This window comes from Coregonus clupeaformis, chromosome 17, assembly GCF_020615455.1.
Source record: "Coregonus clupeaformis isolate EN_2021a chromosome 17, ASM2061545v1, whole genome shotgun sequence".
Lineage (NCBI taxonomy): Eukaryota > Metazoa > Chordata > Actinopteri > Salmoniformes > Salmonidae > Coregonus > Coregonus clupeaformis.
This window is the reverse complement of record NC_059208.1, coordinates 40,293,915-40,402,719: the sequence shown is the minus strand read 5'-3', so window position 1 is coordinate 40,402,719 and position 108,805 is coordinate 40,293,915. Positions and strand designations below refer to the sequence as shown.

General features: G+C 43.5%; 6 protein-coding genes and 1 non-coding gene across 19 annotated transcripts; 4 read left to right on the top strand and 3 right to left on the bottom strand.

Annotated features, from left to right (window-relative positions):
- Window positions 1-7,159: 7,159 nt before the first annotated feature.
- On the bottom strand, window positions 7,160-11,161 carry LOC121586384 (UPF0500 protein C1orf216 homolog). Of its 3 annotated transcripts, none has more exons than XM_045226653.1 (2): window positions 11,031-11,161; window positions 7,160-8,896 (listed from the first exon to the last, which is right to left on the bottom strand). In XM_045226653.1, exon 2 carries the CDS (start codon window positions 8,770-8,772, stop codon window positions 7,681-7,683), a length of 1,092 nt encoding a protein of 363 aa, XP_045082588.1. In that variant the 5' UTR covers window positions 8,773-8,896; window positions 11,031-11,161; the 3' UTR covers window positions 7,160-7,680. The 3 variants fall into 3 exon arrangements, with proteins under 3 accessions (XP_045082588.1, XP_045082587.1, XP_041758952.2); XM_045226652.1 differs by lacking the exon at window positions 11,031-11,161 and adding an exon at window positions 10,018-10,159; XM_041903018.2 differs by lacking the exon at window positions 11,031-11,161 and adding an exon at window positions 9,866-10,011.
- A 3,020-nt stretch (window positions 11,162-14,181) lies between these two features.
- Window positions 14,182-36,250, bottom strand: LOC121586383 (claspin-like). 5 transcript variants are annotated; one of them, XM_041903016.2, is made up of 23 exons: window positions 36,117-36,250; window positions 35,183-35,303; window positions 34,533-34,882; window positions 34,288-34,434; window positions 33,917-34,052; window positions 33,649-33,751; window positions 29,519-30,072; window positions 29,081-29,257; window positions 28,696-28,856; window positions 28,234-28,424; window positions 23,381-23,433; window positions 23,079-23,269; window positions 20,271-20,886; window positions 20,120-20,180; window positions 19,200-19,275; window positions 19,035-19,117; window positions 18,318-18,476; window positions 17,927-18,048; window positions 17,673-17,800; window positions 16,156-16,282; window positions 15,950-16,026; window positions 15,630-15,791; window positions 14,182-14,591 (listed from the first exon to the last, which is right to left on the bottom strand). In XM_041903016.2, exons 1-23 carry the CDS (start codon window positions 36,195-36,197, stop codon window positions 14,472-14,474), a joined length of 3,996 nt encoding a protein of 1,331 aa, XP_041758950.2. In that variant the 5' UTR covers window positions 36,198-36,250; the 3' UTR covers window positions 14,182-14,471. The 5 variants fall into 5 exon arrangements, with proteins under 5 accessions (XP_041758950.2, XP_045082257.1, XP_045082258.1 ...); XM_045226322.1 differs by having other exon boundaries at window positions 19,200-19,272; XM_045226323.1 differs by having other exon boundaries at window positions 34,548-34,882.
- A 633-nt stretch (window positions 36,251-36,883) lies between these two features.
- On the top strand, window positions 36,884-73,633 carry LOC121586382 (protein argonaute-4). 7 transcript variants are annotated; one of them, XM_041903013.2, is made up of 17 exons: window positions 36,884-37,081; window positions 41,409-41,580; window positions 41,920-42,040; window positions 44,405-44,583; window positions 50,488-50,624; window positions 53,384-53,518; window positions 54,799-54,886; window positions 55,134-55,281; window positions 56,160-56,279; window positions 61,576-61,737; window positions 65,146-65,294; window positions 65,590-65,774; window positions 66,119-66,278; window positions 66,484-66,799; window positions 70,328-70,462; window positions 70,965-71,266; window positions 73,078-73,633. In XM_041903013.2, exons 1-17 carry the CDS (start codon window positions 37,063-37,065, stop codon window positions 73,184-73,186), a joined length of 2,637 nt encoding a protein of 878 aa, XP_041758947.1. In that variant the 5' UTR covers window positions 36,884-37,062; the 3' UTR covers window positions 73,187-73,633. The 7 variants fall into 7 exon arrangements, with proteins under 7 accessions (XP_041758947.1, XP_041758944.1, XP_041758948.1 ...); XM_041903010.2 differs by having other exon boundaries at window positions 53,384-53,536; XM_041903014.2 differs by having other exon boundaries at window positions 41,397-41,580; window positions 65,161-65,294.
- On the top strand, window positions 55,360-55,443 carry LOC121586979. The gene has a single exon (XR_006003992.1). It is a non-coding gene; the product is annotated as a small nucleolar RNA SNORD35 (small nucleolar RNA).
- Window positions 73,634-77,510: 3,877 nt separating the features above from the next.
- LOC121585566 (claudin-4-like) lies at window positions 77,511-80,323 on the top strand. The gene has a single exon (XM_041901886.1). The coding sequence runs from the start codon at window positions 79,314-79,316 to the stop codon at window positions 80,010-80,012; it is 699 nt and encodes a 232-aa protein (XP_041757820.1). The 5' UTR covers window positions 77,511-79,313; the 3' UTR covers window positions 80,013-80,323.
- A 7,835-nt stretch (window positions 80,324-88,158) lies between these two features.
- Window positions 88,159-89,805, bottom strand: LOC121585757 (uncharacterized protein C1orf109-like; the record flags this gene model as incomplete). The annotated part of the gene is made up of 4 exons (XM_045226572.1): window positions 89,785-89,805; window positions 89,234-89,550; window positions 88,547-88,820; window positions 88,159-88,329 (listed from the first exon to the last, which is right to left on the bottom strand). Coding segments are annotated over exons 1-4 (783 nt in total), but the record flags the coding sequence as incomplete, so codon positions are not given.
- A 134-nt stretch (window positions 89,806-89,939) lies between these two features.
- Window positions 89,940-101,752, top strand: LOC121586381 (borealin). The gene is made up of 11 exons (XM_041903008.1): window positions 89,940-90,024; window positions 90,348-90,442; window positions 90,537-90,665; window positions 91,250-91,296; window positions 91,424-91,499; window positions 91,582-91,655; window positions 91,873-91,952; window positions 92,054-92,149; window positions 92,375-92,504; window positions 100,341-100,427; window positions 101,121-101,752. The coding sequence occupies exons 2-11, from the start codon at window positions 90,355-90,357 to the stop codon at window positions 101,154-101,156; spliced, it is 843 nt and encodes a 280-aa protein (XP_041758942.1). The 5' UTR covers window positions 89,940-90,024; window positions 90,348-90,354; the 3' UTR covers window positions 101,157-101,752.
- Window positions 101,753-108,805: the final 7,053 nt, after the last annotated feature.

Sequence of the window (108,805 nt, the reverse complement as noted above, 5' to 3'; positions counted from 1 at the left end):
TGAGTGAAAGTTATAGATGTAGAGATGTGAGGAGTTTTTTATGCACAAGCTACAGTGAAACTGGGTGCTAGAGTTATTGATTTACAATTCTGATGTGTGTTAGCTTTGTGTGTTGGCAGGCTGACTTTGGAAGCTGGATATTTAATAATAATTTAATACTCATTTTCATATTTCTCTCTCTCTCCACTTATTTCACTCTCGGCAGTTGTCGCTGGTTCAGCTTGACTGCTTCGTTAGGGCTCATCATTTGCATTCAGATTAATTATCTAATTACCGACAAATGTCCGGCGGCCACCCCACACTCTGGCTCGTCAGCTCTGAGCCTGTAATTATTTTAATCATTTACTTTCATCTGGAGCATTCCTGCCATACTCCTGTGTTTAGAGGCCATTCTTAATTACCCTGCCAAGACACTCTTCTCCTCTTTTTGTGAAAGAGAGAGGGGGGGAGGGAGGGAGAGAAGGAAAGAGAGAGAGAGATGGAAAGAGAGAGAGGGAAAGAGAGAGAGAGGGAAAGAGAGAGAGAGCCCAATGGGGACATGATCCAGGAGTACTGACAGCACAGAGGAAGCTCTCTCAGCTCTTCTAGTTGTTCACCCCCTTCTTCATACTCTCTTTCTTTATATCTCTACACCCCCCCTTCTCTCTGCACAACCCCCCAACTTCATCCTCTCTTTCTCTCCCCTCCACAATCACCCCCCCACACACACACACACACACTATCCCCCCCTTTCCCCCCCCTATACTTCCTCCCTTTCCCCTTTATCGCAAGCACACACAGGAATCGCCCCTGGGCTTCAGCGCTCTGACTGCTAATACACTGACACACACACAGAAAGCGAGAGAGCAGAGAGCGAGTAGAGAGAGAGAGAGAGAGAGAGAGAGAGAGAGAGAGAGAGAGAGAGAGAGAGAGAGAGAGAGAGAGAGAGAGAGAGAGAGAGAGAGAGAGAGAGAGAGAGAGAGAGAGAGAGAGAGAGAGAGAGAGAGAGAGAGAGAGAGAGAGAGAGAGAGAGAGAGAGAGAGAGAGAGAGAGAGAGAGAGAGAGAGAGACTAGATCAGAATGGCGTGCACACGCACACTGTTTGTGGCACACATCACAATGCACACATATTTCCACTATCCGCCCGGAAAATCTATACACCTCTCTGTCTGTCTATCCTTTATTTAGACAGCTATCAGCCAGCCTGTTCCATCTCTCAGTCTGGTTCCTGCCCAGCACATGAGAGATGGGTCAACTCCCCTGTGACCACTCAGTAATGATGCTCTCACTGAACCCTTAAGCGAGATACACTCACCCTGACTGCTCTTGTTAAAGAAAAAAGATACAAGCTATGTAATTGGGCTCTTGAATATTTAAGTTAGCCCGGGATGAAAGTTTAATGGAAAGATTATTATCTACCAGTTTATCACACTATTTCATATTTCATTTTATTCACTGGCTGCTGCTGCAGCACTGTCCATTTTGGCAGCCATGGATACAGCAGAGAGGCTCATGGGTTGAAGCCGCACGAGACAGCAAGTAGAAAATGATGAATTACATTAGTGAACTGAGCAGATGTAGTTTTTTCTATGTATTTTCACAAAACACTAAGTCAATACTTCTAACACACACACACACACACACACACACACACACACACACACACACACACACACTGTATGGTTGCTGTTATTTAGTCTTATTGTTTGTATTTATAGGGGGAATTAATCCTTTTTGCCAGAAATGGTGTGAAAAGCAGACAATGTTGTGCTTTGACAGACATAGCACTTTAGCCAAACCCCAGTGGGATACGTGACTGAGTTTGGGAGGATTATGTATGGACCCAACTTGCCCTAAGGGGAGAGCTGCTGGAATGGGACATGGTTTGAACGACAGAGATTAGGGATCAAGGTGCATGGAGCAAACCATTTGAGAGAATAGCCTACATGGGTTAAAGCCCCTGTTTCACCATACAAAAAACAATAAATATGCGTGTCTTTTTGTAAACACTGAAAGATAAAAACAGCCTGGAAGATGAGCTTGTGGCTGTGAGGCTCAAGCATTTTGACATGGTTCAATTTACAGAGATAAGATTCTTGATCTTCACACACAGACTTTTCTTTGGGAATTTAGACAACATCCGCATGGATTTGTGAGCTAGCCTAATTGACTGAGTAGGCTAGACTGTAACCTGTTTTATTTGATAAGTTACTGCAATATTGCAAGAGCAATTTCACACTAACCAACAGACTGGCCTATGATGTGGTGGATCATGATTTAGAAATCTGGGGCTTGAATAGAAGTGTCGAGGGAATAGACAGAGTTATTGTGTTAAGACTTTGTTTAACCTTGCCTTCTTAGATTTTGGCATTCAATTATAGGTCCTGAAGAAATGCGAGGTCGGTATCAGTGGCAGAGCTTATCGGTTTAATACACAATTTCACGGTGCTGAGGCGGGATGGGTAGTGGCCCCCGCTCGCTTTTGTTGTCGGGGTGTCACCGTTTAGTGGTCCCTTTCGTATCTAAACCGGGAGAGGACGTCGAGGGAACCTGGGCACGAGAGACCACTTCATCTCAAGGGGGTGAAAAAGAGCAAGTTAAATGGAAGTGACAAGCTCTGAAAAAAATCCTGCAGGCAGCTGCGCGCATTCGACATAGCCAGCTCCCCTACGGTCGCCGGCCGCACGACCCCCGTGCCTGGCACACACACCTGCCGCTCCTAGAAGCGCTTTCACCGACAGCCACATAATCCATGGGCGTGTCACGGAGGGGCTGCTCTCAATGTGCTCTTGTGAAAACCCCTTATGCGTGAAAAAGCCCCCTTTCTCCCTCTATTGTCCGACACAGTTTTATGGGACAACATTGGGCCTTATGAGGTTTCGGGATTTACATGGGACTCTATAGAAGGGATAATCATTTCAATCAGAAAACGAATAAAAGTTTTAACACGCTGTTTTCATATTTATTAGCTGGTTAAAGCAGCCGAGGCAGCTGAACCTTATACCCCAGGCCCCACCAACAGGCTCTCAGTCTCAGACCCCCACATTCAGAAAGTCCTGGCGAACCCCCAGAGAACCCTCAGACTTGGACAAGCAGGCAGGCAAATGATCAGTGATACAGGACTTCAGAAGGCCTAATATTTCCACAGGCATGTCAGCAAATTGAAAGCTATAGGCTCACTGTATCGGCATAGGCTAACTTGGTGTGGTCATATTCAGGGTCATCATTTTATGTCAGCCAACGTAGGCCTACAATGACATGCATTAAGATGATGATGCATTAGTCAGGATGAATGATGACTTAATTGAATTAGGCCATTTTATGTTCAACAGACCTCTATGAATTATGAATCTATGAGGATATCTGTCAATAAGGCCTCTAGTCTAGATTGTGGTTTACTTTATGGAGAATAGTATTATTATTAGGCATAGCCTACATTTCAATAGCAACTTTACAACATGTATGTCTTTTGACCTCTGACACATTTGACCGCGAATATTTTCAACATCTTATTAAAATCTAATTAAAAATGTGTGGATGAATTCATTTTCATGTGATGCAAAGAGCACTTCCCATTCTCTATATAAGGACATATGTATCTTGTCCATCCCTGACTCTCCTTGGCATTTATAAAGCACTCTATGAACACTTTTGTTAAGGCTCTGTGCACAATTTCTATCCTCACAGTACTGTAAAGGTTATAATGATATAGCCTACTTGTGCTTTCTGTTGTAAGCTACAGCCCTCCAGTTGTACTGAAGGTAGTTTGAGAATTTGCTAACCATATCCAATTTAGGCAATTCAGGAAGTGGTTTGAAATTCAGTTCATGAATTAAAATGTGCCTAGTATTTCCATGAGGATCTTTTCCATTCATTAATTTAATAATAATTCACTGCTGTGGATACTGATATATAAAAGAAAATTATTCAAAGCCTGGCTGGAAATTAACCAATAAAAGCAAGAAAATATATGTTTTTCAATGGGAAACAAAGAAAAAGCACAGTACTCAAACCACCCATACAATGTCATACTCAAGGATATATATATATACTGTTTGAATGGCTCATGGGAAATATTAGTTCATTTTCAATTTGGTATGTGGATCCTTGGTAAAAGTGATGAGATACTTAATTACCAGTAAACATATCTATCTATCTATCTATCTATCTATCTATCTATCTATCTATCTATCTATCTATCTATCTATCTATCTATCTATCTATCTATCTATCTATCTATCTATCTATCTATCTATCTATCTATCTATCTATCTATCTATCTATCTATCTATCTATCTATCTATCTATCTATCTATCTATCTATCTATCTATCTATCTATCTATCTATCTACCTACCTACCTACCTCCCTACCTACCTACCTACCTCCCTCCCTACCTACCTACCTACCTACCTACCTACCTACCTACCTACCTACCTACCTACCTACCTACCTACCTACCTATCTATCTATCTATCTATCTATCTATCTATCTATCTATCTATCTATCTATCTATCTATCTATCTATCTATCTATCTATCTATCTATCTATCTATCTATCTATCTATCTATCTATCTATCGCTGTATGTTTGTTCTTTCTCTTTTGGCCACAGGTCTTTCTATCCAGTTCATCATACACAGGCCGCAGGCCGCAGCCCCCTGCCCTCCCTCCCCCAATCCCCCACCACCCCCTTTCTGTCAAAGCTGATTGTTTCCACACCAACAGAGTGCTGGGGGCTAGCACACTGTCACACTACATCAGGCAGAGGGAAGAAAGGGAGAGAAAGAAGAGAGGGGAGAGAGAGTCTGCTCTATGGACTCATCAGAAAGCGCTGGGTAGTAGGGGCCTCTATGTCCAACACACAAAACACAGGGGCTGAACTGAAGCTACTGTACTTCATTGGATCATACAGAAGAGTGCCCCCTTGTGTTCTTAAGACGCAATTGAATTTCATTTAAAAAGTGACCAACGGGGCTATGTGATGAATAGGCGCCCTCTGCTGGACTATAATATATTTTTCATATTTCACTCCATTTTATAGGCCTACTCGAGGATTCGAAAGATTTGTATAACTAACCCTCATTGTTCTATCTGTGTGGATACTGTGTCATGTTGGGTTAAGCTTGTTGTCATTGTCATTGTCATGTGAAAAAGACATGATGGAGTGATGGGGGAAAAAAACACTTAAACAATAATTGAAAATCACCATCATGCGCATGGGATGGACTAGCCTGACCTGGACTATGATCGATCAATGCATGATTTTCACAATTACAGGGGGTAGGCTAAATCAAGGCAATATCATTGAGATAAAATATAATTCTGACAATGGTTAGCGTTTTAGGCAGAACGCCACTGCTATTGAAATACACGTTACGCACGAATGCGCGCACGGAGGGGCAAAGTTGCCAGATAGTATGTCTACACAATGGCCCCAAAAGTCTGAAATGTAAATTCCATACAGTCAATTATTGGAGTTTAATGAGCAGGTGAAATGTTGTTTCGCGAATATCGCAGGGTCACACAGACTTGGAAACACTTGACACCGATTTGGGTGACACGAGCCACAGCTGTGTGCACCTCTATCTCGCCCGCGATAATTTGGAAGAAAACGCCTCAAACTGCGTTGCTAACGTTATCTTCACTCGTTTTAACCGACAAAATTAGCAGTTCTGCTCGAGGAGAGAGACAGTGGCGTGTCCCGCAGCCCTCCCATGCGTGTGCTTCTCCCCGGGCAGGGTGCTCTTTCACCGGTGCCGCAGTTCGCGCCCAGCAGGGCCCCCGTCACACATGCCTCGTGTCCCGCCGTGCGGCGAACCTATTATACAGTGTCGCTGAGACGAAGAAATGTGTTCAGGGTGAGGGCACGGTGTTTAACGTTAGACACTGCGGAATACCGATTTTAGTTAGAATGTGCATCCAAGAAAACTTTGTTCCTTACAGAGAGACACAAAATAAACATTTGCTTGAATTGGCCCTTTGTGGTGTTGAGGCCAATTAATGTGCAGTTACTGCTCTTTTGCTTAGTAGGGCAGAATAGGTAACAAGCCCGAATAAAATGACCATCACATCTCATTTTATAGGCTATAGGCCTATAGGTAACGTTTCCCTTTGCATTTTAACTTCACTGTAAATACATAGCCTAATTCCATCATGGTGATTGTATATCCTCAAAATAAGGTTTTGTTCTACCGGTGTACTGTTTCTCTGCGCTTTTTGGAAACGGTGTTTGTACACAGGACAATAACAGAACAAACAAACGTATTGGCTGGTTATCCCAGACGCTTCCCGGTTTGATGCCCTACATACATCCAGCTTAAAAGCCAATAAACAACAGATAAATATGTTAATTCTCTCACACTTTCACTGTCATGCCTGCGTCCAGGAGAGACGATAAGCTTTAGAACATAAGCCTGAGCGCCCGGAGTTCGGAGGCATAACCGAGGATTATCACAAACTTGCCCCGGGGTTTGGCTCATATTGCGGGACTGGACCGACGGCTGCTCACCGGGCCGGATAGGACCGCCGGGCCCTGGGGCGCAAACTAACAGATTCCCTGGGGGACTGGACCCTGCAGGACCAGCTCAACTCAGACTGCAGATTAGGTGGCAAAGGCTGGTATCTCTGGGAGCACACACACACACACACACACACACACACAGCACGGCTAGACGTTCGCTGCCCGCGGCGACTAGAGACGCAGTAACCATGCCTATAAAGATTGATGCTTGCTCCTCACACGGTTATCACACCCCCAACAGAACACACTCATGATGAGGCGATACAAACGAACTTTGTGCTGTTGATAAAGAGACGATTGTACTGAAAGATCATGGACCGGAGGCTGCAATTTATATATTTAAACAACGAATACAAAGAGGCTTTAACTGTTCTATTAGTGCTTTATGAAAAGGATAAATTCCTTCATCTCAAATTGAAGATCAACATAATGCGCAAATAATTATCTCAAACGAAGGCCTATAGCTTAGGTTTAGCATGTGTTCGATATAAACTATCTGGCATTGCCTACTTGTTCTCACATTCTGCTAATCCACACCTTTCTGTGTACACCGACCTAACGTTGATGTCGGGTTTAATACTGTGCGAAGAGTGCAAATAGACTAGTAAAATCGCAACATCTTCATAACCTTATAAATTATCAACTCATGAAACACGAATAGCTCTAAAACAATTTATTATGTCACTGGAGAAGACAAACATGATATACATATAATTTAAAAAAACATTTCACCTCATATGTTGTATTTGGAATATTTTTGGATTATATCACAGTAATAGAGACAAATAAAATAGTACAGTCTACACATATATAGAACATTTAAAGATACAGGCATATATTATACTCTTAATAAACTTATAATAATATGTTATATATCTCGATAGTTTGGCAGGGTTAGGGTGAAAAAAGTCCTCCTGGGTCTCAAGAAGAAAGGTGACTTGGATATATTTGGATATCAACACAGGGTAGGAAGCCAATAAATCAGAAACAAACTGCATTACCAACTTATTAAAACACCACATCAGAGTAAAATCTCAGTGGATGCTTGGAGATTGTCTTGGACACAACAAACACAATAACCATGGCCAAGGCAACAATGCCTTTGTATTCCCCTTCAGCGATTGGCCGGTCTCTGCTGGTGACCACTTCCTGTTGGTGCCTCTGCACTTCCTTCCTGCTCTACGATTGGCTGGCTGTGGCAGTTGCAGTGGTGGCTGCGCCCATGCGCAGCAGCTCCTTCCTGTGGTCGAGGATGACATCAAAGCTGGACTGGAGGCGGTTCTGCTGCTCCTGGACGCGGCCCTGCAGGGTGCGGACCCAGCGGATCAGAGCCAACCTGCGGTACATAGTCAGCTGGACCTGGTGCTTCTCCATCTCCTGGGCCTTGAAGCGCTCGCGGTCCCTCAGGGTCCACACAGCGTCCTCCAGCTCAGGCAGCTCGCCGCAGTCTGTGTCTGAGTCCGACAACGCTCCTCCGTCAAGCAGACTGTTCCCCGTTCTCAGAGGCTTGCTGCTCCTTTTCCTCTCCATTTTGTCGTCCCACTTCCTGGTCGAAGAGGGGGTAAGGGGGTCTGCTGGGATGGCAGGGGTCTCCTGGTTGCCTCCCTGGTGGTGGTCAGGCTTGGGCTCCCCCACACCGATGCGGTCCCACCCCCCCATCCCCCCCATGCCGGCCCCCTCTCCTCCGCTCTCCACGTTGAGAGAGGACAGGCTGCCGCTGGACCTGTAGCTGAACTCAAAGTCTGAGTCGCTGTCGCCCCATTCCTCTGGGTCCTCCACTTCCACCTCCTCCTCCTCCACCACCACTCCCTGTTTCATGACGCCTCCCCCCAGCTCTTGTTTCTCCTTCTCGTCATCACTCATCCTCCCCATCTCCTCCTCCATCTTGCCCTCCTCGGCGCCATCCGGGGGCACTCTTCCGTACCCATCGTCCCCACTCTCGATCTCAGGTAGGGGCTCCAGGGGGCTCCAGCAGGGCAGGCGGGAGAGCGGGGACAGGGGCCCCGGACCGTAGTGGTTGGAGGAGGAGGGAAGGTGGGGCTGGTCGCGGCCCAACGGGCCCAGGTTACGAGGACGCACCTGGTTGCGATTCTCGTCCCCTCCCGTCATGACGTCATCGTCTTGACCCAGGAAGTTGAAGTTGCCATCCTTCTCGCCTTGCTTCCTTTTCCCCCCCTGCTGCTGGCTGTTGTTGCTGAGGATCCGCAGTGGGGAGAAGCTGCCTCCCTGGCCTCCGTACTGGGGGTTTACTGGTCGGTCCTGGTGGAGCATTTTCCTTGGCTGAAACTCACTTCTTCTTGACAGAGATTCAATTCTTCGTGACTGAGATTCAAGGCTTCTTGACCGAGACTCAATTCTTGTTGAAGATTCACTTCTTGATCTTGACTGAGATTCACTGTTTAGAAAATGATAGAGAGTAAAGGGATATGGAGATATGGAGGTTGTTAATGCAATTGTTTCAAGGTTAATCCTTGTCCTACAAATCAGATAAATCTGCATGCACATATTTTGATAACTCCCGCCTCATTTCTCTGATACAGTCCTGTATGCTGCTGCATAACTCACAAGTTTGATATTAGCCTACTACCAGTTAATCTTCTAGCCATCACTGCCATTTCTTCTTTTTCTATATATTAAATCGGAGCTGCTCCGTGCGTCCAATTGCACTCCACTTATGCCTATATTACCATCAAATATTTACATGTCTACTCAGAATGGAAATTTCGCTAATCCTTACTTCGGGGTACTGTCACTCATTCTCCGCTCTGTTGCATGATGCGCACTCACGTGGTGCTGAAGGACAGCGACTAACGTTCCAGGGTTGCGCGCGCCACTGGCACTGACGTAAATATTGGCGCTCGATTGGTGAGGATCAAGTTATCAAGTAAAATCGACATTGGGTGATGTGATATAACATATCAATATTTTGTTTTATATTCGTTTGAGGTTCGTGCAATAGCCCAACAATAAAACGCATTTCCATCCTTTTTGTAGCCTATGTTTAGGCTAGGCTATAAAAGCTGTCAACTACAGGATGTCATCAATGCACCATTACGTCTTCTCAGATTTTTGACAGTCAGTAGTTAAATACCATAAAATTCCTTTCAATTAATTAATTTCGCAGATAAAAAATTAAGATGTGTGATTTGACAGGAACGAACGACGACGCCCGATGAAAGCATATGTTTATAGCTTATTATAACATATAGCATTAGAATAGCCTACCTACACAATGTTGTTTGAGAAAAACAGATGACATTATAGAAACACGGTTTTATTAAATTAATATAAAAGATGAATTAATCTCCATTCGTTCGTTACGTAATAGCCTAGCCCTAGTTCAGCAGCAGCGCTATCAGCTCACCCCATATCCTTGTTCTCCTCTCTCGTCCGCAGCTATAGCCTCTCTTCCACTTATACAAAACAACCTTTACCATTCCTTATTTCATTCGCTGATTACATAATCATTCGGATTGACAAATGTGTGAATCAATTCATAAGAGGGCCTTGTCTTACCGTATGGTAGTAAAGTGCTTCGTAGAGGAAGTAGATTGGGAGCCCTCCCTATTTCCCCCTCCTCCGGTCGACCCTCCTATGTGATGTTGATCAGCGACTACCTCTCCCCTCCCCTCCCCTCTCTCATCCGCTCTTTCTAGCACTCTGATAGAACCGACTGCTAGCCTACCCAATGACTCACTTCCTAAACTGGGCAGGGACGGAAGAACGGGAAAACGCAGAGAGGTGAGCAGAAAGTGGAGTGCTGCAGAAATTACATTGGAATGTCTCATCATATCCTTGTTTATTTTTAAAGGGAAAGTACGACCAGAAAAGTATATACCACAAACTAACATTTGTTTAGGCTACTCAAATGTAACCTATAATAAATTCTCACAATTTTGACAAGGGAGACAGACTGCCATTTGTTGCATTGTGTTGCTTTAAACTGGTGACTGTGTATCTGTCGGTATTAGATTACGCCTGTGTTGAGTGTGAGTGTGTTTTCGTGTGGGAGGTGTGGTACATCAGACAGACTTTGCAAGTATACTCCCTCCCCATCTCCTGACATGCAGTCGCTGGCGGCAGAAGAGCGCATGTCCCCCTCGCCCCACAAATCCCTTTCCACTTCAACAACATCCCCATTCAAGTGCCGCACCTCCAGGCTGTCCCCTCCTCCCCATCGTTCAATAGTAGCCTAAGCACATGAAAAATACATCAAACACAGCGGCCGCCCGCGGCCTCTTCACATGCAAAATCATATCCATCTTTCAAAACCGAACACAGAACCGTGGAGCAGGACACCGATATAGAGAAACAGATAGCAACAGGCCCAGATAATAGAAACATTGAGACAGAGAGAAAGAAACAGAGCATGCGCTGCGGTGTATGTGGACCAAATGTTCAGACAAAGGGTCATCCGCGAGGTCCCTTGGGTCGGTAAATAAATATTGTGCGTCGGTTACTGAGCAACTGAGGCACTCATAAGCACCCATCTCACAACACAGGCATTGAATAGAAAGAGCATGACTTACCTAGTGAATAAGACCTTGTTCTTTTTTCACACAGCCCCGGGTAATGACCCACTTCCCTCAGTTTGGCTTCATCTCCAGCAACACCAGTACTTACTGTGACAGCGGCCGAGGGGAAAGACCCATGGCTATACTGTCAGCTCACAACACCACAATGCATAGCGGCAGATACTGTACAGAAAACCAGAGTAGAGTGGACCTACAGCTCTCTCTCCTCGAACAGAGATAGTTCAATTAGCCAAGACAAACTAAATAAAACAAACCCCCTCACATTTAGATTTTCCACCCCTTGGGAGGCATCACGGAGTGTGAAAGATTTCATGTTTCTGGTCAATTATTCTAGCCTCTTCTTAGTTGGCAGTAAAATAAAATCTTGTCCTTTAGATTTTGTGGTTGGTCAGGGCCCAATTTTTTTAAAATTCACATAATCTTCCCCCATCTTTCAAACTAGGGGTACTTGGTTTGGGAGTTGGGAGAATGTTATGATTGAATAAACAAAACCAGGATTAAATCTCAGCCTAAAGCTAAGAGGGTATCCATGGGGTTCATTCCAGCCCCTGTGCCTGCTCCTAATGTTGTGTAATGAGCCTTCCTGCAGCCCCTAACCCCGAGACTTGCTGCTAAATCACCATGGACTAATGAGATGGAGCGATAAAAGCGGTCATTAAAAGTACTCCTAACGAGACCCTATTATTAGCCACTTATCATAATCATTAGATTATAAACTGCAATTATCTTAACTCTGGACCAAGAGTGGTCCTCTCTGAGCCTAGAGGTCAACAGAGAATGAGTGGAAGGGACTGAGGTCTATAGGCAACAGTCTTGATTCAGTCAGAGTCAACTAATATTCTATTGTTTGAATTCTGAAGCGAAGGGAAGACTGAGCAAAATGAAGGTGCAGAGAGCGAGAGTGACATTAGGGACACATTTAAGTATGCGATAAGTATGTTACTTAAACTTTCACACAATTCTGACATCGATGCAAAATGTGCATTTCCCCAACTAGGATTCCACCCTTAGCAAAGTCAGATCCAGTGCCTTCAGAAAGTATTCACACTGCTTGACTTTTTCCACATTTTGTTGTGTTAGAGCCTAAATTAAAAATAGATTAAATTGAGATTTTTTGTCACTGGCCTACACACAATACCCCATCAGTGGTGTAAAGTACTTAAGTAAAAAATACTTTCAAATATAACTTCAGTCGTTTTTTTTGGGTATCTGTATTTACTATTTATATTTTTGACTACTTTTACTTCACTACATTCCTAAAGAAAATAATGTACTTTTTACTCCATACATTTTCCCTGACAGCCAAAAGTGCGTTACATTTTGAATGCATAACAAGACAGGAAAATGGTCAAATTCACATGCTTATCAAGAGAACATCCCTGGTCATCCCTACTGCCTCTGATCTGGCTGACTCACTAAACACACATGCTTGCTTCGTTTGTAAATGACGTCCTAGTGTTGGTGTGCCGTCTGGTTTGCTTAATATAAAGAATGTAAAATTATTTATACTTTTAATACTTAAGTATATTTAAAACCAAAGACTTTTGGACTCTTACTCAAGTAGTATTTTACTGGGTGACTTTCACTTTTACTTGAGTCATTTTCTATTAAGGTACAGTATCTTTACTTTTACTCAAGTATGACAATTGGGAACTTTTTCCACCACTGTACCACATAATGTCAAAGTGGAATGTTTTTCCAAAGTTTTACATATTAATTAATATGAAAAGCTAAATGTCTTGAGTCAATACGTATTAAACCCCTTTGTTGTGGCAAGCCTAAATAAATTCAGGACATTTTTTTTTGCATAACAAGTCACATAAGTTGCATGGACTCACTCTGTGTGCAATAGTGTTTAACATGATCTTTGAATGGCTACTTCATCTCTTTACCCCACACATACAATTATCTGTAAGGTCCCTTAGTTGAGCAGTGAATTTCAAACAACAATTAAACCACAAAGACCAGGGAACTTTTCCAAAGCCTCGGCATGGTATTGGTAAAAAAAATAAAAGCTGACATTGAATACCCCTTTGAGCATGGTGAAGTTATAAATAACACTTTGGATGGTGTATCAATACACCCAGTCACTACAAAGATACAGGCGTCCTTCCTCAGTTTCCGGAGAGGAAGAAAACCGCTCAGGGATTTCACCATGAGGCAATGGTGACTTTAAAACAGCTAGAGTTTAATGGCTGTGAAAGGAGAAAACTGAGGATGGATCAACATTGTAGTTACTCCACAATACTAACCGAATTGACAGAGTGAAAAGAAGGAAGCCTGTACATAATATAAATATTCCAAAATTTGTATCTTGTTTGCAACAAGGCACTAAAGTAATCCTGCAAAAAATGTGGCAAAGTAATTAATAAAGTGTTGTGTTTTATTGGATTTGCCCCAAACATATTATGGAGCATAGTAGTGGTGGTTTCATGTTATGGGTATGCTTGTAATCGTTAAGGACTGGGGAGTTTTCCCAGGATAAAAAAGAAACAGAATGGAGCTAAGCACAGGGAAAATCCTAGATAAAAACCTGGTTCAGTCTGCTTTTCAACAGACACTAGGATATTTATTCACCTGTAAGCAGGACAATAACCTAAAACACAAGGCCAAATCTACACTGGAGTTGCTTACCAAGAAGACAGTGAATATTCCCGAGTGGCCAACATAGTTTTTACTTAAATCTGCTTGAAAATCTATGGCAAGACTCGAAAAGGGTTGACTAGCAATGATCAACAACCAATTTGACAGAGCTTGAAGAATTTTGAAAATAAAAACGGGCAAATATTGTACAATTCAGGTGTGCAAATCTTAAGAGACTTACCCCAAAAGACTCTACTGTAATCGCTGCCAAATGTGATTAACATGCATTGACTCAGGGGTGTGAATACTTCTGTAAATTAGATTTCTGTAATTCATTTTCAATACATTTGCAAACATTTCTGAAATCATGTTTTCACTTTGTCATTATGGGGTATTGTGTGTAAATTGGTGAGAAAAAAATAATATTTAATCCATTTTGAATTCAGGCTGTAACAACAAAATGTGGAATAAGTCAAGGGGTAGGAATACTTTGAAGGCACTGTACCTCTATTTACCTACAAGAACCCTGCCTGTGAGTAGAAGAGAAAACACCAGGATAACACAGATATTAGAGTATGTGTTAAAATACGCTTTAATTTACAAAACTTAAAACAAATACATTTAAATCGCAAAAATAAAATAAAGACAAATCCTACCCATTCTATTTACATGATAAAAACATTTTTCAGGACACAAATTAAGTAGGACACAATCAAGTGTTGTCCAAAAGAGCCAATGTGGTCCTGGGAGAAAGTGTGAATGTTGTTGACATCAGATTTTATAAGGTAGTACACACTCCGGATGTTGTGTGTGTGAGTGTGATTGGCACATCAGGCACAATTGTCAGGCACCTCAGTTCTCCAGGTAACAGAAGATACTTCTTTGAGGTCCTTTGGTTGCTGGTGCGTTGTTTTCCCGACATGGCCGCTTAGCAGCCGGGGCCAAAACCTCTATTTGTCCCCTCTTCTTCATCTGCGAAATAAAGAGATATTCAGAGTTAAATATCGGAAATGACTCCTGTTGCTAAAATAATGGACCAGAACCAGTCAGAGATATACGGAGCTTGTCAACGAACTCTCCACCACGTTAGCAGCAAATGTCCCATGACGATAACATTCCGATTTAGGGATTCTTAATTTCTTACTGGAATGTAATTATTTGGGAGATTTTGGTGCCAGCATGGAGTCCCATTACAATTATACACGTCCAGCTGTGTTTGTGGAGGTCTGTATGACTCTGAGCAGTCCTACAGCTATTTAAAAAGATCAATTATGCCTCAGTTTAAAACAGAACTCCCCAAAAGTCTTAACCCGGTTAGCAAGATCTGGCCACATTTTATTGTAATTATAATTAAATGTCATTATGACAAATCCAAATTTGAGCCAATTTAAGAAAGACAAATGTCAATGTCCTAAGATAAAATTAAATTTAATGTAGAAACCTTGACGGATGCTGCGTTTTCCCTGATCGGTTCTGAGATAATGCACACAATAATCTAGATATAGATATTCCACACATATCTAGTTTGGATTATGTAATGTTGTACACATTTTCAGCTAAAAGCGGAGTTGCAGTATATGCAAACATAGTAAAAGGTATTGATAAGAGCGAGCAATGGATCTAGTCAAACAAAGACTGCACTAACACAGCTTTTACCAGGGAAACATTGACAGCTTGGGCTTTTGGCACCACCATATGGTCAGATATCAGTACAACACTACAGTCCAACATCCCATGACTATCATTACAAGTACAGTAATGACCAAACTGTCACAAGTTCTAGAGAAGAAACTATGTGTTCTTAAATGTGTAATGATGTTTTCATTCTACAGAAAAAAAGAAAACTGTTAGGAATGGAGAGTGAGACTTTCAAGAAAAACAAAACATGTTTACTGAAACACTGCACACGGGTGTAGCTACAATACTGACCAACTATCATCCAACTATGTGTGTTAGGCCCACAGGATCACATTTAACATTATTATATTTTCTCTCCATGGTTGGACCTGCCTGTTTTTTTGGGGCCTCTGCAGCCGAGGACTCTTTCTCTGGCGATAGGCTTTGGAAGACGAACCCTCGGGTGTTGCGGGGGGCTAGCAGGTTCCCCTCAGAGATGCAGGCCAGCTTCTGCAGCACGGAGCGGGGCTGGCTGAGCAACGAGCCCCTCTTCAACTGAGGTCGGGGTCAAAGGTTAAATCGAGGTCAAATGGTCAGAGACATCTAATAAAGATTCTTAGAAGGAGCAGATTACACAATAGTGATAAGTGTCACACTAGAGGAGGGAGGGTGATTACTAGTCCAGAGTGGACTAGTATGAGGAAGGTACTGACCATGTTGGGTTGAGAAGGTCTCTGGAAGGGGTTCTGCGTTGGGGCTTTCTTCTCAGCCTGGGGTGCAACAGGCAGCTCTGGAAAACAAAACAGATGGAGGGATTGAGATAAAGGGAGGGTTAAAAAGAGGAGTAAATCTACTGAAATTCGCAGTCATCTTTCTTATCTCTCTCATCTCATTCCATATCTCTTGTATGTCAGCTCACCTTTCTTCTGTAGTTTCTTGGCGGTCAGTTTCTTGGCCAGCTTCATGAACTGGCTGTCCTCCTCTCCAATCTTCTCCTCCTCCTCATCCATGTCAAAGTCCTCCCCTTTCTTGGCCTTAGCATCCGACTAGAAAGACAGAAGGGAGTTAGACACACATGATACACCATACACTACATAGAATACAAACCTGGGGTGTAATCATTAGTCCAAACCGTAGCGAAGAGGAAAACCTTTTGCAACAAATACGAGAGTTTATTTGACAAATTCAAGTAGGTCCCTCCCTGTTTCGTTCCATTTGCTTCCGTTTGGTTCCTAGTGAGTTTCCCCTGACAGAATAGAATGACACACACCAAGTGTTCGACACACTCCCATATGCTATACATACACTACATGACCAAAAGTATGTGGACACGTGCTCGTCGAACAAAATCATGGTCATTAATATGGAGTTGGTCCCCCTTTGCTGCTATAACAGACTCCACTCTTCTGGGAAGGCTTTCCACTAGATGTTGGAACATTGCTGGGGGGACTTGCTTCCATTCAGCCACAAGAGCATTAGTGAGGTCGGGCACTGATGTTGGGCGATTAGGCCTGGCTCGCAGTCGGCGTTCCAATTCAACCCAAAGGTGTTCGTTGGGGTTGAGGTCAGTCAAGTTTTTCCAAACTGATCTCGACAAACCATTTCTGTATGGACCTCGCTTTGAGCACGGGGCATTGTCATGCTGAAACAGGAAAGGACCTTCCCCAAACGGTTGCCACAAAGTTGGAAGCACAGAATCGTCTAGAATGTCATTGTATGCTGTAGCATTAAGATTTCCCTTCACTGGAACTAAGGGGCCTAGCTCGAACCATGAAAAACAGCCCCAGACCATTATTCCGCCTCCACCAAACTTTACAGTTGGCACTATGCATTGGGGCAGGTAGCGTTCTCCTGGCATCTGCCAAACCCAGATTCGTCCTGACTGCCAGAAGGTGAAGCGTGATTCATCACTCGAGAGAACGCGTTTCCACTGCTCCAGAGTCCAATGGCGGCGAGCTTTACACCACTCCAGCAGACACTTGGCATTGCGCATGGTGATCTTAGGCTTGTGTGCGGTTGCTTGGCGAACAGTGCAAACGTTGCTTCCAGAGGCAGTTTGGAACTCGGTAGTGAGTGTTGCAACCAAGGACAGACGATTCTTATGCGCTTCAGCACTCGACGGTCCCGTTCTGTGAGCTTGTGTGGCCTATCACTCCTAGACGTTTTACTTCACAATAACAGCACATACAGTTGACCGGGGCAGCTCTAGCAGGGCAGAAATTTGACGACTGACTTGTTGGAAAGGTGGCATACTATGACGGTGACACATTGAAAGTCTCTGAGCTCTTCAGTAGCCATTCTACTGCCAATCTTTGTCTATGGAGATTGCATGGCTGTGTGCTCGATTTTATACACCTGTCAGCAACGGGTGTGGCTTAAATAGCTGAAGCCAGTAATTTGAAGGGGTGTCCATATACTTCTGTATATAAAGTATACCTGTTCTCGTAGCCACTGCTCCCTCTCCAGCCTCTCTTTCCTCCTCTGCAGTTCTGCCTGGTCCAGCTCTTCCTCCTCCTCCTCTTCCTCCCCCTCCGCCCCCATTCCGTCCATGTCAAAGCCATCGTCTATGGAAGAAAAGCACCACAAAAACAAAGTCAGCATTGGGTTAAAACACGACTGATGAATAAAGCTTGTGGAATAGAAAAGTATGATATCTGTCGTAGAAGGACGCCAACTCAAGACACACTCACCTATATTCTTCCAGCGGAATTGGCGAGCTCTGCCCGGGCCGTCTGAGTGCAGGTCCCCGTCGGCAAGGTAACGCTCTTGGTACAGCCGCAGTCGCCGCTTGTCGTCGTCAAGGACATGTTTCCTGTAGACGAGCGGATTAAACTAAGCTTTAGGGTCAAAATATTCACACAGACACCATATGATTGGATTGCTTTTTCCAATAAAAACTAATGAAACCCCTCTACTACCAAACATTCTCTATAAAGGTAACACACATTGTGCATTGTTAAGGTAAGCCAATATGAGTAATAGTAGTGACTATAGAAGTTATTCTTTGATTGTTTTGTTCGAGGTATTTAGAATGTTATTTTTTGGGAGGATATTTAGAATGTTTTCTGTGTCAGTACATACATGTGGATCTTGTTGACCTGGTCCTGCAGCTCTTCATCAGACGGCAGCTCGTCCAGCAGCTCCTCTTCCTCATATTCATTCTCACCGTCATCTTCATCCTCACTGCCCACGTCACTACCTGAGAGCTCAGCCTCAGAGTCCACAAACTCTGCCATGCGCCTGGAGAGAGGAGAAAACACAACCAGACGACGTGAATATAAAGTGGGCTTGAACTATCCTTCTGTGTGGAAACCGCATTCTGATATATAAAAGGGGTTTAGAGTTTGTGCAATTGATTTAATTTTCAAAACGAAAGGAAACAGGACATTCGACATAAGGCGTGGACACTCATCCTAAGACCTAAAGTTATACTGACAGACTAAGGTATAGGTGAATGTAGAGGCACTGGGAGAGATATGTTGACTTAAATACTATAAAAAGAATCAATCCCATATCCTCTTTGCCAAAGCAAAACAGAATCGTGTTGTATGCAGCATGGGATTTAATGCCTTCTCTGTGCTATGCGGTCTTTGAGCTCATTTTTTAATAGGCTCTATCGTCAAGGAAACCCAACAGCCGTCTTGACTTTTTAAAAATTTATTTTTATAGTACTACTGATTACTGCATTGTTGGGAAAGCGCAAGCAAGAAATGCATTTCACTGTACTTGTGCACGTGACAAAAACTTGAAACTTGAGCTGCGCAAGTTCATCATTCAGGAACAGTTCTCTCTACTTACATTTTCTTCTTTCCTTGCCGGGGTGCAAACCCAGCCTTCCTCTCCTCCTCGTTCACTTCATCCTCTTCTTCATCATTGTCTTCCTGGAAGGAAAGGGGGAAGGAGTTAGTTCAGCTGTTTGGGATATACGTCATCAATGCAAGCGCATGCACGTGTGTGCCTTACCTGCTCACTCTGGCTCTCCACGTCTGACAGAAGTCGAAACTCACAATCCTCTTCTTCCTCCTCCAGTTTCTTACTACTGAAACATCACAGAATTGCATTTAACCTTAGGATTTCTTTGAATGTATAGCCTGAGTATATCAAAGTGGTTAGTACAAGAAGTGTAACATAGTACTCCGTTACTGAATTGAATAAACTTTATTGATACCCAGAGGGTAAATTAGTCATCAGATCCCATATTAGGGCCCTATAAAATCAGTTTAATATTTTGCCTGATTTAGTTTAAATTCATTTTAGTTTTTCAGGTTTTCACCCTCAAAATTGGATGTTCTAAGTCCAGAACAATGCTTAAACTACATCAGGAGACCACTTTTCAGGTCTGGTAAAATCTAAGAAATGTTGAATTTTAGGTGTAGTGCGCAGATGTTAATGCATGTGCACACCAGCTAGAGACCACTGTTTGGTTAAGAGTGTTTCTGTAGCAAAATAATCACTGGTTTGATGCAAATAATCATGATATCATTTTGCCAGGTAGGCATAGGCTACTTTGTAGTTAACATTAATTGAGAAGGTTTTTGGAAAAGCCTTCCAATCTACCAGCAGACGGTTATCAATAGCATTATCGCTAACGGCTGCACAGAGCGTAGACTAGACATACGAGCACCACACACAGAGGTTCTCCTGTGCTGTTTCAGAAAGTTGCAGGAAAATACGAATCACTGATGCATTTTGTTAATGTCTTATGAATAACTTGGGCAAATGAATGAATTTTCTAATAAATTACAATACACTTAGTTGATATCCTAATAAGTTCAATACAATTAATATTGTTGAAATCCGTTTGAATGTCTGAAATCAGTGATTCCGTCTGAGTTTTTATTTTTATTTTTAATAGACCACTATATTAGGCTAGCTCTTTTTACCTGTCTTCAGCAGTTGAAGAGTGTGGGGCGTAGCTCGAGTTGGATCGCAAGGGGGAGACACCTATATGGAGAGATTGAGTGAAATGGAACCAAAACATTATTACACCCAAACACCCAGACATACACCCAGTACTTGGAGACACACGCTTACCTTGAGTAGTAAACTTCCCAGAGCAGAGGCCGAGCAGCTGATCCATGTCATTGTCTCTGTCCATTTCTAACTCCATCTTCTCTTCCTCTCTCTTCCTCCCTTCCGCTCCCTCCTTCTCCCTTTCTGCCTGTGCGGTGGGGAACACTCCCGAACACAGCCCCAGTAGCTCATCCTCTTGCGTCGCCCCTAGCCCTCCTCCTCCCTCTCTCTTCCTCTCCTTCACTCCCTCAGTCTGTGTGGTAGGGAACATTCTAGAACACAGCCCTAACAATTCATCCTCCTGCGAGGCCCCAGGCCCTCCCACGCCGCCCTCTCTGGCAGTCCCAAACCCCCCAGAGCACATTCCTAACAGCTCCCCCATGTTAGCGTCCATAGCGTTCTCATCCAGGCTGTCCAGTATGAGCTGTCTCTTGTGGGAGCGCGGGGGGCCGGTGCGGGGCCCCACGTTGAGGAAACCGTCGGCGTCCAGTAGCTGGGAGTCCTCCTCCAGAGAGAAGCGACCCTGGGACGGGGCCCCCAGGGGTCCAGAAGACTCACCGGGGGAGGGGGGAGCGTACAGGTCCTGGGAGTCCTCCATGGGCAGCGAGAGGGAGGGCTCGGAGAGTTTCCCTGAGCTCTGTGGGATGGAGAGAGAGAGGGATGAGATACTGGGGATGTGTCTCCGCAAACGAGTCAGTCTCAACATTTATTAGAAACCGCCTCTTCCTCTTCATCAAGGGCTGAATCCTAACTTAAGATAAGCATGTCTGTGTGGAAGTAGGGGTTTGGGGGATGCTGCAGTACATCTGAACTAAAAATAAAAAATATTTGGACAAAGAAGTTGTAGTCTACTGTAGTAACTGAAATATAGACACTGACTGTAGGGCTATTACTCTATGTTGCCTAATATAAAATTATATTTGTTGCAGTAAAATTATACACCAAATGTTAATTTTGTCTCAGCAATAGGAGAGGAGAAATGACTAATTTCTTTCAGCATCTTGAAAGAATGCAAATGCACGGTTAGGGACCATGCAAACGTGCGTTCTTTGTAAGTGACATAAAAGCTGAAAGTAGGCTATTTCAACCACATAAAATATGCATACAGGACGAACTGAAATCTTATCAGATTCATGTTGGATCTTTTTCACAACTTTTCATTTCCTTGAAACCGGTGAAACTGATGTCGTTTGGACATTTTGCAGGGTAAATATTTTGCCATTTTAGAGTTAGGCTATTGCATTTTTGCCCCGGTCTTTACACATCCTCGCTCTGCGAGCAGAAATGGAAGAGAAAACTTTACCAATGTCAACTAGATTAGGTTTAGGACTGTTATTGATGCATTCATTGTATCAATTTATAAAATTGTTCTGGTGAGCTCCGCTTTTTTGTCTTCTAGGGCAGCAAGTAATGACAGAATAGAAGCTGCAGGCCTATCTAAATTGGCCAACAAATAACCTACAAAATGTTGGAAATGATAAATTATGCAGAAAACTCTAAAATAGGGGTGAAAGTAGCCCGAGATGACTGGCCGGGACCGTGACACGTGCTGACAGCGGTGGAGGCATCAATGAATTCAGGCTACATGTGTGCCTAATAAATCGCTGAATGTCATTACACTTTTGGTGTTTTAATAGACGCCCTTTCCATTCATCAAAATGGTGGTGCGTGCACTGTTTTAGATGCTGGAATCATTATACAGTGGATCAAACGTGCACAGGTAGCCTACATTTTTTAAGTGATTTGACAGTAGCTAGGTTTCCATCTAATTTGCGACAGATTTTCATGCAAATATTTTAAAATCTGCATAAAGAAAATATGCGCATTTTCCCACCAGTGGTGTTTCCAAACGGACTTGTTGCGGATAAAAATCAGTGAGTGATGACGTAGTGCACACAAAATGTATTTTTCCGCTTTAAGTTTTCATGTACCGAATAAAAATCTAAAGTTCAATGTGTTTCCATCGCATTTTCAACTCAATAGTTTTGTCACAAAAACGGTTGCGTTAAATAGCAAACGTGCTTACTGTGGACTTCGCACGTGTTCTCTAGCCAACAGCTCGCAGATACAGTGTGCTGTATGGGTAGGCTAGTCCACATGAGATTAGTTTATTACGGATGACTTTTAAAATTGTTAAACGGCAGTCAAGCATCGATCATCATGTCACCAGAATAAGACCCTCGATATTTATTGTAAGGAGCATCAAGCTCATCACCTTGCACTTTCATCACCCTGTGAAGTTCATCATAACTTATTTCATCTGCAGCCTAATAAACTGTATGGTTTCCTGAGTTGAAGAGGGAGGACCACATACCATATCATGCGTGACTCCAAGTTACTTCGATATGATGGTTATTATATCAACACTTGCACATAAAAGGCGTTTCCACCACCATTTCTCGCATTATTAATTTTACAGACACAAAAAGATCACAACATGTTGAATGAACAAATTATTATGTCAGCATTTATAAAACGGTACCGAAACTTCCTGTTTCCATCACAGCGGTCGTGATAGTTTTTTTAATACAGTATGACTTTACTCGCATAAAAACTGTGGACGGAAACATGGTTTATCAGATGAAAACATCATGCCTGGTTGTGTTCATGCCACATTAAAATGTCATACATTATTTACAGTTAAATTAGTATTTACTATTACGCCATCCCTGATTGAATTCACATTACGCATGCATTACTGGGAGACATGCATACTGGGGTCTGCGTGGTTATGATTGGCTCTCTTCTGACACTTTTATACTGTCATACAGTGGTAAGGAAAACACTGGGCCCTAGTCATACATGATATAAACCCTCCTAAACAGTCACCTTGGAGGCAGATCCCAGAAAGCTGGGTCTGAAGAAGCAGGGTGAGCGGGAGCGGAAGGTGCTGGCTGACAGACCCCTGCCTCCCGTTGTGCCGCGGTTGACAGGCTGGTAGGACGGCAGCATGGAGCCCAGCAGCTCAAAACTACTGTTGTGACTGTTGTCCTTGGCCAGGGACAGAGAATCTTCTTCCTCTGTAGCAATACAATTTTACCAGTGAAACGTCAATTTTTCATAACCATTTGAGAGTATTTTCTGAAGTAGCATAGTTGTGAAAAATAGTGAAATATATTCAGTCTACTCACCCATCTTTGTGTAACTGTCTTGACCACCAGGCCCTGTCCTCTTTACACCATCTCTGTAAGAAAGACAAAATGTCAACAACTTGGAGGGACAGATAACACACATACTAACTCATTGAGCATATCCATTTACCATACACCGGTGTTAATTTTGGCACTTTTTATTTATTTTTAGATGTAGTCTAAAAAAGTAATTTAGTCATTTTTACTAAAATATCATTAAGTCACATTTTTTCCATTTGAATTATGATTTAGTCTAGTTATTAGTCTAGTATTGCCTCAACCTATAGTAAACATAAACCACCGACTTCCATGTACACAAACATACATAGCCTTGTCCTACCAACATATCTTTCTGCATAACATCTTATTCTCAGCAAAAAAAAGAAATGTCCCTGTTTCAGGACCCCCTCTTTCAAAGATAATTTGTAAAAATCCAAATAACTTCACAGATCTTCATTGTAAAGGGTTTAAACACTGTTTCCCATGCTTGTTCAATGAACCATAAACAATTAATGAACATGCACCTATGGAACGGTCGTTAAGACACTAACAGCTTACAGACGGTAGGTAATTAAAGTCACAGTTATGAAAATTTAGGACACTAAAGAGGCCTTTCTACGGACTCTGAAAAACCCCAAAAGAAAGATGCCCAGGGTCCCTGCTCATCTGTGTGAACGTGCCTTAGGCATGCTGCAAGGAGGCATGAGGACTGCAGATGTGGCCAGGGCAATAAATTGCAATGTCCGTACTGTGAGACGCCTAAGACAGCGCTACAGGGAGACAGGATGGAAAGCTGATCGTCCTCGCAGTGGCAGACCACGTGTAACAACACCTGCACAGGATCGGTACATCCGAACATCACACCTGCGGGACAGGTACAGGATGGCAACAACAACTTCCCGAGTTACACCAGGAACGCACAATCCCTCCATCAGTGCTCAGACTGTCCGCAAAAGGCTGAGAGAGGCTGGACTGAGGGCTTGTAGGCCTGTTGTAAGGCAGGTCCTCACCAGACATCACCTGCAACAACGTCGCCTATGGGCACAAACCCACCGTTGCTGGACCAGACAGGACTGGCAAAAAGTGCTCTTCACTGACGAGTTGAAGTTTTGTCTCACCAGGGGTGATGGTCGGATTCGCGTTTATCATCAAAGGAATGAGCGTTACACCGAGGCCTGTATGTGTTTGTGTTTTTGTTTGCCTGTACTCTGGAGTGGGATCGATTTGGAGGTGGAGGGTCCGTCATGGTCTGGGGCGGTGTGTCACAGCATCATCGGACTGAGCTTGTTGTCATTGCAGGCAATCTCAACGCTGTGCGTTAAAGGGAAGACATCCTCCTCCCTCATGTGGTACCCTTCCTGCAGGCTCATCCTGACATGACCCTCCAGCATGACAATGCCACCAGCCATACTGCTCGTTCTGTGCGTGATTTCCTGCAAGACAGGAATGTCAGTGTTCTGCCATGGCCAGCGAAGAGCCCAGATCTCAATCCCATTGAGCACATCTGGGACCTGTTGGATCGGAGGGTGAGGGCTAGGGCCATTCCCCCCAGAAATGTCTGGGAACTTGCAGGTGCCTTGGTGGAAGAGTGGGGTAACATCTCACAGCAAGAACTGGCAAATCTGGTGCAGTCCATGAGGAGGAGATGCACTGCAGTACTTAATGCAGCTGGTGGCCACACCAGATACTGACTGTTACTTTTGATTTTGACCCCCCCTTTGTTCAGGGACACATTATTCAATTTCTGTTAGTTACATGTCTGTGGAACTTGTTCAGTTTGTCTCAGTTGTTGAATGTTGTTATGTTCATACAAATATTTACACATGTTAAGTTTGCTGAAAATAAACACAGTTGACAGTGAGAGGACGTTTCTTTTTTTGCTGAGTTTATTATAATTATATGGCCATATGATAATTATCTGGCGTGGGGAGAGCGAGCCAGGCACAAATCACCAGATGGTCCCCTAAAGTACTATGGGTTGCACCTCAGTCACGTCATTGCCATTGTTATTAATGTTCCACAGACGCCGCAGCCACATTGGTGTCCAAAAGTAGAACAGGAGCAAATGACGGGTTCGCGCAGTGATTTAGACGAGTCACAAAACCTTGAATCCCAAGTCCCCTGTGCTCGAGTCCGAGTCACAAGTCCCTATGGCTGAAGTCCGAGTCCCAGTGCGCGAGTCCTGGTCCAAGCGCTTAAGTCGGAGTAACTTGGCAAGAGGAATTTTGTCAATCAATTGTTTGCTATCCTTTTTCCTTTCTGTGCCACCAAATGTTTGCATATAGGCTACTGGTATGTTAACAGGGCCACGTTCAGTTGCAAAACTTTCTTGAATGTTGCAGATAGAAGATCCATGAATATAGACGTTTTATTATTATTATTATTATTCAACATGTCAGAGGCATGTTTGTTCTACATAGCATATTTCTATCTGAACGTTCCAAAACGTATCATGACTGAACAAGGTGTAGCCTAAACAAATGGTTAAATGGTCCAGTCCGCAAGTAACCTAGCTTTAGAACAGCTTTTTATTTTATGCTTTTTGAATGCAAAATGCTGCCCGCCAATGCACGATAAAAATAAACAAAACGCTGGTATTATGGATAATATCTTTTGAACGGTAAGGGATAGAATCAAGCCGTTTTCTCGGAGGAAAAGTGAGACTTGGCTACAGAACCTGGCTATGAAATACAGTGGGGAAAGTAGGAGGGTTGAGCGAGACTACAAATTCAAAGATTGCCTACTTTTCTATACTCCAGATTTCATACACATTGACAGATGGAATTTCATGACTTTTCCACGACTTAACAAATGTCCATGACCAACAATTGGCGGCGTCTAAGTACATATAAAAAAGTAAGCGTAATGTGGTATCAACACTGGGAGGCTGCTCTCTGATCCCATGTACCATCTCCTGTCGTTGTGAAAGGCACTTAACCCCCCCAAAAAAGTGGAATACCTGTTAGGCAACTGTATAAAACATGTGGTCAACCCTCAGTCTGGAGAGCTACTGGGTGTGCAGGCTTTTGATCAAGCCCTGCTCAAACACATCAGAGACAGTTTATCAAGGTTCGGTTGAGCAGCTAATTTCTCAAAATGTGGTTTGTTAGACGAGGAATGGAAAAAAAGCCTGCACACCATTAGGTCTCCTGGAGGATGGTTGACCACCCTTGATGTATAACATTGCAAACAAATACGTTTTATGCCTTTTTAAATAATTCACTCATTCAATATGTTAAAGATCAAATGGCTATGGTAGGCTACAAATCTTTTTATTCAGCTGAAGCAAGCCCACAAATTTTCTTCAGGAAACTTACCTTTTCGAGTTAAGTCATATTTAGCCTCTTAGCTACCTTAGAAGTGTTTACTTTGCAGGCTTACTAGGATCTTTTGAGTTGCAATGTCATATACATTGCATGCCTAAATCAACTGGACGCATCTACAAAACAAGTTGAAGACACATAATCCAAAAGAAAGGCTACATCAAATATTTTTTCCTAAAATTACTTTTCGCTATTCACAAATAATAATTTGGATTCACATGATTTGATCTACCGCGATTGAACCAAATCCCAAATAATATAATTGCCAAGTGAGTTGTTCATTTCGTCAAAAAGAAACATGAATCGTTCATAAAAGTAACGCCTCAATCCCACCGACAGGGTCTTGCGTTTTGGTACACCAGAAACACACTCATTTCCAAATGGAACACCGCGTTTGCCTTGCACCATTGCATTGCAGAGGCAGTTGCAGTGCGTTCTGTGTGGTGCATATGTTGGATTTATTGAACGTATGCATCAAACTGTATGCGTAGAGGGCTTGACAGAAATGGTAGCAGAAGGTGAATGTTGAACTTTTGTTGCACACATATCCAGATGATGCTGCGTACCATTTTGCGCAATGACGCTGTAGGTGTGATCGAGGCACAAATCAACTTTTGATGGCCTTATTCGCAAGTGTCTGATTTTTTGGGGGGTACATCACGAAAACATTAATACATGCTAATAATAGCTTAACAGTTAACTAGCGGGTACAAGATATGTTTTGAATTGTCTACCAAGTTAGTCTTCTCTATATCATATTTTATAGGCTATACCTACCTGCTTCAGCAATGTCTGACCGTCTCTCTCTCCTTGAACACCTGACCACTCATCTCGCACACATGCAGGTGATGTGCGCAAACGCAGACGCGTTAGTGTCATTCCGATCCAATGTTGATTTTTATTTGACTGACAAACTGTGCCTAAATAAATTACATTAACAGAAATTAATTGGAGATGGAGTTGGGGCCCATCTGCCCACACTCATCGCTTGCTCCCCAGCTGGTGTGCCAGGTGAGGTACTTCCTTCCCACTGCTGAACAGGACTGCACATCTGTGCTGCTTATATTAATTGTGCTCATCACTGAAAAGCTCTCAATCTCTCCAAAAACTCTTGTCCAGTCCACTTAGTCAGATTTCAGTCAGAGATAATTTCGTCTCGTTTTAGTCAACTGAAATGAAAAATCATTTAGTCAGTTATAGTCTCCTCAATTGCCACAGAAAAATAAGTGTTTGATGAATATTTTTGTCACTATTTTTGTTGACGAAATTAACACTGGCTTACACACATTTTAAATACATAATTTGAATCCACTACAGTCTAGAAGGATTCGAGAAGGACACTGACATCTGGACACTTGTGGATAGAGATAGCACTTCCTTTTCCACACAACAAGGCTGCCCATGACCGACGACACGGAGCAGTACCTTGCGCGCTACTTTGCCTTGCCTGCAATCTGAAGGCCACGTACTGACAGCCTATGTACATGGCCGAGACTCCCAAATATCAGCATCACACACACACACGCATACCCGGTGCGCGAGCAGGAGCTGTTGGCAAACAGCATGAGGGTTCCGTCTGTGTTGAGCAGGTCTGGTGGGGGAGAGGGACCCTTTAATCTTAACGGGGAGGGGCTCCTCACACCCCTCTGTGCCACGCTGCCCTCCTCCTGATCCTCTTCCTCATCATCAGCATCACCACCCCCCAGTAGCTCATCTACACCCTGTGGAGAGACAAACAAACAGGTTTTGACAAACTCTGAAACACACCAACATAATTAACGGTTCCCTAACCATTAATTGATCAAGACATTCCCTCTATTACCCTTAGTCTAATTTTTCCACTTAAAAGTTTTGATCTTTAATGTTTTGGTTCCAATCGTCGAGCACCACCACGAAAAGTGTACGGACAGCACTGACTGACACAATCAAAGAATGCCTGAGGCAAGTGCGGTGGGTGGGGGTAAAATGTCAAAGCCGCCGATCCACTCTTACCTCTTCCCCCTCGGAATCCGTCATTTCCTCTTCCTCCTCCTCTTCCTCGCCACAGTCCTCGTTGTCTAGGCGATGGAGGGCAGCCTTGCGTTCTCTATCCTCCCGTCTCTTTACAGCCATGGCCTGCTGCAGACGGTACTTCAGGTTGGTCAGCTTCTCACCTGAGGAAAGAGGGAACACAGGACTGGTTAGGAAAGATTATTGCAGGCAGTGGACCGAGAAATTAAGACATTTGGAAATATGTTTGGCGGTGGATTTCAGGAAATTGCCTTGCTATGAGTCATATGGGATGCCTCTTTTAGAGAGTGTGGAGGTTTAGAGAGAATGTGTGTGTGAGATGGTGTTTGTAACAGGCCTGGTGTGATGTACGGTACTATGTCCATACCAGGCGCGGTGTGTGCAGCCTCCTCCTCCCCCTCCTTGATGGTGGTGGTGACAGTGTCTTGGTGGAGCTCCTCACTGCTGTCTTTACGGATGACGCTGAGCTGCATGGTGCGTTCCCCTCTGGGCCGGGCCACGGGCTGGACATGGCGTAGGAAACGCTCCTTCAATGCCTCCACGCCTGACGGGAAAACAAACAGGTTGACTACAGAAGACGATACATTACAACCAACTTGAATGGGTTTCTTCAACCCAATTCATTCAAGCTCACCCATTTCGGTGGCTTGAGTTGTGTTGTGATCCACCAAAATAATTTTGTGTGCCACAAATGTACAAAAGCATGCATCTAAACACAAGGCTTTAAACCCCAACCCAGCGTTTGGGAAATACTGTGCTACAGAGCTGACATTATGGAGCTGAATATTTGTTGTTGTGCTCTCACCTGGGTTAACCTGAGGGGGCTCCAGATCGAAGGACCCATCGTCAGCACACAGTTTGGGGACAGGCGGGGGCTCCACCCCCAGCTCCCTCAGTCTGGCCAGCCTGTCCTTCTTGGGTTTTGGAACTGGTGGTGCTATGGGGTCCACAATGGCTGGAGCAGGTAACGGCAGAGCTACATCCCCATCCCCTGCCTTCGCCTCTATCTCCTGGGCTTGGGAGTCCTCTGCCTGGTTCTGGTCTGGGATTCCAGCCCCCATAGACTCTGGTGGTGGAATTTCAGCACCATCTAACCCTGAAATATTGGCCCCCTGCATAATGGCAGCCAGCTCAGGTAGTGGGGATTCATCGTCATCGAGCTCCTGGGTTGGAGAGGTCTCACCTGCCCTGCTGTGGTTCTCCTGGTGTGGGGAGGAGGTGGCCGTTGGCTGGGAGAGAGCCTGGGTCTGGGTGGAGGGTGGGTCCAGGGAGGCTGAGGGCTGTTGGGGCTCCTTGGGTGGGTTGGTGGGAGGTGGTGCTGGGGTTGCCTCCTTTATCAAGTCCTGATACTTGGCAGATCTAAAAAAAAAAAAAAAAGGGGTTATATGCTTAAAGGGGCAATCTGCATTTCAAACAATAACAAAGCGGAATCCCCACCACTGTTTTGGTAAAAAGCTGAGGGATGGGGCTGGAGAAATGCAACAACTCAAATTCATAGACAGAGCTATGGATGCAAGGACTGACCACCTATTATTAGGTCTGGGAATTGCCAGGGACCTCACAAAACCATATTATCACGATACTAAAAGGAGCTGCATGGTCAATACGATGTCTGCATTAGACATGCAGCATTTACTGTGATGCGGCCTCTGCAGAAGTCAGGGCATTCATACTTCTTACGCTTCGCGGAGCAGTGCAGAGCTGTTGTGAAGGAAGTCGTCAAGGAAGTGAGTTTGTGTTTATACCTCCCGTCAACCAATCATGTCAATCATTACAAAATTTGTGAGGCGCACGTCGATGCAGTACGGAGCTCAATTTGGCCTCTGCATGCCTCGGGAGGCTCCGCAATTGCGTCACACCCTCCATACGGAGCCTCCGACCACATTTTCGGATCAAGCTTAAATTGGCTTTTAGGTGCCGATATGATATGTTTTGCGATTCTATATGTATTGCGATTGGATACTGCGATTTTATGTTCCAAACATATTGCTTACTATATGTCTGCTGCAGAGACAAGAGAGAGCATGAGAAAATTAGCTTTGATCAGTCATGGAAATAAAAGTGCTGAAAACATGTTGGCTCACTATTTAAAAAGATGAGAACCAGTTATAGGATGAAAAACACTGGCATTTTGGCAAAGGTACAGCTGACTAGCGCTAGCAAACACTACCTAGCAAAATGAAACACAGAGATAGATATATACTACCAGTCAAAAGTTTGGACTCACCTACTCATTCAAGGGTTTTTCTTTATTTTTACTAATTATTTTTTTTACATTGTAGAATAATAGTGAAGACATCAAAACGATGAAATAACACATATGGAATCATGTAGTACCCAAAAAAGTGTTAAACAAATCAAAATATATTTTATATTTGAGATTATTTAAATAGCCACCCTTTGCCTTGATGACAGCTTTGCACACTCTTGGCATTCTCTCAAACAGCTTCATGAGGTAGTCACCTGGAATGCATTTCAATTAACAGGTGTGCCTTCTTAAAAGAGTTAATTTGTGGAATTTCTTTCCTTCTTACTGCGTTTGAGCCAATCAGTTGTGTTGTGACAAGGTAGGGGAGGTATACAGAAGATAGCCCTATTTGTTAAAAGACCAAGTCCATATTATGGCAAGAACAGCTCAAATAAGCAAAGAGAAACGACAGTCCATCACTACTTTAAGACATGAAGGTCAGTCAATACGGAAATGTAAGTGCTGTTGCAAAAACCATCAAGCGCTATGATGAAACTGGCTCTCATGAGGACCGCCACAGGAATGGAAGACCCAGAGTTACATCTGCTGCAGAGGATAAGTTCATTAGAGTTACCAGCCTCAGAAATTGCAGCCCAAATAAATGTGTTGCAGAGTTCAAGTAACAGACATCCAAACATCAAATGTTCAGAGGGGACTGTGTGAATCAGGCCTTCATGGTCGAATTTCTGCAAAGAAACCACTACTAAAAGACACCAACAAGAAGAGACATGCTTGGGCCAAGAAACACGAGCAATGGACATTAGATCGGTGGAAATGTGTCCTTTGGTCTGGAGTCCAAATTGCAGATTTTTGGTTCCAACCGCTGTGTCTCTGTGAGACGTGGTGTGGGTGAACAGAATCTCTGCATGTGTATTTCCCACCGTAAAGCATGGAGGAGGTGTTATGGTGTGGGGGTGCTTTGCTGGTGACACAGTCTGATTTATTTCAAATTCAAGGCACACTTAACCAGCATGGCTACCACAGCATTCTGCAGCGATACGCCATCCCATCTGGTTTGGGCTTAGTGGGACTATCATTTGTTTTTCAACAGGACAATGACCCAACACACCTCCAGGCTGTGTAAGGGCTATTTTACCAAGAAGGAGAGTGATGGAGTGCTGCATCAGATGACCTGGCCTCCACAATCCCCCGACCTCAACCCAATTGAGATGGTTTGGGATGAGTCGGACGGCAGAGTGAAGGAAAAGCAGCCAACAAGTGCTCAGCATAAGTGGGAACTCCTTCAAGACTGTTGGAAAAGCATTCCAGGTGAAGCTGGTTGAGAGAAAGCCAAGAGTGTGCAAAGCTGTCATCAAGGCAAAGGGTGGCCATTTGAAGAACCTCAAATATTTGTTTAACACTTTTTTGGTTACTACATGATTCCATGTGTTATTTCATAGTTTTGATGTCTTCACTATTATTCTACAATGTAGAAAATAGTAAAAATAAAGAAAAACCCTTGAATGAGTAGGTGTGTCCAAACTTTTGACTGGTACTGTATACATATACAGTGGGGAGAACAAGTATTTGATACACTGCCGATTTTGCAGGTTTTCCTACTTACAAAGCATGTAGAGGTCTGTAATTTTTATCATAGATACACTTCAACTGTGAGAGACGGAATCTAAAACAAAAATCCAGAAAATCACATTGTATGATTTTTAAGTAATTAATTTGCACTGTATATAGTACCAGTCAAAAGTCTGGACACAGCTACTCATTCAAGGGTTTTCTTTATTTTTAATATGATGAAACTGGCTCGCATGAGGAACGCCACAGGAAAGGAAGACCCAGAGTTACCTCTGCTGCAGAGGATAAGTTCATTAGAGTTAACTGCACCTCAGATTGCAGCCCAAATAAATGCTTCACAGAGTTCAAATAACAGACACATCTCAACATCAACTGTTCAGAGGAGACTGCATGAATCAGGCCTTCATGGTTGAATTGCTGCAAAGAAACCGTGGTCCTCTGTAGCTCAATTGGTAGAGCTTGTAACGCCAGGGTAGTGGGTTCGATCCCCGGGACCACCCATACGTAAAAATGTATGCGCACATGACTAAGTCACTTTGGATAAAAGCGTCTGCTAAATGGCATATTATTATTAAACCACTACTAAAGGACACCAATAAGAAGAAGAGACTTGCTTGGTTAGTACATGATTCCATGTGTTATTTCATAGTTTTGATGTCTTCACTATTATTCTACAATGTAGAAAATAGTAAAAATAAAGAAAAACACTTGAATGAGTAGGTGTGTCCAACCTTTTGACTGTATGTATGTATATTTTTTTCAAAGTATCAATAGAATATAATCCGAAATAATATTGCGATATGTAACTATTGATTCCCCCCCATTACCACCACCTATATAAAAAGTATTGTTTTAACCATGTTTTGAGGCTATACAGTGTTTGTTTACATTATATTGTTGACAAACAAAGGAGTTAAACAAGCTATTTTGGGTCTGATAGGGTATGACAGTTGAACAAAGCTCATGAGGAATTTATAAGTTATGTCTTAAAGAATCAAATGGGTATATATCATTAATTTAAAAGTCCAAGAATGGGTGTAGCAATCGCAGATTATTACTTTAAATTATTTAGACAAAACCAGACGAGCATAGTTCAGTAATTGCAAAGACAAAGCTGGAAGAAGTAAAGAAATCCAGATAGAAAAATGTCTACGTACTTCAATAGTGCCATAGCAGAACCCTCAGGTCGGGCTCTCCTCTTGAAGAACTGGTCGATGCTCTTGGGCTCAGGCATGTGGTAGGGCAGCCCACATGTGGATTCTGCAAAGGAATTAAGAACATGTAACAAGAAAGACTGGGTTGGACAATAAAGCCACACAAGAAAAGTGTGTAACAAGCCATGTAGAGACAAAGCATAGTGGAACACGGGCAATACACTCCATATAGGGACACACTATTATAATATGAAGGTAAAAACAAACTGACCTCGGACCAGCCTCTGGGTCTCACTGTGCAGCTGCTTCATGGCCTCCTTGCTGGCTCGAGCTGCCTTCCTCTCCTGGGGACGCTGTTTCGGTCCAGCCTCATCATCTCCCTCATCATCATCATCAAATAAAGGCTCCTAAGGAAAAGATACAGAGCATAGTTCTGACGTACAATACAGTGCATTGTCTACCTGCACAGCACAATATACAGAGACAAAGCTATGTAAGATTAGCCATAAACTCAAATGAACTCACAAACCACTTCACATTCAAGAAGTTTCCTGGGTGATTTATTTTGGGCATACGTTTGCTTTTTAGTGACCTCACACCTACTCCTGAACTACAGATATGACTTTTAAATATTACCCTTACCTTGTGCTTCTTGGCTTTCTGCTTTACTGCTGCTCTGATGGCGTCCAGAGACTCTTCCTCTTCATCATCATCCAGACCAGCATCATATAGGTCATTGTCACCAAGGAGACAGCCGCTGTCATTCTGAGTACGGGGCAAAGGGGTCTTCTACAAAACAGAGAGTGATGGGAAAAATAGTCTTTACTTTGAATCAAAACTCTTCATTTTACACTGTCACTTTTTCTATCACTATAACTCAACCCCACCTCCTCAGGTCTCACTTTCTTCTTCAGTCGCTCCACAGCTTTGCTGCACTTCTCTTTCTTCTCTCTGTGTCTCTGGCTCTTCTCCCGCTTCCCTTCCACATCCTTTTTTACCAGCTCTTCCTCCTTCTCTGGCGCACTCTCATCACTGTCGATAGGGGCTATCCGGGATACCTTCTTGCTCTTTAATTCTGCCCTTTTGACCTCTTCCTCAGCAGTCTCCATCTCATCTCCGCTGGATGCTGACAGGACCAGAGCCTCTGCCATCTCATGCACCTCCTCCTCGCTGTCACTGTCTCTCAGGGCCTTCCGACAACGGGACCGCCGGTTCACTGTGAGGTCATCATCCGAATCTGGGAAAGATATTACAAGCCATCTTAATGACTAATGCGGGAAAGGTGGTATTCTGTTTACATTACAATGCAAACTATTTCCTATTAAAGTAAGTAGGTTAGTTTGCATTGGTAGTTGAATTGTCAAGTACTGTAGTTTGCATCGATGGTTGGATAGTCTAAAGTCAAAGACTAGACAATCCATTGTTTCTCATCACCGAGCAAATGGCCCAGTCCAGAGCAGTCTATTAACATTAAGAGGGGGCTCTGGTCAGGTGGTCTGTTTAGGCACGGATCACTCGTTTTGTTGTGTCATTGTACCTTGCGGGTTGACAGTATTGCTAATCATCTCAGAAGCAATCTGCATCTCCTCCACTGGTGAGCCCATCCCGCTGTCTGAATCACTCTCGGCTACTGGGACCACGGCAGGGAGCTCCAGTGCCTGGATAGAGAAAAAAACTGTCAGAAATTCACCTAAATGTGGATGTTGTTTTAACCATGTTTTGAACCATGCTGGTGACTTTGTTCCTCTCTTTCCTACAAAATAATCATGGTCTGTCTTCTTTCCAGTGACAAGACATAAGTTTAACTGATGTAAACATTGAGAAATTGAAACGTGAAGAAAAAAAAACATTGTAAATTTAGGTGAATGATCTTGCTTGCTTAAATTTGATGCCTGTCTGTTGTTCAATGTTGGGTCGCCAAATGGCTGTTGTGGCGCCTTCTCTCTCAGCTGCCACAAAGAACAGACGGTTACGGTAGTTAGCCAGCTGGACATTCAACACTGGCTAATGTTACACATAGGAAACTGTCTAGAAGAGTTTTCAGTTAACACCATGTTCATTGCTCACACAGTCAGTGTTACCCTATGCAAATGTCTAACACACAGTCGTTCAAACTAGCCAAAGGACGATGATTGCTAGCTAGTTACTCCAATCAAGAGTAACAAGTCAGGTAGCTAGCGAGCGAGCTAGCGAGCGAGCTAACTAGCGTGGGGTTATGGCGGACTCAAGCCTCACCTAATTTTAGTCAGAATAAGTTGTTAACCTAGCTAACGTTAGTTAAACGTTCAACTAATTAAACAATGTATTGGTATGTAGCTAGCTAATGTAACTAACTTTAGGCGCTTGTCAATTTGAAAATATACATTCTTACCTGTTGAGAGACCACCAGATTCATCTTAACTTTATCTGCCTTTTATGTTGTGTATTTGCAGTGAACCTGCATTAAAACCGTGAAACCAAAACTTCCGTACCGTATTCAATTCTTTCCGACCATAAGACAGTACTATTGGTGTAAAAATGCTTTTATGGCTAATGGTGTTATTAATCCGCATTTAGCTAACTTTCTCTCCCTCCCGCTTGTTCTTGCTCTGAATTAACCACTTTTGATCTTTCGCGCGCTGACAATGATAGTCTATCCTTACATCTGTCAGTCACTGTCGTTGTGCTTTTCTATTGGATGATACTCAAAATTGATGTCCACCCTCATCCAATCGTTGGATGGTGGTTATGCCAATGACAGAGGAAAAGCATTTGATTGGTAAATCTACGGTTACACAGCTGACCAGACATGTCCACCCCCACTCCACGACAAAAACAGGACAGGCCAGTTTATGAACTATTTTATTTTCTAACACAGACCATTTACATTTTGTTTTCAATGCAATGTCAAGAAAATATTGTCACCTGAGTTAGTAAAAGTAAGTGGAATCAAAATAACAATTAGTGTTTAATTGGGTAAGGTAAACAAGAGTTTGGGGGAAATGTAGCAAGATGATCTGGAGATAGGGGATGAAATGATCATGTATAGTCTAATGACATACAATTAAGATACAGCTACGTAAGTACTGTACTATGATTTAGTAACCTATTGTATGATGAGTCACATTTACAGTAAAAGGTGTGAGTAGTGTACTAACCATAACTGTACGTGGGTGGTGCTCTTTTGCTCCTGCTGTCATTCGTTCTGCGCAAGCGCAGAATGAATTTATAGCACCTCCTCGCGCATGCTCATTTCCAAATCCACAGGATCCGCTTTAAATCACTCGAAAGACAACGCATCCACAACACTGCTGGACATCTACGCATTATATTCCCTTTCTTAAATTAGCCCCCCTCAGCTTCGCGATACCGCCCCCAATTTCAGTGTCGGTACGGAGCCGCCAGGCCGGGACAGAGACGGAGAGAGAGCCCTCGGCCATGGAAGCGCTCGGACCCGGTAAGAAGATGATATGAGAAGCCTGTGTCGGGAGTGTGTGCGCCTGTTCATTGCTCAACTGGGGACCGTGGTTGTAGCTAGGCCTCGACGACAGAGAAAAAACAAACGAGCATACCAGGCCCAACGTGTGTAACATTAATACATCGGAGATAAGGTTATTTCCGTGACTACTACAGCCTGATAAGCACATGTTATGCAAGACAAAACGAGGGATCTTGTTTTGGTCAATCTCGGCTGCTGGTTTTCTATCTGAAGCAGCTCGATACGAGGGCTGGACGGCATTGTGTGTGTGGGGGGGATTTAACCAATACCTTCCTTCCGTGTCGTGTGTCTGTTGTTGTCTAGCCTATCGTTTCATCAGCAAACACGCTATTTTTTCAGCTTTATGATACGTTTAAAACGATTCCAGTTGAAATACGTATGCCCTCAAGCCCATATAGCGTTAGAACATGTTAATATGAAGCCTAGTGGCTTTGTGCAATCGACAGTAGGGAAGGGAATGTTGTCGTCTCCCCGTACTGTCCTCCTCTCTACCTATTGAAAGCAACGAGAGACGCTAACTAACGTTACAATGCTGCCACAATGTCTTTGTTCACGCTAAAATATTTAAATATTATCGACTGTTGGCAGTAAATTATTTTAAAAGCGTGTTGGTATGCTTTCTTTCATTTCTGTCAGTGGTTTGCGCGCCACCGTCGCCTGCCAGTGCCTTGGAGGAAATTATCATGCAGTCGTGCGTGCATGGAGCCTGGCTTTTGAAAGATCGCGTACTCCATGACCATACCTACTATAACAGTCATTTTTACTGTGATGCAATGGCCACTAGTTGAGTTCAGGATATCACACACGAGATGCCTCAAGATGCTGCACTTCCAATTGACAGTTTACCAATATGTATGGTTCTTTCACACCTGATATACAACTAACTGTCATGCAGCTGGTGAGAATACCTCAGTCTTTATTATAAGGGATTAACAAGTTATCACCTCTTTTGTTACCTGATTTATAGAAACAATTTTCACCAGCAATGAAACACTCATGCCATCAGCTCACTACCACAGCCTATACATTCTTCTCAATTTCCTGTTTGCCATTAAAATGTTAAATGTCACTAGGTGGAATTGATGGCCACATTGGCTACATCCATGCACAAACACAAGCTTGGGCATTTATCCATAGGCAAATATAATGGAATAATTTGCATTTTATGGTATTCTGGAAGGCTTCAATGTAACCTTGCTCCCTGTTATATAGAACCTACTCGTTTAGTATGCAACCCCTTCACAGCTGCCATTCTGCTCACTGTTGTCTGTGCCAAATCATCAAAAAGACCAAGTGATGGTCTTTCTAGAAATCATTGCAACGCAGTACACCCAAATAACCTCCTCAGACTTTTAGCTTTGCACCTTATCAGCTGCATCTCCCTGAGCATCATCACATACAGTACATGAAAGCTTGTTTAGGTAGAAAATGTAATTATCCTCACGGGGGGAATTAGTTTTGCTGCAGAATGATCCATAAAAACCCACCGTAAACAAAGGAGGAAATGTAGGACATGAAAATATGCAATTCACAAGGTTGCTGTTATAAGGACAGCAGGTGGGCATGTTCAGTAGGCTAACCTTAGTTGATCCATAATATGGGCCTAGGCAGTTTAATCTACAACACATACAGGCCGAGCTGGCCACTAGCTATCCCCTGTGTCTTGTGGTTGTGAATAGCTTACGTGCCCCAGCAGTCCCCAGGCCCCTCTATTCTCCACTGTGTAATCCAGGTGACTGCACGTCCCTCACGGTCAATGTCATTATAGACTCATCAGCCCAGTGCATCCTGTCTGCAGGTTAAGGCCCCCCTGTCTCTCACTTGCACTAGAGTAAAAGCATGGATGCTTAATGGTAGTAGGCCTGTATGTTGACCATGACTGAAGTAGGTTTTGTATCTGTTACCACCATGAACCCTAACCTACTGCCTTTACCTGAGAGAGGGACACTCCCGAGTGGCGCAGTGGTCTAAGGCACTGCATCGCAGTGCTAGCTGTGCCACTAGAGATCCTGGTTCGAATCCAGGCTCTGTCGTAGCCTGCCGCGACCGGGAGACCCATGGGGCGGCGCACAATTGGCCCAGCGTCGTCCAGGGTAGGGGAGGGAATGGCCGGCAGGGATGTAGCTCAGTTGGTAGAGCATGGTGTTTGCAATGCCAGGGTTGTGGGTTCGTTTCCCACGGGGGGCCAGTATGAAAATGTATGCACTCACTAACTGTAAGTCGCTCTGGATAAGAGCGTCTGCTAAATGACTAAAATGTAATGTAAAATGTCTCCCAACATCTAGGCCTAACTCTATTGGCCATACTGACACTCTTCAGATTTTTACAAACTACACCTTTCCATTACTACATAAATCACCTTAAAAATGTCAATTATAACGTTAATAGACCAACAACCAGTGCTCCTCATTTTAAGTCGGTTATGCTCAGTAATTTACTCACATTTTATCAAATAACCAAACAAAGCATTTTTGGCGGAAAAAGCATTATTTCCCAACAAATGTAATTGTGGTGGTCTGCTTTATCTGATAGCATTCTCCTTTGGTGCAGTGCAACCACGGTAACCAATTGGCGTTGTTTTGAGATTGGCTTTGATCACGTAAGAATCAGTGCAGCCGCATGCGCACATCTTGGCCATGTGCAATGCATTCATTTGCTTGGGCAGTGGGCTTGATCATGTGCAATTTGCCTGAAGTGCATGTGACAGTCAGCCAGGCCCTGCAGGTTGCAACTGCAGACTTGAATCCATAGTTAAGGTACCAGTGAGACACCCCCCAGTCAGAAAGGTTTGGGGAGAAGGGAGGGGTCCAGGCATTCTACACAGTGACACACTGACAGCTCCTCTCAACCGCCCTGAGGCAGCAGCTGAGGGGGCTATATATAGGTCCGGTGCTGTTTTTGGTGAAAGTGGGTGAGTCGGGGTGACCCAACCTGACTGTTACACCCACTGGGATCCCTCTCTGAACCTTACCTACAGCACACGCACACTGTGCATCCCTGGGGCTGTTGTGGTTGGTCCTGTCGCAGTAACTTTTACAGGGACACGGGCTGAGAAGGAGGGTGGGGGGGCGATGGGGGATGAGGGCATGCATGGAGCGTGTTTTTAGGAAGCAGAGGGAGGGTCCTGATTGTCACCCTCTGGCTTCACTTGCTAACTGGAGCGTGGTGGTGCATTGGGTTCAGGACCCCCGCAGCCCGCTTGTTGTCAGTTGACAAAAGCATTCCCCTCCCTCCCTTACACCCAGCCTTCAATCTCAACTCTCCCCTTTCCCTCTCTATATGCTTTGAATCTTGAATGTCTATTAAAAAAATATTTAAAAATATTAATTGGATAGTTCCCCCTATTTTATAATAGATTCTTTAACACAAAGGCAAATTAAATGTAAGACACAAGTATACAATACAGTGGTGCATCCAACTTTCCAACATCCACCCAAATAATTGTCTAGATAAATTGCTAAGGACACATGCCTGTGAGTTAGTACTGGGGCTTGGTGCAATAGGCTTACACATTTTAATTTTGGGATATACACAAACAGTGTTCATGTTGTGCGTAACGGAAATCCTCGCCGTCTCTGCAGACCCTCATCTGGCCCTGCTGCCGTCTGTCTGACGCGCTGCTCTTTGTCTGGGGCGGGCCCTGTGCGTCGGTCTATGGTCTGGCTTGAGTGGGGTAGGGGCTTGGGCAGGACATTTGTTTTGTCCTCCCCTGTTGACCTATCTGGGTCGGAGGCCAGAGAGATGGATCAATCGTGTGTGTGTGGGCGGGTAGTCATGACCTGTTGGCGAGAGTTCATGTGGGAAACCGTGGTGATTGGACTGATTTCAGGAATTGATTGCGCAAATGTAAATAACAATTCGACAATAATGCAAAAAAAGAAATGGCAAATGCGTGCAACACTTTCTGTTGGTCAGCTTTTATGAATTTCTGAGCATCCTCTCCAAATATAGCTTAGCTACCAATAATTTCACCCACATTGGTCATCGTGCTGCTTAGACTCATTGCCAAAACAAATTGTATCTAAGACCAAAATGCCTCTTAACTACTACTTACTTGTCCTTTTTTCCTCTTAGTGTCATTTTAACAGGGTCTTATTCATTAGAGCACACCGTAGCAAAACATTTTGCAACGCAAACAAAACGAGCATTTCTTATTGGACAAGTTAAGGTAGCCCCTCATTGTTTGTCTGTTTTCTTCCGTTTAGTACCTAGTGAATACGACCCAGCTGAAATGAATGTATCAACCAACAAATGTGTGTGTTTCTGTGTTTGGACCCCCCTATAGGCCCGCCGGCCCCCACCTCCCTCTTCCAGCCCCCACGGAGGCCTGGCATGGGCACCGTGGGGAAGCCCATCCGCCTGCTGGCCAATCACTTCCAGGTGCAGATTCCCAAGATTGATGTCTATCACTACGATATCGACATCAAGCCTGAGAAACGGCCTCGGAGGGTCAACAGGTAAATACAACTGGGCATGGGGAGGGAAGGATAGAAATGTCTCTTTCGAGTGGAACAAGAAGGTGGAAATTGATTTTCAGAGAGAGGGAAATTAAGTTGATACTTTGAGGGTTTAGTTGTTTGGTAGAGGTTTTTAGTGGAGTTGAGGGAATGTCCTTGTTAGCGAAAGAAGTCAAACTCAAGTGAGTTGTACGTGTGAAAATAAAAATGGGTCTTCAACAGAGCAGCGGGTGGGAAGTGGTTTATTTGAACAATTTAATGTATAGGGAAAGACGGTGAAGACTGGGATCTTTTTGTGAATGCATTATCTGGCCATCTCATGATTCTCCTGTCTCACAGGGAGGTGGTGGACACAATGGTTCGGCACTTCAAGATGCAGATCTTTGGTGATCGACAACCGGGCTACGACGGGAAGAGGAACATGTATACGGCCCATCCTCTACCCATCGGGAGAGACAGGGTAAGCAATCGCCTTCATCACCATTGTACCTCTGGTTGTTGTGACCATGTAATGGGCTGTCTCTACTTCCCAGCACCTCTATCAGTTCTTGAAAGAGTTTTGAGTAGCCTCTGTTTTGACAGGTGTTTTTTTTTGCCACATCCAGAACCATCGATTTGATTCATCTGTGTATTCTAGGCCTTGACAAGTTTGTTTAGATGTATACACTGAGTGTACAAAACATCAGGAACACCTTCCTAATATTGAGTTGCACCCCCGTTTTGTCCTCAGAACAGCCTCAGTTTGTCGGGGCATGGACTCTATAAGGTGTCGAAAGCGTTCCACAGATATGCTGGCCCATGTTGACTCCAATGCTTCCCACAGTTGTCAAGTTGGCTGTATTTCCTTTGGGTGGTGGACCATTCTTGATACACACGGGAAACTGTTGAGCTTGAAAAACCCAGCAGCGTTGCAGTTCTTGACACACCCAAACTCGATCACCTGGCACCTACTACCATACCCTGTTCAAAGGCACTTAAATATTTTGTCTTGCCCAGTCACCCTCTGAATGGCACACACAGTGCATTCTGAAAGTATTCAAACCCCTTCACATTTTGCACATGTTGTTACGTTACAGCCTCATTCTAAAATTGATTAAATTACATTTTCCCTCATCAATCTACACACAATACCCCATAATGACAAAGCGAAAACAGGTTTGTAGATTTAAAAAAAACATTTTATAAATAAAAAAACCCAGGATATATCACATTTACATAAGTATTCAGACCCTTTACTCAGTACTTTGTTGAAGCGGCTTTGGCAGTGATTACAGCCTCGAGTCTTCTTTGGTATAACGCTACAAGCTTGGCACACCTGTATTTGAAGAGTTTCTCCCATTTATTCTCTACATATCCTCTCAAGCTCTGTCAGGTTGGATGGGGAGCGTCGCTGCACAGCTATTTTCAGGTCTCTCCAGAGATGTTAGATCGGGTTCAAGTCCGGGCTCTGGCTGGGCCACTCAAGGACATTCAGAGATTTGTCCCGAAGCAACTCCTGCATTGTCTTGGCTGTGTACTTAGGGTCGTTGTCCTGTTGGAAGGTGAACCTTTGCCCCAGTCTGAGGTCCTGAGCGCTCTGGAGCAGATTTTCATCAAGGATCTCTCTGTACTTTGCTCCGTTCATTTGTGCCTCGATCCTGACTAGTCTCCCAGTCCCTGCCGCTGAAAAACATCCCCACAGCATGATGCTGCCACCACCATGCTTCACCGTAGGGATGGTTCCAGGTTTCCTCAAGACGTGCCACTTGGCATTCAGGCCAAGGAGTTCAATCTTGGTTTCATCAGACCAGAGAATCTTGTTTCTAAGAGTCCTTTAGGTGCCTTTTGGCAAACTCCAAGTGGGCTGTCATGTGCCTTTTACTGAGGAGTGGCTTCATCTGGCCACTCTACCATAAAGGCCTAATTGGTGGAGTGCTGCATAGATGGTTGTCCTTCTGGAAGGTTCTCCCATCTCCACAGAGGAACTCTGGAGTTCTCTGACCATCGGGTTCTTGGTCACCTCTCTGACCAAGGCCCTTCTACCCCGATTGCTCAGTTTGGCCGGGCAGCCAGCTCTAGGAAGAGTATTGGTGGTTCGAAACTTCTTCCATTTTAAGAATGATGGAGGCCACTGTGTTCTTGGGGACCTTCAAAGCTGCAGAAATGTTTTGATACCCTTCCCCAGATCTGTGCCTCGACACAATCCTGTCTCGGAGCTCTACGGACAATTATTTTGACCTAATGTCTTGTTATTTGGTCTGACATGCACTGTCAACTGTGGGACCTTACAGTCTCTGAATATCCTTGAGTGGCCCAGCCAGAGCCTGGACTTAAACTCAATCGAACATCTCTGGAGAGACCTGAAAATAGCTGTGCAGCGACTCTCCCCATCCAACCGGACAGAGCTTGAGAGGTTCTGCAAAAAAAATTCACCTGTTTTTGCTTTGTCATTATGAGGTATTGTGTGTAGATTCAGGAAATAAAACTATTTAATCCATTTTAGAATAAGGCTGTAATGTAACAAAATGTGGAACAAGTCAAGCGGTCTGAATACTTTCCGAATGCTCTGTAGATACACAATCCATGTCTCAATTGTCTCTTGGCTTAAAAATCCTTCTTAAACTGGTCTCCTCCCCTTCATCTACACTGATTTTAAGTGGATTTAACAAGTGACATCAATAAGGGATCATAGATTTCATCTGGAGGCACCTGGTCTGTCTGTCATGGCAAGAGCAAGTGTTCCTAATGTTTTGTACACTCAGTGTGGTTTAAGCGCATCACAAATGTGTTTTTATTTGTGGCTTTTCAACCATTTCCTAACACCCTGCCCTCTCTCGCTCTCTAGGTGGATTTGGAAGTAACTCTGCCGGGGGAGGGGAAGGACCAGACCTTCAAGGTGTCTTTGCAGTGGGTGTCGGTGGTGAGCCTGCAGATGCTCCTGGAGGCCCTGTCAGGCCACAATGAGGTCCCCGAGGACTCTGTTCAGGCCCTGGACGTCATCACCCGCCACCTGCCTTCCATGAGGTACACATGGCTTACACTATACATTTGCCAAGCTACAAAGTCAACATTTTGAAAAATGTATTAACACAAAAAAATTTGGTTTTTGGTCTTAATTTAGGGTTAGGCATTGGTAGGGCTGTTGTGGTGACCGTATTACCGGCCGTCATGACTGCAGTAAAATTCCACATGACCGTTGAGTCACGGCAATCTCCTTTTTTATGCACTCTGGACATGCATTGGTAGTACCCAACTCACTGACGATCATCAGGTTGCTAATGATGGGGTACTCAGGGCTCTATTGTCCCTTTAACCACTCTGACGTCCATGCAAATGTCATCAAAATGGACAGCGCTTTCTAAGGTGGTGATTAATTTAAAACACCCATACGCATATTAGAGCTTATGCATAGGCCTATATACAGTTGAAGTCGGAAGTTTACATACACTTAGGTTGGAGTCATTAAAACTTGTTTTTCAACCACTCCACAAATTTCTTGTTAAAAAACTATAGTGTTGGATAGTCGGTTAGGATATCTACTTTGTACATGACACAAGTAATTTTTCCAACAATTGTTTACAGACAGATTATTTCACTTATAGATCACTGTATCACAATTCCAGTGGGTCAGAAATATTGACTAAATTGACTGGGCCTTTAAACTGCTTGAAAAATTCCAGAAAATGATGTCATGGCTTTAGAAGCTTCTGATAGGCTAATTGACATTATTTGAGTCAATTGGAGGTATGCCTTTTTTATTTTTTTATTTCACCTTTATTTAACCAGGTAAGCCAGTTGAGAACAAGTTCTCATTTACAACTGCGACCTGGCCAAGATAAAGCAAAACAGTGCGATTAAAAACAACACAGAGTTACATATGGGATAAACAAAACATAAAGTGGATGTATTTCAAGGCCTACCTTCCAACTCAGTGCCTCTTTGCTTGACATCATTGGAAAATGAAAAGAAATCGGGCAAGAACTCAGAAAAAAAAATGTAGACCTCCACAAGTCTGGTTCATCCTTGGGAGCAATTTCCAAACGCCTGAAGGTACCAAGTTCATCTGTACAAACAATAGTACGCAAGTATAAACACCATGGGATCACACAGCCGTCATACCGCTCAGGAAGGAGACGCGTTCTGTCCTCCTAGAGATGAACGTACTTTGGTGCGAAAAGTGAAAATCAATCCCAGAACAACAGCAAAGGTCCTTGTGAAGATGCTGGAGGAAACCGGTACAAACGTATCTATATCCACAGTAAAACGAGTCCTATATCAACATAACCTGAAAGGCTGCTCAGCAAGGAAGAAGCCACTGCTCAAAAACCGCCATAAAAAAGCCAGACTACGGTTTGCAACTGCACATGGTGACAAAGATTGTACTTTTTGGAGAAATGTCCTCTGGTGTAATGAAACAGAAATAGAACTGTTTGGCCATAATGACCATCGTTATGTTTGGAGGAAAAAGGGGGTCCTTGCAAGCCGAAGAACACCATCCCAACTGTGAAGCACGGGGGTGGCAGCATCATGCTGTGGGGGTGCTTTGTTGCAGGAGGGACTGGTGCACTTCACAAAATAGATGGCGTCATGAGGAAGGAAAATTAGGTGGATATATTGAAGCAACATCTCAAGACATCAGTCAGGAAGTTAAAGCTTGGTCGCAAATGAGTCTTCCAAATTGACAACCCCAAGCATACTTCCAAAGTTGTGGCAAAATGGCTTAAGGACAATAAAGTCAAGGTATTGGAGTGGCCATCACAAAGCCCTGATCTCAATCCTATAGAATATATGTGGGCAGAACTGAAAAAGTGTGTGCGAGCAAGGAGGCCTACAAACCTGACTCAGTTACACCAGCTCTGTCAGGAGGATGGGCCAATATTCACCCAACTTATTGTGGGAAGCTTGTGGAAGGCTACCCAAAACATTTGACCCAAGTTAAACTATTTAAAGGCAATGCTACCAAATACTAATTGAGTGTATGTAAACTTCTGACCCACTGGGAATGTGATGAAATAAATAAAAGCTGAAATAAATAATTCTCTCTACTATTATTCTGCCATTTCACATTCTTAAAATAAAGTGGTGATCCTAACTGACCTAAGACTGAATTTTTACTAGGATTAAATGTCAGGAATTGTGAAACTGAGTTTAAATGTATTTGGCTAAGGTGTATGTAAACTTCCGACTTCAACTGTATGAGCCTAATCCAATTAAAATTGTGCCTTTATGCAACAGACAGCGTACCGCATATTACGCAGGGCAGAAAAACATACAAAAATGTAAGATATCTTTTGTACATAATTGGTGTAGCCTGTACCCCAAAATTAAACATTCATATTTGGCCTACATTTTATAGTGAATTTGTATTTGATTTTGAATAGCCTATTAATAGGGCATTTTTTTATAATTAATAGGCTGACCCATTCCCTTTAGCTACAGAATATCTCACGACTGTGCGTTTCGATCTCCTCCCCTCTCTCCTTCATTGCTTTCTCGAGCGCACATAGAGAGGGGCTGTCAACCGTTTAATGAAACATGTTTAGTTCTGAAAACATGTTACTAATGCTTTTTCTGGAACTGATTTCACTTGGTTTCCCAAGTGCACTGGGTAGCTGCAGGAACCGGGTTGGAGAGCCCATGGCATACAGAGTTTGGGTGAAATATCACCTGTCTCGCAGTGAGAGAGTGAAATAACCGGAGTAGCCTACCCCGCATGAGTGAAAAACAAACTGGTGGGGAAGTGGCCTCCATTCGAGTGCATACGGATGACATATCCTTTTGCCCCGGTTCCTGACCATTTGTATAATTGGCCATTTACTAATATGTAAAATTTGTTTAAATTAAGAATTACAAGATTACATTTAGATTAGTCTGATGGGTGAAAATATGATCACTTGATGAGATAACAGCGTGTGGAGCCTGAGGCAAGGAACAAGCTTTTTTGCAACTTTCTCAAATTATCAATAGCCTATAGTTGCATCATATCTTTTGATTTCTAAGATATTCTAAGGTTTGTGTCATTCACAACTAAAGTTGCCAAATAACTCTAAATATAGCGTATAGGACCTGTTTCAAATGATCACTTTTATGCTCAACACTGCAACTTCATATGCGCACTCGCTCCGGAATGGGAAAAATATCCTTTCTATTTTATTCAGCTAAGTTCAAATATATTCTTCTTACTATAAAATCATATAAGGTAATGGCACGGGACTTAAGCACATCTTGTCAGCTAAATGAACAAGCCTATGGCATGGCGCATAGCCAGATACCATACAGTAGGCCAACTCATTCTGTTCATCTGAAATATATTTTTCTTCAAATCATAATGTTTCTTTAGACCTGCCTAAAATATACATAACAAAAATATAAATGCAACATGTAATGCGTTGGTCCATTGTTTCATGAGCTGAAATAAAAGATCCCAGAAATCTTCCATATGCACAAAAAGCTTATTTCTGTAAAATGTTGTGCACATTTGTTTACATCCCTGTTAGTGAGCATTTCTCCTTTGCCAACATAATCCATCCACTTGACAGGTGTGGCATATCAAGAAGCTGATTAAACGGCATGATCATTACACAGGTGCACCTTGTGCTGGGGACAATAAAAGGCCACTTTAAAATGTGCAGTTTTGCCACACAACACAATGCTACAGAAGTTTTTACTGAGCGTGCAATTGGCATTCTGTCTGCAGTAATTTCCTCCAGAGCTGTTGCAAGAGAATTGGATGTTGAGTACTCTCCCATAAGCCGTCTCCAACGTTGTTTTAGAGAATTTGGCAGTACGTCCAACCGGCCTCACAAATGCAGACCACTTGTAACCACGCAAGCCCATGACCTCCACATCCTGCATCTTCACCTGCGGAATCGTCTGAGACCAGCCACCCGGACAGAAGATGAAACGGTGGGTTTGCACAACCGAAGAATTTCTGCACAAACTGTCAGAAGCCGTCTCAGGGAAGCTCATCTGCTTGGTCATCGTCCTCACCAGGGTCTTGACCTGACTGCAGTTCTGCGTCGTAACCGACTTCAGTGGCCAAATGCTCACCTTCAATGGCCACTGGCATGCAGGAGAAGTGTGCTCTTCACAGATTAATCCTGGTTTCAACTGTACCGGGCAGATGGCAGACGGCATGTATGGTGTCGTGTGGGCGAGGGGTTTGATGTCAACGTTGTGAACAGAGTGCCCCATGGTGGGGTTATGGTATGGGCAGGCATAAGCTATGGAAAACGAATACATTTTTAAAAATCGATGACAATTTGAATGCACAGAGATACTGTGACGAGATTCTGAGGCCCATTGTTGTGCCATTCATCCACTGCCATCACCTCATGTTTCAGCATAATGCACGGCCCCATGTCGCAAGGATCTGTACAGGATTTCTGGAAGCTGAAAATGTCCCAGTTCTTCCATGGCCTGCATACTCACCAGGCATGTCACCCATTGAGCAAATTTGGGATGCTCTGGATCGACGTGCTCAACAGCGTGTTCGAGTTCCCGCCAATATCCAGCAACTTCACACAGCCATTAAAGAGGAGTGGGGCAACATTCTAAAGGCCAGTCAACAGCCTGATGAACTCTATGCAACTCTATGCATTTGTCGTGCTGCATTAGGTGAATGGTGGTCACACCAGATACTGAATGCTTTTCTGATCCACGCCCCTACCGTTTAAAAAAAAAAAAAACCTCTACGGGATCGGTGTCCCGTATACGGGACGGTTGAGCAAATGTGCACTAATGTGATTAACATGACTGTTGTAAGTAACAGTAAACTTTCCAGGACATAGATTAACAAGCTTTCTGCCCATATAAGTCAAGTCTAACTGCACTGTCCAATTTACAGTAGCTATTACAGTGAAAAAATACCATGCTATTGTTTGAGTGCACAACAACAAAAAACTTGTACTTACATTCAGTAATCTTGCTCTGATTTGTCATCCTAAGGGTCCCAGAGATAAAATGTAGCATAGTTTTGTTTGATAAATTCAAGTTTTATATTCAAATGTAGGAACTGGGGTTCTACAGTTTGAATCCCTGCTGTCTCTGGCTCCACACCCACCCCGCCCGGCCATCTAGATGTGTGAAAGTTAGTGCATAAGCTAATGATCCATTTTGTATGACATTCCTGGGAGTGTAAACTTACATTTTGTATTACCATATCATTTTTGTATGTTCTCTATAGTTATGTACTTGAAAATGTATCAATTGACCAATTCGGCACATTTGGGTAGATTTAATACAAAACAGTCCAGTATTGCAATGCTTCACTGGATCAGTCTGAAACGTTGCACACACACTGGTGCCGTCTAGTGGACAATATCTAAATTGCGCCTAAACTGTAATATTATATTGTGGCCTTTCTCTTGCATTTCAAATATGATGAAACAAAAAAAGAACAAAAAACGCATGTTATCTTTCACCAGATCTAATGTGTTATGTTCTCCTACATTTTTTATTTCACATTTCCACAAACTTTCCTTTCAAATGGTATCAAGAATATGCATATCCTTGCTTCAGGTCCTGAGCTACAGGCAGGTAGATTTGGTTAATTAACGGTGAATTACAGCGAGACCGGCAATCTTTTGCATGACAATAACCGGCTGACAAAATGTAATGACCGGCACAGCTCTAGGCATAGGTACATGGCTTTTATAACATGGCCCCATAACACCTCTCTCTACCTGTGACAAAATATGTTTCAAATAGCCTTGCCCATATAGACGGTGGCCTGTTTCCATACAAAACTCCCAAACAAATAACTCTGCCTATGGACTAATTCCATAAGAACAAACGTGAGACCTTTTTGGAGATTTTTCCCAGAGAACTTCCGTTGTGTCATTCTGACGTGTAAAGAGTGATATCTCACAGAATAATCTTGTCTGGCATTTCTTGCTCCCATCTGACTCTCCATGTGGATGTTTCCAGGTACACTCCAGTGGGGCGCTCCTTCTTCTCCCCTCCAGAGGGCTACTACCACCCCCTGGGCGGAGGGAGGGAGGTGTGGTTTGGCTTCCATCAGTCGGTCCGTCCTGCCATGTGGAACATGATGCTCAACATCGATGGTAAGAGCCCTTTTAAGGGTTAGACTTAATTATCTTCTGACTGTTAGTCAATACATTGACTCAATAATTTAAAAAATCCCAGGCTATCAAATCAAATCAAATCAAATTTTATTGGTCACATGCGCCGAATACAACAGGTGCAGACATTACAGTGAAATGCTTACTTACAGCCCTTAACCAACAGTGCATTTATTTTAAACAAAAAAAGTAAGAATAAAACAACAAAAAAGTGTTGAGAAAAAAAAGAGCAGAAGTAAAATAAAGTGACAGTAGGGAGGCTATATATACAGTAAAATAAAGTGACAGTAGGGAGGCTATATATACAGTAAAATAAAGTGACAGTAGGGAGGCTATATATACAGTAAAATAAAGTGACAGTAGGGAGGCTATATATACAGGGGGGTACCGTTGCATAGTCAATGTGCGGGGGCACCGGCTAGTTGAGGTAGTTGAGGTAATATGTACATGTGGGTAGAGTTAGTGACTATGCATAAATAATTAACAGAGTAGCAGCAGCGTAAAAAGGATGGGGTGGGGGGGCAGTGCAAATATTCCGGGTAGCCATGATTAGCTGTTCAGGAGTCTTATGGCTTGGGGGTAGAAGCTGTTGAGAAGTCTTTTGGACCTAGACTTGGCACTCCGGTACCGCTTGCCGTGCGGTAGCAGAGAGAACAGTCTATGACTAGGGTGGCTGGAGTCTTTGACAATTTTGAGGGCCTTCCTCTGACACCGCCTGGTATAGAGGTCCTGGATGGAAGGGAGCTTTGCCCCAGTGATGTACTGGGCCGTACGCACTACCCTCTGTAGTGCCTTGCGGTCAGAGGCCAAGCAGTTGCCATACCAGGCGGTGATGCAACCAGTCAGGATGCTCTCGATGGTGCAGCTGTATAATTTTTTTGAGGATCTGAGGACCCATGCCAAATCTTTTTAGTCTCCTGAGGGGGAATAGGCTTTGTCGTGCCCTCTTCACGACTGTCTTGGTGTGTTTGGACCATGATAGTTCGTTGGTGATGTGGACACCAAGGAACTTGAAGCTCTCAACCTGTTCCACTACAGCCCCGTCGATGAGAATGGGGGCGTGCTCAGTCCTCTTTTTTTTCCCTGTAGTCCACAATCATCTCCTTTGTCTTGGTCACGTTGAGGGAGAGGTTGTTGTCCTGGCACCACACGGCCAGATCTCTGACCTCCTCCCTATAGGCTGTCTCATCGTTGTCGGTGATCAGGCCTACCACTGTTGTGTCGTCGGCAAACTTAATGATGGTGTTGGAGTCGTGCCTGGCCATGCAGTCATGGGTGAACAGAGAGTACAGGAGGGGGACTGAGCACGCACCCCTGAGGGGCCCCGTGTTGAGGATCAGTGTGGCAGATGTGTTGTTACCTACCCTTACCACCTGGGGGCGGCCCGTCAGGAAGTCCAGGATCCAGTTGCAGAGGGAGGTGTTTAGTCCCAGGATCCTTAGCTTAGTGATGAGCTTAGAGGGCACTATGGTGTTGAATGCTGAGCTGTAGTCAATGAATAGCATTCTCACGTAGGTGTTCCTCTTGTCCAGGTGGGAAAGGGCAGTGTGGAGTGCGATAGAGATTGCATCATCTGTGGATCTGTTGGGGCGGTATGCAAATTGGAGTGGGTCTAGGGTTTCTGGGATTATGCTGTTGATGTGAGCCATGACCAGTCTTTCAAAGCACTTCATGGCTACAGACGTCAGTGCTACGGGTCGGTAGTCATTTAGGCAGGTTATCTTAGAGTTCTTGGGCACGGGGACTATGGTGGTCTGCTTGAAACATGTTGGTATTACAGACTCAGTCAGGGACATGTTGAAAATGTCAGTGAAGACACTTGCCAGTTGGTCAGCACATGCTCGGAGTACACGTCCTGGTAATCTGTCTGGCCCTGCGGCCTTGTGAATGTTGACCTGCTTAAAAGTCTTACTCACATCGGCTACGGAGAGCGTGATCACATAGTCGTCCGGAGCAGCTGGTGCTCTCATGCATGCTTCAGTGTTGCTTGCCTCGAAGCGAGCATAGAAGTGGTTTAGCTCGTCTGGTAGGCTTGTGTCACTGGGCAGCTCGCGGCTGTGCTTCCCTTTGTAGTCTGTAATCGTTTTCAAGCCCTGCCACATCCGACGAGCGTCAGAGCCAGTGTAGTATGATTCAATCTTAGACCTGTATTGACTCTTTGCCTGTTTGATGGTTCGTCGGAGGTCATAGCGGGATTTCTTATAAGCGTCCGGGTTAGAGTCCCGTTCCTTGAAAGCGGCAGCTCTACCCTTTAGCTCAGTGCGGATGTTTCCTGTAATCCATGGCTTCTGGTTGGGGTATGTACGTACGGTCACTGTGGGGACGACATCATCGATGCACTTATTGATGAAGCCAGTGACTGATGTGGTGTACTCCTCAATGCTGTCTGAAGAATCCCGGAACATGTTCCAGTCTGTGCTAGCAAAACAGTCCTGTAGCTTAGCATCTGCGTCATCTGACCACTTTTTTATTAACCGAATCACTGGTGCTTCCTGCTTCAGTTTTTGCTTATAAGCAGGAATCAGGAGGATGGAGTTATGGTCAGATTTGCCAAATGGAGGGCGAGGGAGAGCTTTGTATGCGTCTCTGTGTGTGGAGTAAAGGTGGTCTAGAGTTTTTTCCCCTCTGGTTGCACATTTAACATGCTATGTGTGTGCTTGTACATTTTGTGTTGGAGTAATATAACATGGATTGATGGTTTCTTTGGTCATGAACCCTACATTTCCTTTGTCCCCCCACAGTCTCTGCCACCGCTTTCTACCGTGCCCAGCCTGTGATCGAGTTCATGTGCGAGGTGCTCGACATCCAGAACATCAACGAGCAGACCAAGCCACTCACCGACTCCCAACGCGTCAAGTTCACCAAGGAGATCCGAGGTGGGTGGGGACCTGCAGGTCAGACAAATGTTTTTACCATGTTTCTACACACCAAGGCTGCATCTGAAATGGCACCCTATAGACGTGTTAGCTGGCAACGTCACGAAAACAATGCGCACGCTTCAATGGGGCAGAAGTCTGTGTGTTGTGATTCTGGATGGCCAGAAAGCTAGCAACAATGACAAGAAGCTGCCATGTGTGGAATCGTAGGTGTCTCGTTTTATCTTGTTCTTGATACCATGTCTTGAGTTGACTGATGTCACGTCTATCCTAATATGGCAAAAATTCGCTAGCTAATGAACAACTGTAACGATGTATTTGAGACATTTAAATTTTTTGTCATTTAGCAGACGCTCTTATCCAGAGTGACTTACAGTTTTAGTGAGTGCATACATTTTTCATACTGGCCCCACGTGGGAATCGAACCCACAACCCTGGCGTTGCAAGCGCCATGCTCTACCAACTGAGCTACAGAAGGCCCTATGACGAGTGCTCATTGTGCAAATGAAGTTTTTTTTCAATAAATATTGGGAGACTAAATATAGTTTCAATGTTGTCAACAATCTAAGGCAACCCCATAGTTGCGTACGCGTCGGTTTTGTTGCTAAACAACCAAGCCGTCTATTCACTATATAATGCATTACTTTTGGGCCCTGGTCAAAAGTCGTGCACTACATGGGGAATAGGGTGACATTTCGGAGGTGCCCCACACCTTATTAGACGGCATCCACCCACCCAGACAATTGTACTGTACTACATGTTAGTGTACCTCCGGGTCGCGTGTCAAGTCCATTGCAATTCAGGAAGCTTGAGAATTGTGAAAAATCTTTACTGAAAATAAATTACCCTTTCTAACTCGTATCTCTTGACTTGGAATTTCAATGGATAGGAATTGAGATGGAATTGACACCCATCTGTGATGTACACCCATAATCTGCACTATGGGCTGAATCCTAACGTGAGATATGCATGCTTGACTCTTAACTTACTGTAACTTTTGTGTAAATCATGCATTGCTGTGAATGGGTTTTGAGTTATGCACAGCCATCCCAAGTTCGACTTAGGCCATGTTAAAAGGCAATCCGTCACCAATAAGAGCAAAACCACGGTCTTGCTCAACAGTCAAAGATGGAGTGACTCACCAACTGTCTATATTTTCAATGATGCTAAAATGTCAGTTTCAAACTCCACTCGTTATCTCTCCCATCTTTTTATTAGTCTGTGGCCCTATTTTGATGTGCTCTTCTGGGTGTTTCTATGTATATGTTTTTCGCTCTCAGGTCTGAAAGTCGAGGTCACCCACTGTGGTCAGATGAAGAGAAAGTATCGCGTGTGCAATGTGACTCGCCGCCCCGCCAGCCACCAAACGTAAGTGCTGCACTAGTTGCTACACATTCCAGTTAGCGTCTTCCACGTGTCCCTACGGCCCTAGCCGCCCTACGTGAAGTTTCTCTTCTGATTATATATTATTTTTTTTATCAACCTATGCTAAAATACAAACCATCTCGATCTCTTGATACAATATCATGTTGATGCAAAACCCAAGACAAGAAGCATTGCTCTTTTGGTTTATTAATATGGTGTATTATTATGTCCTTGTCTGCCTGTTGCTCAGGTTCCCTTTACAGTTGGAGAATGGCCAGGCCATGGAGTGTACAGTGGCTCAGTACTTCAAGCAGAAGTACAGCCTACAGCTCAAATACCCCCACCTGCCCTGCCTACAAGTGGGGCAGGAACAGAAGCACACTTATCTACCCCTGGAGGTGAGAGGGTGGCTCTAAAACACACACACACACCTCAAATTAACCCCTACTGTATGTATAGAGTACACAAGAGTTCGCTGCAAGTGATGTTTCTCTCACAGTGGTCTACCAAGCGTTCGTGGCTTTGACGAAATTACCTGAAGGCAACACTGATGCACTCATTGCACCTATGCATTTTCGTACCTAGGCATGGTCAGACTTTAGTTTCCAGCTTACTGCCGTTCATTAGGCACCAAATGGAAGCGGACGGAAACGGGAGTACCTGGACTTGTCCAATAAAAAACAATATTTTTCATGTTTTTCCATTACTTGAATACTGTGATAGAGGAAGGCCCTAAAAATGGTCAAAGACTCCAGCCACCCTAGTCATAGACTGTTCTCTCTGCTACCAAGCGGTACTGGAGTGCCAAGTCTAGGTCCAAAAGGCTTCTTAACAGCTTCTACCCCCAAGCCATAAGAGTCCTGAACAGCTAATCATGGCTACCCAGACTATTTGCCCCCCTCACCCCAACCCCCTCTTTTAAGCTGCTGCTACTCTGTTTATTATTTATGCATAGTCACTTTAACTCTACCCACATGTACATTTTTACCTCAATTACCTCGACTAACCAGTGCCCCCGCACATTGACTCTGTACCGGTACCCCCTGTATATAGCCTCCCTGGTGTTATTTTATTTTACTACTGCTCTTTAATTACTTGCTATTTTATATTTTTTTACTTATCCATTTTTTACTTAACACTTTATTTATTTTCTTAACTGCATTGTTGGTGAAGGGCTTGTAAGTAAGCATTTCACTGTACACCTGTTGTATTCGGCGCATGTGGCAAATCAAATTTGATTTGATATTCAGTAACTAACTATTCTGTCCGCATACAGGTTTGTAATATTGTGGCCGGGCAGCGCTGCATCAAGAAGCTGACAGATAACCAGACCTCCACCATGATCAAAGCTACAGCACGTTCTGCACCCGACAGGCAGGAAGAGATCAGCCGACTGGTGAGTGACTACTGCTCCCTCGGTGGTGGGAGTGTTAACTGCAACACAGGAAGTGGAGAGCTGTAGTCTGAGGCAGCCATGAGGTTTTTGCAAGGAAAATGCACTGTTGTGTCTTTTGAGTGTTAACCATGTCAGTGTTACTGTTTTCTAAAGATGTGTGGTTGTCCAGAAACGGTCCCCAGTCTTGAAACACCAACCTCAATACACGTATCTCTTGCCTGGCGTCATATGGTTTCCCTGCTCTGAATATTCCATGTCCCCCCCCAATTTCATAGAGGCTGGGTTGCTGTAAGGTAACCGTTTGTGTAAAAAGGGCTTTATGAATTGATTGATCCGTTACTGGTATTGCTGATGGTCGATTGAGGTAGAACTCTAAATGATTGATTCACAACTCAAAAAATGTGACCCATTACCTTGATTCTGTCCTTTTTGTAGCAACATTTGATATGGTGTTTTTTTCACATTGGTTAAAAGTAGAGACTCGGAGCTAGAACATTTTAAATCTTACACTGCAGTTGAGGAACAATGGGAAAGTAAATCTGCTTTGAAAGTTGATAAACTTGTAACCCCACCAGAAAATGGCCTGTGACTGTTTTGGTACACCTACTGGAGAGCTCTTCTTTGTCTACACCCATTCAGCATTGTTCACACCCTCTTAAGCCTTAGACCCACCCATCTCTTTAAGGATACATGTGTGAGGCCATGTGCTAAACAGAGTAAGGTAGTGTAGTTAACAACCAAAGATGAAGACTAAAAGTGTCGAAATTGGTAGTGAAAATTGAGCCAGTTGAGAACAAGTTCTCATTTACAACTGCGACCTGGCCAAGATAAAGCAAAGCAGTGCGATTTAAAAACAAAAGTTACATATGGGGTAAACAAAACAGTCAAAAATACAACAGAAAATATATATACAGTGTGTGCGAATGTAGTAAATTATGGAGGTAAGGCAATAAATAGGCCATAGTGCAAAATAGTTACAATTTCGTATTAACACTGGAATGATAGATGTGCAAAAGATGATGTGCAAATAGATACTGGGGTGAAAGTCATTGGCAGCAGAGAACTGGATGGAATGGCGGCCAAAGGAGGTGTTGGCTTTGGGGATGACCAGTGAGTTATACCTGCTGGAGCGCAGACTACGGGTGGGTGTTGCTATGGTGACCAGTGAGATAAGATAAGACGGGGAATTGCCTAGCAGTGCTTTATAGATGACATGGAGCCAGTGGGTTTGGCGACGAATATGTAGTGAGGACCAGCCAACAAGAGCATACAGGTCACAATGGTGGGTAGTATATGGGGCTTTGGTGACAAAACGGATAGCACTGTGATAGACTACATCCAATTTGCTGAGTAGAGTGTTGGAGGCTATTTTGTAAATGACATCGCCGAAGTCAAGGATTGGTAGGATAGTCCGTTTTACGAGGGCATGTTTGGCAGCATGAGTGAAGGAGGCTTTGTTGCGAAATAGGAAGCAGATTCTAGATCTAACTTTTGATTGGAGATGCTTAATGTGAGTCTGGAAGGAGAGTTTACAGTCTAACCAGACACCTAGGTATTTGTAGTTGTCCATGTACTCTAGGTCAGACCCGCCGAGAGTAGTGATTCTAGTCGGGTGGGCGGGTGCAAGCATCGTTCGGTTGAAGAGCATGCATATAGTTTTACTAGTATTTAAGAGCAGTTGGAGGCTACGGAAGGAGTGTTGTATGGCATTGAAGCTCGTTTGGAGGTTTGTTAACACAGTGTCCAATGAAGGGCCAGATGTATACAAAATGGTGTCGTCTGCATAGAGGTGGATCCGAGCGTCACCAGCAGCAAGAACAACATAATTGATATACACAGAGAATAGAGTCGGCCCAAGAATTGAACCCCCGTGGCACCCCCATAGACTGCCAGAGGTCCAGACAACAGGCCCTCCGATTTGACACATTGAACTCTATCTGAGAAGTAGTTGGTGAACCAGGCGAGGCAGTCATTTGAGAAACCAAGGCTATTTAGTCTGCCAATAAGAATGCGGTGGTTGACAGAGTCGAAAGCTTTGGCCAGGTCGATGAAGACGGCTGCGCAGTACTGTCTTTTATCGATCGCGGTTATAATATTGTTTAGGACCTTGAGCGCGGCTGAGGTGCACCCATGACCAGCTCAGAAACCGGATTGCATAGCGGAGAAGGTACGGTGGGATTCGAAATGGTCGGTGATCTGTTTTGTTAACTTGGCTTTCAAAAACTTTCGAAAGGCAGGGCAGGATGGATATAGGTCTGTAACAGTTTGGATCTAGAGTGTCACCCACTTTGAAGAGGGGGATGACCGCGGCAGCTTTCCAATCTCTGGGGATCTCAGACGTTACGAAAGAGAGGTTGAACAGGCTAGGAATGGGGGTTGCGACAATTTCGGCGGCTAATTTTAGAAAGAAAGGGTCCAGATTGTCTAGCCCAGCTGATTTGTAGGGGTCCAGATTTTTCAGCTCTTTCAGAACATCAGCTGTCTGAATTTGTGTAAAGGAGAAGCGGAGGGGGCATGGGCAAGTTGCAGCGGAGGGTGCAGAGCTGGTGGCCGGGGTAGTGGTAGCCAGGTGGAAAGCATGGCCAGCCGTAGCAAAATGCTTGTTGAAATTCTCGATTATTGTAGCTTTATCGGTGGTGACCCTGAAAAGTTGCATATCGCGGGGGCTGTTCGATGCTAATGCAGTACGCCACAGGATGTTTTTGTGGTCTTCACATTACCGTCTCTGGGAAACGCACACTATATCAAATATAATCAAAGTTGATTTGTCACATTCACAGGGTACAGTGAAATGGTTACTTGCATAGTCTTTTGTTTAGACCCATAATCCTAACCCATACTACTATGCACCGTGCATGAATCTGCAGGTACAGTGCATTGCAAAAGTATTCATCCCCCTTGGCGTTTTTCCTATTTTGGTACATTACAACCTGTAATTTTTATTTGGATTTCATGTAATGGACATACACAAAATAGTCCAAATTGGTGATTTTAATAACTTGTTTAAAAAAAATCGAAAACATAAATCACGGAAATGTATTGCTTGCATATGTATTCACCCCCTTTGCTATGAAGCCCCTAAATAAGATCTGGTGCAACCAATTACCTTCAGAAGTCACATAATTAGTTAGACTGCACACAGGTGGACTTTATTTAAGTGTCACATGATCTCAGTATATATACACCTGTTCTGAAAGGCCTCAGAGTCTGCAACACCTCTAAGCAAGGGGCACCACCAAGCAAGCGGCACCATGAAGCTCTCCAAACAGGTAAGGGACAAAGTTGTGGCGAAGTACAGATTAGGGTTGGGTTATAAAAAAATATCAGAAACTTTGAACATCCCACGGAGCACCATTTTTAAATCCATTATTTAAAAAATGGAAAGAATATGGCACCACAACAAACCTGCCAAGAGAGGGCCGTCACCAAAACTCACGGACCAGGCAAGGAGGGCATTAATCAGAGAGGCAACAAAGGGACCAAAGATAACCCTGAAGGAGCTGCAAAGCTCCACAGCGGAGATTGGAGTATCTGTCCATAGGATTACTTTAAGCTGTACACTCCACAGAGCTGGGCTTAGACATTTGGTGTTCGCCTAAAGGCATGTGGGAGACTCCCCAAACATATGGAAGAAGGTACTCTGGTCAGATGAGACTAAAATTGAGCTTTTTGGCCATCAAGGAAAACGCTATGTCTGGCGCAAACCCAACACCTCTCATCACCCCAAGAACACCATCCCCACAGTGAAGGATGGTGGTGGCAGCATCATGCTGTGGGGATGTTTTTCATCGGCAGGGACTGGGAAACTGGTCAGAATTAAGGAATAATGGATGGCGCTAAATACAGGGAAATTCTTGAGGGAAACCTGTTTCAGTCTTCCAGAGATTTGAGACTGGGATGGAGGTTCACCTTCCAGCAGGACAATGACCCTAAGCATATTGCTAAAACAACACTCGAATGGTTTAAGGGGAAACATTTAAATGTCTTGGAATGGCCTAGTCAAAGGCCAGACCTCAATCCAATTGAGAATCTGTGGTATGACTTAAATATTGCTGTACTCCAGCGGAACCCATCCAACTTGAAGGAGCTGGAGCAGTTTTGCCTTGAAGAATGGGCAGAAATCCCAGTGGCTAGATGTGCCAAGCTTATAGAGACATACCCCAAGAGACTTGCAGCTGTAATTGCTGCAAAATGTGGCTCTACAAAGTATTGACTTTTTTGGGGGGGGGGTGAATAGGTATGCACGCTCAACTTCTGTTTCTTTTTGTCTTATTTCTTGTTTGTTTCACAATTTAAAAAAAATATTTTGCATCTTCAAAGTGGTAGGCATGTTGTGTAAATGATACAAACCCCCCAAAAATGTATTGTAATTCCAGGTTGTAAGGCAACAAAATAGGAAAAATGCAGAGGGGGGTGAATACTTTCGCAAGCCACGGTAGCTAAAGCTAACCAACTAGGTTCAATGTTAGCTAGCTAACATTAGGCTATAACTAGCAATGCAAATGGTTTTCTGAGATACTAATAATATTGCTACACAGCTCATACACGTAACGTTTGCTAACAAGCCAGCCAGCTAACGTTAGCTAGCTAACAGTACGCTTTAACTTGCAATAAACTACTTTCTGACAAAATTTGAAATGTATAATATCAGAAAATGTAGCTAGACTCTTAACCGTATACATGGATAAACGCTTCTCCCTCTGTCATGGATGCCATGGTTTCCCTTAGTTTGAATACTTATTCTGGGAGACAGGTGTTTTATACAACAGCCTTCTGTGTTCTCTTTTTGACTCCCACCGCATTTGCCATCATACTCTACCGGACATTCCACTGATTTCAAAACTCGGTCAACTTCTTCTGTGACAACATTGTTGATCGCCGTTTCTTCCCCATCACTGTCATCAGAAGACTCTACGATGTTAACCTGGAAGCCTTCCGCACCAATGTGTCGGAGGAAACGCCGTCCAACTGTCGACCCAAGTACGCTTGCAGGTGCTGCGATGCAGTGCCTTAGACCGCTGCGCTACTCGGGAGGGCACACTAGACTTGTAATTTAACAAAAACAATTATTCGTATTTACAGATGGCATACAAGTTTGTTATTAAGGCACATGAAAGTTCACGTTTTTCTTGGCAAAAAAACACATTTCCTGTGAAGTAGTGACGTGCGACATATGCCTAGCTTCCTGCAGCGGGTCACAAATACTCTAGACACTAGCAGGAAATCCAAGTCTTCTCTGCTTGCCTAACCCCTTTCCTCCTTTTCACACCACCCTCTCTCACTTCGCCCCCCCCAGGTCAAAAGCAACAGCATGGTCGGCGGTCCCGACCCCTACCTGAAGGAGTTTGGCATCGTGGTGCACAACGACATGACTGAGGTGACGGGCCGAGTCCTCCCAGCGCCCATGCTGCAGTATGGGGGCCGGGTGAGTACCGACACTGGGCGGGACTGTGGCAGGGTGAGTACTGGGGCACCGGGCTGGGCCAATCTATCACGGGAGGGAAGGGCTGTGTGTGTGTGTGTGTGTGTGTGAGAAAGAAAAGGGTGAGTGGACTATCCAAGGGGAGGAGGATGAGACTTCATGCCACACAGCACATATAATTAAATGATATAACCCTTACCAAAAAAACAGGCTTGTGGCAAACCTTTGGCCAATTTGCTGCACATTTGCTCCAACCTCTTATTTTCACATGCAAATTAGTTTTGTGGCAAACTTTTGCGCCGACTTGTGAACTTCTGGCAAGCAATTCTGGGAAACTTGTGGCGAACATTCTACTATTTGCTGCAAGCTCGGTGTGAATATGCAAATTAAATCAGGTTTTTGGTTACTGTGTGTTAACAACTTTGAAATGTTGTATCTACATAATCACATATAGGCCAAACTTTAAATGAACTTGCTTCTCACAGAGGACTAGACTAAACTAAACATACTGAATATACTAAACAACAAGTCTTAACAGAGAAAAATAAATCCAATACAACTTGAAATCATCAGCATGCTAATGAAGAAAAGAGCAAAGACTGGATTGACTTTGGAAAAACGTGGTCAGCTGTTACAAAGCTGCCTTGATGTTGCTATGCTTCTCACTGAAACTGCCGTTCTATATATTTTTCAGCAAGGAAACAATGTTTCTGCCTTGTATAAATGCTATATAAACAAACGATGTAGCTAGCATAAACTGGGACTTAGGCCTACTAAATCTACTTTTAAATGTGTGGCCAACTGTTTCTAGAGCCACAGTATACACTATTTTATGCAACAATATACAAGCCTCAACACAATTGATTTAAAACTAATCAACTAATTATGATAATCAATCTAGACTGGGGCCTTCAGCATTAAGAGACAGTTGTCAACTAGTTGTCTCTTCTTCCTGACTCGGGTGTATAAGGCTTGGGTGGAAGAAAAGTAACATAGAATTGAGTTATGCCTAATATGGCAATTCATATTTTTCCAAAATGAATTATTGTTAACTTACATCTCAAAGCCATACATGCAAGAAGCCTTGACCTGGTGCATACATACACTGAGTGTACAAAACATTAAGAACACCTACCTAATATTGAGTTGCACCCACCCCTTTGCCCTCCAGAACAGCCTCATTTCATCAGGGCATGGACTCTACAAGGGGTCAAAAGTGTTCCACAGGGATGCTAGCCCATGTTGACGCTGATGCTTCCCACAGTTGTCAAGTTGACTGGATGTCCTTTGGGTGGTGGATCATTCTTGATACACACGGTAAACTGTTGAGCATGAAAAACCCACTAGTGTTGCAGTTCTTGACACAAACCGGTGCGCCTGGCATCTACTACCATACCCCGTTCATAGCCACTTCAATCTTTTGTCTTAACCATTCACCCTCTGAATGGCACACATACACAATCCATGCCTCAAGGCTTAAAAATCCTTCTTTAACCGGTCTCCTCCCCTTAATCTACACTGATTTGAAATGGATTTAACAAGTGACATCAAATAAGGTATCATAGCTTTCACCTGGATACACCTGGTCAGTCTCATGGAAAGAGCAATTGCTCTTAATGTTTTGTATACTCAGAATAATACATGCATTTGCTTAACTTATCAAGCTTGACGACGATACACATTTATCACTAAAAAAAAAAGTGTTATGAGTGAGTGCGCCACAAACATCTTTCCAGGGTGTTGATGCATCCTCCTCCCAATACAGCCGCTTCCAACACCACAGGTAGGGGAAGGGTATCCTTCTGCAAAAGTCAAGTCTTGCTTTGATTATATTGTTGCTACTTTATCTGTTGTGCTAGCTAACATGCTACTGAACAGTGACACTAGCATGTTATTAAAATACAGCAACGTATTCACCAAAAAATATGTGTTTAGGCAAACATCTGCAAACTTCTGGCAACATTATGTGGCACACTATTTAGTTTCTGTGAATTTGTGGCAAATTTGCAGCAAAGTTTGCAGCAAAATAAATATTTTTGTAAAGGGACCTTCATCCCTGAAGGGCAGTTATTATTGCATATTATATGTAGGCTATATACATGGTCTCTACATAATAAGTTCTGTACAGTCTTTATATAATGTTTGGTAAGAAAAACATGTAAAACCGCATGTTCCATATGGATAATTGGGCTGAACTTGGCTTGAAATTGCACGTTAGAGAAACATTTGGTCACTGAAATAGCTTTTAATCAGGATGTAGTAAAAGTTTTGGCACAGTATTGCTGGGTTATATGCATTTTATTGGGCCTATTTACAGTTTCTTGAGTGGTTTGGACTTCTGCCTGCTGGGTAATGGAGTATTATCGTCATCCTCTGAAATGTGGACTGATTGCTTTTCTCGTCGCACTTAACTATTCATTTGTATGACTGACATCTTTCAGCCCTTTTAACTGTTATTGTTATATTGTTGTAGCTGTAATAGGTTTGTGATGGGAAAAGCAACTGTCCTTGTATTCTTTTGTCACTCCATCACTGTGTTATCATGCTTATGTTTATAATATGTTGCTGTAATTACAGTGGAAAGCTTTGATAATCATCACTTATCGTTTCACTGATAACCTTTCTCTAACATCACTGGCTGTTAATTTGATGTGATATGCACGACTGTATTAGTATTGAGTGTAATCACAATCTAATGTATATGTGATTCAATGCTGGATCAGCCCACCAGTTTTCAGGGCTTTTTCATTCTTGAACTGCACATTTGTAAATGTATAGTTTGCTGGAGAATACCATATGGTTGCCTAATTGTTTCAAGAGAGGGTAGCCTAACTCGACACAATGCAAAATTGAAGCAGAGACGCTACAGGCCCTGAACACTGGAGGAACTGCTATTCATAGCTAGAATGATCTGATAATATCTGGGCCTGTATCCACGAAGCGTCTCGGGAGTAGGAGTGTTGATCTAGGATCTGTCCAAACAATCTTATTATTCATTATGAACTGAAAAGCAAAACTGATCCTAGATCAGCAGTGGCACTCTTACTCTGAGAAGCTTTGTGACTACGAACCCTGATATATCTTGTTGTACAATAGTAACCATGATGGTCATGTCTATTCTATACATGAATGTTCTGCCCTGTTGAATAAGCTTCTGGTGCTGTCTAGCACGTGGAGGGTTTGCCTGTAGGCTATGGGATTGTGTGTGTGTGTAACAGGAGCTTACGGTAGAACTGTCCTCAAACCACAGATCTAGGGTCAGATTCTCCTACCCCCCCCCCAATCCTAATCACCCCCATTTAGTCATATGTCAAAGGATCTGACCCTGTATCAGTGGTAAGTGGCAACTTCTACCCGCAACGTGTGTGTGTGTGTGTGGTGCGGGCGGGGGACTTGGATCTGCTGTGTCGGCTGGTTAAACCGGGGGGTTCACTAAGAGCGTAGGGACTCTCTCCGCAGAATAAGACCGTGGCCACGCCCAACCAGGGCGTGTGGGACATGCGGGGGAAGCAGTTCTACGCCGGGATAGAGATCAAGGTGTGGGCCGTGGCCTGCTTCGCCCCACAGAAACAGTGCAGAGAGGACCTGCTCAAGTGAGTAATCTGCCCATCAACCTTGGTAGACACACCACTCCACCCACAAATACCCATAGCCCTCCTTAGTCTGTGTGGTGACCATGACTCATTTTAGGCCAAAATCCAAACTTGAGATCTGTGGGCTTATCTAAAAAATTATTCAAATCTCCCAATGATGTACGCAAACTTGTTGAGCAAATGTATCTTAAGTTAGGATTTGGACTACAAAACTTCCAACTTATTGTTCAACAGTTTGAATGCAGTATTCTGGCTCTAGTCTACATTCCCTAAAGGTTTGTTCATGGTTCTCTAGGAGCTTCACAGACCAACTGAGGAAGATCTCGAAGGATGCGGGGATGCCCATCCAGGGCCAGCCATGTTTCTGTAAATACGCCCAGGGAGCGGACAGCGTGGAGCCCATGTTCAAACACCTCAAGCTGTCCTATGTGGGACTGCAGCTCATCGTGGTCATCCTACCCGGCAAAACCCCTGTCTACGGTAAGAATCATTTTGACAGTTTGTTTGGGAAATCTATTCTTATGTTGAAAGAAAGGGCAAACTAACTTCAATTAGTCTCTGTCTCTTCCTAGTGTCTTTTTATGGATTTCCTCTGTCTTATGGTTTTGCATGATTTGCATAAAATATTTGATCAATTGAATTGGAAGGATTGAAAATGGCGGTAGGGGAAAGAACACCCCTCAATTTCCACTAGTGACTTGAGGAACACCAGTTCACTCCTCATGCTTAAAATGTTAAGAACCAATCTGCTAGCTACTGTTTTCACATTGCATTTGAGATTATTAGAGCTAAATTATTATTGTTCTGTGGTCCTGGTACCACAGCGGAGGTGAAGCGGGTAGGAGACACTCTCCTGGGCATGGCCACTCAGTGTGTCCAGGTGAAGAACGTGGTGAAGACATCCCCCCAGACCCTCTCCAACCTCTGCCTCAAGATCAACGCCAAGCTGGGCGGCATCAACAATGTCCTGGTGCCCCATCAGAGGTGGCAACAACACACACACACACACACACACACACACACACACACACACACACACACACACAATGTATTCTGTATTGTGCCAAAGACTTATACCTCCTCTCTGAGAGCAAAGCACGCATACACACACCGTAAACTCTGTACCTTTATTTTATTTGACATCTCTGTCCTTTTTTTTTTTTTTTTTTAACAACCTCTACTCCCCCAGACCCTCTGTGTTCCAGCAACCTGTCATCTTCCTAGGGGCGGACGTCACTCACCCTCCAGCCGGCGACGGCAAGAAGCCCTCCATCGCAGCGGTGGTGGGCAGCATGGACGGCCACCCCAGCCGCTACTGTGCCACGGTGCGCGTGCAGACGTCGCGCCAGGACCTGTCCCAGGAGCAACTGTACAGCCAGGAGGTCATCCAGGACCTGACCAATATGGTGCGCGAGCTGCTCATCCAGTTCTACAAGTCAACGCGCTTCAAGCCCACACGCATCATCTACTACCGCGGTGGTGTGTCTGAGGGCCAAATGAAACAGGTGACTGGGAGGGTGATGCTTGTCTGTGTGGTGTTTTGGTTCATTAGGTTTTCAGTTTTCTCTCCCTGTACTGAATTGACCATTTGAATTACATTACAAAATGGTTTCTTATATTGAGTCGGTGGCTGGTTAACCCTTTGAGTAGTGAGTGTTCTTTGATGAAATTTCAGTCTAAATAAGGGTTTAATTCACAGCCCTTTTGCGATACCTTAAGTGACATAAAAGGTAGCATATGCTATCAGTACTCCTTAAAGGGTTTAGAAGGTACCGGACAGTGTTAATCTTGGCATTTTTGGCATTTGAACAATGATTTAGTCTAGTTATCAAAATGAAAATAATGGGACATTTTAGTCAACTAAATGCCCTTTCATGTTAGTCACATCACATGATATTGCCTAATTAACCTATAGTAAACATAAATCACTGACTTCCGTGTGCACAAACATGCATAGCCTTGTCCTACCAACATATCTTTCTGCATAACATTGGCAGAAGAACGCATTACTCAGCAGCAGATAAAAAAATCCCACCCCTTGACCGGGCTCCAGAGGAACATTTCCCCTTGCCACAAACTTTTTCAGTTGGTGGCACCAGCCCATGATTTAGTCGCTCAAATTCTTTCCCGCAGCGTCAAGCAATAGAAAACAATGAATCACCTTAAGTCATTCACAGTGCTTTAGATTGTAATAGACTACTGAGATGGTAGGCTATTCAAGAAATAAGTAGTTTCATCTAACATGTCCAAGCAGGAATGCATCATTGAAGATATTTTGACGTGAAACCTAATCAAGTGATTGTCATGTATTGTGACAATAGGGTATTGTTATATTTTACTTTTAAAATAGGGCTTCTGAATTTTGTTGTTCAATAGAGATGAATTTGCCTAAATCTTTATGTGCACTAATATCATAGGGGTCTAATTCACCACGAGGAAGTGAAAACTCAAAACACATGAGCTAGATCGCTAACACTAAATATAATACCCACTGCTAGTAGTCATGTATTCATCTAACAGTCAATTGAATGTCCTAAAAAAACGTTGTAGCCTGCAACCCTATGCACTCGCAATGGCCGACGCGCATTTCACGCGCTTCCCCATCAAAATCTGTCAGTGTTTTTGCATTGGCTGTGTCTCAATCCACCACATCCACCGATGTCGCCCTTCCGCATCTGCGGTGAAAGGTGGCAGAGCAACAGCGGTGTTTGTCAGACCATGAGACATCCCGAAAATCGGTCTTTTCACAAATGTCTGTAGCGCCCGAAAGTTTTGGCCTACTAAATATTACGGTGTTTGATGGTGTTCGCCGTTTTGCTCTACGACTCTCGCAAGCGTCACGGGACTCGATTTGACTGCTTCGTCTGTCTGTAGCGTCCGAACAGTTTGGCCTACACCATTCTATGGAAAGGCGAGTCTCATGAGCACGCACATGTTGGTTGTTTTGGTCAAGGACGAACACAAGCCTCAAGACTCATCTGAAGGTACCCCGGTACGAGTTAAAGAAATGAATGGAAGTAGTTTAGTGCCTAAAATAAGGGGTTAAATAGGGGTAAAAATAATTTGTGTAAATATATTTTTATACCTTAAGGGGTCTTAAAATGTAAAATCAAAGAGGTAAATGACCCTCAAACCACAGGTAAATGTAAGTATTTGATCACCTACCAATCAGTAAGAATTCCGGCTCTCACAGACCTGTTAGTTTTTCTTTAAGAAGCCCTTCTGTTCTCCACTCATTACCTGTATTAACTGCACCTGTTTGAACTCGTTACCTGTATAAAAGACACCTGTCCACACACTCAATCAAACAGACTCTAACCTCTCCACAATGGCCAAGACCAGAGAGCTGTGTAAGGACATCGGGGATAAAATTGTAGACTTGCACAAGGCTGGGATGGGCTACAGGACAATAGGCAAGCAGCTTGGTGAGAAGGCAACAACTGTTGGCGCAATTATTAGAAAATGGAAGAAGTTCAAGATGACGGTCAATCACCCTCGGTCTGGGGCTTCATGCAAGATCTCACCTCGTGGGGCATCAATGATCATGAGGAAGGTGAGGGATCAGCCCAGAACTACACGGCAGGACCTGGTCAATGACCTGAAGAGAGCTGGGACCACAGTCTCAAAGAAAACCATTAGTAACACACTACGCCGCCATGGATTAAAATCCTGCAGCGCACGCAAGGTCCCCCTGCTCAAGCCAGCGCATGTCCAGGCCCGTCTGAAGTTTGCCAATGACCATCTGGATGATCCAGAGGAGGAATGGGAGCTTTTTGGTCTAAACTCCACTCGCCGTGTTTGGAGGAAGAAGGATGAGTACAACCCCAAGAACACCATCCCAACCTTGAAGCATGGAGGTGGAAACATCATTCTTTGGGGATGGGGACAGGACGACTGCACCGTATTGAGGGGAGGGGAGGATGGATGGGGCCATGTATCGCGAGATCTTGGCCAACAACCTCCTTCCCTCAGTAAGAGCATTGAAGATGGGTCGTGGCTGGGTCTTCCAGCATGACAACGACCCGAAACACACAGCCAGGGCAACTAAGGAGTGGCTCCGTAAGAAGCATCTCAAGGTCCTGGAGTGGCCTAGCCAGTCTCCAGACCTGAACCCAATAGAAAATCTTTGGAGGGAGCTGAAAGTCCGTATTGCCCAGCGACAGCCCCGAAACCTGAAGGATCTGGAGAAGGTCTGTATGGAGGAGTGGGCCAAAATCCCTGCTGTAGTGTGTGCAAACCTGGTCAAGACCTACAGGAAACGTATGATCTCTGTAATTGCAAACAAAGGTTTCTGTTCCAAATATTAAGTTCTGCTTTTCTGATGTATCAAATACTTATGTCATGCAATAAAATGCAAATGAATTACTTAAAAATCATACAATGTGATTTTCTGGATTTTTTTAGATTCCGTCTCTCACAGTTGAAGTGTACCTATGATAAAAATTACAGACCTCTACATGCTTTGTAAGTAGGAAAACCTGCAAAATCGGCAGTGTATCAAATACTTGTTCTCCCCACTGTATGTATGTGTGTATATATATGTATGTATGTATGTATGTGTATGTATGTGTGTGTATGTATGTATGTATGTATGTATGTATATATATATATATATGAAAAGGGAGGCCCCTAGTGATTTGTCACAGTGCCCTGGATATAGGATCTGGCTGCGTTTTACACAGGCAGCCCAATTCTGATCTTACATTTTAGTAATTTAGCAGACTCTTATCCAGAGCGACATACAATTAGTGCATTCATCTTTAGAAAGCTAGCTGAGACAACCACATATCACAGTTGTAGTAAGTACATTTTCCCTCAAAGTAGTTATGTTATTTTGCAATGATTCATGTTTTTTTTTGTCCAATTATTGGTCTTTTGCCCATAATTGGGCAAAAGATCAGAATTGGTCTGCCTTTGTAAACAACGCCAACTTCGCCTCAACCAGAGAATCATACCAATGCATTTTTCCATGCAATGTGAAGCTCATTGTTTCTATCTCTTCCCGTGTGTGTGACTGTGTATGGCGTGTGTAGGTGGCGTGGCCAGAGCTGATCGCCATCAGGAAGGCCTGTATCAGCCTAGAGGAGGACTATCGACCGGGCATCACCTACATCGTGGTTCAGAAACGCCACCACACCCGCCTTTTCTGCTCCGACAAGACAGAGCGAGTGAGTGGAGACCCATGTAGAGCAGGGGTGTCAAACTCAATTCCTGGAGGGCTGTGTCTGTGGTTTTTGATGGGAGTTCCAAAGCAATTAACTTTAAATGATCTATCGAGTACAAGGGAGGAGTGAAGACACGCAGCCCTCCAGGAATTGAGTTTGACATCCCTGATTTAGAGGGTGCAATTATCCGCAGGTCTAGGATCAGATTACCCAACTGTAAGCCATTAGGGAGATGAAACGACATCTGACCCTGTATCTGTGGTTAGGGGCAACTTCTACATACAGTACAACATGAGGGAGGGCATCTAGGGCTGTGGCAGCGTTCCAATACTTTTTAAATGCATCTCTCCAAACACCTATCCTTGGAGTAATCTCTGAGCTGGCATTTCACTGGATTGATGATTTAGACACCGCTAAAGTAAGAGGGGTTGCAAAGAGTTAGCACCTTTTGAACTAGCACTCTAGCATGTCCAGTGTCTGTAATCACAACCATCTCCCCCTACAGGTTGGAAAGAGTGGCAACGTCCCAGCCGGAACCACGGTGGACAGCACAATCACCCACCCCTCCGAATTTGACTTCTACCTGTGCAGCCATGCTGGGATCCAGGGCACTAGCCGGCCCTCCCACTACCACGTCCTGTGGGACGACAACTGCTTCACTGCCGACGAGCTCCAGCTGCTCACCTACCAGCTGTGCCACACCTACGTCCGCTGCACCCGCTCTGTCTCCATCCCCGCGCCAGCCTACTATGCCAGGCTAGTGGCATTCCGTGCCCGCTACCACCTAGTGGACAAAGATCACGACAGGTAATGACGAAAGTGGCAAGGCACAAGGCCAGAATACTTAGGGGTATCACAGATATACAGTACCAGTCAAAAGTTTGGAGACACCTACTCATTCAAGGGTTTTTCTTTATTTTTACTATTTTCTACATTGTAGAATAATAGTGAAGACATAAACTATGAAATAACACATGGAATCATGTAGTAACCCAAAAAGTGTTAAACAAATCAAAATATATTTTAGATTCTTCAAAGTAGCCACCCTTTGCCTTGATGACAGCTTTGCACACTCTTGGCATTTTCTCAACCAGCTTCATGAGGAATGCTTTTCCAACAGTCTTGAAGGAGTTCCCACATATGCTGAGCACTTGTTGGCTGCTTTTCCTTCACTCTGCCGTCCGACTCATCCCAAACCATCTCAATTGGGTTGAGGTTGGGGGATTGTGGAGGCCAGGTCATCTGATGCAGCACTCCATCACTCTCCTTCTTGGTAAAATAGCCCTTACACAGCCTGGAGGTGTGTTTTGGGTCATTGTCCTGTTGAAAAACAAATGATAGTCCCACTAAGCGCAAACCAGATGGGATGGCGTATTGCTGCAGAATGCTGTGGTAGCCATGCTGGTTAAGTGTGCCTTGAATTCTAAATAAATCACAGACAGTGTCACCAGCAAAGCACCCCCACACATCACACCACCTCCTCCATGCTTCACGGTGGGAACCACACATGCAAAGATAATCCTTTCACCTTCTCTGCGTCTCACAAAGACACGGCGGTTGGAACCAGAAATCTCAAATTTGGACTCATCAGACCAAGGGACAGATTTCCACTGGTCTAATGTCCATTGCTCGTGTTTCTTGGCACGATAAGTCTCTTCTTCTTATTGATGTCCTTTAGTAGTGGTTTCTTTGCAGCAATTTGACCATGAAGGCCTGATTCCCTGAACAGTTGATGTTGAGATGAGTCTGTTACTTGAATACTGTGAAGCATTTATTTGGGCTGCAGTTAACTCTAATGAACTTATCCTCTGCAGCAGAGGTAACTCTGGGTCTTCCTTTCCTGTGGCGGTCCTCATGAGAGCCAGTTTCATCATAGCGCTTGGTTTTTGCGACTGCACTTGAAGAAACTTTAAAAGTTATTGAAATGTTCCGGATTGACTGACCTTCATGTCTTAAAGTAATGATGGACTGTCGTTTCTCTTTGCTTATATGAGCTGTTCATGCCATAATATGGACTTTGTCTTTTACCAAATAGGGCTATCTTCTGTATACCACCCCTACCTTGTCACAACACAACTGATTGGCTCAAACGCATTAAGAAGGAAAGAAATTCCACAAAGAAATGTTTAACAAGGCACACCTGTTAATTGAAATGCATTCCAGGTGAAGCTGGTTGAGAGAATGCCATGAGTGTGCAAAGCTGTCAAGGCAAAGGGTGGCTACTTTGAAGAATCTAAAATATTACTTGTGTTATTTCATAGTTTTGATGTCTTCACTATTATTCTACAATGTAGAAAATAGTAAAAATAAAGAAAAACCGTTGAATGAGTATGTGTGTCCAAACCTTTGACTGGTACTGTACATTAAATGTTTTTTAGCCAGAACAGACACAAATGGACTGTATTAGCGGCCCTATACGTTAGATTTATATCTGCAACATATTATGCACCTAGTTTTACTGAATATACCGTTTTTGTTTGGCATGATGCAAATACATGATGGTAAATGTTGTTCAGTATGACTAGTTGTAATGGTGGAGCCCAACAGTAGTGGTTTTGTGCTCTTGTTTCTCTTACGTTATCATGTATCTGACCCCTCTCTCTCGTCCTGTCCTGCAGTGCGGAGGGCAGCCACGTGTCGGGCCAGAGTAACGGTCGGGACCCCCTGGCCCTGGCCAAGGCAGTCCAGATCCACTATGACACTCAGCACACTATGTATTTTGCCTGAGCCACGCTAGCAATGTGCGCTATTCTGTCCTCCCTCTCCTCTCTTTTTGCCAGTCTCTCGATCTTTCTCTTGCGTCTTGATGTGCACCAAAGCGGTTCGAAGCCAGTGAAGTGTGCCAGTGGAGTATTTTCCTTTTCGGAAAACGACATCCGGCGTTCCTGATCGAGCCGCCCTCTACCAGCAATCCGGCACTGAGAGACCGTTGGGGTTTCCGATGCACGGAGAAAACAAAATACACACACAAGTTGAGCCAATATGTTTTTGGGGGTTCGTTTTTTTTTTGAATGTCTTTTTTTGTTTTGGAAAAATACACTGAGCAATGGAGCGGACTGACGCCAATAGTCAGTGGCAGCTCTTAGCTCTCCCAGCTCAGCAGGACTCTGTCTACTTTTTACCTCAAAGCCCCTTTGGGGCGAAAATCTGTCACAAGGTCTTGGGTTGGGTTGGGTTGGGGGGTCATGGGGGGGTTTGCATGGAAACATGGGTGGGTGGACCTTTTTGAGAATTATATATATTTTTTTCCTTTTTATGATCGTGTTTTAACTTTCTCCTTTTCTTCAGTCTTTTACAAGCGAGGTCACCTGGGTATCCATACCCATTACTCTTCTCCCATTTAGCGAAGAATAAGTGCTTGAGTGTGTGCGTTTGTGTATATACGTGTGTGTGTGTGTGCGTGTGTTTCATGGAAGGCCACTGAATTGTAAAGGGAAAATCAAGAAAACTGCTGTAAATGCCTCAGATTTGATGTTTTTTATATTCACACATTACATATATATAAATATTTACATCTATAGAACAGATTGAAATATACAGGCTTCACAGAGGCCGGTGGGTGTATATGTAGCAGTAGCAACCGTGGTTTAGCCGGTGTGACTGACTGGGCATTGGGACCTATTGAATGGTTGAGAGCTTTGCGCGGGGTTATGGCATTGGGCTAAGCCGACTTAGTTGGTGCGCTGTGTGAGGAAGGGGATCCATCCCTTAAACCCGTTTGTCTGAACGGTTATGACATTGTGGGGCGGAGCACGGTTTTTTAGCAAGGCACTAGTCGGAAGCGGAAAACCCATTCGCTTAACTTTTGGGGTCTCCTTTGCTACCGGCCAATTCATTGCACTGACCCGGGACGCTAGGCAAGCAACAGAGGGCACTCTCTCTTACATTTTATGCATTTATACATCAGAATCAAAAAGCAGAATTTCTAAGAGTTTAATATAAAACTGTTTTGTGGCTAATCTTAACTGTTGTTTAGACTTAGTAGTTATATTTGTTGTTGTTATTGTTGTTGTTGATGTTGTTATCTACGATTATGATAATTATCAGACCGGCAGCAATCAGATGTGTAGTTATGAGATCAGGATAAGAGTGGCTGGGTTTAGAGTTGGACACTTTGTAGCATTCTGGGCTACGCTGGAGAGAGGCCCAAGGTGTATCGGTTTATGCTCCCTTCTGCTCCTCAGTGATGTAGTAGTTTCTGGTAGTAGGGAAGGGTTTGGCTGTGTTCTCCAGTAGAAAAGATTTGTGTTGAGCTGTACCCCTGACTGGTAAAACAGGAGGCTACCTTCAGCGCTCATCAGATGAAGACTGTTGGCAGAAGGGGGTTTTCGGTTCGAATGGAAGAAAGGTGACAATCAGAGCTGGCATTAGGAAGAAACTGGGACAGACTAAGTGGTACAAAGAAGTATGCAAGAGTCACATTTTCAGAACTTCATAATGTTTCTATTACGGCTTGTGTGTATTAGAACAAGTATATCTATCCAATTCTAAACTTATGGTGTTTCTGTTTTTTAAAAATTAAATAAGGTTTTGAACACAGGATATGAATTGACATAAAGCATAAGCACTGCCCTTGGACCTAATAACACCTGACCAGTCACGACTACGGTTAAAGATCCTATTTAACCACGGTCGTGGTTACAGTTATCCTCGCGGTGAGGATGGGGGTGGGGTCGAAAGCGGCGGGCACACCTCGTCAGGGGGTCGGCTCAGTGAACAACCCTTTTGTAATAAACCATCCATAGAGCAGCAGGTTTGCTATGAATGAGTTTGAGCGCCTACCTGTCGAGGGCATGGGCGCTGGCCTATGGTAGGGGAGCGTGGTGGCTGTCCAGGCCTTGCATGCAATAAGTTTGAGGGGCGGGGCTGAGCTGTTGGTGACGTGCACTCGTTTTCCCACGGGGCAATGGGGCTGCGGTGATTCAGCCTGGTGTTGTGGTCTGTGTGTCCCTGTGGGTGTGACCAGACTGGAGGAGTGTGCAGGATGTGGGTGTGGTCTCCAAGCAGGGGATCCAAAGGCGGTGATGACTCCCCAGTTTTGAACATATTATCATTGCAAAGCAATATTAACCCTAAATCCAGTTTTCGGATGAGGAAAAAGCTATATTTCTTCTTGTCGACATGGCTGTTGGTCTGCTCTCTATCGCCGTTTGTTTCTGTAACTTGTTTTTTGCCTGTATCAATCAGTGGGAATATGCATTCAGTGGACTAGCTCTTTAGGCTCTGAAGAGAAAAAAAAAGAAAAAGGTTAAAACATTTTGACTTTTCTCACCTGCATGCCAGAGTATTGTCCCTAAAAAAAAAAGTATTTAGAATCACGAGAGACAGGAGGAAAAAAAATAGGGTAAATGTTTATGAATTTAGTGAGACTGTTTTAGGCTAGCAATATTGTCCAGTCTCTTCAAGATGTATTTTAAAGATTCCTACACAAATGTCAGTAAAAAAACGAAGGCACAGGCCACTGGAGGTGGAGCGTTCGAGCCTTTGCGTCGTGACCCGAAGACAAACGAGGTACTTTATTCAAACGTGGGCCCGGTAAAGACTTGACCCCTCGCCCCCCTCACAGGCCCCAGTGTAGCGTCCATTTAGGCCTCCACTGTCTGGTTTGTGCCCCTGCCACGCCTCTCGGGGCTCTCCTGTCTCGTGGCGCCACCCTGCTGGCCACCCACACAAGCGCACTTCCTCTCTGTGGGGGGCCTCGGCCCAAGGCGTCCACGGCCACAGGAATACCTCTTTTTAACATTTTTAACAATCTATTCTTTCTGTGCCCCGTTTGAAAGAGAGCATGATTTTATTTTTTAATTCCTCTTTGATATAATATCTACAGATTTGTTATTCGACATTGTAAGTGTAATTTAATTTTTATGTTCTTTATTCTGGTGTGTAGCTCTGCTGTTTTCTGCTAGTGGTCTGAGCTGTGTGACTGTCCAATAGCAATAGAACAGTACCCTGTCTGACCTGCTGGGGAGGGGGTGGGACTTCCTCAGGCCCCTCCCACAAGGGTGCCCAATCACTCGCTGTATTGCTATGTGACATGTTTAAAACCTTTTTTTTTAGCCTGCAGGGAATATTTGTGTTATTGTGCAAAGTAATAAATTGGTATTTTATGCCTATATCATACACTGGTGTTCATTCCTTTTCCTTATTTTAATCCCAACACCACACATGACACAAAGGGCAAACGTTAGTCTTCTATTCCATTTTATAATGTATTCTTACTAATAAATTAGTTGAGTGATTACAGGGCTGCCACTTTGGGTAATTGCATGTACACTATAATAGAACTAGTCTACAATCACCACTAATGTACTACATGCATGTGCCAGTAGATGGCATCGTTCTCTCAATGGGCAGAACAGGTCAGTTATCAACTCATTCACTGAGCAATAGCAGTCTGAGGAGATGGGACTCCTGAAAACCCCCTCCTTACTCACAGTTTACAATAACAAAAGATAAGAAGCTGTCAGGCTGTCATTTTATGACAATACCACTGTATCATGTACCAAAGATCAATTTAAAATCTGTAGTCTCTAAAGAGGACTTGTTGACAGCATTTGTTGACTTGGACAATAAGTAATGTGGTCAGCTGATAGTTCTATCTCGGAGATGAATACACTAAATCGGGGATGTCCATCTTAAATATACTACTTGTTTGTGTATGCACACAGCATGTTCTGTAAAACATTGTGTGTACAGCCTTTGAAGCACCAACTAGACAAATCAATTAACCTGCCAATATATTTAAGTGTCAATCATTTATTTTGACTTTCATGTATTAGTTTGTGTGTGTGTGCTAATGATTCCATTGGATTTCTTATGCTGTGGTATTCATCATATGCAGTACCACGGGCAAACATGTCTCATTCACAATGGACAGCTATCCTTTGCCTGTGCTCCTCTCTCCTCTTTCCCCCGCTCTCATTGTATCGTTACCCCTCTTCCATTTCCTGTGTCCTGTGCTGCTGTCATGACCACCGTTGCCAAGGAGAGGAGGTCATACTCACGCAAGAAAGGAAACTCAAACCGCAGATCTTGTTGCCATAATATTTAATTCATCAACATAGACACACCAAGGTTCAATGTGATGTAGTGAACAGGATATTTAAAAATTATGCAAAATAAAATTGCCTCTCCATCCATCACAATCCCAGTTGGGCTACTGGCCAGTATACACAGTCACACCTTTAACTGATGTCAGCAGTAAACAGTGTAAATCCATTGATATAATCCATAAAGTGGGATATCCGCCATTGATATGTAAGACCAGTTAATTGTGACCATAGACATTGTTTCTTTTCATTTAAGAGAGAAAGAATCAAACCACCTCAATGGATACATTGTGAGTACATTTAATAATACTTCTTTTGGGTAACACCACTGTACTCCATGCCTTAGATGGAAAGTGAATGCTTACACCTGACCTGTATTTTTCACGTGGGTGTTCAGCTTTGTAGTCTGGTTCATTCTGCTCGCACACAACATTCATTTCACCTAACCCCCTTTTTAGCTGTCTCTCGCTTTTGCTGCAGACAAAAAGCAGAGTTGTAAAAGTTCATTTACAGCCATGTAGAGCAAAGCAGAGCATTTAAGCCCCATTGTAGAGGCCCCCTGGATTGTCTTTGTGTTAATTGAGCCACCTACAGACATCACTCTCTCTCCCTCCCTCTGTACTGTCTCGTTCTCGCTCTCTCGCTCTCTCCATCTCGCTCTCTTTCCAGGCACGGTGTTGCTCTCACAGGTTGACAGTAAACTGAGGTTGTTCTGAAGATGGGAGGGACGGACTTACTATTCCACTTACCTGGCAGTCTGACTAAGTGGTCCTGCCTGCTATCTATACCCTAACACCCAGACTGGACTGACCCATTTGGGTTTGTATGCGTGGGGGGAGGATAGCAAGCTGAACCTGTGTCGAGTCTGAAGTGGCCTCGGCAGGCTGAGCCCATTGTGACGAAGACACTTCAACAGGCGCCAGCGGCAGATGAGGTCTGCTGCTTCATTTTCCAAGGCTTTGTTCTCTAAGACATCATAACACCATTTAAGCTCTAGCAGTGAAACAACTTTTGCATCAACCATCAAGCTTTGGTGCATTTGGAGGCACAGTTTGGATGCACTTGGACAACGGACAGAATTGGACAAAGCCCTATTTGTGCTTTATCAAGACATCTGTCTTTGTTTTATTTATCTTCTGTGGACCTTTTTGCTCATAGGACTCTATCAGTTGTTTTTGACTTCCAGCGAGAGCATACATCTTCAGCGACGTCCCTGAATCGACTATCCGGTTTCATTGGCCTGACCCATCTAGGTAAGGCTACACCAATCCTGTGGGGTAATAGACAATTTTCTTGTAATCAGCTCCGCGCTTGGGTTAGTGCCAGAGCTGCTGACAGAAGTGGATGACATTAATTGTACCCTACCCACAAACCCACAAGTCCTGATGGTGCCGTTTCTGAAGCTCAATCAATCGAAAATAGGGGAGCTGCCACAAGTGGCTGCACATCTATTGGCTCTTCAATAATTAATCAGTTTGAAAGGGGGAGGAAAACAATTGAGCTAGGAGTGACAGATGGTGGTAGAGGAAGAGAAGACTATTACTGGGAGGAAAAAAAAAAGTAAAAAAAAAAGCTCAGTTGAAGACATCTGACCAGATGTTGAAAAGAAACAGAGACAAAAGAAGCTTGAGAAGGGAAAGTAGTTTGACAGGACTGTGAGTGACTCAAATTCAGGATTGTGAAAGGCCCAGACACAGAGAGCAGGTATAGCAAAGGAGTGGGCCTTGACGTGAGAAAGAAGACATAGACTAGTGTAGTAAAGGTCAGTTTCAGGTGGAGGTCAGAAGAAATCGAGAGCAGCCATCATGGTCAACACAGGCATGCAATTAATCAGCTTCACCTGCGCGGTAACAGGTTGGGTCATGGCCATCGCTGTGACGGCCTTGCCTCAGTGGAAGGTGTCCGCCTTCATCGGCAGCAACATCCTCACCTCCGAGGTCAAGTGGGAGGGCATCTGGATGAACTGCATCTACCAGACCACGGGCCACATGCAGTGCAAGACCTACGACTCCATTCTGGCTCTGCCCCCAGACCTCCAGGCAGCTCGTGCCCTCATGTGTGTGGCCATCTTTCTGGGCTGGCTCTCCTGCACAGTGTCCTGCTGTGGAATGAAGTGCACCACGTGCGCTGGCGACGACCGCCGCGCCAAGGCAGGCATCGCCCTCTCCGGTGGCGTGCTATTCATCCTGACGGGCCTGTGCGTGCTGGTGCCCGTCTCCTGGACTGCCAACACGGTGGTCCAGGACTTCTACAACCCCAACGTGCCTGTCATGTACAAACGAGAGCTGGGCCAGGCTATCTACCTGGGCTGGGCATCTGCGGTTATTCTGATGATCAGCGGGGCCGTGCTGAGCAGCACCTGCCCCCATATCGAGAGGGGAGGACGGGAGTACCGCCGGGGATACATGGGCCGGAGCTTTCCTAACTCGCGCCCCTCCCCCCTCGCATCTGATCCTCCGAAACCTTTCACCTCCAACAGCGTGCCCCTAAAGGAATATGTGTAGTCAGAGAATATATGTGAATATGAATGTAAACAGGGATTGGAGTATGGGAAGGAGCAAGTTTGAGAATGAGAAGAGGAAGTAGAAGGCTGGAAAAGGAAAAACTGTGCAACTGTGGGTGGAGAAGAGAAGTGACTTGGAAGGTTTTGAAGATGTGAAGCGTTAGATTTGAAACTCTACTCTGCAGTTCTCTCTTGCTCTTCTACCGCGATACATTTTGATTTACTCTATTTCAAATTAATTTTTTCCACTAAATGTATTGGTGTGTGTATATATACAGTACCAGTCAAAAGATTACACACCTACTCATTCAAGGGTTTTTCTTTATTTTTACTATTTTCTACATTGTAGAATAATAGTGAAGACATCAAAACTATGAAATAACACACATGGAATCATGTAGTAACCAAAAAAGTATTAAACAAATCTAAATATATTTGAGATTCTTCAAATAGCCACCCTTTGCCTTGATGACAGCTTTGCACACTCTTGGCATTTTCTCAACCAGCTTCACCTGGAATGCTTTTCCAACAGTCTTGAAGGAGTTTCCACATATGCTGAGCACTTGTTGGCTGCTTTTCCTTCACTCTGCCGTCCGACTCATCCCAAACCATCTCAATTGGGTTGAGGTCGGGGGATCTGATGCAGCACTCCATCACTCTCCTTCTTGGTAAAATACACAGCCTGGAGGTGTGTTTTGGGTCATTGTCCTGTTGAAAAACAAATGATAGTCCCACTAAGCGCAAACCAGATGGGATGGCGTATCGCTGCAGAATGCTGTGGTAGCCATGCTGGTTAAGTGTGCCTTGAATTTGAAATAAATCAGACTGTGTCACCAGCAAAGCACCCCCACACCATAACACCTCCTCCTCCATGCGTTACGGTGGGAACTACACATGCGGAGATCATCTGTTCACCCACACCGCGTCTCACAAAGATACGGCGGTTGGAACCAAAAATCTCCAATTTGGACTCCAGACCAAAGGACACATTTCCACCGGTCTAACGTCCATTGCTCGTGTTTCTTGGACCAAGCAGGTCTCTTCTTCTTATTGGTGTCCTTTAGTAGTGGTTTCTTTGCAGCAATTCGACCATGAAGGCCTGATTCACACAGTCCCCGCTGAACAGCTGATGTTGAGATGTGTCTGTGACTTGAACTCTGTGAAGCATTTATTTGGGCTGCAATTTCTGAGACTGGTAACTCTAATGAACTTATCCTCTGCAGCAGAGGTAACTCTGGGTCTTCCATTCCTGTGGCGGTCCTCATGAGAGCCAGTCTCATCATAGTGCTTGATGGTTTTTGCGACTGCACTTGAAGAAACTTTCAAAGTTCTTGAATGTTGCCGTATTGACTGACCTTCATGTCTTAAAGTAATGATGGGACGGTCATTTCTCTTTGCTTATTTGAGCTGTTCTTGACATAATATGGACTTGGTATTTTAGCAAATGGGCTATCTTCTGTATACCCCCCCTACCTTCTCACAACACAACTGATTGTCTCAAACGCATTAAGAAGGAAAGAAATTCCACAAATTAACTTTTAAGAAGGCACACCTGTTAATTGAAATTAATTCCAGGTGACTACCTCATGAAGCTGGTTGAGAGAATGCCAAGAGTGTGCAAGGCTGTCATCAAGGCAAAGGGTGGCTATTTGAAGAGTCTCAAATATAACATATTTTGATTTGTTTAACACTTTTTTTGGTTACTACATGATTCCATATGTTATTTCATTAGTTTTGATGTCTTCACTATTATGCTACAATGTAAAAATAAAGAAAAACCCTGGAATGAGTAGGTGTCCAAACTTTTGACTGGTAGTGTGTGTGTGTGTGTGTATATATATATCTCTACATATTGTTTGAGACTGTTTCCATTATGCCTATCATTATCCACCTCGTATTCTCATGTATTTATTGACTTCATTACACATTTATTACACTGTGATAATTAGTATTAGTGCATGGACAGATCACAATACTCCAGTGAATGCCTGGAAGACACGACATCAATCACCATAAACATCTTTAAGATATTATGGTTTTGTGTGACTTGTGGTGTGAAGTTTGGAGTGATGTCTTTCTTTCACAATTCTTCTCAGATGACTATTGAATTATTTCACAGATTTAGTCAACTACTTCATTGAGTTTGAATAAGTCAAAATTGTAAAAGAATAAACGGATTATTCCAAGGGTATTTAAATAAGTTGTTTGAACTTTTTCCTTCCATATGTTTAGTTCATGACAAACTGATGCCGTTTTATAGTTTGCCCAGAATATTGAAGGCGTCATATCTGTGCTCAATGTTTAGCTGTGCACAACTTCAAACAGAAAATGTGTTCTCTTTGCACTGACCTTGCACTGATATAGTGATGCCTCAATCTAGCCCCCCTATAGGCTGTTTGGAGTTCCTGTCAAATTAATTTGATCTTTCAGGTCAGCAAGGTGCAAACCGTTTGAGCTGAGGAAAGGGGAGAAGGCAGCCATCCTGAATAAACCAGATAGTTGGAGCAAGAAATAGGTGTAACAAAGTTGTATATTTATTATTTTTCATGTCATTGTACTCCATGACATTTCAACCGTTTTCCCCCATAGAATTTATTTTAACTTAGAAGTCAACAGTCAGCAGTAATACTATTCTAGCTCAGGGCCCATATCCACAAAGTGTCTCAGAGTAGATAATTGGTCATAAGTGCTGAGAATAGAGACATTTTACTCCTACTCTTACGGGTCAAAATAAAAGCTATGCATGAAGCCTCTTCAGTCATAAGAGTCACACATAGTCTACAGATATTTAGGACACCTCGTGAGCTGTCCTAACCAGTTAAGAGTTACCAGCTGGTGTCTTGATAATAAATAAATAAATGCAGTGAGTGGTTCCTGCGCCAAATGCAATTGCTTTGTAGTTGTTAAAATGTTTCTATAATTCTATATGATCAATCCATAAATAATCTAGATCTACAGTATACAGTGGGGGAAAAAAGTATTTAGTCAGCCACCAATTGTGCAAGTTCTCCCACTTAAAAATATGTGAGAGGCCTGTAATTTTCATCATAGGTACACGTCAACTATGACAGACAAAATGAGAAAAGAAAATCACATTGTAGGATTTTTAATGAATTTATTTGCAAGTTATGGTGGAAAATAAGTATTTGGTCAATAACAAAAGTTTCTCAATACTTTGTTATATACCCTTTGTTGGCAATGACACAGGTCAAACGTTTTCTGTAAGTCTTCACAAGGTTTTCACACACTGTTGCTGGTATTTTGGCCCATTCCTCCATGCAGATCTCCTCTAGAGCAGTGATGTTTTGGGGCTGTCGCTGGGCAACACAGACTTTCAACTCCCTCCTTCGTTGCCCGGGCGGTGTGTTTGGGATCATTGTCATGCTGAAAGACCCAGCCACGTTTCATCTTCAATGCCCTTGCTGATGGAAGGAGGTTTTCACTCAAAATCTCACGATACATGGCCCCATTCATTCTTTCCTTTACACGGATCAGTCGTCCTGGTCCCTTTGCAGAAAAAACAGCCCCAAAGCATGATGTTTCCACCCCCATGCTTCACAGTAGGTATGGTGTTCTTTGGATGCAACTCAGCATTCTTTGTCCTCCAAACACGACTGAGTTGAGTTTTTACCAAAAAGTTCTATTTTGGTTTCATCTGACCATATGACATTCTCCCAATCCTCTTCTGGATCATCCAAATGCACTCTAGCAAACTTCAGACGGGCCTGGACATGTACTGGCTTAAGCAGGGGGACACGTCTGGCACTGCAGGATTTGAGTCCCTGGCGGCGTAGTGTGTTACTGATGGTAGGCTTTGTTACTTTGGTCCCAGCTCTCTGCAGGTCATTCACTAGGTCCCCCGTGTGGTTCTGGGATTTTTGCTCACCGTTCTTGTGATCATTTTGACCCCACGGGGTGAGATATTGCGTGGAGCCCCAGATCGAGGGAGATTATCAGTGGTCTTGTATGTCTTCCATTTCCTAATAATTGCTCCCACAGTTGATTTCTTCAAACCAAGCTGCTTACCTATTGCAGATTCAGTCTTCCCAGCCTGGTGCAGGTCTACAACTTTGTTTCTGGTGTCCTTTGACAGCTCTTTGGTCTTGGCCATAGTGGAGTTTGGAGTGTGACTGTTTGAGGTTGTTGACAGGTGTCTTTTATACTGATAACAAGTTCAAACAGGTGCCATTAATACAGGTAACGAGTGGAGGACAGAGGAGCCTCTTAAAGAAGAAGTTACAGGTCTGTGAGAGCCAGAAATCTTGCTTGTTTGTAGGTGACCAAATACGTATTTTCCACCATAATTTGCAAATAAATTCATTAAAAATCCTACAATGTGATTTTCTGGAATTTTTTTTCTCAATTTGTCTGTCATAGTTGACATGTACCTATGATGAAAATTACAGGCCTCATCTTTTTAAGTGGGAGAACTTGCACAATTGGTGGCTGACTAAATACTTTTTCGCCCTCACTGTATGCAACAGTATCTGTGCCTTTGACAATGATTTCACATGAGGCCTATTTCACATGATATGACTAAATACTTATAACAAATTGGTTAATAAATAAATAAATAAATTATTTTGATTATTGAATTACATACATTGTTATTTCAAGTTATCCCTTTGGAGTGCAATATCACATTATAAAAAAAGATGCCTAAATTGGACGCTTGAAGGAATCTAAGGCTTATGTTAACTTTGATTGTGTTCGATAAAAATGATAAGACCTTTCAAAAGTTGTATGCAACATTCTTGGCAAGTGACTTGAGGCCAACCGTGCCAAAGCAAATTAGTTTTTAAACGGGAGTGACGAGTGTGTTGATATAACAGCAATATTGTCAAAATTATGCTTTTAACAACCATCAGAATTGGTTAAAAAAAGGTTATGAATGCCAATATATTAGGCGATAAGAGAAGTGATCGTGTCAGGCGAAATTATATCAAATGTTACACCATTGCAACATTAAGACGTACAGTCACATTCACTGTGGTTGTCTGAAGCGTGCTATAAGTTCACAGATGGTGATGCCTCATTGTGATAGGTTATTCCCCATCATTTGCAACAGTGTCAATGAGTGTCATCACTACCTTTCCTTTGCGGTACCTCAAACTGTCGTGATTACCAGCTGAGAAACTTTTATGAGTTGATTTTACTCAGTTTGTCTGGGCATTGTCTCTCCTTTGTTCACACCCAGTACAGTCAAGTGCTCTGCTCCTATCAGCCTGACACATCCAAGGGCAAAGTCAACCTGAACCCAGTCTATTCCTTTACTCTTCAACCCATTACTGAGTATTTTTATTGTAGCCCATCTGAAAGAAGACAATCACATCCACCGGGTAGTCCTCTTGCTAACATCTTGTAGTTCTCATTTTACTAGGACTCAATGAAAAAGGACACTTTAAACAGTGTATCTGAAAGAGGATGCAGAATACCTACATTAGTTTATTAAATTCAGTGAGGGTAATTACAGTGCCTTCAGAAAGTATACACACCCCTTGACTTTTTCCACGTTTGTTGCTACAGCCTGAATTTAAAATGGATTAAATTGAGATTGTGTCACACAATACCCCCTAATGTCAAAGTGGAATTATGTTTTAAGAAATGTTTACAAATTAATAAAGAATTAAAAGCTGAAATGTCTTGGGTCAATAAGTATTTAACCTATTTGTTATGGCAAGCCTAAATAAGTTGAGGAGTAAAAATATGCTTTACAAGTCACATAATAAGTTGCATGGACTCACTCTGAGTGCAATAAGATTTTAACATGATTTTTAAATGACTACCCCGTCTCTGTACCCACACATACAATTATCTGTAAGGTCCCTCAGTCGAGCAGTGAATTTCAAGCACAGATTCAACCACAAAGACCAGGGAGGTTTTCCAGTGGTTCACAAAGAAGGGCACCTGAAAATCCCTTTGAGCATGGTGCAGTTATTAACTACACTTTGGATGTTGTATCAATACACCCAGTCACTACAAAGATACAGGCGCCCTTCGTAACGCAGTTGCTGGAGTGGAAGGAAACCACTCAAGGATTTCACCAAGAGGCCAATAGTGATTTTAAAACAGTTACAGAATTGAATGGCTGTGATAGGATATACAGTTGAAGTCATAAGTTTACATACAACTTAGCCAAATACATTTAAACTTAGTTTTTCACAATTCCTGACATTTCATCCTAGTAAAAATTCCCTGTCTTAGGTCAGTTAGGATCACTACTATATTAAGAATGTGAAATGTCAGAATAATAGTAGAGAGAATTACTTATTTCAGCTTTTATTTCTTTCATCACATTCCCAGTGGGTCAGAGGTTTATATATACCGGTACTCAATTAGTATTTGGTAGCATTGCCTTTAAATTGTTTAACTTGGGTCAAACATTTTGGGTAGCCTTCCACAAGCTTCCCACAATAAGTTGGGTGAATTTTGGCCCATTCCTCCTGACAGAGCTGGTGTAACGGAGTCAGGTTTGTAGGCCTCCTTGCTCGCACAAGCCTTTTCAGTTCTGCCCACACATTTTCTATAGGATTGAGGTCAGGGCTTTGTGATGGCCACTCCAATACCTTGACTTTGTTGTCCTTAAGCCATTTTGCCACAACTTTGGAAGTATGCTTGGGGTCATTGTCCATTTGGAAGACCCATTTGCGACCAAGCTTTAACTTCTTGACTGATGTCTTGAGATGTTGCTTCAATATATCCACATAATTTTCCTTCCTCATGATGCCATCTATTTTGTGAAGTGCACCAGTCCCTCCTGCAGCAAAGCACCCCCACAGCATGATGCTGCCACCCCCGTGCTACACGGTTGGGATGGTGTTCTTCGGCTTGCAAGGACCCCCCCTTTTTCCTCCAAACATAACGATGGTCATTATGGCCAAACAGTTCTATTTCTGTTTCATTACACCAGAGGACATTTCTCCAAAAAGTACGATCTTTGTCCCCATGTGCAGTTGCAAACCGTATTCTGGCTTTTTTATGGCGGTTTTGGAGCAGTGGCTTCTTCCTTGCTGAGCGGCCTTTTAGGTTATGTCGATATAGGACTTGTTTTACTGGGGATATAGATACTTTTGTACTCGTTTCCTCCAGCATCTTCACAAGGTCCTTTGCTGCTGTTCTGGGATTTATTTGCACTTTTCGCACCAAAGTACGTTCATCTTTAGGAGACAGAATGCGTATACTTCCTGAGCGGTATGACGGCTGCGTGGTCCCATGGTGTTTATACTTGCGCACTATTGTTTGTACAGATGAACGTAGTACCTTCAGGCGTTTGGAAATGTATCCCAAGGATGAACCAGACTTGTGGAGGTGTACAATTTTTTTTCTGAGGTCTTGGCTGATTTCTTTTGATTTTCCCATGATGTCAAGCAAAGAGGCACTGAGTTTAAGGTAGGCCTTGAAATACATACACAGGTACACCTCCAATTGACTCAAATTATGTAAATTAGCCTATCAGAAGCTTCTAAAGCCATGACATCCTTTTCTGGAATTTTCCAAGCTGTTTAAAGGCACAGTCAACTTAGTGTATGTAAACATCTGACTCACTGGAATTGTGATACAGTGAATTATAAGTGAAATAATCTGTCTGTAAACAATTGTTGGAAAAATTACTTGTGTCATGCACAAAGTAGATGTGCTAACCGACTTGCCAAAACTATAGTTTGTTAACAAGACATTTGTGGAGTGGTTGAAAAACTAGTTTTAATGACTCCAACCTAAGTGTATGTAAACTTCCGACTTCAACTGTAACTGAGGATGGATCAACAACATCGTAGTTACTCGACAATACTAACAAACGACAGAGTGAAAAGAAGGAAGCCTGTACAGAATAAAAATATTCAAAAACATGCATCCTGTTTGTAATATGGCATTTTCAAGCATGTTGCTGGCTGCATCAAGTTATGGGTATACTTGTCATCGGCAAGGACTAGGGAGTTTTTCAGGATAAGAATAAATGGAATAGAGCTAAGCACAGGCAAAATCCTAGAGGAAAAACTTGGTTCCGTCTGCTTTCCAACTGACACTGGGAGACAAACTCCCCTTTCTGCAGGACAATTTTGTGTAGATCGTTGACAAAAAGGACAATTAAATCCATTTTAATCCCACTTTGTAACAACAAAATGGGAAAAAAGTCAAAGGGTGTGAATACTTTCTGAAGGAACTGTATATATGGAAAATAGAGCACCATAGATAGGTTTACTTGATATGCTCTCTTCTTCACTCATTGTTTTCAGGGACTCCCATCTCTTGGGAGCAGTTTCCAGAAGGGAGAGGTCATCAGCCCTCAGTGTGTCAGCACATTCTTTCTTCTCAGAAACCTGTGCATGTAGATGAGGAAAACTATCTTTCTCACACAAATCAACAGTAGGACAACCTTTACCTACTGGTAGATTTCAATATTTATAATGCCACACACTGAAGTCATGCGTTTCAGCATCAAGCCTTCCTCAGCAGTATGCAGTCTAGTTGCATACCCACAATAAATTGCTCACAATTACAATTTCTTGTGCATCCTTAGAAATGGTACAGTAATACAGTGACACAGAAAGGATACTGTTGAGGATAGTAACGCTCCGCATCCTGAAGCCACTCCAACATGTCAGCGATGGATGGAGCGACTGCAAATCTCTGGGTGCAGGTAGCAAGGGTGTTGTCAAGTTGCGTCAATTCGAATCTGGTATAAGGAACAAAAGAGGTGAACACACGTCTTTTAAGATATACTAGTGTTTTAATTAATGCAAACACTTGAATGGTAAATATGATGTTCGTATATACGGGCCCACTGAAAAACCATGCAGGGCAGACTGAGCTATTGTTATAAGTTCTTCTTTAAATACTCTGACAGAGATAGTTCCCGCTCCCTGCTGGGCCTGTCAGAATAGAGGCTGGGTGTGGTTTAAACTTACCCAACCTATCGTTGGCGCTCAGGCTGGTCCCAGCCCCTTGGCGCTTCACTGTTGCAGGGCATTAGTTGTTATCTTTACAACTTGTCTCGAGTCAGCAACCTCAAACAGTTTGTTCTTCTTCATTGTAGCAGTACACATGTCCTTGAGCAGTTTAACAAAGAGGCAGTGTGTGTGAGTCACAAGCCTATCTCAGCCTACCCCCTAACGGTTCCTCACATTAAATCACAGCTTGTTATGTTAAACAATCTATATCAGTACAGCACAAACCTATTATGTTTAATCATTAATGTATTCTTTCTAAGCTAGGCATCACATCTAGTTGTAAGAGAATAGATCCCCAGTGTCTATATTCTGCTCATACAACTGGAACGCACCAGACACCTGATTACTGATAGCATCTCGCACAGACTGGAGAGAACACCTGTAAGAAATAAGCGGGGCACCCAAAACGATGTCCGCTGCCTGTAGGAGCTTGAAGTGAAGATGCTGGTGCAGATCAGGAAAGTTGTGAAGAGCGGTGTTGGCGTTTTGGATCTTTTGAAACGCCCTCAACTGCTCTTCGAGGTTTCCAAGTGAAACCATTAAAGGCTTGCATTCAGCCAACACGGAATTCCATACTTTCTGATTGTTCTCCTAGCTTTGAAAACATTTTTTCAATACTTAGTAAAGCGGCAATAACCCAGGCGTCGACATTTAGCTAGCACACATTACAACTCAGAACAGAGAAACCCATGTGGCTGATGAAAAAAGACAACACAATTATTTGCTGGAATAATAATGATACAAAGCGATCTGTAAGGCGAAATAAATAAAACATTAAACTCAAGTAAAAACACTGACGATACCCTTCAAAATGACCAAAATTACTGTCACTTTTCCAGTCAACATTTCTCACGTTATTTTATTACGTTTCCGATCAAGTGACGTAAACATGGACGTTCTTCAAAATTATAGGTAAAAAAATGATGCCAAGCAAAAGCGTATCCTTATTGGCTGATCTCATGCACTTTCTGCGTCTGCGTGGAAATTTGAAAATTTCGCCAACTGGAAAGAGAGGGAGCAGAATTAGTTCGCTAACTAGGAAAGAAAGAAAGAAAACATCGCCAGGTAAATCTTAATGAAATTAAATATGTCAAACAACCTCAATGTTTAGAATAACATTGCATTTTATGTATTTGAAATCTGATGTGAAACAGTAACTTTTGAAACGGAGTAGCTTCAATCTGGCTAACTACTAGTAATGTAACGTTAGCTAGCGATGCATGCCATGGATAGCTAACGTTAACATAGCCTAGCTAACGTTATCTAACAACATTTCCGGAAAAGGGCTAACTAACATTAGCTAGCTAGTGCTACTACTAGCAACATTTTTTACCCGCTTTGCTAGCCCAAACACTATTACTAATTTACTGTACGTTACCAATGTACAGAGTCATAATGGGAAGACCAAAGAGGACGACCAAACAACGTAAAAACCCCAAATTGGACAAATTGGAGGCATTTCTCGAAGATTTCGACAGTGAGGGTATGGTTAACTGATAGCCATAATATGAACAGAAAACAACGTTTGTGAATGTTCACTTTTGTCTAACCTTTCCAACCACACTTTGTCTTTGTAGTGAAAACCGTAGTTGAAAGGCTGAAGGAGAGGACAAACAGCCTCCTGAAAGATGCAGACAACTTCTACAACATGGCTGTGATCAAGCTGCCAAAGGCAGTGAGACAGATGAACTGGCTTGAGCATTGTGGTAAATTAGCTGGCTAGCTAAGTGAAGAAGCATGCACCAGACTGTTCTCTCATAGACTGTTCTCTCTGCTACCGCACAGCAAGCGGTACCAGAGCGCCAAGTCTAGGTCCAAAAGGCTCCTTAACAGCTTATACACCAAGCCATAAGACTGCTGAACAGTTAATCAAATGACTACCCGGACTATTTACATTGACCCCCCCCTTTGTTTTTACACTGCTGCTACTCGCTGTTTATTATCTATGCGTAGTCACTTTACCCCTACCTACGTGTACATATTACCTCGACTAACCTGTAACCCGCACATTGACTCTGTTCCTGTACCCCCTGTATATAGCCTCGTTATTGTTATTTTATTGTGTTACTTTTCTATATATTTTTTTACTTCGGTTTATTTAGTTAATATTTTCTTAACTCTTATTTTTCTTAACTACATTGTTGGTTAAGGGCTACACCTGTAAGGTCTACACCTGTTGTATTCGGTGCATGTGACAAATAACATTTGATTTACTTTTGATTTGATGAAAGGTGGGTTAGAGATATGTTGTTTTATCTGACAAACGGACACTTCTCCTTTATCCCTTCAGGGTCAGAGAAACCAAAGTCACCCGTGTCACCAGTGGAGGATGCCAAGGTGGGTTTTCTAAATTAAAATGGAATATTTAATCAACTGTCGGTTTTTAAGTCTGGCCATGGTTTTGACACCACAGGAAGTGCCACCCACCCACAGTCGCTCTTCACTCTTATTTGTCTACTTCCAGAAAGTAGAAGAGGCTGCCCAAGTGGAGAGCATTATGGCTGAAGTCCATACAATTCCTCCCAAGACTGCTAAAAAAGGTAAGTCTCTTTGTTATATACCAGTTGTTATGTGTCTCCTTTGAATCCCACTGGATGTTAGTTACTCTGCTCCCCTCTGCAGCAATGTCCAAAAGGGGTGGAGCCAGGACAAGTTCAGAGGATGAGGAGAACAATATTACGGCCACAGGGAAAAAGGTTAGTGCTGTATTTATTGGCAAGGTTAGGGAGAATTATCGTGCATTTAGTTTCAGAAGATTCAATGTAGTCCTCAATAGCCTCCTTTCTTTTAGGCTTTTGCGTTTTATTCCAAATTATAGCAATAGGCCAAATCATTATTAGTAGTAAGCCATGTTTAGCTCAAGATGAAGACTTGCACTGTTGCCTCATGGCCCATTTCTTCTCTATTTCTCAGGGTAAATCAACTAGGAAACCTCCAACGTCAAAGAGAGCCAAAGCACTGTCAGTCAGCAAGCAGAACACCTCCATCAGAAAGTAAAACCCTTTCCTAAGCCGGAATCTGCAGATAATTGTTAGTGTGTGTTTATGGATGTACGCAAATAACTTGCTGATATTAATTTGCCACTTGTGTTCAGTTCCAGTAGGAAGCCACTGGTCACTCCTTCCAGGAACATGTTGGACAGTTCCCTCATGGGCCCTACCCCTCTCATCACACCACGCTTCGACTCCAGGTAAAGTGGCAGTGGGTAATGATCAGAGGTTTTTAATAAGATGAGTCAGAGTCTTGCTGCGGCTTGTCCATGACGAGTTTTGCCTAAAGCTGGTTGTGGTTAGAGAACGGTCTATCCAATCTTTCCCCTAGTAACATTTTCGAGTTGGGACACAAAGGCCCCCAAAGCAACATTGGGTACCACTGTGCTAGTGGCCACTGCTTTACTTGTCATCATATATCCCAGGCTTCCCAAGACCCCAGCGGTGAGGATACCCCGCCACAAGGAGAGGGTATACAGCATCTCGGTCAATGGCTCCCCCATCTCTGGATGCAGTAATGATATCGCCATCAATGTCCCTGTGGGGAACGGAGAGGTAAGCAGGCTACCATCAGCCTTCCATTTTTAGACGTATCCTTACTGAACAGTATGTGCGACCATCTGACTTGGATAAATACCCTCACTAACCCCTCTGACTGTTTGTCATGTTACTTGTGTAAACATTTTTCCATGACAGAATTAAAAAAACTATTTGGGGTGGACCAATATAGACATTTTCAAATATATGCAACTTAAGTTTTATATCATGACATTTCAACCTGAAAGCTTTTGGTCATCAGCGCAATGCTGAGTGAATCCTATTTGAGTCTGAAAAAGAAAGAAACCTTGCAGAGAACCTATCCAACTGACAATCTCTTAGGAAAAAAATAAATAAACTATTGGAACCAAGATGGAGACAGCCTATAGGGAGGAGGTCGGAGACCTGGCAGTGTGGTGCCAGGACAACAACTTCTCCCTCAACGTGAGCAAGACAAAGGAGCTGATCGTGGACTACAGGAAAAGAAGGGCCGATCACGCCCCTATTCACATCGACAGGGTTGTAGTGGAGCGGGTCAAGAGTTTCAAGTTCCTTGATGTCCACATCACCTACAAACTATCATGGTCCAAACACACCAAGTCCGTCATGAAGAGGGCACGACAATACCTTTTCCCCCTCAGGAGACTGAAAAGATTTGGCATGGGTCCCCAGATCTTCAAAAAGTTCTACAGCTGCACCATCGAGAGCATCCTGACCGGTTGCATCACCGCCTGGTATGGCAACTGCTCGGCATCCAACCGTAAGGCGCTACAGAGGGTAGTGCGTACGGCCCAGTACATCACTGGGGCCAAGCTTCCTGCCATCCAGGACCTATATACTAGGCTGTGTCAGAGGAAGGCCCAAAATATTGTCAAAGACTCCAGTCACCGAAGTCATAGACTGTTCTCTCTGCTACCGCACGGCAAGCAGTACCAGAGCGCCAAGTCTAGGTCCAAAAGGGTCCTTAACAGCTTCTACCCCCAAGCTATAAGACTTCTGAACAGTTAATCAAATGGCTACCCGGACTATTTACATTGATCCCCCTTCCCCCTTTATCTATGCATGGTCACTTTACCCCTACCTACATGTACAAATTACCTCGACTAACCTGTATCACCGCACATTGACTCAGTACCGGTACCTCCTGTATATAGCCTCGTTATTTTATTGTGTTACTTTTCTATATATTTTTCAGCACATGTGACAAATACAATGATTTGTTGGACCATAACAAACAAAATTACAGTTAACGGAAATGTAAGCTTAATCCAGTATCAACTAATGTATAGCATTTATTATACAAGAGACAATTCACAAGTTCTACAGCACAATGTCAGAGTCTTAAGTGTAAAACTAACAATAATTAATGCCTACTGGGAGTGTTATGAAGTTCAAAGGTTATGGGCAGAGTTGGAAAGCTGGCTGTCGGAAGATTTACAATGCAATTTATGTTACTTTTTAATCCGTCTATCTGCATATTTCAAGACATGACATATGGGGGTGTGGTGAGATGCCCAATGGGTTGGACAATATTATTTTCGTCACTTATATTGAAGAAGCTATTACTTAAATACTGGAAGTCAAATGATACTCCAACGTTAAGAGAAAATTGTATAATTTTTTTTTTTACATTGAACTTTTATTTAACTAGGCAAGTCAATGAAGAACAAATTATTATTTACAAATACTGCCTACCAAGAGGCAAAAGGCCTCCTGCGGGGACGGGGGATTAAAGATGTAGGACGAGACACATCACGACAAGAGAGACCTAAGACGACAACACAGCATGGTAGCAACACATTTACATTTTAGTCATTTAGCAGACGCTCTTATCCAGAGCGACTTACAGTTAGTGAGTGCATACATTTTTCATACTGGCCCCCTGTGGGAATCGAACCCACAACCCTGGCGTTGCAAGCGCCATGCTCTACCAACTGAGCTACAGAAGGCCCTATGACAAGTGCTCATTGTGCAAATGAAGTTTGTTTTCAATCAATATTGGGAGACTAAATATAGTTTCAATGTTGTCAACAATCTAGGGCAAGCCCATAGTTGCGTATGCGTCGGTTTTGTTGCTAAACAACCAAGCCGTCTATTCACTATATAATGCATTACTTTTGGGCCCTGGTCAAAAGTAGTGCACTACATAGGGAATAGGGTGACATTTCAGAGGTGCCCCGCACCTTATTAGACGGCATCCACCCACCCAGACAATTGTACTGTACTACATGTTAGTGTACCTCCGGGTCGCGTGTCAAGTCCATTGCAATTCAGGAAGCTTGAGAATTGTGAAAAATCTTTACTGAAAATAAATTAAGAAGATAACACAGCATGGCAGCAACACAACATGACAACAACACAGTAGTAACACAGCATGGCAGCAACACAACATGACAACAACACGGTAGTAACACAACATGGCAGCAACACATGACAACAACACGGTAGTAACACAACATGGCAGCAGTACAAACATTGTTAGGCACAGAACACAGCACAAAGGGCAACAAGGTAGAGACAATGCATCATGCGAAGCAGCCACAAGTGTCAGTAAGATGGCGCTGACAGACACGTCAGCTCTGCTTCTAGCTCCTAAGCAACTTTGCAGTATTTCGTTTTTTTGTGTGTTATTTCTTACATTATTAGCCCAGAATTGTTTTTGGTGCTATTACATACAGCCGGAAATAACTTTTGGATATCAGAGCGGCGGTAACTCACCAGCATTACAACCAGGAATATGACTTTACAGAATTGGATCCTTTGTTCGTACCCCCCAGGGCAATTGAGGCTGCTCCAAGACGCCGCCAGCGGAGAAGAGGTATTCGGAGTGGACTTGTAGTCCAACTCTGGAGGCGTGCACACCATCCACCGCTTTCGAGTATATTACTTACTAATGTTCAGTCTCTGGACAATAAAGTAGACAAGCTCAGGGCGAAGATCTGTGTCCAGAGACACATCAGGGACTGTAACATACTCTGTTTCACGGAATCATGGCTCTCTCAGGATATACTATCCCCGTCCATACAGCCAGCTGGATTCTCAGTACATCGCGCAGACAGGAATAATGAACTCTCCGGGAAGAAGAAAGGCAGTAGTGTATGTTTCATGATTAACTACTCATGGTGTGATTGTGATAACAAACAGGAACTCATGTCCTTTTGTTCACCTGACCTAGAATACCTCACAATCAAATGCCGACCGTATTACCTCCCAAGAGAATTCTCTTCGGTTATAGTCACAGCCGTGTATATTCCCCCTCAAGCCGATACCACGACGGCCCTCGAACTACACTGGACTTTATGCAAACTGGAAACCACATATCCTGATGCCGCATTTATTGTAGCTGGGGATTTTAACAAAGCAAATTTGAGGAAAATGCTACCGAAGTTCTATCAACACATTGACTGTAGTATTTGCTCTGTAAAAACACTTGACCACTGCTACTCCCCCTTTTGAGATGCCTACAAGGCCCTCCCATCGGCAAATCAGATCACGACTCCATTTTGCTCCTCCCTTCCTATAGTCAGAAATCTCAAACAGGAAGTACCCGAGTTAAGGTCTATTCAACGCTGGTCTGACCAATCGGAATCCATGCTTCAAGATTGTTTTGATCACGCGGACTGAGATATGTTCCGGGTAGCCTCTGAGAATAACATTGACGTATACATTGACTAAAACACGGACACGGTGACTGAGTTCATCAGGAAGTGTATAGGGGATGTTGTTCCCACTGACTATTAAAACCCGAACCAATCTCTCCCTATCCCAGTCTGCTGTCCACACTTGCTTCAAGAAGTCAACCATTGTTCCTGTACCCAAGAAAGTAAAGGTAACTGAACTAAATGACTATCGCCCCATAGCGCTCGCTTCTGTCAGCATGAAGTGCTTTGAGAGGCTAGTTAAGGATCATATCACCTCTACCTTACCTGACACCCTAGACCCACTTCAATTTGCTTACCGCCCCAATAGATCCACAGACGATACAATCACCATCGCACTGCACACTGCCCTATCCCATCTGGACAAGAGGAATACCTACGTACGAATGTTGTTCATTGACTATACCTCAGCCTTCAACACCATAACGTCAACAAAATGAAGGAGCTGATCGTGGACTTCAGGAAACAGCAGATGGAGCACACATCACTGACAATCTGAAATGGTCCACCCGCACCGACAGTGTGGGGAAGAAGGCACAACTGCGCCGCCTCAACCTCAGGAGGCTGAAGAAATTTGGCTTGGCCCCTAAGATCCTCACAAACTTTTACAGATGCATAATTGAGAGCATCCTGTCGGGCTGTATCACCGCCTGGTACGGCAACTGCACCGCACGCAACCGCAGGGCTCTCCAGAGGGTGGTGCAGTCTGCCGAACGCATCACCGGGGGCACACTGCCTGCCCTCCAGGACACCTACAGCACCCGATGTCACAGGAAGGCCAAAAAGATCATCAAGGACATCAACCACCCGAGCCACGGCCTGTTCACCCCGCTGTCATCCAGAAGGCGAGGTCAGTACAGGTGCATCAAAGCTGGGACCGAGAGACTGAAAAACAGCTTCTATCTCAAGGCCATCAGACTGTTAAATAGCCATCACTAGCTGGCTACCACCCTGTTACTCAACCCCACACCTTAGAGGCTGCTGCCCTATATACATAGGCATGGAATCACTGGCCACTTTAATAATGGAACACTATTCACTTTTAATAATGTTTACATACTGCTTTACTCATCTCATATGTATATACTGTATTCTATTCTACTGTATTTTAGTCAATGGCACTCCGACATTGCTCGTCCTAATATTTATATATTTCTTAGTTCCATTCTTAAACTATTAGATTTGTGTGAATTGTTAGATACTACTGCACTGTTGGAGCTAGGAACACAAGCACTTCGCTACACCCGCAATAACATCTGCTAAACTTGTGTATGTGACCAATAACATTTGATTTGAAGAGTGTCCATGATTGAGTCTTTGATTGTAGAGATGGAGATAAAACTGTCCAGTGAGTGTTTTTTGCAGCTCGTTCCAGTCGCTAGCTGCAGCGAACTGAAAAGAGGAGCGACCCAGGGATGTGTGTTCTTTGGGGACCTTGAACAGAATGTGACTGGCAGAATGGGTGTTGTATGTGGAAGATGAGGCTTGCAATAGGTATCTCAGATAAGGGGGAGTGAGGCCTAAGAGGGTTTTATAAATAAGCATCAGACCATTGGGTCTTGCGTCGGCTATACAGAGCTGGACAGTTTACAGAGAGTATAGCGTGTAGTGATGTGTTCTATAAAGAGCATTGGTGGGAAATCTGATGGCTGAATGGTTAAGAACATCTAGCCCCCTTACCTGCCGATTTATAAATTACGTCTCCGTAATCTAGCATGGGCAGGATAGTCATCTGAATCAGGGTTAGTTTGTAGCGTGGGTGAAAGAGGAGCGATTACGAGGTAAAGGGCAGAGAAAGCTTGTTGGACACTAAGAATGCTTTGATGTAGAGTGTTTAACACAAAATCCGGGGAGGGGCCAGCTGAGTATAAGACCGTCATCTGCATATAAATGGATGAGCGAGCTTCCTACTGCCTGAGCTATGTTGATGATGATAAATTGAGAAGAGCGAGGGGCCTAGGATCGAGCCTTGGGTTACTCCCTTGGTGACAGGCAGTGGCTTAGACAGCAGATGTTGACTTTACACACTGCGCTTTTTGAGACGGGTAGTTAGCAAACAGGCCAAAGACCCCCTCAGAGACACCAATACTCCTTAGCCGACCCACAAGAATGGAATGGTTTACTGTATCAAAAGCTTTGGCCAAGTCAATAAAAATTGCAGCACATCATTGCTTAGAATCAAGGGCAATGGTGACATCATTTAGGACCTTTAAGGTTGCAGTGACGCATCCATAACCTGAGTGGAAACCAGAGAATACTATAGACCTCAAGAAAGCCAGTCAGTTGATTATTGACCAGTTTATCCTACACTTTTGATAAACAAGGCAAGATCAAAATTGGCCTATAACAGTTAGGATAAGCTCGCTCTCCCTCTTTTAAATAAAGGATGCACTGTGGCTGCCTTCCAAGCACTGGGAACCTCTCCAGAGAGGATAGACAGGCCCGGCGATGATAGGGGCTGCAACCTTATAAAATAAAGGATCAATGCTTTATTAACCTCATAGAATCAAATGCTTTATTATTTAAATATTGAAAAACATCTGGCTACAGACAAACAATATAACCCAATTTGAAATCATATGGGGGAGAGTTGTACATGCATTAGCAACATTGGGTGTGGATACAGTGTGAACATGTGTGTCTGAACAAGTGTGATGTCATTAATGTTTGTGGAAATGTATGTAAATGTGAGTTGTCTATTGTTTTTGTCTGTGTGTTTTTGTTTGTCAAAAAAGTCTCCTATTGAACAAAAAAATTAACGCAACATGCCACAATTTCAAAGGTTTACTGAGTTACAGTTCATATGAGGAAAACAGTCAATTGAAATAAATTCATTAGGCCCTGATCTATGGATTTCACATGACTATATACAGATATGCATCTGTTGGTCACAGATACTTGTGGTAATGTAGTGTATGTTGACGCCTGCTTGTCGAACATCTCATTCCAAAATCATGGGCATTAATATGGAGTTGGTCCCCCCTTTGCTGCTATAACGGCCTCCACTCTTCTGGGAAGGCTTTCCACTAGATGTTGAAACTTTGCTGCGGGGACTTGCTTCCATTCAGCCACGAGCATTAGTGAGGTTGGGTACTGATGTTGGGCGATTAGGCCTGGCTCGCAGTCGGCTTTCCAATTCATCCAAAAGGTGTTCGATGGAGTTGAGGTCAGGGCTCTGTGCAGGCCATTCAAGTTCTTCCACACCGATCTTGACAAACCATTTCTGTATGGACCTTGTTTTGTGCTACATTGTTATGCTGAAATAGGAAAGGGCCTTCCCCAAACTGTTGCCACAAAGTTGAAAGCCCAGAATCGTCTAGAATGTCATTGTATGCTGTAGCGTTCAGATTTCCCATCACTGGAACTAAGGTGCCTAGCCTGAACCGTGAAAAACAGCCCCAGGAATAATGTTTCCTCCTCCACCAATCTTTACAGTTGGCACTATACATTTGGGCAGGTAGCGTTCTCCTGGCATCTGCCAAACCCAGATTTGTCTGTCGGACTGCCAGATGGTGAAGTGTGATTTATCCACTGCTCCAGAGTCCAATGGCGGCGAGCTTTACACCACTCCAGCCGACGCTTGGCATTCCGCAAGGTGATCTTAGGCTTGTGTGCGCGGTTGCTTGGGCATGGAAACCCATATCATGAAGCTCCCGGCGAACAGTTCTTGTGCCGACGTTGCTTCCAGAGGCAGTTTGGAACTCTGTAGTGAGTGTTGCAACCTAGGACAGACAATTTTTACGCCTTTCAGCACTCGGCGGCGGTCCCGTTCGGTGGGCTTGTGTGGCCTACAACTTCGCGGCTGAGCCGTTGTTGCTCCTAGACGTTTCCACTTCACAATAACAGCACTTACAGTTGACCGGGGCAGCTCTAGCAGGGTAGAATTCTGATGAATTTACTTGTTGGAAAGGTGGCATCCTATGACGGTGCCACGTTGAAAGTCACTGAGCTCTTCAGTAAGGCTATTCTACTGCCAATGTTTGTCTATGGAGATTGCATGGCTGTGTGCTCGATTTTATACACCTGTCAGCAACGGGTGTGGCTGAAATAGCCAAATCCACTAATTTGAAGGCGTGTCCACATACCTTTGTGTGTATGTATTTTTTAAAGTACTTGTCGACATTATTGATTGACACATTTCCTGTGTGTTAAGATAAGCTTCCTGTGCTGACCTACTGAGGGTTTTTCATTCCAGTGCATTCAGCTGCTGGCCAGTCAGATGGACACTGTGGACCTGGGACAGCTGGACGAGACCGCCATAAGGAGCATCCGTCTGCTTCAGGTATGGTCTTCACCAATCACCAAATAGAATTATACATATGGATATGGCCAAATTGTAACGCTTCTAACAGAGAAGAAAAAGGGATGCGTTATGCATAACCATGATAGCAGTTGAAAGGGAACAGGTTATGGAGAAATCTCCAAATTATGTACAGTAAAGATTACATTTGCACACAAACGGTCCAATTACATATCGCAATCTGGATCGGGGTGTATCGTTTGAAAGCTTATTATTTTGCCAACATGACTATCTAAGTGACAAAATAAGAGCGAGTGTTGAGCTTTCACAAGGCACTTTAGAGAAATGCATTGTAGTTTTGGTTGGCCCAAAAGGGAGTCGAGTGAATTCAGGTATGTTTTTCATGGCATATTCTCTTCACAATATGGGCTCATTCTATTCAGAACAACCCTGAATATAACGCCATGCCATCTTTCAAAACTGTAAATGGCATGCATTTTGTTATATAAAAATGTGAAGTGCACATTTGGACACACGGGTGTGTGATTTGCTTGTATGGCTGTTTATTATAATGCGTTATCTATTATAAACCTATCATCTTTCAGAACACATCCATCTATGATGATTGCATTTACATATTTGGCATGTTTATTTAGCAGCTTTGAAGTGGATTTCTTTGTCAAACTTGTAAACAGTAGCCATTACCATGACTCATGTTCACTTTTCTCTCCACAGAACCGTCTCACAACACTGTGTGAATCATCTGAATGACCTCTGCACCTTAAGTCCTGACCTTTTTTGTACATGAATCGGCCAACATTTTTTAAATATCTGTATATTTCTCTTTTAATACATAGTTATGTTAATAGCTGTCAAGTCTGCATTGTAGAGTTATCTTAGCGCTCTGTGTATTGTTGTGGTTTAAATGTTTTAAAAAATGTATGCCAAGGACATGACTCCAACTGTTTGTTTGAGAGACTATACTTGTTGAAGAGGCTATTTTTCAGGGATGCTCAATGCACGCAGTAGGGGAATGTCTTTCATATAAAATACATTTTTAATATGACCAACATGAATAAACCCTTACTACATGTCCCCTCAAATAGTCTAGCATAACTTTTTTGAAAGTTACTTGTGTGCCCTGTGAGTGAAAGAGAATATTGTCAATACTGCATGCCTATGTCTCATCAATAGCACGTCGGCTGCCCTCTAGTGGTTCAGTTTTGCCAGCTCAACTTGTACTGTACAGTGTGGATGAGGAAATGTATTTGAGGTCCATGCATTTTTAGATTATTTAGTGAAATTTGACAATACTTTGTTTTATTGTAAATATGCCACTTTTCTTAAAGTAAACTCTTTCAACTCTCTGGTGAATATCTTCATTTGTGTGATGGAAGTTGGGGAACACTGCTTGCTGTTGGTGGGGGTGGTTCTTTGTAGTCTTTCAGATCTAGGCCTAGATTTTATTTTTATTTATTTAACCTTTATTTAACCAGGTAAGCCAGTTGAGAACAAGTTCTCATTTACAACTGCGACCTGGCCAAGATAAAGCAAAGCAGTGCGATAAAAACAACAACACAGAGTTACATATGGGGTAAAAAAAAAAAAAGACAACAGAAAATATACAGTGTGTGCAAATGTAGCAAGTTATGGAGGTAAGGCAATAAATAGGCTATAGTGCAAAATAATTACAATTAGTATTAACACTGGAATGCTAGATGTGCAAGAGATTATGTGCAAATAGAGATACTGGGGTGTAAAAGAGCAAAATAAATAACAATATAGGGATGAGGTAGTTGGGTGGGCTAATTTCAGATGGGCTGTGTACAGGTGCAGTGATCGGTAAGGTGCTCTGACAACTGATGCTTAAAGTTAGTGAGGGAGATAAGAGTCTCCAGCTTCAGAGATTTTTGCAATTCGTTCCAGTCATTGGCAGCAGAGAACTGGAAGGAATGGCGGCCAAAGGAGGTGTTGGCTTTGGGAATGACCAGTGAAATATACCTGCTGGAGCGCAGACTACGGGTGGGTGCTGCTATGGTGACCAATGAGCTAAGATAAGGCGGGGATTTGCCTACCATGAAGATCCTGGGGTCATACTGGTAATACAGTACAGTAATACACCCGTCTTTTTCATGTTCTCCCATTACAGCATACTGAAGCAATGATGACAATCACAGACAATTAGACATTACCGTTTGCCTGCTTAGATTCCCTGAGACAGCCTGCTCATTTTCATTTCTGGAGGGTGCATTATTCATAAAGAGTCCAGGCAAATCAACAAGTTCCCCTGGAATTCAATTTGTTGCTGAGTATCAGTTTGACAGGAGTACGTTCCACAAGATGCATTATATTCTGGTGTTTAAAGTGTACATTAGACAGTGAGCTATAGCTTCAGCTGGGGATTATGTTTCCATTAACTCTAGCTGTCACACTGGTCACAGCAGAATGAGCCCTGCCACAGAGTTACAGAAATATGGGCTTGTAGAAGCTTGATTAAAATGTAGGGTCGGTTGTGTGGGGTGCCAGACTGCTTTTTATAACTCTTATTCCACCGTGGCAGGGATTCAATCTGAGACGCGTTGTCAAGCGCACTGCACTTATTTTAATGGTAATTTACTACTGAAAAAATCCCAGCAAGAGACAGATGCTCAAGAAACAACTCCAGTTCTTTGTAGAATGCATGCATTTAATGAATGCAAAACTAAATGTATGGGAACCACTGTTAAATTAAGTTACTCAATGGGAGTTAAAACGTAGATTAGAGACAATCCAAAATATCAGATATCCTCTTGTAAAAAAAAGACCAATACCCTAGTTAATCTCAAAAGCAGGAACTGATGAAACGTCACAATTAATAGCAATCTAAATTGGGCCATAGTAGGTATGTTTCAGGCTCGGTTGCGAGATGGTTCATAATAGATCAATTGCTAAATTAATACTTAAATAACTACTCAAATAACTTTGTGTGGCTTTTGGCACCACCCCTTTGTTAGGGTTTAGATTGTTTGGTATTTGTTGTGTGTTGTTAATTTGACTTCAATACATTGCATACAGGGCATGCAGAAAATATAATTTTGTGTGTGCAATGTGAGTAATACACAATTCCACCACCAAGAGGCAGTGTCAGACTGCTATATGACCCCTTTCTAAACAGCAGCTTAGTGTTCTATTGTCTCTTGTGTGTCAAGCCCAGCCATAACTCCCTCCTGTCAATCAAACAAATATCCTCTCTGCCTAACACTAAATGGTCACTTGATCCATGTCAGTTGAACGTCATTCTCCACTGCTGTTTCACTGAGCGGGATTCAGCACAAAAACACAGTCGGATGGCCCTTCTTTAAATCCCCTATCTGTCAGGATGTGACACAGATCAACCAATGATGAGGAAGTAAATTTGATGGTAAAAATAGAGTAGAGAAAATTAGAGGATTGGTGGGTCTGCGCTTGTTTTCTGGCACTGGGAGAGAGGGTGGAAGGGAAAGAGGGTGGAATGGAGAGAGGGTGGAAGGGAGAGATGAAACATGGAGATAATGACTGAGATGAGTGTAGGGAGGAAAAGAAAGCAATGTAGATACGTAGAGATAGCGAGAACTACTACACAAGCATAGATCCAAGGTGAAGATAGACAGACTGACTAAAGGACAGTCCGACAGAGACAAACAGAGCGAGAACTAATAAAAGGAGAGAGAGGGGAGCTCCCAGCCACATGGTGGTCATGCAGTTTAATCTGAGCTCAATGGAAAGCTGTGATTTAGCAGGATTGAACTTGTGCCCTGCTTAAGCACCTCTCAGTGGATGGGGGGGATTTGGTGATAATGGTGTGTCTTCCATCAGGAAGAGTGAGTGAATGAGGAGGGATTTATGATCACATCAAGGCCAGATCCGAGCATTACAGGTCATTGGGTGGGGTTATATCCTTCCTGTTTGGCCCTGTCCGGGGGTTTCTTCGGATGGGGCCACAGTGTCTCCGGACCGCTCCTGTCTCAGCCTCCAGTATTTATGCTGCAGTAGTTTATGTGTCGGGGGGCTGGGGTTAGTTGGTTATACCTGGAGTACTTCTCCTGTCTTATCCAGTGTCCTGTGTGAATTTAAGTATGCTCTCTCTAATTCTCTCGTTCTCTCTTTCTCTCTGAGAACCTGAGCCCTAGGACCATACGTCAGGACTACCGGGCATGATGACACCTTGCTGTCCCCAGTCCGCCTGGCCTTGCTGCTATTCCAGTTTCAACTGTTCTGCCTGCGGCTACGAAACCCCTACCTGTCCCAGACCTGCTGTTTTCAACTCTTTAATGATCGGCTATGAAAAGCCAACTGAGAGACCTGAGCCCTAGGACCATACGTCGGGACTACCGGCCGTGGTGACTCCTTGCTGTCCCCAGTCCGCCTGGCCTTGCTGCTATTCCAGTTTCAACTGTTCTGCCTGCGGTTATGGAACCCCTACCTGTCCCAGACCTGCTGTTTTCAACTCTTAATGATCGGCTATGAAAAGCCAACTGAGATTTATTCCTGATTATTATTTGACCATGCTTGTCACTTATGAACATTTTTGAACATCTTGGCATGGTTCTGTTATAATCTCCACCCGGCACAGCCAGAAGAGGACTGGCCACCCCTCATAGCCTGGTTCCTCTCTAGGTTTCTTCCTAGGCTTTCGCCTTTCTAGGGAGTTTTTCCTAGCCACCGTGCTTCTACACCTGCATTACTAGCTGTTTGGGGTTTTAGGCTGGGTTTCTGTACAGCACTTCGAGATATTAGCTGATGTAAGAAGGGCTATATAAAATAAAATTGATTGATTGATTGATAATGATTCAATGTGTTTGTGTGTGTTTGTTATATGCTGTACCTGTGCAATTAACGCAAGAAAGAAGTAAAAGAGATGTGAAAGAAATAAAGAGTGTGTTCTAGGAATAAGTGAAGTGCTTGCTCTTTTCTCCCTATAACCTTTCTCTAGCGTTCTCTCTTACGCAAGCATTCACACACTTTCTTCAAAGCCTCAACGTCTCTATCCTCCCCAGTGAGCAAGTGTGTGTGCACACTTTCACCTAGAATAGCCCCGCTGTCCCGGTGTCACTATACACACATGCACACTCCCAGGTCCCCTCACTGTCCCGTTTGTTTATGCCCAGCCCCAGCCATAACACAGGGATTCATTTCTGAAAGCCGATTTGAGCTCCGGCACGCTTTCTTTCAACCAAAGAGCTGGAGCAACTTTAGTACTGGGGGAAGTTTCCCCTTCACACTGGCTTAGAGGTGGACTCTTCTCTCTCCTTTATGTGGACTCTTTAATCTTCTGAGTGAGAGAGAGGGAGGAGAGAGAGAGGCCCTTACCGATGCACAGCTGGGAGTCACTCAAGTCTTTATGCTGCTTCCACTTCTCGCCCTCTGTGTTTTTTTGTTCACTCGCTCTTTATTTCCCTTTCCTTGCTTCTCTCCCTTTATTGACTTTTCCTGGCAAATCAGTGCATCGGGTTTGAGGTTGAGGGGGAGCCATAAAAAACTTGATTACAGGCCCATACTGTGTGCAAGCTTTTGATGTAGTCAAGGTATTCAATGATCATGAAGCAGGTGTTAGCGCTGGGCTGGAACAAAAGCTTGCATGAACAAGAATATCCTACCGTTCCTCCATATTCAAAATCAAATAAAAGTTTATTGGTCGCGTACACAGTTTAGCAGATGTTACAGCGGGTGCAGCTAAATGCTTGTGTTACTAGCTCCTAACAGTGCAGTAAAATGTCAAACAAGTATACAAATATTAAAAAATGAAACACATGTCAATGAATCCTATTAACAACCCCCAACAAAACTATCAGTAATCCAAATGCAATCTATGCGTATATACACCGTAAAGATATACTAAGAATAATACAGTATAGCAGTAGATACAGTATCTTAGCTATGACAAGAATCCAGTATATACAGTGCCTTCGGAAAGTATTCAGACCCCTTGACCTTTTCCACATTTTGTTACGTTACAGCCTTATTCTAAAATGTATTACATTTGCTTTTTTCCTCATCAATCTACACACAATACCCCATAATGACAAAGCAAAAACAGGTTTTTAGACATTTTTGTTAATTTATAAAAAATAAGCCACTCCTGCGTTGTCTTGGCTGTGAAAGTGAACCTTCACCCCAGTCTGAGGTCCTGAGCGCTCTGGAGCAGGTTTTCATCAAGGATCTCTCTGTACTTTGCTCTGTTCATCTTTGCCTCGATCCTGACTAGTCTCCCAGTCCCTGCCGCTGAAAAACATCCCCACAGCATGATGCTGCCACCACCATGCTTCACCATACGGATGGTGCCAGGTTTCTTCCAGACGTGGCGCTTGGCATTCAGGCCAAAGAGTTAAATCTTGGTTTCAACAGACCAGACAATCTTGTTTCTCATGGTCTGAGAGTCTTTAGGTGCCTTTTGGCAAACTCCAAGCTGGCTGTCATGTGCCTTTTACTGAAGAGTGGCTTCCGTCTGGCCACTCTACCATAAAGGCCTGATTGGTGGAGTGCTGCAGAGATGGTTGTCCTTATGGAAGGTTCTCCCGTCTCAACAGAGGAACTCTAGAGCTCTGTCAGAGTGACCATCGGGTCCTCGACACAATCCTGTCACGGAGCTCTACAGACAATTCCTTCGACCTCGTGGCTTGGTTTTTGCTCTGACATGCACTGTCAACTGTGGGACCTTATATAGACAGGTGTGTGCCTTTCCAAATAATGTCCAATCAATTGAATGTACCACAGGTGAACTCCAATCAAGTTGTAGAAACATCTCAAGGATGATCAATGGAAACAGGATGCACCTGAGCTCAATTTCGAGTCTCATGGCAAAGGGTCTGAATACTTATGTAAATAAGGTATTTGTTTTTTATTTTTAATACATTTTCAAAATAAATTCTAAAAACCTGTTTTAGCTTTGTCATCATGGGGTATTGTGTGTAGATTGCTGAGGATTTTTTCAACATTTAATCCATTTTAGAATAAGGCTGTAACGTAAAACAAATTGTGGAAAAGGTCAAGGGGTCTGAATACTTTCCGAAGGCCCTGTATGCAGTGTGTATAAACAGTGTAACAAAGATGCAATGTACAGCAGTAGATATACTGTACTAGAATGAGCTATGTTAAGAATACAGTATATAAATACAATGTGAAAACAGTAAAAAAGAAATGAGAAGTGTCCAGTGTTTAATGTCTCTATATACTGTACATGGGACAGCAGCGTTGGCTGTGTATGTGTTGTGAGTATGAGCGTATGCATGTGTATATGTGAGTGCAGAAGTCTGTGAGCTTGTGTGTGTGTTTTGTGTGAGTGTGTGGGAGTATGTGTGCATAAAAGTCTGTAAGGTGCAGGACAGAGTACTGGGCAGGTTGACGTCTAGTCATGGCTGTTCAACAGTCTGATGGCCTGTTGATAGAAGCTGTTTCCAAGCCTCTTGGTCACGGCTCTGATGCAACTCTACCGTCAGCCAGACGGTAGCAGAGTGAACAGTCCGCGGCCCGGGTGGCTGAGGTCCTTAATGATCTTCTTGGCTTCCTGGAGGGCAGGCAGCGTGCCCCCGATGCTGCGTTGGGCTTACCGCACCACCCTCTGAAGAGCCATGTGGTTGAGGACAGTGCAGTTGCCGTACCAGGCAGTGATGCAGCCCGACAGAATGCTCTCAATGGTGCATCTGTAGAAGTTTGTGAGGGTCTTAGGGGCCATGCCGAATTTCTTCAGCCGCCTGAGGTAGAAGAGGCGTTGTTGTGCCTTCTTCATCACGGTGTCGATGTGATGGGACCATTTCAGGTCCTTAGTGATGTGCACGCCAAGGAACTTCAGGCTTTTAACCATCCCCACTGTGGCCCTGTCAATGTGGATGGGGGTGTGCTCTCTGATCTGTCTCCTGTAGTCCACGATCAGCTCTTCACTCTAAAAAGAAAAGGTTCCTGGAGGATCCTTCGGGATAAATTAAGGTTAAAAAATGTACCTTAAGGTTAATTTAAGAACCTATACTCTGCCATCAGTTTGTTTTTGAACCTTTGTAGACTTAAGGGGTGCTTTGAAGAACCCTTTTCAAAAGAGAGGTTCGTTTTGGAACCAGCAGTGCGCTCGTGAGTAAAGGGCGCTCATGTGTATAATTCTAATTGAGAATGTTGGTCAAAAGACAACTGGAAGCGGGAAGCGCGCGGATGGTTGGAGAGACGCTACAGATAAGAGACGACTTGCAACGGATCAACGTGAAAGGTGAGTGAACCTTAGCTATTCGCTAGCTAAGATAACAATTTATCAAACTACTATCAAATAACAAAAAAAACTATACATAATGTAATGTACTCTTCGTTTTTCATCAGCTAGCCAGCCTGTAATGTTAGCTGGTAATTGTTGTATGAGTGTTGGTATGTTTTAGCTAACGTTAGCTACCTAGCTAGTTAAGGTTGCTGTATCGTTCTCC

What these genes read in the sequence shown, in the direction of transcription:
- LOC121586381 (XM_041903008.1), top strand. Translation starts at nt 90,355, where the DNA reads ATGGGAAGACCAAAGAGGACGACCAAACAACGTAAAAACCCCAAATTG. An exon ending in GAACTGGCTTGAGCATTGTG is followed by an intron (nt 90,666 to 91,249) that starts GTAAATTAGCTG and finishes TTATCCCTTCAG; the next exon opens with GGTCAGAGAAACCAAAGTCA. An exon ending in TCCCAAGACTGCTAAAAAAG is followed by an intron (nt 91,500 to 91,581) that starts GTAAGTCTCTTT and finishes TCCCCTCTGCAG; the next exon opens with CAATGTCCAAAAGGGGTGGA.
- LOC121586382 (XM_041903009.2), top strand. An exon ending in CTGGGCGGGACTGTGGCAGG is followed by an intron (nt 61,738 to 65,145) that starts GTGAGTACTGGG and finishes CTAAGAGCGTAG; the next exon opens with GGACTCTCTCCGCAGAATAA. An exon ending in CGGCAAAACCCCTGTCTACG is followed by an intron (nt 65,775 to 66,118) that starts GTAAGAATCATT and finishes CTGGTACCACAG; the next exon opens with CGGAGGTGAAGCGGGTAGGA.
- LOC121585566 (XM_041901886.1), top strand. Translation starts at nt 79,314, where the DNA reads ATGGTCAACACAGGCATGCAATTAATCAGCTTCACCTGCGCGGTAACA.
- LOC121586383 (XM_041903016.2), bottom strand. Translation starts at nt 36,197, where the DNA reads ATGCGGATTAATAACACCATTAGCCATAAAAGCATTTTTACACCAATA. An exon ending in CAATACTGTCAACCCGCAAG is followed by an intron (nt 34,883 to 35,182) that starts GTACAATGACAC and finishes TATCTTTCCCAG; the next exon opens with ATTCGGATGATGACCTCACA. An exon ending in GACCTTCTCAACCCAACATG is followed by an intron (nt 15,792 to 15,949) that starts GTCAGTACCTTC and finishes CCCCGACCTCAG; the next exon opens with TTGAAGAGGGGCTCGTTGCT.